Source organism: Bubalus bubalis, chromosome 2 (assembly GCF_019923935.1).
Source record: "Bubalus bubalis isolate 160015118507 breed Murrah chromosome 2, NDDB_SH_1, whole genome shotgun sequence".
NCBI classification, from domain to species: domain Eukaryota; kingdom Metazoa; phylum Chordata; class Mammalia; order Artiodactyla; family Bovidae; genus Bubalus; species Bubalus bubalis.
The window spans coordinates 62,018,743-62,162,921 of NC_059158.1; the positions used below are offsets into that span (position 1 = coordinate 62,018,743).

Consider the following 144,179-nt stretch of genomic DNA (forward strand, 5'->3'; position numbering starts at 1 on the left):
CATGCTTCCTAGAGCTATTGGTATGATAACTGAGTTAATGCAAGGAACAGGCTTGGAACAGTGTCCTAATCATTGTAAAATTCATCATATATTGCCCCAGCCCTATCATTATTATTACTTTCATGTACCTCTCTTAATTTCTTTATATTAAATCATTTTTCTTCTATTCTTTGTTCTGTAAATCTGGTTAATCTGGTTGTGTGTTAGTTGAAGACAGACTCTTCTTTTAGATTTCACAGTTTCATCAAAGCCAGTCCTCAGGTTTTCATGTGGAGGGACTTCAACAAGACAAATACCCCAGGTCTCTGCCTTGTCACTCACTTCTCACCTTGGAGGGTTTGGGAGAAGAACCTGGGTTGTGTGATCAGTGGATCTGTCATTCTGATCTGGCTCTCCAACACCAGTGTCAGGCCTGGCCCAGCGGACAAGACTTGACTTTGTCTAGCTCTTCCACAACAGGTAGATGGTAAGTATACTATTTTAGAGCTACAATATCAGTTATTTGGTCCTATTTTCCAATCTAGTTTTTATCAGTAATAAAGCTTATAGTTCTCCACCATACAAGTGGGATGTCTTTTCTCAGTTAGCTTTGACACAGAGGGAGAATAATATTTTATTTATTGGGCCCCCAAATTCTCAAAACCTACTGTGTATAAGGTTATTGCAGGTTACTGTGTGTGTGTATGTGTTAGTCTCTCAGGTGTGTCTGACCCTTTGCAACCCCATGGACTGTAGCCCACCAGGCTCCTCTGTCCATGGAATTCTCCAGGCAAGAATACTGGACTGAGTAGCCATTTCCTTCTCCAGGGGATCTTCCCGACTCAGGGATCAAACCCTGAGGTCTTCTGCATTTCAGGCAGATTCTTAACCATCTGAACCACCAGGGAAGCCCACAGCTTACTGTAGGTGATACATTAATGACCAAGAAACTTCTTTTCCTCAGGGAACTTGAAATCTAGTAAACGGAAAGATAATTTTTCATAAATAACCATATCACAGAATGAAAAATTAAAATAAGTGAATTTTATGGGCAATTCAAAGGAGAGAGAAATCATTTCCTGCTGGAGGCATCAAGAAAAAACTCATGGAAGACACACTATTTAACATACTTATTACTTTGACTGATTGAATGGGGGTGGTGGAGAGCATTTAAAACAAACAGCAATGCTATAAAGGGGTTTCCCTGGTGGCTCAGTGGTAAAAATCAGCCTGTTAATGTAGGAGACACAGGTGAGGAAGTGAGGGGAGGAAGTGAGTGGATGAGGAAGATCCCCTGAAGAAGGAAATGGCAACCCGCTCCAGTATTCTTGTCTGGGAAAACCCATGGAGAGAGGGAGCCTGGTGGGCTACAGTCCATGGGGTAGCAAAAGAGTTGGACTTAAGTCATGACTTAGTGACTAAACAAAAACAACAACAACAGCATCAAGAAGGCAGAAAAGTGTGAATATGTGTCAGGAGTGGGGTGGCAACAAGGAGACCTCTATAGAGAATCAATAAGTAATTCATTCTGGCTGAAATTTAGAGTAATAAGTAAGGAAGTAGGGGAAGAGGCTGGATATGCTTGGACCATACTGTGTTTTAACACATGGAAAATTTTTAAACAAGACACTCACTTTAATGAAGATGAATCCGGCAATGGTACATAAGGTCAATTCAGAGACCAGGGAATGGGAATGACTGAGATGGAACTGAGATTTAGTTCCCTATTTGTGCGATTCTAAGCCTTGACTTATCAGAAGAAAGCATATAAAAAAGATTTGTGTTAGAAGGATAAGACAATGAGCACAAACTTAGATACTGAGTTTGAGATGCCACTGGGACATTCAAGGGAATACCTCTAGTCACTTCTGCTGCTGCTGCGTCGCTTCAGTCATGTCCGACTCTGTGTGACTCCATAGACGGCAGCCAACCAGGCTTCCCCTCCCTGGGATTCTCCAGGCAAGAACACTGGAGTGGGTTGCCATTTCCTTCTCCAAGTCACTTCTGGCTCCATTTTATCCTTCAGTTAGTAGGGAAACAGAAAGTGAAAGTGAAAAGTGAAAGTGAAGTAGCTCAGTCGTGTCCGACTCTTTTCGACCCCATGGACTGTAGCCTACCAGGCTCCTCCCTCCATGGGATTCTCCAGGCAAGAGTACTGGAGTGGGGTGCCATTTCCTTTGCCAGGGGATCTTCCCGACCCAGGGATCGAACCTGGGTCTCCCTTATTCCAGGCAGATGCTTTAACCTCTGAGCCACCAGGGAAGCCCACCTCCAATTCTGCAATCAATTTGTTGCCATTTTGAATGTACTACACCAATTGTACAGTTTTTTAGCTCTGTAACCCTAGGGCTTTTACCTTAATCTTTCTCAGCCTTAGTTTCCTAATATGTCAAAAGAAAAACCTACCTCATAGACTTCTGAAATTAGATAACATATGTACCTACCTTGCACAGGTCCTGACATGTAATAGGTGCTAAGAAATGATAGCTATCACCATCATCATTACAGAGTCAGGGTCAAATACTGGCTCAGTCATTTACCTGCTTGCTACATGATTGTTAAATCTTTTTTAAATCTTGCTTGCTCAGTTTTAAGGGAGAAGGCAATGGCACCCCACTCCAGTACTTTTGCCTGGAAAATCCCAGGATGGAGGAGCCTGGTAGGCTGCAGTCCATGGGGTCGCTAAGAGTCGGACACGACTGAGCGACTTCACTTTCACTTTTCACTTTCATGCATTGGAGAAGGAAATGGCAACCCACTCCAGTGTTCTTGCCTGGAGAATCCCAGGGACGGAGGAGCCTGGTGAGCTGCCGTCTATGGGGTCGCACAGAGTCGGACACGACTGAAGTGACTTAGCAGCAGCAGCTCATCTTTAAAGGGGAATAATGAGAATAATTACAACAACTATAGTTGTAAAGATTTATGAGATGATTTATGTATAGAGGATAGAACTTATAGCTCCCAACAGAGCTGTTGTGAAGATTCAATACGTTCTTGAATGTATTCAGCATGAAGCCAAGATTCTAAATGTTAGGTATTATTATTCTAATTACATTGCTACCACTACTACTTTGCATTTATTCGATATTTGGTTGCTAATCTCTCTATTAATTGTGGGTTCTTTAAAGAATTTTCTCAATACTCTTTCACTTGGAAAATTGATAGATAGGACTTCCCTGGTGGTCCAGTGGTTAAGAATCCACCTGCCAATGCAGTGGACACAGGTTCAATCCCTGGTCTGAGAAGATTCCACATGCCACAGAGTAACAAAACCCATGTGCCACAGCCACGGAGCCTGCACTCTAGAGCCCATACTCCACAAGAAAAGCCTGTGCGCCCCAATGGAGTAGCCGCTCACTTGCTGCAACTAGAGAAAGTCCATGCACAGCAACAGAGACCCAGCAGTCATAAATAAATAAATACATTTTTTTTAAGGAAAGAAAATAGATAGATGTTTTAAAATATAAATTGAAGAAATCTAAAGGGCAGTTTGCTCTGTGTATTAAAACCTTAGGGTTTGGGGCCTTATGGTATGGATTTTAGAATATTATATACATAGAGATAATAATGGAGAACCTTAAGGGAGTAAGGAGGGCTGATGAACCTTACTGGGTGTTTGTTTATTGTAGATAGGAGGAGGAAGAGAGGCCAGGAAGGGACACATAAGAAAAGATGAGTGATCCAGAAGCAGAATGATACTTGTCAGAGTCCCAAGAATGAGAAACATGCAGGAAGGACAGTAATGCTCAACATTGCTAAATGACACATAAAAACTCAAGAACAGTTGTAGGCTTTACCAGTTATGGGGTAATTGGCGATCTTGAGAGGACAGTTTCAGAAAGAGAATCAAGGGGGAATTCAGATTCTGAGGAACTGAGTAGTAGGAAAATTGAACACTACAATGGTAGCCTGCTTTTAAAAGATATTTTCCAAAGAATAGACAAGAAAACAAGGCAGTAATAACGTCAAGGGAAGGATCATTATAAGGAGAGAGAATCTTCCAGACAAGGAAGGCAAATGAAAACACCATCAAGAGAAGTCCTTTGTGGAATAAGAAAATCTTAGTAAAAAACTTAGAGCAAATAGGTAAGAACAAGAATAGAGGCTTGGTTGAACTTTATAAAAGCAGACACATGGGTCTCTCTTGGAGTGGGCAGATTAAAATTACCAAGAGATACTGAGGTGGAACAAATGGAATTGCATGAGGTCTCGATCAGATATCTTGGATCCTACTGGTAAACAAGAAAGTGACTACTATATGCTGAGATTTCTGGGAGTGGGTGGGAACTGAGAGATAAGGAGAGCCATATGGAAAGGCTGCTGTACAGCATTGACTGTAGCTGAATTCAATTATTTCTGGAGCAATAATGAAAGCTTAGCTGAAATTAGACAATTAGTTTAGTGTCACTGGCTTAATGATATCGTGTAGACCCAACCATCGACTTTCCCCAGAAATGATCAATGGTCAGGGAAGAAGAGCAGGGAAAGCATATTTTGGGTTATAGTAAGCTTGATGATGTTGAAGCAGAAATGAGGGAGAAAAAAAAAATGGTAAGGGATACCATGTGGTGAAAAATTACTGACATGGCTTGGTATATTACTTACATAACACATGAACCCAGAACAGAGAGAATATACTGAAGAAAAGAGAAAGTTTAAGACATACATTGATACCATTAGGATCAAAAAATAAGTGATGATAAAGAAATGGAAGGACTTGAAGTTGAGATTAGAATGTGGATTTTCAGGTGTTAAGATCTCAGAAATGGAGCAACACTGATGGTCTAGAGAGGCCTTATTAGGGGGTCACCTAGTGGAGAGAAACTCAACTTCAAAGTCCAGACAGCTGCGAGAAAGGTGGCATAAGAATATGACCCAGTGGGTAAGTCAGAGTGGTCTGGGCTCCAAGCCCCAGCTCTATCACTCTTTACTTGCTTGACCCTGTGCAAGTTCCTAAATGTTTCCACATCTCTTTTCTCATCTGCAAAATGGAGGTCATATTAGTTCCCAACTTTTAGACTTGTTGGGCAACTAAATGGGATATTATAAGTAACATATATCATGTTTGACACCTGAAAAGGGCTAATAACATAGTTAAAATTAATATTTAGTGTTAGCTTTCAGTATTTTCATGAATCCTACCTTAGTGACTATCCTTGGGAGGATTACAGGGCTTAAAGTGGAGAGGAAGACAGTGGATGGAATACTGAAGTCAATGAAAAAGATACCTGGTTTTAGAGGTTAGTGGATGATTGGGTAAGAACTGTTAGAAAGGCTAGCTAAAAATGCCTTTAATACTGACTACCTCAACAAATCCTCAGGCAGAACTGCTCCTAAGTTCACTGCCATTGGCTTAACAATATCCTCAAAGATGCAGATGCTTTCTCCACTTGTTGACTTATCCCCTTGTGTGATTTCCCATCGTCATGACCCCAGTAGAATGGCTGCAGTTGCAGGTACTGTTAGACACTGAGTCTGAGGGATCCTTAGGGGATCTCTACAGTAGGAGGGCACTAGCACCTGTTGATTGCAGTTTAGGGAATAAGACAACAGAAAAACACCATCTAACATTTTGCTACACAAATGATACTGCAGTGACCACCCTTGTGTTATATCATGCATGCTGCTAAGTCACTTCAGTCGTTTCCGACTCTGTATGACCCCATAGACGGAAGCCCACCAGGCTCCCCCTTGGGATTCTCCAGGCAAGAACACTGGAGTGGGTTGCCATTGCCTTCTCCAATGCATGAAAGTAAAAAGTGGAAGTGAAGTCACTCAGTCATGTCTGACTGTTTAGCGACCCCATGGACTGCAGCCCGCCAGGCTCCTCTGTCCATGGGATTTTCCAGGCAAGAGTACTGGAGTAGGGTGCCATTGCCTTCTCCGTATATCATGCATGTGTGAAGTATTTTCCAGGATGAATAGAAAGATGTCAGATTTCTTCCACAGAGGGCTCATTTTAAGTGTCTCAGAACCTTACCATTCTGCCATTACCACTTTACACTCTCATTAGCAGTACAGAAAAAAATAATTATTTCCCTACGTCTTATCCAAAGTTTGGTAAGATTAAACTTTTAAATATTTCCTAACCTGGCAGATGAAAACTGTATCTCCTTGCTTTCTCAGTGTCCATTTTCCTGGTTACAAATGAAGTTGACTAGCTTCTCAAATGTCTGTGGGTTACGTACACTTAATTTTCTATGAGTTTCCTGTTCGTAAGTTTTGCTTGGTTTCCTATTGAGTTGTTCATGCTTTCTTACCTTGTTGAAATTCCTCATATAGTCTTGATGCTATCTAGCAATTCTTTGATTGCTATTTATGACTATCTTCTGTCTTTTAGCTTTGTTGAAGGTTTCTATCATAGGAAGCAACTTTTAATTTGCACAATTTTTTTGTACTGTTCAGTTTCTTAGGTTGTTCTGGCAGTAACATATTTACTGACAGTAACCAGGCAGTTACTTACTCTCCAGGGTCAACCCTGCCCAAAGTCAATTACAGGAAGCCCTCTACACAAGGTAACATAAAGGATAGGGAGAGCTGGGACTTCCCTGGTGGTCCAGTGTTTCAGACTGCCTCCACAGCAGGGCTTGCAGTTTTCATCCTTGGTCAGGGGAATTAAGACTCCACACATCACATGGTGCAGTAAAAAAAAAAAAAAAAAAAAAATTGTTTAAAGGATAAGGAGAGAAAGACTCAACTGCTCAAACATATTTCAATCCATGAGTCTGATGCCATGTCTGAAATTCCCCAAATGAGTCATTCCCAAGGGACTTTCTGGGAACTTGGATTTTAAATGTGTAAAGGACTTTATTACCTCATTGAGAAAGGACATTGGCTTATTAACAATAATTGTGGTCTCTGATTAAATGTTTTGCTGTTTATTTTTATCAGAAGGAATGAGATGTACAGGAAAGTAAAGAATGTTTGAAATAGTGCATGGCGCATGCGCTTGAGTAATGTTTATGGAGCGCTTTGAGTAGCTAGGAGGCAGCTTCAAGGTAACTTTTCTCTTTGTCAGGAAGAGAGGAGAAAGACGAAAGGCGAACACTCTCAAAACAAACTGATTCTTCTTTTCTCCCCTGAGGCTAGAGTCCTCTAACATTTGGTTTACTCTCTAGGTCAATATCAAAATGTCATAACTTTCTACTGAAAGTAGATGTGACTTTGATTATTCCCTTAATTAAAGGAGACTTAAATATGGAGTCTACAGCTATGATTCAATAGATCCTTTCAAACGTTCCTCACAGGAGTCTCACCATAAAGTCATTTGAGATGGAAAATGAGGGAATTAAAAAAGAAAAACGCCATACAACGCTTTTCTTCTGTCATGTGTTAAGCTGGGGGAATTTTTTCTGTCCTTGTAAGTGGTTTTTTTTGTCTCTGAGGAAAAAACTACTTTAAGCAGATGTTGATGAGTCACATTTAAGCTCTTACAGTTTCAAACACATTTTTTTATTTGTATATGAAGCTGTGGTCTGGAAAGTAACTGGCTAAAGTTCTTGACTAAATGTTGAATTTTCCTGTGTTGTCGATACCAAAGAAGCTGGACTAGAAAGTCTTTACCAATACTCCCAATTGTTGTACTCTACACTTTTTAATGAGCTTCATGCCTGTTTTGCCTTTGCCCCAATTGTGCAGCCACAGGATGATACAGTCCCAGTCCCTTTTCTCCTATGGTTACTTCTCTAAGTCACAGACCAGGCATGAACAGTGAAGGAGTTAGGAAGGAGGAGAAAACTTTCAAAATGTGAGAATGGGAGCACTATTCTTTCATTGTTTAATAAATATTCACAGATTGCTAACTACGAGTAGACAGACTAACCAAATGATTATGGCTGAAGACAAGTTTCTTTATAAAAGAACTCAAGACCTAACTGAGAAGTCAAAAAACAAAAAACAAAATCTTCTCCCACGAAGAACCAACATCTGAGCTGAGATGCTGAGCAGAGATCTGAAGGAAGAAGAGAGGTTGCAAACTGAAAGAGAGGGTGGGTTGACTGCGGGAAGAGCATTCCAGGCAGGACAATTAGCACTCCCATGGTTCTTCAGCAGGGGGGCACGGTGTGTCCAGGAAAACTGGAGGCAAGGGGATGAACCCTTAAGGTGGTGAAGAGAAAACAGACAGGATTTTGTATTAATCTGGGTAACTGGAGCTAGTTCTCCAGATTCCTTGCTACTTTCTTCCTCTTCTTTCTCTCTTAGCAGATAACACTCGAGCTAGGCATTGTTTCAAGCACTTTACACATATTAACTCAACTAACTCAACAATAACCCAATGAGTATATGGTACGATATATGAACACTTGAGCCTACCTGAAAAATCACTGCTTTGCATTTTTCTGTCCCTCATATACTAAGCTATCTTTAAGAGAGCAGATACTTTTTTGGGGTAGGGACAATCCTAGGGTTATTTGAGAAAAAAAAACCAAAACCAAAAAAAAAAAAAAAAAAAAGGATGAGAGTATTCAAATGTGGTCTCATCATGCTCAATCCCAAACTATGGGATTTAGGAAGAAAACTACAGAAAATTACAACCCATTCATGTCTAATTTTTAAAAATTGAGGTATATAATAATTATTGAGTTCCTACTGCATCAAGTACTATTGTAAACATTTTATACAATGGCCTATTTAATCTTCACACCTAACCCTATTTTGATGCCCATTTTATAAATAACAACACCAAGGGAAATCTCCAAGGATGTACAGCTATATAATAGTAGTGAAGGGAGGGAGGTGCTGGTCCCAGGCAATGTGTCTTCAGAGGCCACACTCTTAAGCCCTAGGCATCACTTGCTCATTTGTATGACTGCCAATGCCTTGCTACCTCCTGAAACAGTTCTCCTCTTTCTTCTCTAATAGAGTCTCTTGAGATACATTAGGAGAGAAAGGTCCTCATGATAAACGTCATATAGTCACTAAATTAACAGGAAATCCAGAGAAACTCTGGTGGAACTCTGTAAGGATAAGTACATGAAAAGGCACTGCCTTTTCTTAAACAAATGAGAATATGGAAGTACTTTTGTGGCCAATGAACATGAAATACTTAAGAAATGCAGCAAGCTGACATGTAACTTTAGACTTCTGAAATTGGTGTAAAAACTGCCCTATGGCTGCTTTTGAGCAGGGATTATAGTCAATCCTACACCACTGAAATAATTACAGTAGAAAGAGAAAGACCATTTTCAACGAAGTAGCAGATTTCTCTGATTTGCATTAAGAATTTGTCATTTTATTGGCATATATTTCTCCTTTCATCATGGAACTGTATGAGAGATCATGAGTTTCAAGTCTGCCTCACTTTCATTTAGGTTCAAATCAAATTCTAGAGTGTTCTTTTGGATGAAGGGGTTTCCCTAAAGTTAACTGGAGTTTCCTGCACTTCTGTTGAGATCTAAAGAAGCAGGATTTCAGTTCCTCACTCACAACTCATCACTTTAATCATTGCACTGTATACATCCTCAGCTTTCTTGCTACTTTGTTCCTCCACCTTACGCTCTTAGAAGATAATAAAGCACTTCTATTGTGCTTTCTATGTGTCCTTCCCCTCTTCCCCCATCCTTTACCCTTCCCTCCTCTTTTTTCAGTGCTTAGAATTATCCACCCAGGCACTCAACCACACCCTAGGAGTATATGGGCCCAGACGCAAGTAAGCTGGGAGACAGGGTGGTGGAAACATGTAAAAGATTTCCTTTAAATGGTCCTAGTATCTCTGTAAATGGGAAACAGACTGTACTCATTTTACAGCTGAGGAATCAGAAGCACAGAGAGAGTAAGCAGTTTGTTCAAGACAAGCTAGTTGCCAAGTGTTTGAACCATGATTTAAATATGAGCAGTCTGACTCCAGAGTCTATACTCTTTGCCTTTACACACTTCTGCCAAACTCCTCTCTGGTTAAATTGAATTCTGTACTTCTCCTGCCTGTCCTTGGGAAACTGAACAAGCTGAAGACTGATAACCATGCTGATTATACTTCCTTCAAATTCATGACACGGCATAGCCCTGAAAGCCTACTGTACTTTCTAAGTCAGTTCATTTATTAATTATTTCATATCTCATTTCAGACTTTTGTTGCCACTTCTCCAATGACTTGTTTCTCATTTCACTGAGAAAATGGAAGCAGTCAGAAGAGAACTTCCACATACTCCTAACACCACAACTACTGATCTTCTTGCATCGGGCCCCATGTACCCTGCCTGACCTTTCACCATGGATGAATGTCTATCTGCTTATCTAAATCCAGTAGCTCCACTGGATCTCATTCCCTCACCTTCTCCAGGATCTCTCTTTTTCAAATATATCCTCTCTTCTGTATCATCAATTTTTCTACCCTCATAAATCATTTCCCATCAGTATACAGATATTCTGTAATGCTGTTGCTCAGTTGCTCAGTCATGTCCGACCCTTTGCAACTCCATGGACTGCAGCATGCCTGGTATCCCTGTCCTTCTCTATCTCTCAGAACTTGCTCAAACTCATGTCCATTGAATTGGTGAGGCCATCTACATCTCATCCTCTGTTGTCTCCTTCTCTTGCCTTCAATCCCTCCCAGCATCAGGGTCTTTTCCAATGAGTCGGCTCTTCACATCAGATGGCCAAAGTATTGGAACTTCAGCTTCAGCAACTGTCCTTCCAAGGAATATTCAGAGTTGATTTCCTTTAGGATTGAATGATTTGATCTCCTTGATGTCCAAGGGACTCTCAAGAGTATTTTCTAGCATCACAGTTCAAAAGAATCAATTCTTCAGAACTCAGCCTTCTTTATGGTCCAACTTTCACATCCATACATAATTACCAGGAAAAAAATGGCTTGGACTATATGGATCTTTTTTGGGAAAGTAATGTCTCTGCTTTGTAATATGCTGTCTCAGTTTGTCATAGCTTTCCTTTCAAGGACCAAACATCTTTTAATTTCATCACTGCCATCAGCATTTGCAGAGATTTTAGAGCCCAAGAAAATAAACTCTGTCACTGTTTCCATTTTTTCCCCATTTGCCATGAATGATGGGACTGGATGCCATGATCTTAGTTTTTTGAATGTGGAGTTTTTACCTTAAGCAAGAGGCTCTTTAGTTCCTCTTCGCTTTCTGCCATAAGGGTAGTGTCATCTGCATATCTGAGATTTTATATTTCTTCCAGAAATCTTGATTGCAGCTTGAACTTCATCCAGCCAGGCATTTCAAATAATGTACTCTGCATGTAAGTTAAATAAGTAGGGTGACAATATACAGCCTTGACATACTCCTTTCCCAATTTGGAACCAATCCATAGTTCCATGTCCGGTTTTAGCTGTTGCTTCTTGACCTGCATACAGGCTTCTCAGGAGGCAGGTAAAGTAATATTCCTATCTTAAAAACAAAAACATGTGTCTGGTTTCTGATCTGGCATGTAAGGAGCTTGGCGACTGTTATTTTGTCCTAACAGCAAGTGAAAAACTGAACAAAATGAAAAATCAACATCTTTTCTGAGATCCAGCAGAGAAGTGAGGTCATAGGCAAACTATTGCCTCCAAACTTGGAGATACAAGTAAATACAGAGAATCAGAACTTGCTGGAGCAAAGACCTTCACGAGAACCAGTGCAAGGGTAGGAAAACCTGAACTGTAATCGACAAATTGCTGGAGGCTCAATGTGGACAAGCCTGAGAATTAAATACGCTAGGGGGACCCAGTCATCAAGAGGTCCCCACAATTTTGTGAGTTTTATCTCCAGGAGCTTGACCTAGTTCTTACAGTAAATATCAGAGGAAAATATGCTTAGGTTGATGGCAGGGGGAAGAGAAAATAAATCACTTTGAAATACATAGGAACATTTTTTTTCCTTAACAAGTCCCGCCCATAAGAAAACCTATTTTACAGAGCCTAAATATTGAGATTTTATTAGAAGGGAAATAGCCAAGTCTAGCCCACTCTAGCTTTCCACATGCGAGAAAGGAAATACCCAACCCTAATTCCTTTTAGCTTTCCATGTTGGGGAAGGGAAATAGCCAACTCCAGCCTCCTCTATCCATTCTGTCCCACCTGGGGGGCAAACACCAAGATGCATTTGGGAAGTTCACAGTTCAGAGGCACAGGCTCCCTAAAAGACTGAGACCTAACAACTCTTTCTCTTCCTTCACACCTTATTACCACATTACTAAAAGTCTTTATCACAGTGCCTTTTAACCAATATATTATACCTAATTGTCAAGCAAAAAATTAAAAAGCACACCAAAAGGCAAAACATGCAGTTTGAAAAGGCAGTAAGCACTAGAACTGGGCTTCCCTGATAGCTCAGTTGGTAAAGAATCCACCTGCAAGGCAGGACACCCTGGTTAGATATCTGGATTGGGAAGATTCTCTGGAGAATGGATAGGCTACCCACTCCAGTGTTCTTGGGCTTCTCTTGTGGCTCAAATGGTAAAGAATCCTCCTTCAATGGGTTCAATCCCTGGATTGGGACGATCCCCTGGAGAAGGGAAAGGCTACCTATTCCAGTATTCTGACCTGAAGAATTCCCATGGCCTGTATAGTCCATGGGGTTGCAATGAATCGGACACAACTGAGTGACTTTCACTTTCAAGCACTAGAACTAGATTCAGATACTGCAGGGATGTTGGAATAATCAGACCAGATGCTAAGGACTCCCTAACAGATAAGTAGGCAGTGTGCAAGAACAGATGGGCAGTGCAGGCAGAGAGATGGAAATTCTCAGAAAGAACAAAATGGAAATACTAGAGATCAAAAAGCTGTAACTGGAATGAGGAAGGCATTTGATGTGTTTGTTGGTAGACTGGATACAGTTCAGAAAAGAATATTTGAGCTTGAATGTGTCTTATTAGAAGCCCCCAAAACTGAAAAGGAAACAGAAAAAAAGACTTCAAAAACAAAAAGCAACCCAGAACAAAATACCCAAGAACTGTGGTACAATGATAAAAGGTGTAACATACACATAATGGGAATACCAGGAGGAGAAGAGAGAATTAACAGAAGGTACATTGCTACAGGTCCCATGAATATTTAAAGATAACTACAATCTTCACAAAAATTAACTCAAAATGTATCCTATCAAAATGTAAACTGCAAAATTATAAAACTCCTAGAAGATAATATAATAGGAAACCAGATGACCTCTGATAAAATGGCAGTTACTTTTTAGATATAACACCAAATGCATGATCCATGAAAGAAAGAACTATAAGGTACAGTTCATTAAAATTAAGAACTTCTGTTCTGCAAAAGACAATATTAAGAGACTGAGAAGATAAGCCTCAGAGTGGGAGGAAATATTTCCCAAAGACTTATCTATAAAGGACAGTTTTCCAACACACACACAGAACTCTTAAAACTCAAAAATAAGAAAATCAACTACATTTAAAAATGAGCCGGACCCGAACAGACACTCTATCAAAGAATACATACAGACAGCAAATAAGCATACAAAAAGATGCTCAGCATCATATGTCATTGGAGAATTGCAAATTAAAATAACAATGAGATAGCACTGTTATTCACTTTGCCCAAAATCCAAAACACTAATAACACCAAATGCTAGTGAGGATGTGGAGCAATACGAACTGTCATTGCTGGTGGGAATGCACTAGAGTACAGCCACTTTGGCAAACAATTTAGCAATTTCTGTCAAAATTAAACATATCTCATCATGCTGCTGCTGCTGCTGCTAAGTCGCTTCAGTCGTGTCCGACTCTGTGCGACCCCATAGACGGCAGCCCACCATGCTCCTCTGTCCCTGGGGTTCTCCAGGCAAGAATACTGGAGTGGGTTGCCATTTCCTTCTCCAATGCCTGAAAGTGAAAAGTGAAAGTGAAATCGCTCAGTTGTGTCCGACTTTGTGTGACCCCATGGACTGCCGCCTACCAGGCTCCTCCGTCCATGGGATTTTCCAGGCAAGAGTACTGGAGTGGGGTGCCATTGCCCTCTCCAGTATCTCACCGTAAGATTCAGCAGTTGTGCTCCTTGGTATTTACTCAAATGAGTTGAAAAATTGTGTCCACATAAAAACTTCCACATAAAGATGTTTGTAGCAGCTTGATTCATAGTTGTCAAAACATGGAAGCAACCAAGAGGTCCTTCAGTAAGTTCATGGATAAATAAACTGTGGTACATTCAGACAGTGGAATATTATTCCATGCTAAATAGAAATGAATTATCAAGCCACGAAAAGACATGGAGGAATCTTAAATAAATGCATATTACTTACTAAGTGAAGGAAGCCAATCCCCAAATGCTGCATATTGTACTATTCTAACTATATTCCATTCTGGAATAGGCAGAACTGTGGAGACCATATAAAAAGTTCAGTTGTTGGAGGGTAGGGTAGCAGTGGGGATATGAATAGGCAGAGCTCTGAGGATTTTTAGGAAATTTGATTTGGGAAAAGGCAAAACTATGGAGAAAGTAATAGGATCAGTGGTGCTAGGGTTGGGAGACAGAGTGGTGAATAGGTGGAGCACAGGGTTTTTAGGGCAGTGAAACCACTAGATATAATACTATAGTGGTGGGTGCATATTGTACATTTGTCAAAATCCATAGAATGTACAATAACAAGAGTGAACCCCAATGTTAACTATGGGCTTTGGGTGAAGCTGATGTATCAATATAGGTTCATTGCTTGTAACAAATGCACCTGTCAAGTGTGGGATTTTGAGGGTGGGGGGAGGCTACATGTGTGCTCAGTAGGTACGTGTGAAATCTCCCTACTCCTGCTCAATTTTGCTCTGAACTAAAATTTCTCTAAAAAGAAAATCAATTTGAAAACAAACCAAAAACCAAAAAACTTTCCTGGACCTCACATTGCCTTCCAGCTGCCACCTTATTTCTCTGCTCCCTTTTAGAGAAGAACTCCAAAGGGTTGCCTGTGCTCACTAGCTACCTCTATTTCCCCTCTTCCTGTCTCTCTTGGATCTATTCCCACCAAGCTTTTGTCCTCAGCATTCCATTGAAATGTGGTCAATTCTCAGCCCTCATGTTACCTGAAATACGAGCAGCTGTTGACACAGTGATCGTTTCATCTTTTTTTGATAGACTTACTTGATTCCTGGAGTGCTAATTTTAATGTTCCCCTCCTCCTCTGTGGGCCACTCCTTAATCTCCTTTGCTAGTTTCTGCTCCTGTCTCCGGGTGTGTGCTAAATCGCTTCGGCCGAGTCTGACTCTTTGTGACCCCAAGGTCTGTAGCCCACCAGGCTCCTCTGTCCATGGTATTCTCCAGTCAAGAATACTGGAGTGGGTTGCCATGCCCTCCTCCAAGGGATCTTCCTGACCCAGGGGTCAAACCTTCCTCTCATGTCTCCTGCATTGGCAGGCGGGTTCTTTACCACTAGCGTCACCTGGGAAGCCCCTCCCATTTAGCTCATGTCTCTAAAAGCTAATTATTAGAGTTCACTGAGCTCAGTCTTTGGTCTTCTCTGTATCTACACCCACTTTCTTGGTGATCTCATCCAGACTCATGGCTTTACATATTATTGATAACTGAGGATGCCTCAAAGAAAAAAATCATGCAGTTGTTCAGTTCAGTTCAGTTCAGTCACTCAATCGTGTCCAACTCTTTGCGACCCCATGAATTGCAGCATGCCAGGCCTCCCTGTCCATCACCAACTCCCGGAGTTCACCCAAACTCATGTCCATTGAGTTGGTGATGCCATCTAGCCATCTCATCCTCTGTCGTCCCCTTCTCCTCCTGCCCCCAATCCCTCCCAGCATCAGAGTCTTTTCCAATGAGTCAACTCTTCACATGAGGTGGCCAAAGTATTGGAGTTTCAGCTTCAGCATCAGTCCTTCCAATGAACACCCAGGACTGATCTCCTTCAGAATGGACTGGTTGGATCTCCTTGCAGTTCAAGGGACTCTTAAGAGTCTTCTCCAACACCACAGTTCAAAAGCATCAATTCTTCGGCGCTCAGCTTTCTTCACAGTCCAACTCTCACATCCATACATGACCACAGGAAAAACCATAGCCTTGACTAGACGGACCTTTGTTGGCAAAGTAATGTCTCTGCTTTTGAATATGCTATCTAGGTTGGTCATAACTTTCCTTCCAAGGAGTAAGCGTCTTTTAATTTCATGGCTGCAACCACCATCTGTAGTGATTTTGGAGTCCCCCAAAATAAAGTCTGACACTGTTTCCATTGTTTCCCCATCTATTTCCCATAAAGTGATGTGACCAGATGCCATGAACTTAGTTTTCTGAATGTTGAGCTTTAAACCAACTTTTTCACTCTCCTCTTCCACTTCCATCAACAGGCTCTTTAGTTCTTCTCTTTCTGCCAGTAGGGTGGTATCATCTGCACATCTGAGGTTATTGATATTTCTCCCGGCAATCTTGATTCCTGCTTGTGCTTCTTCTAGCCCTGCGTTTCTCATGATGTACTCTGCATATAAGTTAAATAAGCAGGGTGACAATATACAGCCTTGATGTACTCCTTCTCCTATTTGGAACCAGTCTGTTGTTCCATGTCCAGTTCTAACTGTTGCTTCCTGACCTGCATATAGGTTTCTCAAGAGGCAGGTCAGGTAGTCTGGTATTTCTATCTCTTTCAGAATTTTCCACAGTTTATTGTGATCCACATAGTCAAAGGCTTTGGCATAGTCAATAAAGCAGAAATAGATGTTTTTTTTTGAACTCTCTTGCTTTTTCGATGATCCAGCGGATGTTGGCAATTTGATCTCTGGTTCCTCTGCCTTTTCTAAAACCAGCTTGAACATCTGGAAGTTCATGGCTGTAATGAGGATTAAATAAATTAATGTGCATAGGTGCTTAAAACTGTCAGAACACAGTAAGTAACTTTAGACAATCAGCTATAAACATGCTGATTGTCTACTAGGCATCACAAACATCACACGTTCAAAACCAAATTTCCAATTTTTCTCCCTTAAGCCCCTGCTCCTGTAGACTTACCTAACATCCTTCATTGCTTGCTTCCCATCATATTCCTCATTGAGTCTATGAGAAAATACTGAAGGTTCTATCTTCAAAATACATTCAGAATCCAAACTTTCCCCATATCTCATCCCTGTATTCTCGACCAAGGTACAATCATCTACCTGCTCCGTTGAAAATTTACTGATCCATCTCCCTGCCTTTCTCTTATTTCCATTTGGTCTAGTTCAACACAGCAACCAGAGTGAAACTTTTAAAATGTAAGTCAGATTGTGTCACTCCTTCATCCTAAATCCTCCAGTGGTTATGCATCTTACTCAGAGCAAAAGCTAATAGATCTGTCAATGGCCGGGGAGGCCCTAGATTAATTCCTTTGTCTGTTATTTTTGCATTTGATTTCCCTCTGCAGGGAGTGTCCTTCTGCCAGGTAATCTGCTCAGTGCCCCTATCTCTTGCTTTCTCCAATATCTCCCTCAAAGAATTTCCCTCTCTCCCCCTCATCAACAAGGCCCCTAGGGGAGGATGCAGCCTGTATATTATGTAAACACTTCAAAACCAGATCCTTGATGACATCCTTTGAGCATCTAGATCAAGCCTGGTCTAATGACAGCCCTCCTCCAGAGCTGTTATTTGAAGGAAACATGCCCTTTGAAGTTTATTACAATTTGTGGCAAACAACTTGGAAGATCATCATTAGTAAAAATCATCATCATTAGTACATTTTATTATAATCTATTGTTCATATTTTAGTGTGATATAATGAGTATTAGCAGAAAGAAAATTTTAATTTGTGTAAATAAAGGATGAAGAAATGTATTCTGAATCTTTTCTTCTGGAGTTATGTTGTACAACATGAAGAGAAAAGAGAAACAGAGGGAGGGAGATGACAGTTATAAACTGTCAGGCTTTGTGGTAAATGCTTCACATGCATTTTCTTCTTCAAAAACTCAGCATCCCCAAGACAAATCTTCCTCTCCACATTTTATAGATGAGGAAGATTAGAGCTCAAGATTATCAAGCTATTAAGGGGAATAGTCAGGATTTGTGACAAGGGCTATTTTACTCCAAAATCTATTCTCTTGCCATTTTCACCATGCTGGGTTTGGTCTTTAAATCTTTCTCCAGTAAATAAGTCCTGTTTATTGAGTCAGTGAGGGAAGCCAGAAACCAAGTGGAAAAAAGAATTCTTTTCAGTCTGCAAATGTCAAGGGTGATAATATGTAGCTGTGTTCTTACCACTGAGCTTAAAATCTTGCAACTCAGGCTTTTGTAGAAATACGAGGAAGAAAAGAAACTTCTCATCGCCACTTCTAATGAATTCAGTTCAGTTCAGTTCAGTTGCTCAGTCGTGTCCGACTCGTTGCAACCCCATGAATTGTAGCACTCCAGGCCTCCCTGTCCATCACCAACTCCTGGAATACACCCAAACTCATGTCCATCAAGTCGATGATGCCATCCAGCCATCTCATCCTCTGTCGTCCCTTTCTCCTCTTGCCCCCAATCCCTCCCAGCATCAGAGTCTTTTCCAATGAGTCAACTCTTCGCACGAGGTGGGCAAAGTACTGGAGTTTCAGCTTTAGCATCAGTCCTTCCAATGAACACCCAGGACTGATCTCCTTTAGGATGGACTGGTTGGATCTCCTTGCAGTTCAAGGGACTCTTAAGAGTCTTCTCCAACACCACAGTTCAAAAGCATCAATTCTTCAGCGCTCAGCTGTCTTCACAGTCCAACTCTCACATCCATACATGACCACTGGAAAAACCATAGCCTTGACTAGATGGACATTTGTTGGCAAAGTAATGTCTCTGCTTTTGAATATGCTATCTAGGTTGGTCATAACTTTCCTTCCAAGGAGTAAGCGTCTTTTAATGTCATGGCTGCAGTCACCATCTGCAGTGATTTTGGAGTCCCAAAAAATAAAGTCTGATACTGTTTCCACTGTTTCCCTATCTATTTCCCATGAAATGAATTAGAGAATGATAAAATGTTCCTGCACATAGTGACAACATCTCACTTATCTCCTGGAACCCATTTGATGATGGAGAAGGATATGAATCAACTATAAATAGAATACATTAGCTCATCGGTTCTTACAAAATGCAGTGAAATTTAGTATCTAGGGCAAGGGTTGATTTAAGGGTGCCTCTGAATCTGCTTTTCAGTGAGCAAATTTTTTTGGCTAGTATACATCTAAGAAATTATGATTATTTACTTTTACACTGTGATTTAAATTATATTACATTAGAATCATTTACAGAAAGATAATCTGATATTTGTCCCAAGAGAGATTAACTTTACAGTAAAAAATCTGGTTAATCCATTCACATCAAGCATGATTTATGAGGTGCCTATTTGCTTTGAACTGTCCCAGATACTATGTACAAAGAGAGCATGGTGTACTCAGACTAGTGCACAGCCTCTAGAAACCTCGCGGGATCCTTCTTTTTTTCTTTTGTGACTTCCCAAGCAATGCAAAAGCTATTTGGGATGAGCTATATCCTGGGCATGAAGCAGGCATTTAAATGACTGGCCAGCTTACTTCCTTCATGGAACAAGGAGAACTTAAATAAGGGCAGGGTGTTCGTTCTCAACCCTTTTCATAACCAACCTCCATTTAATTCTTTAAATGTCTTCTATATTAATCTCACACATTATTTTTATTTTTATTCTTTGAATCTATGCCAGAATATATTATATATTCCCAGTATTGAGATACTGAATACAAAAATTCTCCAACACTTCTTGGGAATAAAAGTAAACATTTTGGGTTTTTGTCAGGGACAGGTGAGCTACCAAGGTTTATGGTTGATATTCTAGCTGTATTAATTTGATACCCACTTTCCTTTTAGATTCAATGTCCAGTTCATTTGTTGTTAAAGATGTCCTCATCCCCATGAGCATTTTATACTGTGCCAATTAAAAAAATATTTTAATCTATGTAGCATTTGTTTGTTTCTGCTCTCTCAACAATTTGCAATAGCAGCCAATCCCACTTTCGGGCCACCAGTGTGTTATCATGCTTTCCTTTCACATAAAAAGGAAGCTGTTTGTGGTGTTGTATCATACAGTTAGAAGATTCCAAGGAAAAATTTACCCAAGTCCAAATCAGCCACACCTTTCAATGCACATATACACTAGTGTCTATAAATGGATGGAAAAAACACTTGGCAAAAAGACTCCAATTCAGCTTGGGGAGGAAGAGAGATAACACAATGGCTATGAATTTTTACTCCTAAGGCCAAGAGGGCCCTTGTGCCTGCACTTCTGTACTCTTTAACCTGCTTTGGGTCAGATTGAAGAAATCCTTACTAGTGCTGGCAGCCATGCCTTGCTCACATGGTTTCTGGAGACTGAGTGCGGCATCTGATGCTATGAATGTGCTCAGACACGAGGCAATTTTCAGGGACCCCAAAAAGAAAGGAATCATGACTTCTAGGTAATTTCCATTTCTGTCTTTCTTCTTTATCCAGTTTTGGGATATACAGCTTTTGTCAGTTTGTGGTCTGTGCATAAGTATGAGGGCCAAGGATGGAATTGTATTAAGAGAAGAGAAACATTTCTTCTTTTTATGTTCAAACATGGACTCCAAAACGTATAAATAGTAACAATTTCCAATCTACAGGAAATATTAAACTCCAACATGTCATTTTGCTATTTTTCGGAAAGAAAAAACTAAGGAAATGGTTGAAAGACTTACACAGTTGATAGAAATTATTAGATTGGTGCAAAAGTAATTACAGATTTGCATTGTTGAACTTTGCCATTTGATATTGAAATACATTCTTAAATGTGGTTATGTTATACATCATTTTAATGCACATTTTTGCAGTATTTTTTTTTTTTTTGCTAATGAATTATTATTTGCTGTCTATTTTATATGTCTTTTGGAGTATGGAGATGATGTTATACAAAAAGCAAATTGGAATGACTTTATTATTGGAGTTTAAAATGGGTCATAAAGCAGCAGAAACAATCACAACATCAACAATGCATTTGACCAACGAACTGCTGATGAACATACAGGCCAGTGGTGGGTCAAGAAATTTTGCAAAGGAGACAAGAGCCTTCAAGATGAGGAGCATAGTGGCCAGCCATTGGAAGTTGACAACGATCAATTGAGAGCAATGATCAAAGTGGATCCTCTTACAACCACACAAGAAGTTGCCCAAGAACTCAACATTGACCATTCTACAGTCGTTTGGCATTTGAAGCAAATTGGAAAGGTGAAAAGGCTTGATAAGTGGGTGTCTCGTGAGATAACCACAAATCAAAAAAAATCATCGTTTTGAAGTGTTATCTTCTCTTAGTCTATGTAACAAAAATGAGCCATTTCTCAATTGGATTGTGACGTGAGATGGAAAGTGGATTGTATATGACAACCAGTGATGACCAGCTTAGAAGCTGGATTGAGAAGAGTCTCCAAAGCACTTCCCAAAGCCAAACTTGTACTAAAAAAAGCTTGTTACTGTTCAGTGGTTTGCTGACAGTCTGATCCACTACGGCTTCCTGAATCCCTGCAAAACCATTATATTTGAGAAGTATGCTCAGCAAATGGATGAGATGCACTGAAAACTGCAATGCCTGCAGCTGGCATTGGTCAACAGAAAGCACTCAATTCTCCCCCAGCAACCCTCAACTGCACATCGCACAACCAACACTACAAAGTTTTGCTTCATCTGCTAGAATGGGCTTCCCAGGTGGCACCAGTGGTAAGGAGTCCACCCGTCAGTGCAGGAGATGTGAATTTGATTCTGAGTCAGGAAGATCCCCTGGAGTAGGAAATGGCAACCTGCTCCAGTATTCTTGCCTGGAAAATCCCATGGATAGAGGAACCTGTGGGCTACTGTCTATAGGGTCACAAAGAGTTGGACACGACTGAGCACACATGTACATGCCTGAAATGCTTTCAACCGTGAAATCAGAAATCTCCCATGATGCCTCTTTTAATGCTCCAATTGTACTGAACTATGATCCACGCTTGCTCACATTTCTGTTCCTCTGAACTTTGAGATTAAGTTAAAGTATTGTAAGAAGACATCTGTGGGATTGCTTCTTGATCCTTTCTGTTGAGCTAAGTGCTTCCCTCATGTGCTTTCATAGAGTACATACATTTCTCTATTTTAATGTATTAAAATCATCCATTTATTTTCCCATTTTCCTCATTAGATGGGGGCTCACTAAGACAGGTGGGTTTTGTTTCGTTTTCACCTCTGATATCCCCAACACCTAGTATAATGCTTGTGCAAAGTAATTGTGCAAATGTTTGTTGAATAAATGAAAAAGTCGAGATGCCTAACAAAGGCACAACTAGAGGGATTTGACTACCTTTTTCCCCTCCAGGTTTGACTGAACTAAAGTCATTGTCAAGAAGGTACAGTAACCAAGTGGTCAGTTTCTATACTGATGTCTTCTCTTCTAATGATTTTAAGTGAATTACTCTATAGCAACAAGTTGTTTATGTGAAGAAAACACAACAGCTTCATACGTAAATGCTATATATAATGAGAGCATATCATTCTAATTAAAAAGTTATAGTTAGAAGAACTGTTATGAGGGAAATGTCACATGGAGAAGGAATGAATGAATAGATCTAGGAATGGAACAAATAGATTTATTAAATGGCCAAGCTTTTGCTTTAGGAGTTCACTGGTATCACTGCATGATCATTTGGGTCCCAGGGTTCAGTATTCATTTTGAATGGCTCTACTGTGCCTTGGCCCAATTAATTCATCTTGCAAATCCATTGCCCAGTAGTGAGTAGTCAAATAGACTCAGATATTCTTCTAATTAAATCACAGTAATGTCGATTGGTGATCACAATAGCCCCACAGTATATTAGCTAAGGTTAAGAACAAAGAACTATTCATAAAATAATACCCTTAAAACTGACTGAGATTTCATTCTGCTTCTGACACTTACTCGCTATTTGACCTTGGGGCATTTTCTTAACCTCTCTAGAACTCAATTACCTTTTATAGAATGTGGGGATAATAGTACCTAGCTCACATAGTTGTTATGAAGAATACATGAGAGACCAATCAAGATGGTGTGGTGCAGAAATAAAGACAGGTTATATAGGCCAAAGGATCACGATAGACAGTCCAGAAATAAACCCTTGCATATACGCCCAAAGAATCTGTACAAGATTACACAAAAGGAAAAGAATAGTCTCTTCATAAATAGTGTTGGGAAAACTGGATATCCACATGCCAAAAGTGAATTTGGAAACTTACCATATAGCTTATTAAAAATAAAATCAAAATGGATGAAAGGTCTAAACCATAGGTCTAAAACTGCAACACCTAGGAGAAAGGTACGGGAAAAGCTTTAGGATGTTAGACTTGGCAGTAATTTTTCAGATAAACATCAAAAGCCCAGATAACAAAAGCAAAAATAGACAAGACAGACTATATCAAACTTAAAAATTCTGCACACCAAAGGAAACAATCAACAGAGTGAAAAGGCAACCTACAAAATGGGAGAAAATATTTGCAAATCCCACATCTGAAAAAAGGCTAATATCCAAAATATATAAGGAACTTCTGTAACTCAACAACAAAAAACAGATAATATGACTAAACAGTGGGCAAAGAACTTGAAAAGACAATTCTCCATAGAAGAAATACAGATGATCATATGAGAAATATAAATCAAAACCACTATATCACCTCACACCCATTAGCATGATCACTATCAAAAGAACAGAATATAACAAACATAGAATTGCTATATGATTAAGCAATGCTCTATTGACTATGTCAAAACCTTTGGCTATGTGGATCACAACAAACTGTGGAAAATTCTTCAAGAGATGGGAATATGAGACCATCTGACCTGCCTCCTGGGAAATCTGTATGCAGGTCAAGAAGCAACAGTCAGAACTGGACATGGAACAACAGACTGATTCCAAATTGGGAAAGGAGTATGTCAAGGCTGTGTATTGTCACCCTGCTTATTTAACTTTGATGTAGAGTATATTATGTGAAGTGCCAGGCTGGATGAAGCACAAGCTGGAATCAAGATTGCCAGGGGAAATATCATAACCCCAGATATGCAGATGACACCACCCTTATGGCAGAAGTGAAGAGGAACCAAAGAGCCTCTTGATGAAAGTGAAAGAGGAGAGTGACAAATTTGGCTTAAAACTCAACATTCAGAAAACTAAGATCATGGATCTGGTCCCATCATTTCATGGCAAATAGTTGGGGAAACAATGGAAACAGCGAGAGACTTTTATTTTCTTGGGCTCCAAAATCACTGCAGATGGTGACAGCAGTCATGAGATTAAAAGACGCTTATCCTTGGAAGGAAAACTATGACCAACCAAAACAGCATATTTTCATGTCCCGCTCTCAGATATAAATTACATCTCACCAGCTTGTAAATGACGGAGAAGGCAATGGCAACCCACTCCAGTACTCTTGCCTGGGAAATCCCATGGACAGAGGAGCCTCGTAGGCTGCAGTCCATGGGATCGTGAAGAGTCGGACATGACTGAACGACTTCATTTTCAAACTTTTCACTTTCATGCACTTGAGAAGGAAATGGCAACCCACTCCAGTATTCTTTTCTGGAGAATCCCAGGGACAGGAGCCTGGTGGGCTGCCATCTATGAGGTCGCACAGAGTCGGACATGACTGAAGCAACTTAGAAGCAGCAGCAGACAGCAGCATATTAAAAAGCAAAGACATTACTTTGTCAACAAAAGTCCGTCTAGTCAAAGCTATGGTTTTTCCAGTAGTCATGTATGGATGTGAGAGTTGGACTATAAAGAAAGCTGACTGCTGAATAATTCATGCTTTTGAATTGTGTTGTTGAAGAAGAAGACTCTTGAGAGTCCTTTGGACACCAAGGAGATCCAACCAGTCCATCCTAAAGGAAATCAGTCCTGAATATTCATTGGAAGGACTGATGTTGAAGCTGAAACTCCAATACTTTGGCCACCTGATGAGAAGAACTGACTCACTGGAAAAGACCCTGATGCTGGGAAAGATTGAAGGCAGGAGGAGAAGGGGACGATGGAGGATGAGATGGTTGGATGGCATCACTGACTCAATGGACATGAGTTTGAATAAACTCTGGGAGTTGGTGATGGACAGGGAGGCCTGGTGTGCTGCTGTCCATGGGGTCTCAAAGGGTCGGACGTGACTGAGTGACTGAACTGATTGACTGAACTGACAAGCAATGCCACTTCTGTGTATATATTCAAGAAATTCTGTCCCATGCTACAACATTAATGGACCTGGAGAACATTATGCTAAGCAGAATCATAACACATACATATACAGTATTAATCCACTTATATTATCTGTTGCAAAATGATGTAAACATACTTAACACTACAGAACACTTAAAAATGGTAAATATAATGTATGTATTTTGTGGATTACTTTTATTTATTTATTTTTGACACACACACACAAAAAGAAAAAATCTGAAAGTCAAGGGTGTCTGTAATTATATCCCTTCCTACTATAATTATAAATATACTACATAAATACAACAAACACTGTTAACAGGTATACAGTTTCAAAATCTTTTTTTTTTTTTTAAGGAATATACAGATACAGCCACTCCATACACCCGTATATACTTTTCAACAGAGTTCTCATAATGGCCTTATTTCTTAATACTCAATAGAATACCACAGTTATCTTTTCATGCTAGTACATGGAAAAATCTACTTCATTCTTTTAAACAACTGCATAGTATTTCATATACAAATGTACCATATTTGGCAAACATAGTACTGTAGGTCTCAATTGCTTCATATACCAAAAGAATGAGCCCTTTAATTGTAAAAATTTTAATAATTAACAATATTCATTACCTAAAAGTCCAGCACTAGGGTGTGGGGAATGCATTATAATGAGTGATAAGAGTTCCTTTCCTCAAGCAAACAATACTCTATTATGGAAGCAAAGATACACACATGAATAGACAAGGTATAAAGACATATATATTAATCACTACATGAATTTTATACTCTCAGTTGGGAGGAGTAAAAAGTGGCTTCTTCTACATTTATTTCTTTGTTTGTTTTTCCTACTGTTCTTTTACCCTTACAGTTAGTCTTTAATATATATAAATCTTTTTTATCTACCTATATTTAACTTTGCATATCTATTCTTTCTTTCTTTTCTTTCTTTCCTTTCCTCTCAACGTATTTGTTAATTTTATTTTCATTGCTTTATTCCCCAATTGGCACTTTGCTTTAGTTTTTTATCCAGTTTGTGCTTTAGTTAGTTTTGTTCTTAACTGGTAAACATAATTTTTGATTTCCTTTGTTCACTGGAGCAATCTGTTGTACTTCATTTTTGTGATCAAAAATCTCCCCCAAAACAAAAGCCCAGGACCAGATAGCTTCACAGGAGAATTCTATCAAACATTTAGAGAAGAGCTATGCTATCCTTCTAAAATTCTTTCAAAAATTGGCAGAAGAAGGGACACTTTCAAACTCATTCTATGAGGCCACCATCACCCTGATAACAAAACCAGACAAAGACAACACACACAAAAAACTACAGGTCAATATCACTGATGAACATAGATGCAGAAATCCTCAACAAAATTTTAGCAAACAGAATTCAGAAACACATCAAAAAGCTCACACACCATGATCAAGTTGGGTTTATTCCTGGGATGCAAGGATTCTTCAATATGTACAAATCAATCAAGGTGACATATCATATTAACAAACTGAAAGATAAAAACTATATGATAATATCAATAGATGCAGAAAAAGCTGTTGACAAAATTCAACACCCATTTATGATCAAAACTCTTCAAAAAATGTCCATAGAAGGAAGCTACCTCAACACAGTAAAAGTCGTATATGATAAGCCAACAGCAAACATTATTCTCAATGGTGAGAATAATAATCTTAGGGGGAATGAAAGCATTCCCCCTAAGATCAGGAATAAGACAAGGGTGACCACTTTCACCACTATTACTCAACATGGTTCTGGAAGTCCTAGCTACAGCAATCAGAGAAGAAAGAAATAAAAAAGTCCAGATTGGAAAAGAAGCAAAGCTCTCACTGTTTGTAGATGACATGATACTGTACATAGAAAAACCTAAAGATAGCATCAGAAAATTACTAGAGCTAATCAGTGAATTTAGCAAAGTTGCAGGATACAAAATCAATACACAGAAATCACTTGCATTTCTACATACTAACAATGAAAAATCAGAAAAAGCAATTAAGGAATCAATCCCATTCACCATTGCAACAAAGAAATTTAAATATCTAGAAATAAACTTACCTAAGGAGACAAAAGAACTGTACACAGAACATTACAAGACACTAATGAAAGAAATCAAAGATGCCATAAACAGATGGAGAGATATTCCATGTTCCTGGGTAGGAAGAATCAATATTGTGAAAATAAAGAATCAATATTGTGAAATGAAAAAATTGGTATTGTGAAAATACCAAATGCAATCTACAAATTCAATGTGATCCCTATCAAATTACCAATGGCATTTTTCACAGTATTAGAACAAAAAATTTCACAGTTCATATGGAAACACAAAAGACCCCGAATAGCCAAAGCAGTCTTGAGAAAGAAGAATGGAGCTGGAGGAATCAACCTTTGGGATTTCAGATTATACTACAAAGCTACAGTAATCAAGACAGTATGATACTGGCAAAAAAACCAGAAATATAGACCAATGGAACAAGACTGAAAGCCCAGAAATAAGCCCATGCACCTATGGGCACCTTATTTAACAAAGGAGGCAAGAATATACAATGGAGCAGACAGCCTTTTCAATAAATGGTGCTGGGAAAACTGGACAGCTATGTGTAAAAGAATGAAATTAGAACACTTCCTAACACCATACACAAAGATAAACTCAAAATGGATTAAAGACCTAAATGTAAGACCAGAAAACATAGGCAGAACACTAGATAACATAAATCAAAGCAGAATCTTCTATGACCCACTGCCTAGAGTAATGGAAATAAAAACAAAAGTAAACAAGTGGGATCTGATTAAACTTAAAAGCTTTTGCACAGCAAAAGAAACTATAAGCAAGGTGAAAAGACAACCCTAAGAATGGGAAAAAATAATAGCAAATGAAACAACTGACAAAGGATTAATTTCCAAAATATACAAACAGCTCATACAACTAATACCAGGAAAACAACTCAAATCAAAAAGTGAGAAAAAGACCTAAACAGACATTTCCCCAAAGAAGTCATACAGATGGCTAACAAACACATAAAAAGATGCTCAACACTGCTTATTACTAGAGAAATGCAAATCAAAACCACAATGAGATATCACCTCACTCTGGTCAGAATGGCCATCATCAAAAAGTCTACAAGCAATAAATGCTGGAGGGGGTGTGGAGAAGTGGGAACGATCTTGCGCTGTTGGTGGGAATGTAAATTGATACAGCCACTATGAAAAATGGTATGGAGATTCCTTAAAAAACTAGGAATAAAACCACCATATGACCTAGCAATCCCACTTCTAGGCATATACCCTGCGAAAATAAAAATTGAAAAAGACATATGTATCCCATTGTTCGGAGAAGGCAATGGCAACCCACTCCAGTACTCTAGCCTGGAAAATCCCATGGACGGAGGAGCCTGGTAGGCTGCAGTCATGGGGTTGTGAAGAGTCAGACATGACTAAGCGACTTCACTTTCACTTTTCACTTTCATTCATTGAAGAAGGAAATGGAAACCCACTCCAGTGTTCTTGCCTGGAGAATCCCAGGGACGCGGCAGCCTGATGGGCTGCCATCTATGGGGTCACATAGAGTTGGACATGACTGAAGCGACTTAGCAGCAGCAGCAGAAGCATCCCATTGTTCACTCCAGCACTATTTACAATAGCTAGAACATGGAAGCAACGTAGATGTCCATCAACAGATGAATGGATAAAGAAGTTATGGTGCATATACACAATGGAATATTACTCAGCTGTAAAAAGGAACACATTTGAGTCAGTTCTGATGAGGTGGGTGAACCTAGAACCTATTATGCAGAGTGAAGTGAGTCAGAAAGGAAAGATAAATATCATAATCTAATGTACATATATAGAATCTAGAAAAATGGTTCTGAAGAATTTATTTACAGGGCAGCAATGGTGAAACAGACATAGAAAATAGACTTGTGGACATGGGGAGAGGGGAGGAGAGGATGAGATGTATGGAAAGAGTAACATGGAAACTTACATTACCATATATAAAATAGATAGTCAATGGGAATTTGCTGTATGGCTAAGGAAACTCAAACAGGGGCTCTGTATCAACCTAGGTGGGTGGATGAGGAGGGAGATGGGAGGGAGGTTCAAAGGGAGGAGATATATGTATACCTATGGCTGATTCATGCTGATGTTTGACAGAAAACAACAAAATTCTGTAAAGCAATTATCCTTCAATTAAAAAAAAATGTAAAAAAAAGTGGTTTCAAGGGAATACACTTGGAATATTCAAGGATAGGAAGGATTAAGGAATTTGAAGAGAGAGAAGTTAGAGAAGAGGAAGAGAATATTTCACAGAGTAGAAATAGGTAGAGAAGATACACAAAATTGTAGTATGTAATAGTAGCTACCAGTTCCTCAGTGTGCATGTACCAAGTACTTGGCAGTAGGTACAGCTCAGAAGGTAAAGCGTCTGCCTACAATGAGGGAGACCTGGGTTCAGTCCCTGGGTCGGGAAGATCCCCTGGAGAAGGAAATGGCAACCCACTCCAGTACTCTTGCCTGGAAAATCCCATGGACCGAGGAGCCTGGTAGGCTACAGTTCACGGGGTTGCAAAGAGTCGGACACGACTGAGCAACTTCACTTCACTTCACTTCACTATCTATGTACTAAGCTACATCCTAACATATAATACCCCTTTCAGCTTCATAAGTGAGGAATAAACATTTTAATTCTGTTTTACTAATGAGGTAACTCAGGATCAGAAAAGTTAAATATTAACATTGTGAGTTGTTTGACTGAGGAAATAATAACAATGCAACATGGAAGGACCTTGAGGGCATTATGGTAAGTTGAATAAGTCAGACAGAGAAAGACAAATATTTGTATGATCTCACTTATACACAGACTCTAAAAATAAATAGTGGAATCTAAAAATAAATAAAAATCCCAAACTCACAGAAAAAGAGATTAAATTTGTGGTTACCAGAGTGGGAGGTGGAAAAACTGGATAGAGGTAGTCAAAAGGTACAAACTTCCAGTTACAAGATAAATATGTACTGGGGGTGTAATGTAATGTATAACACAATGACTGCAGTTAAGACTGCTATATGGTATATTTGAAAGTTGTTAAGAGAGTAGACCCTAAGATTTCTCATCACAATAAATAAATACTTCCCTCACTTTTAAAAAAAATATCAATGAGATGACGGATGTTAACTAACATTGTAATCATTTCACAAGGTATGTAAGTCATTATGTTCTACATCTTAAACATATATAGTGCTGTGTGTCAAATATATCTCAATAAAACTGTAAAAGAAATAATGTAGGAGAGAGAAACTGAAATTGGACTAAAGACGACTTTGAAGATCATGCCTGAACATTTAGATTCTACTTGGTAGGTAATTTATAATTTAGAGCCACTAAAGAATTATGAAGATGGAAGGCATGACTAAAACAATGTTTTAAGAAGATAAGTCTGGGGGCTAGCAATACTCGTATCAGACAAATTAGACTTTAAAACAAATGCTATAATACAAGACAAAGAAGGGCACTATATAATGATAAAGGAGAGATCAGGACAGGAAGATAATATTACACTTGTTAACATATATACACAGGAGCACCTAAATATATGAAGAAAATACTAACAGACATAAAGGGAGAAATTGATAATAATACAGTAATAGTTGGAGACTTTAATACTCCTCTGATATCAATCACAAATCATACAGACAGAAAATAAGGCAAGTGTTCTTAAAGGACACAATAGACCTGTTGGACTTAATTGATGTCTACAGGACATGACATTCAAAAACACATTCTTTTCATGTGTACATGGAACGTTCTTCAGGATAGGCCATATACTAGATAACAAAAGTCTCAACAAACGTTAAGAGGATAGAAATTACATGAAGTATTTTTTTCAACTACATCAGTATGAACTAGAAATCAACTACAGAAAGGAAAACAGGAGAAGAATAAACATGTAGAGACTAAACAATGTGCTACTAAAATCTAGTGGATCAACAATGAAATCAAAGAGAGAATCAGAAAATATTTTGAAACAAATGAAATTGAAAACATAACTTTCCAAAATATATGGGATGCAGGAAAATCACATTTAAGAGGGAATTTCACAGTGATAAAGGCTTTCTTCAAGAAACAAGAAAAATCTCAAACAACCTAACTTATCCAAATAAAAGCTGATCTTTTTAACAGTTGATCTTTCGGCAGAAACTCTGCAGGCCAGAAGGGAATGGCAGGATATATTTAAAGTACTGAAAGGGAAAAATGTACAACCAATGTTACTCTATCTGGCAAGGATCTCATTCAAAATTCATGGAGAAATCAAAAGCTTTACAGACAAGCAAAAGTTAAGAGAATTCAGTACCACCAAACCAGCTTTACAACAAATGTTAAAGGGACATATATAGTTAGGAAATACAAGAGAAGAAAAAGATCTACAATAACAAACCATAAACAATTAAGAAAATGGCAATAGGAACACATATATCAATAATTACTTTAAATATAAATGGATTAAATGCTTCAACAAGAAGAAACAGAATGGCTGAATGGATAAAAAAACAAGACCCATATATATACTGCCTACAAGAAACCCAACACATATAGACTGAAAGTGAGAGTATGGAAAAATTAGAAGCAAAAGGCAAAGGAGAAAAGGAAAGATATACCCATTTGAATGCAGAGTTCCAAAGAATAGCAAGGGGAGAAAAGAAAGCCTTCCTCTGTGATCAATGCAAAGATATAGAGGAAAACGATAGAACGGGGAAAGACTAGAGATCTCTTTAAGAAAATTAGAGATATCAAGGGAACATTTCATGCAAAGATGGGCACAATAAAGGACAGAAACGGTATGGACCTAACAGAAGCAGAAGATATTAAGAAGAGGTGGCAAGAATACACAGAAGAACTGTACAAAAAAAATCTTCATGACACAGATAACCATGATGGTGTGATCACTCACCTAGCTAGACATCCTGGAATGTGAAGTCAAGTGGGCCTTAGGAAGCATTACTACAAAGCTAGTGGAGGTGATGGAATTCCAGTTGAGCTATTTCAAATCCTAAAAGATGATACTGCGAAAGTGTTGCAGTCAATATATCAGCAAATTTGGAAAACTCAGCAGTGGCAACAGGACTGTAAAAGGTCAGTTTTGATTCAAATCCCAAAGAAAGTCACCGTCAAAGAATATCCGAACTACTGACAACTGCACTCATTTCACATGCTAGCAAAGTAATGCTCAAAATTCTCTAAGCTGGGCTTAAACAGTAGGTGAACCAAGAGCTTCCAGATGTTCAAGCTGGATTTAGAAAAGGCAGAGGAACCAGAGATCAAATTGCCAACATCTGTTGAATCATAGAAAAAGCAAGAGAATTACAGAAAAAACATCTACTTCTGCTTCATTGACTATGCTAAAGCCTTTGACTGTGTGGATCACAACAAATTGTGGAAAATTCTTCAAGAGATGGGAATACCAGACCACCTGACCTGCCCCCTGAGAAATCTGTAAACAGCTCAAGAAGCAACACTTAGAACTGGACATGGAACTATGGACTGGTTTCAAATTGAGAAAGGAGTACATCAAGGCTGTGTATTATTACCCTGTTTATTTAACTTCTATGCAGAGTACATCATGTGAAATGCTGGACTGGATGAAGCACAAGCTGGAACCAAGATTGCTGGGAGAAATATCAATAACCTCAGATATGCAGATGACACCACCCTTATGGCAGAAAGTGAAGAGGAACTAAAGAGCCTTTTGATGACAGTAAAAAAGGAGAGTTAAAAAGCTGGCTTAAAACTCATCATTCAAAAAACTAAGATTACGGAATCCAGTCCCATCACTTCATGGCAAATAGATGGGGAAACAATGGAAACAGTGACAGACTTTATTTTTTGGGGCTCCAAAATCACTGCAGATGGTGACTGCAGCTATGAAATTAAGAGACACTTGCTCCTTGGAAGAAAAGCTGTAACTAACCTAGACAGCATAATAAAAAGCAGAGATATCACTTTGCCAACAAATGTCCATCTAGTCAAAGCTATGGTTTTTCCAGTAGTCATGTATGGATGTGAGAGTTGGACTATAAATAAGGCTGAGGACAGAAGAATTAATACTCTTTAACTGAGGTGTTGGAGAAGACGCTTGAGAGTCCTTTGGACAGCAAGATCAAACCAGTCAATCCTAAAGGAAATCAATCCTGAGATTCATTGAAAGGACTGATGCTGAAGATGAAAGCTCAAATACTTTGGCTACCTGATATGAAAAGCTGACTCATTAGAAAAGACCCTGATGCTCATAAAGACTGAAGGCAGGAGGAGAAGGGGATGACAGAGGATGAGATGGTTGGATGGCATCACTGACTTGATGGACATGAGTTTGAACAAGCTCTGGGAGATGGTGAAAGACAGGGAAGCCTTGCGTGCTGCAGTCCATGGGGTTCCAAAGAATCAGACATGACTGAGTGACTGAACAACTACAACAATCACTAGAAGTGAAATTGAATCTGTATACAAAAGTGTAGGCCAGACAGTTTCATAGGGGAATTCTATCAAATACATAAGGAAGAACTAACACCTGTCCTTCTCATACTATTCCTAAAAATTCAAAGAGAAAGAAATCATTCTATGAGGCCACTACTATCCTGATACCAAAACCAAGGACACTGCAAAAAAGAAAATTACTGGTCAATATCTTTGATAAGTATAGAGGCAAAAATCCTCTACAAAATATTGGCAACAATACATAAAAAGGATCATATACTATGATCAAGTTGGCTTCATTCCTGGGTCACAGGATGGTTCAACATATGTAAATCAATCAATGTGATACACCACATTAACAAAAGGAAAGAAAAACTTACTTGGTCATCTCAATAGACAGAAAAAAGCATTTTACAATATTCAACATCCAGTAATGATAAAAATTCTCAGCAAAGTGGGTACAGAGGGAACATATCTTAACATAACAAAGGTCATTTATGACAAACCCACAACGAAATTAACAGTGAAAATCTGAAAGCCTTGCATGTAAATTCAGGAACAAAACAACAATGGCCACTTTTGTTGCTTCTATATAACAGTATTGGAAGTCCTAGCCACAGTAATAAGTCAAGAAAAAGAAATAAAAGGTATCCAAATTGGAAGGGAAGAGATATAACTGTCACTATTTGCAGATGACATAATACTCTATATATAGAGAAATTTAAAGTCTCCAGAACGAATGAATTCAGCAAGGTTGTGGGACACACGATTAATATACAGAAATCTGGTATATTTCTATATACTAATAATGAAAAGTCAGAATAAAATAACTTTAAAAATAAACCTACACAAAAATGGTCAGTTAATCTATATCAAAGGAGGCAAGGCTATAAAATGGAGAAAAGATAGTCTCTTCAACAAGTGGTGCTGGGGAAACTAGAACGCCAAATGTAAAACAATGAGAACATTCTCTCACAGCATATAAAAAAAATAAACTCAAAATTGTTTGAAGACCTAAATATAAGATCTGAAACCATAAAACTCCTAGATGAGGACACAAGTAGAACTCTTTTTAACATAAATCACAGCAATAGTTTCTGGGATCAGTCTCCCAAGGCAAAACAAATACAAGCAAAAATAAGCAAATAGGACCTAATTAAAATTAAAAGCTTTTGCTCAACAAAATGAAAAGACAATCTACAGAATGGGAGAAAATATTTACAAACAATGTGATTAACAAGGGGTTAATGTCCAAAATAGACAAACAATTCACAGAATTTAACATCAAAAGACTAAACGATCAAAATATAGGCAGAAGAGGGGGACATTTTCCCAAAGACACACAGATGGCTAACAGGCATAAGAGAAAGTGCTCAAAATCATCAATTATTAGAGAAATGCAAAGCAGTGAGGTCTACAAATAAATGTTGGAAAGGATGTGGTGAAAAGGGAACCCTCATATACTGCTGTGGTGATTTAGTTGCTAAGTCGTGTCCGACCCCATGGACTGTAACCTGCCAGGCTCCTCTGTCCATGGGATTCTCCAGGCAAGAATACTGGAGTGGGTTGCCATTTCCTTCTCCAGGGGATCTTTCCAATCCAGAGATCAAACCCAGGTCTCCTGTATCGCAGGCAGATTCTTTACCGACTGAGCTATGAGGAAAGCTCATCTTGTTGGGGGGAATGTAAGTTGGTGCAGCCACCTTGGAAAACAGTATGCAGATTCCTTAAAAAAACAAAAGTGGAACTACTGTATGATCTAACAATTCCACTCCTGGATATGTATCTGGAAAAACAAAAACACTAATTGGAAAAGATGCTTACATCCTAATGCTCATAGCAGCACCATGTGTAAAGCCATGATATGGAAGCAAGTCCCATGCCCATCAACAGGTGACTAGATTACAAAAATGTGTTACATATATGCAATGGAATATTACTCAGCAATTAAAAGAATGAAATACTGCCACTGCAGCAATGTGAATAGACCTAGAGAATATTCAGTGAAATAAATTGGATAAAGATAAATATTTTATGATATCATTTATATATAGAACTGAAAAATAATACAAATGGATTATATGCAAAACAGAAACAGACTCAGAGACACAGAAAACAAACAACTATACATCAATTCAAAAAAAGAAGTTAAGTCTGGTAGTGCAGTAGATGGATTATCTACAGGAAGGAAGGAAATAGATTAACCAGAGTACAGTGATTAAAACTGTCCCACGTTTGCAAGGGACAGTCTGAGTGTGTAACAGCTGTCTTAGTTTAAGTATTACAAGAGCCTTCTTTACTCTCCAAAATGTCCCTTTTGGTTATGGGGATAGGGGAGAGGGGAGGGACAAATTAAGGTGATGGCATTATCTGATACAAACTACTACACATAAAAAGATAAGCAACAAGGATATGTTGTATAGCACAGGAGTTATACCCATTATTTTGTAATAACCTATAATACAGCATAATCTGCAAAAAAAAAAAATAAAAATAAAAAATCAAATCAGTATGGTATATACCTGAAACTAATGCAATATTGTAAGTCAACTATACATCAATTAAAAAAAAAAAGAAGATAAATCTGGCAGGGCTATAAACTAATGGATTAGTTACAGGAAGGAAGGAAATAGATTAACGGTGATCATATACCTAGATTTGCGAAGGACAGTTTGTGTAACAGTTGTCCTACTGTATGTATTAAAAGCCTTCTTCACTCTCCATAATGTCCCTTTTACATTCAAAAGTGTCCTGGTTTGGAAGAGACATAACCATGTGACCAAATATGAAGGGAAATGAGAACCTCAGTGATATCGGATAGTAGCAGGGTGAATAGAAGGGAGGAAGGATGTGAGAGAAATCTTGGCATGGTAGAATAATAAGTACTTTTTTGATTCAAGTGGCTGGACAAAACAAAAAGAAAAAAAAACCTCAATAATGGGTTAAAAAAGAAAGTAAAAAAAAAAGAAAAAGAAAAGATTTAGGAGAGAAAATGATGACTTCAGTTTGGAATCTGATGTACTTACTGGCAGAATATGCTGAGCTGTATGGCAGTTTATGGGAAATGTGAGGCTGGAGATATAGCTGCACATATGGAAATGATAACTGAAATCATAAAGCGAATGACACTGCCAAGAAATAAGAGAGTAATCAAAGGTGGCAAAGAGGCCTGGAGGATGTCAAGGAGTACATAGTTACAACTCTCATCTTGTAGATACTAAATGAGGTTAACAGTTCTATAATTCTTGATCATCTTGAACTCAGTCAAAATTACCAACTGCAGATGCAGAATGTTGAGTTTGAAAGTAGCTGATCAGGAAACCAAATGGCGACTTCACAAACTGTTTCCTGCTTGTTATCATTTCATTTAAAAACTTTTATCAACTTTTTCCTTTTGACTATATATTTTGGCCGTGCTATGTGGCTTGTGGGATCTTAGTTCCCCAACCAGGGCTTGAACCCGGGGCCCCTCCAATGGAAGTGCAGAGTCTTAACCACTGGACCACCAGGGAAATCCCTAACATTTTTCTTTTGAATGTGAACTTCTGAGTGTTATGTTATAAATGTACTTCTAGCTCAGGACTAGAGTGATTGATACAAGATAAACAGAGCAGTGACACTGGCCACTCAAGTACCTAACATTCTGTCACTCATTTTCTCAGCATATGTGTATGAATAATGTTATCTTTTCCTAACTAACTTGCTGTAGATTGCCAAGCTGAAGTCTCTCTCACCATTATCAGTGAATACATCAAGACTAAAGAACAAAATTAAGCTTTGTATTATTAGTGCATTCAGAACTATATGCTATATTGACAAATTGCTTAGTGTCCATATATGAAAGCCCAGGATTTACTGTTTCACTTACAGGGAGATATAAATTTTACCTAGGAAAGACCATGTACACTTTAAAATTACTATATGGAGCTGATAAACATATATATAAGGACATTTGAGTTTAATTTTAAGGTTGCTTTGACAAGTGAGGAAAAAAAGTGCATTTAAAACTTTTACATTTTGTAAGGCAAATTCATTTTTTTTTGCTCTTAAAACAAAGCCATATGAAAATATTTTAAGTACAAAATTCTATTTAACCGTCCAGAAAGTTGAAATTAAACCACAGGAATACTGGCCTACTTTTAAGCTTGTCTCCTTTAAAAGAAACTTCAATGTTTCAGTATCAAGAGTATACATAATCTACAAGTCTAACTGAAAACAGTGGCTTTGCAATTATTTAACTATCTTTTCATTCATTTAAAAAATTCATTTTTTGGAGGAAAAACAGTTTTAAAGTAGGCCACGTATTTCTTTGTATATCTAAAAACAAATGGTACATTGCACTGGAATCATATTAACTTTATGAAGGAGAAAATAGAGCAGGATAATTAATATTTTCAAGAAATTTCAATACATTTCAAACCTTAAACTACTGTCAAAATGACAAAGGGCAGAAACTCTATTATGATTCTCTGAAAAGTAGACAATGTGTTTTTAATACCTGCTTGGAAGAGAACTGTGTGTTTCCAGTTAAAATTCAGATTCTTTGCCAATACTGTGAAATGAATTAAAGCAGTATGGGAATCTACAACATGCAGTTTATTACTCATCAATGCAACCAATTTTTCCAGGTTGGCACTGGGCCTCTCAGTGTAAAACTGCTAATTTTTAATACAACCACCATGGGAAGCTTGTTCCTGATGGTAAAGCACATTCAGTAATAAATTGTAAACAGTAACTAAATGACTGGCTAGAATTTCTCTAGACAATACCCTGTTTGACATTATTAATGGTTTTATCTTTGCTTTTTTGAAAATGAACTGCAATATTCATGTCATTAGAAAAATTCTGCAAACCATTTTTGGCAAGTTAATATGTATAGTAAACAATCTATGCAGATGCTGAACATCCTAGGATGATCATACAGCTAAATAATTATGTCAATGATACGTTCAGAGGATAAGGCAAAATAAACTGTTATTTTCTATGTTCCCTGAATTTCTAAGCTCACGTTTTAAAGCTGAGATCTTGAACAGGTTATTATCACTTCAAGTGTTTTCCTCAATTTTAGGGTGCTATTAACTTCAGTTTGCCTCATCAGCATATGGGCAAGTAAATGAAACAAGAAAATCAAAGTGGTCAAATGTGTCCAAAGAATTCTTTTGTATACCAAAAGATCCAATTTAAAGCAACAGTTTTTAAGCATAAGGAAATGAAAAGAAGACATAAAGATATATTTGTATTTTCTCTTAGGTCATCCACTTCTATAAAGTTCTATAGTTATTGTGGGTTTTACATAAAAATATCCGGGAAAGAGAAAGCAGTAATTTTGAGAGATCTTCCATGTTTCATAAAATCACTTTAAATACAGATATATCTCAACAGTGAACTCAAGAACTATGTAAAAGAGCATTTTCTCAGCCACTCAGTAGACTTCTGAAGTTCTTTCCCCTGAAGTTTGTGACACCCATTTATATTACACCTGAGTTATTTTCACATTCAAAAAATAATTTTCATGAGATTTTAATACTTTATACTATATTCTCATACAAAGAATATATACTGCAATGCTTAATCATTAAAAAAAGAATTTTAAGGGAAAATAACAATTTTTTGAATATGAACATTCTTAGTATTAGCAACAGAGAAGGCAATGGCACCCAACTCCAGTACTCTTGCCTGAAAATCCACAGATGGAGGAGCCTGGTTGGCTGCAGTCCATGGGGTCGCAAAGAGTCGGACACGACTGAGCGACTTCCCTTTCACTTTTCACTTTCACGCATTGGAGAAGGAAATGGCAGCCCACTCCAGTGTTCTTGCCTGGAGAATCCTAGGGATGGCGGGGCCTGGTGGGCTGCCGTCTATGGGGTCGCACAGAGTCGGACATGACTGAAGTGACTTAGCAGCAGCAGCAGTATTAGCAAAGCTATTACTGTCAAATAGATTTTTATGAGTAGTACTGACTAAAAAACATAAGCTATCCAAAGTAAACACAGGAAATATGGGGAAGAATTAATTAGGGGTTTGGTACTTTGTGAACACCCACATTCTTACCAAATTGTGTAGAGAAAGTCAAGTTTCATTCAAAAATTTCCTGTATTAAAGAAAAAGTGCATGTCTAAATTTAGATTTTACTTCCACTTCTGGCCAAAATGACACAATGAATCAGATATATCCCTGCTTGAAACAAAAAATCATATGTAGTGTATAAAAAATGGTTTTCCCCTAAAGACTCCACCAGAAAATTACTAGAGCTAGTCAATGAATATAGTAAAGTTGCAGGATACAAAATTAATACACAGAAATCCCTTGCATCCTTACACAATAACAGTGAGAAAACAGAAAGAGAAATTAAGGAAATAATTCCATTCACCATTGCAAAGAAAAGAATAAAATACTTAGGAATAACCCTACCTAAATAAACAAAAGACCTATATATAGAAAACTATAAAACACTGATGAAAGAAATCAAAGAGGACACAAATAGATGGAGAAATATACCATGTTCATGGATCGGAAGAACCAATACAGTGAAAATGAGTATACTACCCAAAGCAATCTATAGATTCAATGCGATCTCTATCAAGCTACCAACGATATGTTTCACAGAACTAGAACAAATAATTTCACAATTTGTATGGAAACACAAAAAACCTCGAATAGCCAAAGCTATCTTGAGAAAGAAGAAGGGAACTGGAGGAATCAACCTGCCTGACTTCAGACTATACTACAAAGCTACAGTTATCAAGACAGTATGGTACTGGCACAAAGACAGAAACATAGATCAATGGAACAAAATAGAAATCCCAGAGATAAATCCACGCACCTATGGACACCTTATCTTTGACAAAGGAGGCAAGAATATACAATGGAGAAAAGACAATCTCTTTAACAAGTGGTGCTGGGAAATCTGGTCAACCACTTGTAAAAGAATGAAACTAGAACACTTTCTAACACCATACACAAAAATAATCTCAAAATGGGTCAAAGGTCTAAATGTAAAACCAGAAACTATAAAACTCCTAGAGGAAAACATAGGCAAAACACTCTCTGACATAAATCAGAGCAGGATCCTCTATGACCCACCTCCCAGAGTAATGGAAATAAAAGCAAAAATAAACAAATGGGACCTAATTAAACTTAAAAGCTTTTGCACAAAGAAGGAAACTATAAGCAAGGTGAAAAGACAGCCTTCAGAATGGGAGAAAATAATAGCAAATGAAGCAACTGACAAAGAATTATTCTCAAAAATATACAAGCAACTCCTGCAGCCCAATTCCAGAAAGAAAAAAAAAAGCCACCTAATCAAAAAATGGGCCAAAGAACTAAATCGACATTTCTCCAAAGAAGACATACAAATGGCTAACAAACACATGAAAAGATGCTCAACATCACTCATTATCAGAGAAATGCAAATCAAAACCACAATGAGGTACCATCTCACATCAGTCAGAATGGCTGCTATCAAAAGTCTACAAGCAATAAATGCTGGAGACGGTGTGGAGAAAAGGGAACCCTCTTACATTGCTGGTGGGAATGCAAACTAGTACAGCCACTATGGAGAACAGTGTGGAGATTCCTTAAAATACTGGAAATAGAACTGCCATATGACCCAGCAATCCCACTGCTGGGCATACACACTGAGGAAACCACAATTGAAAGAGACATGTGTATCCCAGTGTTCATTGCAGCACTGTTTATAATAGCCAGGACATGGAAGCAACCTAGATGTCCATAGGCAGATGAATGGATAAGAAAGCTGTGGTACATGTACACACTGGAATATTACTCAGCTATTAAAAAGAATGCATTTGAATCAGTTCTAATGAGGTGGGTGAAACTGGAGCCTATTATACAGAGTGAAGTAAGTCAGAAAGAAAAATACTAATACAGTATACTAACACATATATATGGAATTTAGAAAGATAGTAATGATGACCCTATATGTGAGATAGCAAAAGAGACACAGATGTAAAGAACAGACTTTTGGACTCTGTGGGAGAAGGCAAGGGTGGGATGATTTGAGGGAATAGCATTGAAACATGTATATTATCATATATGAAATAGATCGCCAGCCCAGGTTTGATGCATGAGACAGGGTGCTCAGGGATGGTGCACTGGGATGATCCTGAGGGATGGGATGGGGAGGGAGGTGGGAGGGAGGGTCAGGATGGGGAACACATGTACACCCATGGCTGATTCATGTGAATGTATGGCAAAAACTACCACAACATTATAATTAGCCTCCAACTAAAATAAATTAAAAAGAATAATAAAAAATGGTTTTCAAGATGCAAATATTAGACAATAGGCAATGATTTCTGAGAGATGGGAAAAGAAAGTGACCCCCATGACTTTTCCAAGCTTACTACCTGGAGTTTCTAGTTATAGGATAGGAAGAGGAAACCCAGAAGGAGTCTAGGGAAGCCCAGGCAGCTAGGATTTACAAGGCAAAGTTTCAGAGATGAGAGCCACACACCACACCAAGGGTCCCTTCTTGGGTCTTCAACTGAGTACTAATGACCAGCCCATGCATGGAAACTACCTAAGGCTGGAGAAACAAACAAACAAACAAACAAACAAAAATGCACACTTGACAGTTTTAGAGAGAATTAATACTTTAAGCTCACACAGGCTACAACAGTTCCTGTTCTCAACTATCAGACAGGAAAATCTCATAAATTAATGGGGCATCTGGCACAATACTCAGAAAGGCTTTGCCTCACTTGTAGAAAATTAGACCTGGATGGCACCCCACTCCAGTACTCTTTCCTGGAAAATCCCATGGACGGAGGAGCCTGGTAGGCTGCAGTCCATGTGGCCGCTAAGAGTCGGACACGACTGAGTGACTTCACTTTGACTTTTCACTCTCATGCATTGGAGAAGGAAATGGCAACCCACTCCAGTGTTCTTGCCTGGAGAATCCCAGGGATGGGGCAGTCTGGTGGGCTGCCGCCTATGGGGTCACAGAGAGTCGGACACGACTGAGGTGACTTAGCAGCAGCAGCAGCAAATCTTCCCAAGTAACTTAAGTGAATACAAAACAAAGCTTAGGAATATTTAGAGAAATGCGAAAATACCAGCACTCAACAAATTCAAAATGTCTATCATCCAACCAAAAATTATCAGGGAAAAAAAAGGCAGGAAAATACAACCCATAAGGAGAAGAAAATTCAGTCAATCAAAACTAACAAAGATTATGACTAGTAAGTGAATGGAAAAAAGGGAAATCATATGAAATATTCAATCTCCCCCAAAGGTAGTAAAAATTAAAAAGGGACACAAAGAAATAGAACAAATAGAAAATAGTAAGACTATAGACTTTAACCCACTCTTGTGAATCCAATTATTATATGTAAATGGTCTAAGCACTCCAGTGAAAAGATAGAGACATAAGATTGGATAAAAAAGCAAGACCCAACTATATGCTGCCTAAAAGAAACCCTTTAAATAAAGACACAAATAGGTTAAGTGGAAAGGAGGAAAAAATATGTCAAAAGGATACAGAATGACTGAAAAACACTACTGATCAACATGACCTAATAAACATGTAAAGAACAAACAACAGAAATGTACATGGGACATTCACCAAGGTGAACTATACTCTAAGCCATAAAACAAGTCCCAATAATTTAAAAAGAATCCAAGTCATAGAAAGTATGTTCTCTGACCACAATAGAATTAAGAGTCAATAACATGGTCAAAGGGCAATTATAAAGTATTTTGATCTGAATTAAAAAGGAAAAAGTTATGGGATATATCATATCAAAACATGAAAGTGAAGAGTGAAAGTTGTTCAGTTGTGTAGGAGTATTTGCAACCCCACAGACTATACAAACCATGGAACTTTCCAGATCAGAATACTGGAGTGGGTAGTCTTTCCCTTCTCCAGGGTATTTTCCCAACCCAGGGATCGAACCCGGGTCTCCTGCATTGCAGGTGGATTCTTTACCAGCTGAGCCACAAGAGAAGCAAAACATGAGATGAGGTGTAGCTAAAACAGTAATCAGAGGGAAATTTATAGGACTCAATCACTAGATTTAAAAAATATCAAATCTGGGAGTTCCCTTGTAGCCTATTGGTTAGGACTCCAGGTTTCCAATGCAGTGGCCATGGTTCAATCCTCGGTCAGGGAACTGAGATCCTGCAAAACGTGTGGTGCAGTCAAAAAAAAAAAAAAAGAAAGAAAAGTATCAGATTAATAACCTCAGTTGCCATGTTAAGAAACTAACAGCAAATTAAACCTGAAGCAAGCAGAAGAAAAAAATAATAAAGATCAGAGTAAAAAAATCAGTGAAACAGAAAACAGAATTACACAGAAAAAAAAATCAAAGAAATCAAAAGCTATTTCTCTCAATCAAGTTGGTAAGTCTCTAGCAAGACTTATCAGGGAAAAGAGAAGACACAAACTGTTAACATTAAGAATGAGAGCTAATACTGCTTCACATTCTGCAGTAGTATACTAAAAGGATAATAAAGGAAACTATGAAAAACTTTATGCTAATACAATGAAAACATGATATGGACAAATTCCTCAAAGCATACACACTAACAAAGCTCATACAAGAAAAAATAATTGGAATTTGTAATAAAAAGATCTTCCCTTAATAAAGGTTAACTATAGGTTCAGATGGTTTCCCTGGTGAATTTCAAGGAAGATATAATATTGAACACATATCTTCTAGAAAATTGAAGAGAAAGAAATACATTCCAACACATTCTCTGACAGTATTACCCTGATCCAAACTCAAAGACATTACAAGAAAACTACAGACCAACTCATCAGTGATGAACAGAGACATAAGTATTTTAAATAAAATTTTATCATATTTCGGAGTCAAGTAGGGTGTATTATAGAAATTCAAAGTTAGTTTCACCATGTTGGTGGTTTTTTAGCTAAGTCATATCCAATTCTTGCAACCTCACGTCAGGCTCCTTTGTCCATGAGATTTTTCCAGGCAAGAATACTGAAGTGGTTGCCATTTCCTTCTCCAGGGGATGTTCCTGACCCAGGGATTGAACCCAAGTGTCTTGCAATGCAGGCAGATTCTTTACAGACTGAGCCACTATATTTAAAAAATTTAAAAGCCATATGGTCACTTCAATAGATACAGAGAAATACTTGACACAACCAACATTCAATCTTGATTAAAACAAAACAAACACCACTCACCCCCTAAAAGGGAACTTGCTCAATCTTTTATAAGTATTATATGAAAAACCTACACCTAGCCAGACATCCTGGAATGTGAAGTCAAGTGGGCCTTAGAAAGCATCACTATGAACAGAGCTAGTGGAGGTGAAAGAATTCCAATGGAACTATTTCAAATCCTGAAAGATGATGCTGTGAAAGTGATGCACTTAATATGCCAGCAAATTTGAAAAACTCAGCAGTGGCCACAGGACTGGAAAAGGTCAGTTTTCATTCCAGTTCCAAAGAAAGGCAATGCTAAAGAATGCTCAAACTACCGCACAATTGCACTCATCTCACACGCTAATAAAGTAATGCTCAAAATTCTGCAAGCCAGGCTTCAGCAATACGTGAACTGTGAACTTCCAGATGTTCAAGCTGGTTTAGAAAAGGCAGAGGAACCAGAGATCAAATTGCCAACATCCGCTGGATCATCAAAAATCAAGAGTCCCCAAAAAACATCTATTTCAGCTTTATTGACTATGCCAAAGCCTTTGACTGTGTGGATTACAATAAACTGTGGAAAATTCTGAAAGAGATGGGAATACCAGACCACCTGACCTGCCTCTTGAGAAATCTGTACGCAGGTCAGGAGGCAACAGTTAGAACTGGACATGGAACAACAGACTGGTTCCAAATAGGAAAAGGAGTACGTCAAGGCTGTATATTGTCACCTTGCTTAACTTAAATGCAGAGTACATCATGAGAAATGCTCGACTGGAAGCACAAGCTGGAATCAAGATTGCCAGCAGAAATATCAATAACCTCAGATATGCAGATGACACCACCCTCATGGCAGAAAGTGAAGAGGAACTAAAAAGCCTCTTGATGAAAGTAAAAGAGGAGAGTGAAAAAGTTGGCTTAAAGCTCAACATTCAGAAAACTAAGATCATGGCATACAGTCCCATCACTTCATGGGAAATAGATGGGGAAACAGTGGCAGACTTTATTTTTTGGGGCTCCAAAATCACTGCAGATGGTGATTACAGCCATGAAATTAAAAGACGCTTACTCTTTGGAAGGAAAGTTATGACCAACCTAGATAGCATATTAAAAAGCAGAACTAGTCAAGGCTATGGTTTTTCCAGTGGTCACGTATGGATGTAAGAGTTGGACTGTGAAGAAAGCTGAGTGCTGAAGAATTGATGCTTTTGAACTGTGGTGTTGGAGAAGACCCTTGAGAGTCCCTTGGACTCCAAGGAGATCCAACCAATCCATTCTGAAGGAGATCAGCCCTGGGATTTCTTTGGAAGGAATGATGCTAAAGCTGAAACTCCAGTACTTTGGCCACCTCGTGAAGAGTTGACTCACTGGAAAAGACCCTGATGCTGGGAGGGATTGGGGGCAGGAGAAGGCGACGACAGAGGATGAGATGGCTGGATGGCATCACTGACTCGACGGACATGAGTTTGGGTGAACTCCGGGAGATGGTGATGGACAGGTAGGCCTGGCGTGCTGCAGTTCATGGGGTCGCAAAGAGTTGGACACGACTGAGCGACTGAACTGAACTGACTGAACATCATTACTTAATGATGAAAGATTGAATGTTTTTATCTAATATTATGAAAAGCCAAGAATGTTTGTTCTTACCATTTTTATTTAATACCTTAATTAAAGGTCCTAGCCAGGACAATAAGGAAGCATTTCTTCAATTTCACGTTTTTTAAAAATAGAAACAGATGGTAAGTCAGGCTTTGTGAGGCCATTTGGTCTTTATGGCAACTACTGAACCTGCTACTGTAGCATGAAAGCAGGAGAGATAATGGATATATAAATATGTTTGAATAAAACCTTATTTATAAGAACAGGTTTGCTGACTCATGAAATAATGGAAAAAAAGAAAAAAAAAGAAAATGTATCCAGATTAAAAAGGAAGAAAACTATCTTTATTCACAGATGGTTATCAAATGATCATCTATGTAGAAGACTGCTAAATCTATTTAAAAAAAAGTAGAATGAGTTTAGCAAGGCTGCAGAATACAATCAAAATGCAAAAATTATATTTCTATCTGGTAGGGATGAGCAATTATAAATTGAAATTTTAAAAGTTTCATTTACAACAGCATTAAGAAATATGAAATACTTTAGTATGACAAATACTAAATACCACAAAAGATGTCTGAAACCTGTATAGTAAAAACTACAAACCTGCTGAAATTCAAAAAGACCTAAATAAATTGAGAGAGACACCAGATTCATGAATCAGAAGACTCAATACTGAGATGCACATTCTTTTCAAATATGACCTATGGTTTTTTTGGTCTGTGCTGCACTGCTTGTGCGACCTCAGTTCTCCAACCAGAGACTGCATGTGGGCCACGGCAGTGGACGCCTGGAATCCTAACCACTAGGCCATCAGGGAACTCCCTGATCTACGGATTTAATGCAAGCCCAGTCAAAATTCCAGCATCATTATGGGAAAAAATCAACAGTCTCATTCTAAAATGCACATGAAAATACAAATAACTTTGTAAAAGATGAACAACGTTGGAGAACTTATTCTACCTAATTTCAGGCTTTACTAGTATAAAGCTACAGTCATCAAGAAAGTATGGCACTGATAGCAAGAGAGATAATAACCCTTCCAATAAGTGGTGCTAGAATGATTACAGTGTTCACCAAATGCAAAAAAAAGAAAAAAAAAAAAAAAGAACTTTTATTCATACTTTGGACTACATAAAAACATTAAGCCAAAATGAATGAGATCTAAAATAAACTGATCACATCAAGTGCTAGTAAGGATGTGGAACAAGCAGAACTCAAACTGCCATGGGAATGTAAAATGATGCAATCACTTTGAAAACATCGTGGAAATTCCTTAAGAAATTAAACATATGAACCACACATGCCACATGCATTTACCTAAAAGAAATGAATTATATGTTCATACAAAGACTTGTATGTGAAAGTTCATAGTAACTTTTTAAAATGATAGTTACAAACTGGGAACAACCTCCAATGTCATCAACAGGTGAATGGATAAACAGTGTTAATATACATACAAAAGAACACCACTGACTAACAGAAAAGAATGCACTACTAGTATCTGAGACATGGATAAATCTCCAAATAATTATGCTGCATGAAAGCAAACAGAAAAAAAGAGTACTATTGCATATTGTATGATTCCATTCATATAAAATCTTAAAAAATGTAAATTAACTTAGTTATGAGTATTTGCTTGGGGAGGGAAAAATTACAAAAGGGCATGAGGAATCTTTCAGTGGAGATGAACACGCATATTGTATTTTGTGATTATGGCTTCACAGGTATATATATCTGTCAAACATTAAATTTTACACTTTAATCATGTATAAATTTATTGTATTAATTATGCCTTCTCAATGAAGCTGTTTAAATAATTCAGTAAAAATCTGTGAAAGACAATTTATCTGAATAGAGGAATTAATAGAGATGCTTCTATCAATTTATCTCTTTGAAATTTGACTGATTTAACATCTTTAAATTTAACTTAACTCACTTAATAAGCTTATTTAAATAGTTCATTTAAAATGCTGGCAAAATTCTCCCACAAGAAAGCCATTGCACAACAAATTAATTGTTCCAGTGTCCAAAATACAGTTCTAGTTCTCACAGAAGGGCTTATTCTCGGTTCTACAGGCACTTATGGTGAATCATATTTATGTATGCATTTAAATCAAATATAAAAATATAAGTGCTGGAATAAACTTGTTAGTAGCCTGTTTGTTGACAAAAACCTGACATCCAATTGGTCCACTTAACTTTCCTTCTGATAAGACAACTCATCTGTGTTCATACTTCTGTCACTTCTAATATATTTTTTTTTAAATAAATAAGGGTATCAACTTTCATCCTTCATAGTTTTTTATAAATATCATCAATCAGAAACTACTTCTGTAGTAAACCTACAAATTAAGTAATCTTTTTAGTTACCTCCAATGTTGAATGATTAATAATTTAAAATAATTCTTTGCTGCCAGAAATCTTCCTGGGAAGAAAAGGAGTGAGGTGGGTATCAAGGGATGAATGGGGTCTCCTGTATATAAGCCATTCCATACATCAAATGGTTCTTGAAGGCTACATATTAGATAGTTGAGAATTTACCCTTCCCACTAGAAGACTGTTCTGGAGAAAAAGTTAAAAAGACCAATCAAGTAATTTAAAAATTGTAATTAATAGTTCAAAGTAGATATAATTCTTTTTAGTCCCAGTTTTAAATTGGAGATAAACAAGTTGGAGCTATTAATGACTGCCCCCACCCCACTCACCACAGAGCTGAAAGATAAGTTTGGAGTAGAAAATAAGCTAATATTTACTTTTCCTTTATGACTGGTGTTCTCTTTAGACTTCCCTGGTGGCTCAGATGGTAAAGCATTTGCCTACAATGCGGGAGACCTGGGTTCAATCCTTGGGTCGGGAAGATCTCCTGGAGAAGGAAACGGCAACCCACTCCAGTATTCTTACCTGGAAAATCCCATGGACGGAGGAACCTCGTAGGCTACAGTCCACAGGGTCACAAAGAGTCGGACATGACTGAGCAACTTCACTTTTCTTTCTTATGATGGGTAACCAGTGCAAGAGGTGTAGGAATAGTATTATCAGACAAAAGAGGTCCATGGAGTGAACAAACCATGTGGTCAATCAGCTGATATACAGTTGAATCAGTGAGAGCTGGTTTAGTTATGATTATCTACAGAAATCTACAGAAAAACTTCTCAATCATGTTAATTTGAAAAATTATCAAAAGGATTTAGTTACTATAGTCTTAAATTTCATTATCTATTCAATAACGAGTAAAAATTCAAGGATGAATATTCCTACGAGTGCAATGGATTCTACTTCTCCCACATTTCTTAACTAAAATATACACAATATGAGCTTCCCCGGTGGCTCAGTTGGTAAAGAACCCGCCTACCAATGCAGATGTAAGGGATGCATGTTCGATCCCCAGGTCGGGCCTATCCTATGGAGAAGGAAATGGCAACCCCTTCAGTACTCTTTGGAGAAGGCAATGGCACCCCACTCCAGTACTCGTGCCTGGAAAATTCCATGGACGGAGGAGCCTGGTAGGCTGCAGTCCATGGGGTCGCTGAGAGTTGGACACGACTGAGCGACTTCACTTTCACTTTTCACTTTCATGTATTGGAGAAGGAAATGGCAACCCACTCCAGTGTTCTTGCCTGGAGAATCCCAGGGACGGGGGAGCCTGGTGGGCTGCTGTCTATGGGGTCACACAGAGTCAGACATGACTGAAGTGACTTAGCATAGCATAGCATAGCATAGCATAGCATAGCATAGCATAGCATAGCATCAGTACTCTTGCCTGGAAAATTCCATGGACAGAGGAGACTGGCAGGCTGTCTGTGGGGTCGCAAAGAGTTGGACATGATTGAGTCTGCATGCATGCATGCACACACACATACAATATATGCAATAATGCATAATCATGAGGTGATCCACACATTAGTGTATTATACACCTTTCAATTACACATTCTTTGATACATTTCTATACATGCTGTAAAGTTATAAACAGGTTACTCAAATAACTACCAAATAAACACAGTAACAGCATCATAAAATTCTTAAAATATGTAAAAGTAGTACTGATCTTTGTCACTGAAATACAGTTCTCTAAAAATTAGGTAAGATTAAGTGCAGTTTTAAGGATTCATAGGTAAAAAGAGACACAACTGCACATGTAAAATTGAAACTGGTATATATATATATGCTCCTTTGAAAACATTTGCATACCCTTTTCTCAAGATTAAGTGTCAAAAAAAGTGGTCAGGTATTAACTGTCTTCTGAATTATAGCACAAAGCCAACTAGACAGGGCTAACAAAATTAAGTCCTAGTGCTTAAGTCCCTAAGTACCACTTAATTTTACATATATTTGTTTCAAAACCAATATATGTCTCTGGGTACCAAGTATAAAATAACCACCTTTGCCTGAAAAATGTTCATCACAATACTTTCACAAAAGACATTTTTATTTAAAAAAATCTAAATACTCAATGAAATGTAAATACAAAATGACTGAAAAGTTTGCCTATAGTCTGATAGAAAAGCCATTTCTATTAACAGCTCTGTACTTGCTATTTCATAGCCTTACATAGCTGTGACCTTCCTCTTCTAAAATGTATACTCAAATCAGGCACAAAGTCTTGAGCTAAGTCATTCTACAGTGCATAGGAGAAGTATCGTATTTGTGAAAAGGCACAAAAACCTATTAATTGAATGAATAAATTGCCTATTAACAGAAAGCAACGAACAGTGAAAGGGTAAACATACATTAAAATGGGGGGCGGTATTTGGAAATGCATTTTGTACTAATGCCATTCAGGTTTGTGTGTGTGCATGTACACTCAGCTGTATTCAGATTTATTTCTAAAGATACTATGAAATTTTGTGAAGTGGCTCAGTCATGTCCAACTCTCTGCCACCCCATGGACTGTAGCCTACCAGGCTCCTCTGTCCATGGAATTTTCTAGGCAAGAATACTGGAGTGGGTTGCCATTTCCTTCTCCAGGGGATCTTCCCACCCCAGGGAATGAACCCAGGTCTTCCACATTGCAGGCAGATGCTTTCCCATCTGAGCCACCAGGGAGGCCATGAAATTTTGTGGATGGTACTAAATTCTAGTTTATTTTGTGGATGGTACTAAATTCTAGTTTAAAGTTATCTTTGTAGTTTTTATTAATTGAGAAACAAGGTATTATCCTTATTCAGAAAATACTATTACCAATGGGATATGCATCTGAAAAAAAGACAAAAACCCAAAACACAAGATTTTGGTAGTCCACCTACTACCTCTCACATGGTATTCCTTGTAGTAATACATTCATTGCTACATGTACCTAAGTTCATACAGTATGAACAATGTGTACATACCTGGAAGCTTTAACATTAACAGTATATATATATGTATCTGTATAGATATCAGATAGATATCTGCATGTGTATCAGAATCTCAGATCTCCACTTTAATATATAAAGACCAGTTTTTAGCCTGTGATCCTGAAAGCTCTTTATACAAAGTTCACTATACAGAATATGAATAGAACTCATTCAATACTATTAATTATCTGTAATAATTTCTGTCACAAACTCCCTTTTATGCTAAAACCTGAGGATGGATGCAATGCTTTATGATCTGCTACATGTAAATGTGATGCTGTAGATTCCTTTTTATCACATTCTAAACCATTTAATGGTCAGAATGGCATAATTCAAATATTAAAAAAAAATAACAATTACACAATTTTGCATCAGTCCATCCATGCATGGTAGGTCTATAGTATTATATGTTATCTGTGCAAAAAGAAGTTAATATTATAATTTAATTAGCTTGCATTAGAAACATTTTCGCAAACATGGGATCATGATAGTAACAATTATTGAGTACAGGATAAAAAGTGTTGACTGACGAAACCCCCTAGATGTTAAAGAAAATAACAAGACCTTAGGTTTGGGAAAATGATCTCATTAACAAACTAAAGGGAAATAAGGCTAAAGTCACAGTTCTCTGTGAAGGGCTTACATTGTAAGTTCCTAAATCACAAATCTTTAAAAATGAAGCTAAGTCATCAAATAATTCAAATTAGACGACAGAGACCTACTATGTTAACAATGGAAATTATACAGAAGAGCAATGTGTGGAAAAAAAAACCCTAAAGTTATGTGTAAATGGTCTTGAAAAACAAGCGCCAATGTCAGATTTGTTGTACCAGACAGCGTAACTGCACTGTCAACAATACAGGAACACCTTGGAGAGACTGCAGGTTCAGTTCCAGATCACCACATATTACATATATGCAATATTACATCAATATGCAAGAAAAGTGCTTATTACAATAAAGTGAGTCACACAAATTTACTGGTTTCCCAGTACATATAGGGCTTCCCTGGTGGCTGAGACCATAATCTGCCTGCAATGTGGGGAGACCCAGATTCAATCCCTGGGGGTCGGGAAGATCTGTGGGAGAAGGAAATGGCAACCCACTCCAGTATCCCTGCCTGGAGAATTCCATGGACAGAGGAGCCTGGTGGGCTAGTCTATGGGATTGCAAAGAGTTGGACACGACTGAGCAACTAACACTTTCACTTTCAGTACAAATAAAAGTTTACACTGCAGCTTATTAAGTTATTAAGTGTATAATAGTATTACATCTTAAAAAACAAAAACAAACATTAAGAATAACATGTGGAAAAATAACACTGATAGACCTGCTTGATGCAGGGAAGCCACAGGCCTTCAATTTGATAAACATTCAGCATCTGCATTTTTAAACTGTACTTTGCTCAACAAGTCTATCGGAGCCATTTTTCCAATAGCATTTGCTTGCTTTGTGTCTCTGTCATGCTTTGATAATTCTTGTAACATTGTCAACTTTTGCATTATTATAATATTTGTTTTAATGATCTGTGGTAAGTGATTTTTTTATATTAATACAGTGACTTCCTGAAGACTGAAATGATGGTTGGCCTTTTTTCTTAGCAATATCTTTAAGGAAGGAACGTACACTGTTCTATAGACATAATGGTACTGCACACTTAACAGACTTCAGTCTAGTGTAAATAAAATTTTTTTATGCAACAGGAAAAAAATTTGTGTGACTTGCTTTAGTGGAATATTTTGCTGTACTGCAGTTGTCTGAACTGAACACTCAAAATATCTGAGGTACGCCTGTATATGATTTAATTTTGCATTCTGATTTTTTTCAGATTAATTTTTTTTTTTTGCATTCTCTGAGCATTTTTTTTTCCCTAATAGAAGACACAGGCAAATTAGATGAAGGCTGTCCTATATGTAAAGAATCGTGGGTAATGAAAATTACTTTCACACTATAGCATTTTCCTTTTAACTCACTGATTAAAGAAAACTGGTTTTCAAAATCAAATGCTTGCTGTCAAGAAATAATACTTCAAATTGAAATGCTTCATTATTAAAGTATTTAGAGCTTTTTAATAAAAAGAATGAAATAAACCTTTCATAGAAAGTATATTTCCACTGCAGATGGGAAACTTGGCTCCTGATAATCTAAACCTTAATAGTACTGAACTGTCAAGAACTCAATTTCTCTATCAACTTTGATGTTATCGCTGATAAGATTCACAATCATGTTTTCTTAGCTTTCACAATTCAGAACCACTTTAACTTCTTTATGCAGACAAAGAAACTAAGGTTCAGAGATTTAAAAATCATATAATTAGGGCCTAGGTCACCTGACCTTTTACTTTATTATCTTAATTGCCTTAAAATCCATTATGTTAGCAAATAACAAAAGCAGCACTGTATTCATATTTGAAAATTTATCAATGTCAAAGGCCCCCAGCTCACTTTTTTGGTGGATTTCTTTACACTCTTTTAAACAAGGTAATCAAACTTCATCGCACACTACTGTAACACACTGGATCTCCACAATGCTGCTTAAGTAGTATTTGGTACAACTGCTTTACCTGCACTGCTAGCGCATATGCATGTAGGCGATCCTTAATTAGGTTGATGATCTACCAATTCAGTAATTACCCTTTCACATAACACCATCTATAGCCTCTTTTTGAGGCTAAGTATTTGTGTCACTAAACTCATAGTAGTGCTATCAGCACTCAATCTTGTAATCGGTATTAAGAGAATACTTTAAGTGTGTCTTTTGTGATAGTTAATTCTAATAGATATTTAGTAAAAATTCTCAAGCTAGAAATAGTCAGAAGACTTTCATAGAAAAACATTAAAAAGAAAAAAAAAAAAGGTCTGTATTTGGAATTTATTGTATCACTGTTTTTATTTACAACTTTATTGGCAAAAAAAGAAAACGGAGTAGTTTCAAACAGTTTAACACGGGCATTGCAGCGATCCTGTCAGATTAATGAAGTCTCATTTTAAATGACCATCTAATTGTCCAAAGATATACAATACTGAACCTGCATATGCAGTTTCCTTGATGAAGTACAGGCTCATATCTTAGGCAGTCTTTTAAACATATAAATACAAAGGAAATAGAATCACTCATTAAAAATTGCATTAAATAAAGGGTAATTTAAATTTATGTTGTCCTTGTAACAACACATGCCCAATGAAAATCAAAAGCTGGAAAAGTAGTTTACACTTCCTACTTGAGTGGACAATTACAATAATCAATCATTTCCTGCAATGACCATTTATCTTTAATTTAGCATGAACTACTCTGAACTTACTATGAGATGTAGCCAAAGTCAGAAAACAAGATGTAGGGAGAATATTCCTTTTTTGGAGGAACTAAGCCCTCCAGAATCAGCATGGGAAACAAACGTCCTGTTGAAGAGTTTTAGGTGGAAAAAAATTAATGTAGTCAATTTCAACTCCTGCTGAGCTGGCTCAATTTTTTCAGTGACTTGTTTGGTGTCATTCTTCTAAATCAAGCGTGTTTAATTCTTCTTCTAGTTCATCCAAATCTTCCCCAGTAAACAGATTTTCATCAACAGGAACAGCATCGATGGCTCCATTTTCCTGTCCTTCCCCTTCGTTGTCCTCTTCCAAATCACTTCTCTCACCATTTTCAGCCCTACCTCCGGAAGCTTCACTTAATTTGTTTTCTAAAAATAAAAATTAAAATCAGTAAGGCCTAGAAAAAGAAAACACTAGTCTATCAGGAATAGTTACAGACTGATACAGTTCTTTCCCTTTTTCCGTGAAAGCCTTCCTTAAGATTACTCTAATAAGAACGGATTTTTCTTTTTTTGAGCTTATCTGTATCACTTTTCTAAACCTACTATAAAATATGTCTTTCACTGAAGACAGCTGGTTGTTCAATGGTTCATACATCTGAGGGCAAGATTTATCTTATACAACTCTGTATTTTCTACATGACCCAACAATTAGGTTTTTAAAGTCAACTTCCATGTATTTTGATAAATGATCATGTGATCTAGAAAATGTTCATGATCCAAGCAGCTACTGAGTTTTTGGTTTTACAAACAGTAGTTAAGTCACATGAGTTGTAATGGTGTAAATACAGGAACATTTTACCTTGTCATCAAATTGTGGGGGAAAAAACCCTGGGGCTGTGCAGCTACTTCTTTCAGGCTATAGTTATCATGACTGTCAAAACAAAAATGCTTCCCTTTCTTGTTCAATGACACCAATAATGAACAGAAGAGAATTCTCAATAGCTTAAAGTTATTTCATACATCTCTGATGACAAATTCTTAGGAATTAAAACCTCTGAGGTACTTGCAATTGTACCTATTACCACCAAAGCCCTACTTCTAAAAGGAGCAAATTAGTTTGCAATTGGCATTAAGACAATAGTCTGACAGCATTCTCAAATCTCAGGAGGGCAGGGCAGTTTTTCTAGTTATAACTTGTATTCCTTCAGTGTAAAAATAAGGTTTAGCTCCCCCCCCGCCCCCGCCTCAACTTTTGTCTACTCTTTTCTTTCACAGCAACTGTGCCAAACTTTTAATTCTCACTCAAGACATAATTAGATATAAATTGTATTAGCAATCTTTTATTTCCAAATATACGTAAATCAGCCTCCCTTCCATTCTTATTCTTAATTGAAGTTAACTACTTACAGTTCCAGATCTTGATTCTATATCTAGCACTGTTTCATCTTCAATTTTTCTGTCTTTTTCAGATCCTTTTTCTCTGGCCAACAGATAATATTTCGATTTCCCATACTCTAAAAGACCCTTCTCTCATGACCATGTTTCCCTCTAAAAGTTCTTAAAAGTGAGTGATTTATATTCACTTTTTCTCCTCATTCCTTATACCACTGTAGTCCCAATGAAAACTGTGTACTCTATTCTTAGAATTCTTTCCCTAGTCGTAATTATTTCTAATTCTCATCCAACTTAATCTTCCTGAAATTCTGTTCTTCTCAGCAACTTTCCCAAGCTTTTTCCTTTCTACTCTTCTAAAACATTAATGTTTTCAGCAGTCTGTTCTAGAACATTCTTATCCTATGTATGGTGTCTGGGTGAAATCATTCACTTTTAGCTATGAATGCAGATGACTTTCAAACCTTTTCCTCCTGGGAATGTCTACACAGCATCCTAGACAATGCCACTTTTGATAACCAAAATATCTCATATTCGTGTGCTCCCAAACTGAACTCATTAGCTAAATGTCCAAACTCATTTTCATTCAAGTTAATTAATTTCATTCAGTTAATGGCTTCAATATCCAACCAGCCACCCATTTCCACAGCCTCCACTATTTACTACTTTTATATTCAGCCAGATCATACATTTATGTTACTGGTCTGCTATCTGCAGACATCTAAGTTTGCCAAGACTGGTCTAACTTCCTTTAGACAGTTTCTTAGTTTGTAGAATTACACGAAAATTCAGCATACTTACCATCCTTTTCTGAAGTATATGTGCTGAATCTTTCAAGACTGGCTACAGTAATACCTGTCTCATCTACATCTCTTGGGATGTACAGGCTTAAATCTATGTCATTTACACTCACTGAATCATCAACCTTTAAAAACACACAGAAAAGGAATGTTACTAATAAAAATAGTTTTCATACATTACTTGCCCTTTACCTCTGGCATTTATCTTAATGACAGAAAATTAATAGTGCCAAATGAAAACAAATGACTGTTGCCGAAATTTACTTCTTTTATACACTTTTTGAGAAAGGAATAGAAATGTCATACTTGACGCTTCTTCCTGACATCACAGTTTTACATATACAATATATTTTAATCTTTTAACTCAAAGGCAGAAGTCAGAATTTTATGATAATCATATGAAAAATCAAAAGGTATTTGCTATTTTATTAATCAATACAGTTAATAATTAAAATATTAATAATACTAAGTTTATCTATCACCAATGATTCTGCTGTCTTCTGCTCCCTTCTCTGTACTTTTTAGTGTCTCTGTCTCATGATCTTTTTTACTATAAAGTATTAAACAAAAACCTTTTTTTGAGAGGGAGAGTAGAACATTTTACAGCTAATACACTCAAGCATTTAACACTATATTAGGCACTGTCCCAAGTTGTATAAAGAAGTATAAACAAATATGAACGTACTAACTCACTTAATTCTCAGAAGTACTTTGTGACCGGAGGGATTATCATTATGGCAGTATTATGGATGAGAGTGGAGGCCTAGAGTGTAGCTAATTTCCCAGGGTAGAGTAGGGATTTGAACCAAGGCCTCCAAGTTAGTACTCCTAACTGTACTGCTCTGTTGTCACTCTCTACTGTTTCTCTCAATCAACATGAGAAAATGAAGTGCCAAGGCGTCCTTCTTACCTCATCACCACCTGTTCCCTGGGTGTAACGGGTATCATCTGCTTCCTCATCATCATCATCAACCAGTTCAGGACGAAATTCAAACACCTCACGACCACTGATCTATTCAAATACACACATATATCAACTCAGGACAAACTTCAAACATTTCTTAGTCACTAGTTTTATTTTTAAAAAGCCTTTCTTTTTTTGGCAGTCCCACACAGCATGTGGGATTTTAGTTCCTCCATCAGGGATTGAACCCATGCCCCTGGCAGTGGAAGTGTGGAGTCTTCACTGCTGGACTGCCAGGGAAATCTCTGCTGGTCATTGACTTTAGACATTTACATAATTAAATAGAGATAAAATCTTCCATAATATAGAAATTATAAAATGAAAGAGAGAATAGAAAACCTAATCACGAATTTGGGACATACCACTAATGCTTTCCCAGCTTTGAAGTCTGCTTTCCTTCTTTCTATATCTTGCTCAAGTTTATCAATCTTTTCTTGTCTTTTTCTTTTCTTCCATGCAAGAAAAGATTCTAGAGTGATTTTGGTAACATTTGGACCTAGGGCAGAACGCTGCAAAGATAAAAAAGTTAATTTTCTCTCCCTAAAGTTATCTATGATAATATCTAATCATTTTCTCTTAGTTCAATTAAGTCCTTGCTATGACTGTTAAGAAGACATTAAATCTGGAGTTAACTGCTTTATCTTTACTTTACATGGCAAGGAGCAAAATGATTGTCCACAGATACAAACATTTCCAAACATTATAAATATATTATTCTGAGCTAGATGTCTTTTCAAAATCGAAGGTGAGTAAAACTTGTCATGAGAAATAGTGTTAAAGTCAATTGCTGAAAACAAGAAATAGGAAAAAGCAGCAATACATCCAAGTTTCATTTGTGATTCTCAAAGATGAGGTTTTAGCTAGAATGTAGCAGAACTAGGATACAAACTCCAAATATATCTGACTCCAAGTCTACATTTTTTAATCACAATATATTGTCTCCTGTGTGAGACACCAAATGATACATCCTTTCAAGAAAAAATGTATATAACTTCAAAGTTAGACATTTACAAAAACATATTTAGACCAGCCATAGCAAGACAAAATGGATACCGTTTGAAGCACACAACCCTAAATCTAATATTTCCAATAATCTCAACATTTTCACGTCACTGTCAATGGCACCCAACTCCAGCACTCCTGCTTGGAAAATCCCATGGACGGAGGAGCCTGGTGGGCCACAGTCCATGGGGTTGCTAAGAATCGGACACGACTGAGCGACTTCACTTTCATGCATTGGAGAAGGAAATGGCAACCCACTCCAGTGTTCTTGCCTGGAGAATCCCAGGGATGGGGGAGCCCCGTAGGCTGCTGTCTATGGGGTCACACAGAGTCAGACACGACTGAAGCGACTTAGCAGCAGCCAGGAGCCTTATCTGTTGACTCAGTAAACCTATCTGCTAGCTCAAAGGATAAAAATTCTTGTGTTGAACCAGAGATGAGCAGATGAAGAGTCCTTGAGTCCAAGAGTGATGAAACATACTTGAAAAGCTGTAGTGGCTCCTTTCACATGTTAAAATAACCAATAAATAACTAGGTAAAATGGTGAAAAAATAAAGACATCAAGGAAAACATCTAAAACTTCAAGTTCAGTCATTCTGAATACTGACTAAGCATTTTCATGAATTGATGTACCAGTATATGAATCTTATAAAAACAATTTATTTGATAAGCCAGTGGCTAGCACTTAAAAAAACTGTTTCACAATCCTAAAATTAATATGATTATGGCTAGGTTTACATTTTTGACATGTAAGAGTAATCAAATAAAAAGTAAGGAAGCTTTGAGAAAAATTCGTATTATTTTTTCCCTTTCATAACAACATGCTATTGTTGCCCCCAAGTGGTAAATATTAGAATTTCACAGTACTGCTTTAGAGTTTTATGGTAGGAAAAAGATACCAGTTACCTCTCTTTCAATTAGATCTTCTAATGAAATTTCATCTTCTTTCTCTTCTTTCTTTTTATCTTTTTTCAAGACAAATCCAGGAGGCAGTGCATGACGATACATGCAAATATCACCCCCTCCAGGACACACCCAAAACCAGCCGTATTTGTTGTTTTCAATAGCTTCAAGGAAATGCTTGCAGACCTAGAGAGACAGGATTATTAATACACAAGTAGTGGCTCAGTGTGGCCCGTTTCCAAGGTAAATGCTTAGGTATATGGAACAGGTACATTCAATTCACATCTTTTTTAAGCTAACCACTTAGGTACAGAATACCTTGTGTACAGAAATGTAAATATGCATTAATCTTAAAATATATAATACAATGGTAACTTTCCTTTAGAGAGGATTTGTATAAAATATTTATTTTTGACAATGCTCTAAACTGAATTATACAAAAGGATTTGCTGCCATTTAGTCTTTGTAAATGGGATCCAAAGAGTGTTTTTTAAATATGAGAAATTAAAAATGGTTACAAGAAGATAAAACCAGTAACTTTGTTTTGTTTTGATCTTTTCTAAAAACTAACCACATGTAGTAAAGATACAAACATTATTTCAATTATCTGAAATTATAGTCAATTTTATATAAGGGAGCAACGCATGAATGGGTGCAAGATGCAATTGTACTGAAGCTTTAGGTAATGCACTTTACAAATAAGAAGGAAAAATTAACTAATAAGCAATATTCTTTTCCTAAAAGGCTACAAGAGATAAGTAAAAACAATATTCCGAATTTTTCTCACAGAAAGGTTTTTCACTTGTAAATACTCTACAGAACGAGTATGTGGACATGAATGTAGCATCTGAGAAATAAGGCTCTGATTTGTAAAAGTACATTTCCTGGAATAATACTAGATCCATTATGTACCAAAAACTCATTTTGCAATTCATACGTAATAATATTTTTACCTTTATGAGTAAATGTCTCCCTACCATTAAAACAGAGTAAGTTATGAATTAGACATGGTAGTTTAACAGTTCTCCATTTGTTTTGTACAAAAAGTTAAGAATTCTTATATGAAAACGTGTATTCATCCATGTTTGAGAAAGTAAAACCATCTCAGAAAATAGCATTTGAAGAACTTTAGTCACATGATTTTCAAGTCACTTTTGACCAAGAATTATGTATAACTGACACTTGTATATTCCAAACACAAAGCCTGATCACCTTATCTTTATGAAAAGGTCCAGTAACTTAAATAATAATCTAGTAGAAAATACCAGAAATATCTTGCCACATAACTCTCCCTAATGATAAATACCAAAGCAACTCAATTCAAGAAAAGGACATACTATTTGAGTTTTTGGTTTTTTCTTTTCCGCCTCACCGTGCTTCTTGTTCACAACTTCTTCCAGTTTTTTCTCATCCCAATTATCCATAGTATCTAAATAGAGAGTGATGTGGAGAATAAATACTGTTAATTTTGTTTACTGTCCCCAAAATACTTTGCATATATCCTTACACAAGAAAGCCGTATTATAAAACTCATGACCTAACACATTTCCTTTAAGACACCATAGGTAAGAATAAACGGTGTTGTGAGATTTTCACCAAATCTAAGTAATTCAGGCAAATGAGAAGGTAGTACTAGAACAAAGTGTGAAAGACAAATACAAAACAAGCCACTGGTTTTTAAATATCTTCATTTACTTAATCAAAGGCCATAATATGATAAATTCAGATTTTACAAAAAACAACAAACTATTCTTCAGGACAAACACAGTCCTACTAAGACTGAAATGGTCTTCAAACTATTAAATATTTTAGTAACAACAAATCATATTTAAGAATATATCTTTAAAAAAAATACCTTTCTCAAGTTCTTCATCTCTTGCATCAATGTAAACGCTTCGCTTTTCACATTTTCTCTCCAGAGTCAAGTCATGAGAGAACTTACACTTATCTCCTTTAGTACACTGTCCTTGCTTGAAGAATGCACATACTACGGATTTGGGATCTGCACCTAAGTCAAATAGCACATGGTATTTACATTAAAAACTGCCAGATAACAAAGTACAGCTTCTTTATAAGATACAATTACTTTTGGTTAATTTGTTATTTTCTGTTCACTGGTGTGAAAGGAAATACCACACATATAGGTGAATATTAAGACATTTCTTTGAGGTTCTTTCTATAGCATATTATATCTGTATTTGATTCCTTTATTCTTACCAAAAAAGAGAGCAAGGGGGTAGGAAACCAAGTAAGCGCATATGTTATTCTATAGTTACTTGTCTAGTTGGAGTCAATGAGGTAAGAGGCAAAAGAGAAATATAAATATAAATGTACTTGCAGTGCCAAGAGTTTGGGATTTGTAGTTTTTATAACCACAGGTTTGTTTTGTTTACTACCAAAGATCAGAGGTTATAAATCAACTAGTAGACTGCCAAAATCCTTAGTTTTCCCTTATGTGGGGTGGGGGGCTAATGGCTGGATTTAACAGTTGTATGACACAGCCATGCACATATAAAAGGAATAAGAATCGACATAGATAATTTTGACAGAGTTATTATTTTCACAGCATATACAACTGATGAAAACATTTAAGAGTTTTCAAATATGAATTACATTGGTAAAAACACTTTTGAAATTTAAAGTTTACCTTTACTTATTTTTTGAGCAGCAACTACAGGTTTGAACAACTCATTTAGCTCTTGCAATTCTTTCTTCTTGTCATCTTTCTTCAACTTCTTTTCAGCTTCACTTTGTGCTACCTATAATATTACCAGGTATGATATATAAATTTGATGTAATATAATAAAACTATTTTCACTACACACTAATATCTATATCACTGACATAACAAAGACAATCACATATTACATGTATATAGTTCTTACTTCTTAATATCAATGTTACAATGGCCTTCCAGTGTATATTAAATGGTGTGTCAAACTAGTAAATGAAATTGCTGAATCTTGTAGAGCAACTGACTCTTATAAAAAAACCTATACATGGTACCATGCCGAGTTAAGAGCGTATTTAAAAGCTTACAGCGATAGCATTTATTAAGCATATGATACATGCCCAGCATTTTTAGCAAATGGTTCTCACCTGGGAATTTCTTCTTGTGACAACAACCTACTCCCCAGAAATAAGTAGGTGCATTTTGAAGATCAGAGATATAAAAATCCTAAAATGCACAGTCCCACACAAATAAAGAACTGCACCAACCCAAACACCTGTAAGTACCCTTGGGAAAAACACTGGGCTAGGTCAATGTGGGAGACCAAACCAAACAAAACAAACATGACATATGACGTAGTTCCAGGCACACAATTTACATACCTAATATGATTAGAGGTTTCATCCAAACATTTATATGTCAGGTCCTATGTTAGATGACAGGGAATACAAAGATGAAAAGACAAAGATGCTTATTTAAAGAAGCTCAGAATCTAGTGGGAAGACAGACATGTCAGCAACTATAATATAATACACGGTGCTCTGGAAACAAAGAATGCTTATATGCCTAAGAAAATTAGACTGAGCTAATACTTTATGGATGAATTCTTTCAATAAGCAAGAAATGCAGAAACAGAAGCTCCAATCAATGCAAAGATGAATCAGGTATGATAGACATCAATGAAAAATGTTGACTGTATCAACAGGTGGACAGGGTGAGATTCAAGAGTTTAAAGTAAGCCAGTGACACAATCAGACTGTATTTCATAAAGATCACAATAACAACTTTATGAAGAGTGGACTGTAAGGGGTCCACGAATGAAGGCAAGGAAAATTAGGAGGCTAATGCAATTGCTGTAGCCAAGAAAGCATAGGCGCTTAAAACAGGCATTAGTAGCAAGGATGGAGAAAAGGTGGAAGAAAGCTGTTAAGGATAAAACTGTTAGGACTAAGTGACTGACTGGACATGAGGTATCAGGGAGAGGGAGGAGTCTAGGATTATCATTTGTATGGTTAGTGATGCTAAACAAGACTGGGAATACAGGAGGAACAGGTTTCATGGCAGGAGGTGGAGATGAGCTCAGTTTTAGACATACTTGGTATGAGATGCTGACAGGGCAGAAAGGTGGAATTATTTAGAAGGCAGCTGGACATGGATCTTGATTCCTGGACAGAAGTCTGCTTTGAGATAAAGATTTTAGAAATAGCTGCTTACAGATAATAAACTTTGGATGTGTATGAGATTATGCCTTGGCACCATAAAAAAGTATAAGAGCAGAGAACAGTACCCTGAATAATATCAATATTAAACAAGCCAAAAGAACCTAAAAAGCCTGTTAAAGGAACAAAGAAACATCAAAGAAATAAGTAGAAATCCAGGACAAAAAAGTATTAAAGGGAAAGGAAATTTTAGGAAAGAACTGGCCAAGTATTATAAGAGGCTTAAAGACATTCTAAATCCTGGCTTTGATGATGTGGTCAGATGTGTTTAAACAGAACAATAAGAAAAGTTTTCTAAAAATAAAAATTTGAGTCACTTTATTTTTTAATAAAAGCATTCTTTGTATCAGATGTTTATGGGGACCAGAACCATTTTTACAAGCATTTATGTCAGAAATCAAACTATTGTTAAGTAAAGTATAGTTTGTACCCCTACTTGACAAACATACCTTGTGGCATGGAAGAGCAGGTTCAAATTTAAAACACTCAGATTTCATCAAGTTGCACATGGAGCACGGCAGTAAAGCAAGAATCAATCTCTGGCTGCTCCTCTTTCTACCCCGAGTTTCATCCCACCACATGTGTGTGGGGAGACAGAAGGAGCAGCGGAGGATATGGTCTGGATCCAGACTCTGCCCATACTCCCAGCACATACCCTCGCTGTGACTACTTCAGCCACACAGGCAGTCAGCATATCCTAAGATGGACTCGGGGTAAGGGACTTTGAGGCCCTGAGCTGGTATGGGGAGAAACAGGTCTAGAAGAGACACAAAGTAGGGTCATCCTCTGCAGCACAGGGTTTGGTGGGGGTGGGTTGGGGGGGGGGGGGGGGCGAGGATCTTTTGCCTGGCTTTAACAGTAAGACTGCTGCTCATTTCCAGTGTTAAGTATGGTGGTTAGATACTTCAAGTTCACAGATAAAAGGCCAGTTCCCCAAGAGATTATAAAAAATGTATTACTGAAAGTACTCTCAAGTCCACAAAACATTTTATGGCTTTCTCGGGTTGATGAAATTTTAAATTATCAGTCAATATACTTCCCACTGGAAGAAAAAATAGGAAGTGGAAACATGTTTGAAATGAATCCTTACATTATGCCAGAAGATTTACATTATCTTCTCATTTAACTATCACAGAAACCCTGCAAGGGTAATTGACCTTTCACTGTACTATAAACTGAAGACCAGTGTCATTAAATACCTGGAGAAGGAAATGGCACCCCACTCCAGTATTCTTGCCTGGAGAATCCCATGGATGGAGGAGCCTGGTGGGCTACAGTCCATGGGGTCGCAGAGAGTTGGAGGACAAATTTAAGATCATAAAACAAATAAGATAGAGGGATGCATATACTCAAGCAGATCTGATTCCAAAGCCTGAGCATACGTTTTTATTAGACCAGGCTACTAAGTTAGCAATGTACAGGATTAAGCTTTTGGCTCTTGAGTCAAACCATGTATAAGAGAAAGAAAAGTGTTGGAAGTACTAATCTGTAGACAGAATCAGTGATAGAAGTTAAGCATCTTATGAATATATATTCTGGTATTTTCAGATGAAAAAAAAGTGTTTCCAAATTAAGGAAAAGGAGATATGGTGGTGAAAAAAGTAAAAAATGTCTGTGTCTGTAAAATCCTAAACTCAAAGCGAAAGATCTTCATTTTAAAAAAAGAAAGGAGAATACAGAGATTTGAAGAAAATGTGTTTAAAGTTTTTTGAATGAGTTGCCAATTGATAAAAATAATTCCAAAATTCATCTGGAAAAATAAATGCCTAAGAACAGCCAAGAAAAACAGAAAAGGAGTAACATCTTAAAGGAAAGGACTTGCCTTATCAGCTAACAGAATATGTTACTAGGCCACTAGAATCAAAATCGATGCGGTACTGGTTTAGGGAAAGACAGAAAAGAGAATCTAGAAATAGATCTGAATATATATGAGACCTTCTTATATGTCAATAGGGATGTTTCAATTCAGTGTGATAAACGATGCTAGCTATTTATTTGAAAGGAAATTATCATGCAAAATGAATTTATATGATAAATTATAGACTAAATAGTCAGAAAGAAAATCTAGGATAAACACATAATCTAGTGGCAGGGGAGACCGCTTCAACCATATAAAAGAAAAGCTAGACATATCTGACAGTACAAAAACTAAAAACTGTTGCACAGAAAAATGTAACAGAAACATCACAAATTATCTATATCTCTCTCACAAGTTGTCAATGAAAAGACAAAAAACCAAAAAAGCAAAGGATTTGAATAGAAAAGTCAGAGAAGTACAGACTCAAACAGTCAAAAAGCTTAAGAAAAATTTCAAACTCACTAGGAATAAGGAAAAGAAAAATGAGGTATCACTTTATACTTAATCAGATTGGAAAACATTAAAAAGAGCTTTAGTATGTATAACTCATGCACTACAAATGAAAATGTGAAGTATTACAATCTCTATGGAGAATGATCAGACAAACTTCTTAAAATTAGAAGTTCATTTCCCTTATTTAGAAATGTGTCACCAGATAATTTATGCTACATAAATAAAAAGCACAAATGCACGTAAAAACACCTGTACAAGAGAATTTCTTGTAGAATTGTACTTAAAGTCAGAAAGCTGGAAACAAAGTGATTACTTATAAAGAGTGAAAAAATGGATATAGTACATCCACATCATAGAAGAGTATGCAGCCATTAGAATAAATTAGAGCTATATACAAATGGTTTGAAAGAATATCTAGAAGATATTGCTGAGTAACCAAGACAAGATGCAGGTAAGTTTACAGAGTAGGATTCTGTTTTGAAACACAATTTTAGCACCAAACATTTTTTATCTGCAACAATGTTGTATTACATCCATATGAAGAAAATGCAGAAATTTAAGTTACTTACCTGACGTGGATTCTGTTGACCAAATTTAACTTGATGAGTGACAGCCTTGATAAACTTCTGTTGCTTTGCTCCTTTCTTATTCTTCAGACCAAAAGTTTTGTCCTAAAGGAGAAACAGTATTGAAATATGTTAGCAATTTATATTAACGATACATTAGGATTCAATACATTCTTATAACTATCATTAAACTTGTTAGTTTATGATGCTTTTTCTGAATTGTTTTAGAGTATCAGTATTACAGGATATGCAGAGTTGTTACAGCAGGATAATTAGTTCAACAATCAAATAAGTTTAGGAAAATGCTTATTCAACAGGGTTTCTAATTCTTAAGCACAGGATATCTGAAAACCTTTACCCAGAAAGGAGGCAGCCATCCTAAATCTTCTAAATCTTACTTTACCTCAGAAAGCATTTTTCTCAGCAAAAAATGAGGGATTATGAACTTACTACTAACACATTTTGGGGAATACTGCATAAGCAGATACATTAAGTTCTGAATTGGTTTCTTGGGTAATAAAACTATCCTCTCTAAACAATTAGAGAACTCAAATTTAAAATGCATGCATTACTAGCTGTTGCTAAAATGGGAATATTAAAATTGAAGTATTCCTAACTAAAAAGCAACACTTTAAATTTGGAATATTATCAAATAGTACTTTGGGAAAGCTATTAATACAATAGCAGCTATCACTTGTGGAATGCACATTATATGTACTAAATGATAGTCTCTGACTACTTATGCTGCAGTTGGATGAGGAGTGTCCCCCTCAGATTCATGTCTACCCAGACCTCAGAATGTGACTTTATTTGGAAAAAGGTCTTTGTAGCTATAATAAATTAAGACGAAGACGCACTGGATTACATATCCAATGACTAGTATCTATATAAGAGAAGAAAAGGGTAAACTGGTTTAGAGAGAAGGCAATGTGCAGAAAGAGGCAGAGAGATTCCAGTGATACAGCTTCCAGGCCAAGGAACGCCAAAGACAGCTGGAAGCCACCAGAAACTGCGAAAAGGCAAGGGAAGATTCTTCGCTCGAGTCTTCAGGGGGAGCACTGTCCTGCCTGTACCAGATTTCAGATTTCTAGCCCCCGTATCTGTGAGAGAATAAATTTCTGTTTTTTCAAGTTACCCAATTTGTGGTAATTTGTATGAGAACCCTAGGAAAGTAATACCGGAGGCTAGACTGAGTGAGCTTCACCCCAAGGTGAAAAGCCTATCAGGAAACCACCAAACACTGGTATCTGAAAGTCTTTTCTCCTGTCTTTTCTCTTTCTCTTGAGAAAGATCTTTCAGCGAGGACAGCAACAAGCCTGGCTAGAGGACTGTAAAAGAGAGCAGGTAGGATAAGGTGTCTTTTAGTTTACTACATATACATCTTAGTGGCTCTTTTCAGGCTCACATTTTAACCATGCCTCCCATATCATTTGTGCCTAGTTACAGAAGCAGAGAGGCTCCTGATTTATAACCTCCACCCTCTTTCTTGCAGGGGTAATAAATAAAAACTATCAGCTACTTCTGTACTTTAAACCCTCAATTTTCAATCACTTGCCTTCTGCATTACCTAGTACTTGCCATAGTTGAGTTTCTGCAAAAATTTGCAGAGCAAATCCACTTACTTCTCAATGGCACACTCCTAGGTGGGCACTCAGGCCCAACTGCTCTGTTCTATAAGATCAGTTAACCAATTCATCATCCATCCACTATCAGTTTTCATATGCTGAGGTTCAAAATTATAGATGTCTCCTAATTTCAAGTCAGAGTTTGGATTTCTTTCATACTCTTGTTTATAAGTGAGTTTCCAAAAGGAAGAAAGAGGCAAAAAGGTCTTAAATTCACCTGAGATCTTTTGAGAGGCATTCAATCTGAAAAAAATTAAGTGGCTATTTTAAAGCCTTTATTTTAGATATTATTTCTAAGGGAAGGGACAGGGTAGGGAGAAGAAAGTTATTATAGGTAGAGAATACTTATATACGTATGTGAACAAACTGGAAGTGGAAAAAATTAATAAAACATATCTTTCAATGCTCTCAAGATCACAAAGTTCAAGAGGATTTTAGTTCTAAAAGATTATATCTCATTGGGAAACAGCTCTTTGCTCATCTCATCTATATTCATCCATATAGCGAAACTTCAGTTTCCCTACTTAAATGCCTATGCTTTAACATTACATTATATTACAAAATTCTACATGAATTTCCTACAGCCTATGCATATAAAAAAAGGTAGTAGGTGGCATATACAAGCTGATATTCTCTGTATTTTTTTTTTTAAATATGGTTGGCTTCCCTTGTTTTTTAGAGTTTAATACATAATCCAATTAGAAGAAAAAAATGGTTAACAGTAAAGTGACATATGGAGAGATGACTGCATACAGCAACCAGGTATGAAATGCCATAAAGTACTTTCCTTTTACAAAAAAATGAGGTCTCATGAAGGGATGGAAAACCTCAGATTAAAGTATTACTAGCATGAAAGTGCAACACCATCTACACATGCCTCGCCAGAGGAGAGCCTGTTTGGGGTTCAGTTCATGCTTCCTGTATTAATACAGAGGAGAAGCAAACTAAGAATTAAGCAAGGCTAAACAGAAAGATAGGTACTGATATATGAAGATTTAGGAAAGAAAAAAGTCCTCTAAGGGGTGCTGGCCAGCTAGAAAGTAAGTATTCATGACAAGAGCTTCTGGTAGAGGTGTATAGGCTCCAGATCCCAGAAGAAAAACAGTTTTTCAGGTTTAATTACACTGCGTTAGCACATAATTAACCAGTCTAAAGAGATAATGAATGAGTTGTATTTTGAAAGTCTCTAATTAGAACTTGGAAATTATTGTTTTTTCCAGAGATAAAGGACACTTATTTAAATCTAGCATTCACTAAATATAAACTCCTGAATATATAACTTTATTGAATCCTCTTAAAGATCATATTATCTCATTCTGTAAATGTGAATACTGAAACTCAATTCTTCTGAAGTAACACTGCTAATAAGGGGCAGGCTGTACAGTGTAATGATTTATAGAGTATAAGCTCTGGAGTGAGAGTGCCTAAGCTCCAGTACCAAACAGAACTGGCCAGTTTTCTTGTTTGTAGATTGGATCTCAACTTAGTAGCATCTCAGGACTGCAGTGTAAGTCAAAAGACTTATTACCAGGAGGTGGAGCACAGTGGTTAACAGGAAGGACTCGGGAACCAAAATCCTAACTCTGCCACTTGCTGCCTTAATAACAACCTTGGGCAAGTTATTTAACCTGTTTCTCTTTCTTCAAATGCAAAAAGGTTAATAATACTTACTTCAGTGAGGGAATTAAAGGAGCTGTGTAAAATTTATCACTTGTAGATGGCTTGCTTCTCTTCCTTTCTTTCCACCAACCACTGGTATCTGTGTCTGGTTCAGGTATTATTTGAGTCTAAGCAAAGTTCTTGTTCTTTCCACCATGAAAAACTATTTCCCACAGAACCAGTTAAGTTACAGGGTCGGTTGGTAAACAAAGTTTTCTGAATACTACACTGTGGACCTGATAGACCAACAGTACCTCTTGAAAACAGGATAGTTTACAATTTGGAATACTTAAAGCCTCCCTCTCCCTTCTTGAATATAGGAGACCCCCTTATTTCAAGATTAACCTGGATTTAAGGGTTGAGGGATAGTAGATGGGAAGACAAGTGGTTACACTCAACCCTAGGGAAATAGTGGTTCTCATTAGATTAATAAGGTCCCAAAGGTAAGGTGATAAGGAAGGAACAATGTGTGTTTCAGGCATGGGAAATAAAATACAAAGGAGTTTAGAGATCAGGCAGTAATTCTAAAAGGATGGCTCCCAGAGGCTTCAAAAGCCTTAATATTTAGTGAACTCCAAACCTGACTTAAAATTGACACTTTCTCCCCCTTCTTCTTACCCTTAAGTAATCCTACTTCTTTTACAGACCAGCCTCTACATCTTAAATTAAGATATTTGAAAAAAGGAAGAGGGTGTGAGGGCAGGTCAATAATTAGCAGTGCTCAAAGATAACTGGAGTCCTCCTTTTGTTCACCAGTGTGAACAAAGGCCAGCACTGTTCTACCTCATTAGTTGCATCCCCACATGCCCTCTTAGTATTTTTTTTCTGTCCATCTATGCAATGGATATTTTGCTTCTGGTTAATCCAGCTTCAGGTAATAAACAGTTGACCTTAGCTGAAGTTTTTCACTGGCAACAAGAATCACTTCTTTCTCCATCCTTTACACACCTAGATCCTGCCCCTCTAAGTCTCAATTACTACTTCTTTGCTACTACAAGGCCTTAGCCGGACATCCTTTATTTGCCTGCCCTAACCCAGATTATCTCCCCCTTTCCATTAACAAACCTTCCATTTCCCAAAGTTGATTTCAGTTTATTAAATTTTAGCCAAAGAAAGCAAGTAGTATATGCCATTTGAGACAACTGTATGAATGCTTAACAGAACCATAACCCTTTCTGATATACTCATTTCATAAAGAAAGCGAAAGTCACTTAGTCCTGTCTGACTCTTTGTGACCCCAAGGACTGTTAGCCAACCAGGGTCCTCTGTCCATAGAATTCTCCAGGCCAGAATACTGGAGTGGGTAGCCACTCCCTTCTTCAAGGGGATCTTCCCAATCCAGGGATCAAACCCAGGTCTCCCGCACTGCAAGCAGATTCTTTACTATCTGAGCCACCAGGGAAGCAAATACTTATAAATGCAAATGAATTCACGAAATTTGGGGGAGTTTATAAACAGGGAAAGAAAAAAATGCAGACATTATAAGTTAATTATTTTAAGTGACAGAAAGTAAGCACTGTATAAACACTGGTCAGTCTGATTAATTTCCCTACCTAGTTCTTTTTATAGTAATGAATTAACAACAGCTGTTATTAATTGAACATATGTGTCAGGTACTTCACATGTCATCTCATTTAACCCACAGTTCTGGAATTGGAATTAGCTCCATTTTGCTAATGAGAAATTGTGGTTTAGATAGGTCAGGTAACTTGCCTAGTTTGAAATTTTAATGCAAAATATGGGACTCAAACCCAGGTCTATTTGGCCTCGAGCTGGTGCTTCTTTCATTAAATTATGCTGCCTCTCAGGCCTCTATACTTCTTAAAGTTCTCAAAACCTATGTATGCTGTTGTTCTACAATGGGTGTCTAAGACGGTGGCAGTGGAAGCAACAGAGGTATAGAAGAGGGGACAGGTGGGTAGTGCAACCACTTATTTTAAAATCTCTTCAAAAGTGCTGCTTAAAAGCATATGTTCTATTTAACTTTCAATTTTTGGTGAATTTAGAAATTTATGGTCATATGCCTATAAACTTTCCAAAATTAACCAGACTCTGAAATGTTAACCTTTCACGTGTCAAATATAGACAAAACTTTTTCAACAAAAATTATGGTAATAAAATTCAATTATCAGTATGAACCAGATTTCAACTGCCACATGTTCACTGTAAGTTTGTTGCAAAGTATACTTTACTGTCACTAAAAACAGATTATATGACTCAGCAATTACTCTCCTGGGTATACACCTAGGAACAAACCAAACTAAATCACTAATTTGAAAAGATACATGCAACCCAGTGTTCACAGCAGCATTGTTTACAATTACCAAGGTGTGGAAGCAACCTACATGTCCATTGCAGATTAATAGATAAGGAAGATGTGGTATAAATAGTGTGAAATACACAGCCACAAAAAAGAATAAACTGTTGCCATTTATAGCAACATGGGTGGACCTGAAGAATATTATACTAAGTGAAATAAGACAGAGAAAGACAACTCACTTATATGTGGACTCTAAAAATACAAAAAAAAAAAAAGATTATAAAAAAAGCAGACTAGCGGTTATGGGGGGACAATATAGGGGTGGAGGAATTTGAGGTACAAAATATTGTGTGAGATAAGCTCAAGGATGTACTGTACAACATGGGGAATATAGTCAATATTTTGTAATAACTGTCAATGGAAAGTAACCTTTAGCAGTTGTATATAAAATTAAATTTAAAATGTGTAGTATGTGTTAAAAAAATATATATATTTTACTTCATCTTAACTTTTAAAGGCTTTGGTAATAAATAAAAAGCCTTTCTATTAGCAGTATTCAGATTATGCAAATTGTACCAAAAAATGAAAGAAGTGCTTTTCTGGATGAAATGGAATATACTGTTTCCTAACCAGGCTGAATAACATAGTATTCTCTACAAATCTAGTTTTGCAAAAAAATGATAAAACTTATACCTACAATTTACAATACTGTGGTCCCTCTCTGGTGGTAGTAAACATCTAAGCAGCACACTACCATTAAAAAAAAATCTACTATTAAAAAAAAAATCACTCATCATATATTAAATGTGGGCAGAAAGACTTAATCCCACTATTCTAATATTTTTGGCTAAAGAATACAGCTATCTATTTTCCATTTTTCTTTGAAGTCTTCATTAATGAAACTAAAGTCCTCTTCTCTTTACCTTAAAAATAACCTTGTTACAAGATGAATAAATCCATAGCTATCATTTTTAGTTATGGGAATACTACAATTTTCAAATACAACTGCTTAAAACAAAATACTTATTTAAAAATAAAAACTGTACACAGATAAAACTCAATAATGCATACAGTATACTTAAACTGTCATGTAATACTTAATTCCATGTCTATATGTGAGTTTCACTTTGCATCATGGTTGAATGTGTTAATTCAACCTCAGTAAAGGAAGCTAACAAGTGAAATACCATCCCTAAAATGCCCTTGGTTTACATAGCACCAAATGCCATCAGGTAACCATCCCCAGAGATTTACCAAGTGTCAAGAGTCCAGATTGCTCAAAAAGGTACAGCAGACACATGTGAAGGTGACAATGACTGTTTTCAAATCTCTAGTTATGCTACTTCATGACAGTTCTTAAATAGCACAAATTGGCGGTAAGAATATATGTTCTGCTTCAGAGCTGGAACCTGGCCAAAGCTACTAGAATTCTAAGTAAGCATGTTAGTTAAATCCAATCAACACACTAAAAATTTTGTGAAATTTTGACAGACACAAGTTCTGATTAGGTTTATACAATGAAACCCTGAGGGCTTTCACTGCTGTTATTTTTCAAGGCTACAAATACTATTAAAATAATCATTTACAAATAAATATCTCATTTCAAAACACCCAATATGTTTTTCGTGTTCTAATGAAAAGTTAACTATTCCAGAAACGGCTCTCCATTAATTATTCAGATACATCTCATGTAGGAAAATGGTCATGGCTTTTCCAACTACTTCTAACGCACACGAGGAACTGTTTAATTGGGAGTGATTAATAGCAGGAATACGGGAAGAAATACCTTGTTGTTTAGTAGCTAAATCGCGTCGGACTCTTGCGACCCCATGGACTGTAGCCCGCCAGCCCTCTGCCCATGGGATTTCCCAGACAAGAATACTGGAGTGGGTTGCCATTTCCTTCTCCAGGGGATCTTCCTGAGGCAGGGATTGAATCCGCGTCTTCTGCATTGGCAGGCGGGTTCTTTACCACTGAGTCACCAGAGAAGTCCATACGATACGTTTATGTTATCTCAAACACGGTTCACTCTCTTAAGGAAATTCACTGATACAGTCGTTGGACTACAAATATAAAACATTTAAGAACGTCAATAGCGTCGCTCTGCCATTAAAAGGCAACAGAATCAGTGAACTAAATGAATTTACATAAATATATAACAAATTCAGATAAACACAACACAGCCAGTGACAAGAAACCTCATCTCCCTTAAAACGTCCTTCGATTTAATTTAATCCAGAACCTATGTGACAAGCGTCATGTACAAGACGGTGTGACACGATATGAAAGAAATCTCCTCTCTTCATGTGACCTCAAACAGTTTAGAAGTGGATCGAAAACTGTCACGAAGAAGTAATCTGTTGGCTTGAAGGAAGTAACCACTACTCCTAGGTGATGGGTAAAGAAACACGGAACACAAAGGCTCGTAATAAGTCGACCTTCCAGAAAAAGTGTGGTCCCAGACAGTTCAGCGTATTTTTCTTTTTTAACACAAGCCTAGAAACGTCTTCAATTTCGGTGACTAGAGGACACAACCCTGTGAGGGCACTGGGGTGGGGGTGGGGGTCGTTTCGTACGGGAGTCGGTGAAGGCGGCTGTGTGGGGCGGAGAAGCAAAGGCTCAGTGCGGGGGCGCCCGCGGCGTCACTATAGCGATGAGAGGCAGCGAGCGTCAGCAGGAGGCTGGAGAAGGGGCTGTGGGCACACAGAGCCAAAGCAAGGGGCACGTGGGCCCGGAAGACGCGAACAGGAGTAGTCGGGGACCGGGGAACCGGGAGGCTGCTTTCCTGAGAACTCGCGGCGTGAGTGGGGGAGGGGACTAGGTACTCACTTCGATAATCTTCTCCTTCTTTTTCTGCTCCGCCTTTTTGCTGCCCCCGGCCTGAGCCTGTTTCTTGGGGGGCATTGCGGAGACAGGTCGCGCCGGCCAGACTTCAGCGCAGCTGGACTCCCTCAGGGACTCTGGCCCCGCGGTAGGAAGAGGAGGAAGACGCGCGCCGCCGTTGCCGCCGCACCGCACGTAAAGCTACTCGCTCACGCGCCGCCGGAATGCGGTCTTTGCGACAGGTTGGTGCTGCAGAGCATGGTGGGTAGTGAGGAGCGGAACCCGGAAGCGAATCTGCGCCTGCGTTTTTGCATCGGCGGGCCAGGAGGGGGCGGAGACGAGACGTGGGAAAATGCGCGTTACACGTCAAGTTGCTCAGTCGCCTGGCCTTTGCTAGATTGCCGCAGGCTCGGTGATAGTTGGGGGGAACAGATTGGAACCCACTGCGTTTGTGTTGTCCCTACACAGTCTGTTTCGCTGACGATGTGCGACTTTTGCCCAGCTTCGTCTCGGGTGGAGGCTCTTCTTGCCGGCTGGATTAGCTGTCATCTGTATTATCTCCATTCTGGATGACTGCTGCTGCTGCTGTCACTCCAGTCGTGTCCGACCCTTAGCGACCCCATGGACTGCAGCCTACCAGGCTCCTCCGTCCATGGGATTTTCCAGGCAAGAGTACTGGAGTGGGGTGCCATTGCCTTCTCCGATTCTGGATGACTGCCGAGCATCACAAGCAACTCAGGGCTGGTTGGAGGGCCAGGGTACGGAGTTACCTTCTTCTCGTTTCCAGGTGGAGAAGGGCCAGCTTACTGGCGAGTGCGGCGTGCACTCAGATTATTGTGGAGGTTTATGAAGAAATGGAGAAGGTTTTCTTTTATTTGAGGAGTGCCTAACCGTGAACTCCTTTGGTGTATTAGGTTTATCAAGTTAATTTCAGGCTTTAGGAAAGTGCCTAGATGATTCCTAAAATCTTTGTAATGAGAGGTTACCAAACCTAGTTTGAGGGTGGAGGGCACATGTCAACAACTTTCTTTAAATGCTTCAGTTCAGTTCAGTCGCTCAGCCGTGTCTGACTCTTTGGGACCCCATGGACTGCAGCATGCCAGGCCTCCCTGTCCATCACCAACTCCAATAATTTACTCAAACTCATGTCCGTTGAGTCAGTGATACCATCCAACCATCTCATCCTCTGTTGTCCCTTTCTCCTCCTGCCTTCAGTCTTTCCCAGCATCAGGTGGGTCAGTTCTTCATATCAGGTGGCCAAAGTATTGGAGTTTTAGCCTCAACATAAGTCCTTCCAATGAATATTCAGGACTAATTTCCTTTAGGACGGACTGGTTGGATCTCCTTGCAGTCCAAGGGACTCTCAAGAGTCTTCTCCAACACCACAGTTCAAAAGCATCAATTCTTCGGAGCTCAGCTTTCTTTATAGTCCAACTCTCACACCCATATATGACTACTGGAAAAAACCATATCTTCAACTAGATGGACCTTTGTTGGTAAAGTAACGTCTCTGCTTTTTAATATGCTGTTTAGGTTTGTCATAGCTTTTCTTTCAAGGAGCAAGTGTGTTTTAATTTCATGGCTGCAGTCACCATCTGCAGTGATTTTGAAGCCCCCCAAAATAAAGTCTGCCACTGGTTCCCCATCTATTTGCCATAAAGTGATGGGACCGGATATCATTTAAATACTTGGTAATCCAGAAACAGTGACAGACTCGATGGACATGAATTTGAGCAAGCTCTAGGAGTTGGTGAAAGACAGGGAAGCCTGGTGTGCTCAGTCCATGGGGGTCACAAAGAGTTGGATACGACTGAGTGACTGAACTGAACTGAATCCAGAAACTAGTTGGCAGAGCATACACACTATTTCATTTGGTTATCACAGTGACATTAAGATAGAAGTTGCTACTGTTAGAATTTTAAAGTGAAGCACAGAAAAGAAGAAACATATTCATGATTCTGATAAAGGCCGAGCTAGAAATTCCAACTTTGGCAGTTAAACTTCAAATGGGGGCAGGAGGAGGCAGGCCACAAACTTTGAAAGAATGCCATAACTGGATGACTTGTGCCAGAAACTGATTAGAACCCAATACGGCCAAGATGGTGGCTAACTCAATGGTAACAAATCAGCTTGCTAAATCCATCAAAGACCAAAAGTGGGTGTTGGCCCAATTCTGTGAAATGCCTGCTCCTTCCCACAAATGGTCTTCCCTGGTGGCTCAAATGGTAAAGATTAGTCTGCCTGCAATGCAGAAGGCCTGGCTTCAATCCCTGGGTCTGGAAGATCCCCTGGAGAAGGAAATGGCAACCCACTCCAGTATTTCCTGGGAAAATCCATGGACTGAGGAGCCTAGCAGGTTACAGTCCATGGGGCCCGCAAAGAGTCCCACGCGGCTGACCAGCTAATGCTTTTCCCCCAAATAATCCTCCCACTCATTTGCCTATGAAATTACCCAGCCCATAAAAAACTAACCATGCAGTATTTCTGAGCCACTCTCTGATATGGCCCACTTCTGCACTCCTGTCGAATGTATTTCTCTCTAGGTAAATCCACTTTTTACCTATCTCTTTGTCTCTCACTGAACTCTTTCTGAAATGAGACATCTGAGCTTCATTATGTTCTGAAACCAGATGAGTGATTTCATCTAAAAGACCATGGGTTCAAGTCCCAATCTCAGTCACACAGCTTCCACTTCAAAGTCTAAATACATATCACTGATAAAACAAAAGTAGATGAATAAATGGGGCCTATTAATATTTATACAAATCAAAATTGTTGTTTAGTCACTAAGTTCTGTCCTACTCTTTGCAACCCCATGGACTGTAGGCTGCCAGGCTCCTCTGTCCATGGGATTTTTCCAGGCAAGAATACTGGAATGGGTTGCCATTTCCTTTTCCAGGGGATCTTCCTGACCTGGTGATGCTGAGCAGGGCCTTATGGGACTCCTGGACATGAAGGCCTTTTTGTCTGCCATTCCTTGTAGGCATGACTCCAGCCTCTATGACCGTCTCCAAGTTCCAAAGGGTGGAAGAAGTGAAAGTCGCTCAATCATGTCTGACTCTTTGTGACCCTATGGACTGTAGTCCATTGCAGGCAGATTCTTTACCATCTGGGCCACCAGAGAAGCCTAAATTTAAGTCGCTTGTTCTGTCGTGTCCGACTCTTTTGCGACCCCGTGGACTGTAGCCCACCAGGCTCCTCCGTCCATGGGATTCTCCAGGCAAGAATACTGGAGTGGGTTGCCATTTCCTTCTCCAGGGGATCTTCCCAACCCAGGGATCGAACCCAGGTCTCCCGCATTGCAGGCAGACACTTTGATCTCTGAGCCACCAGGGAAGCCCTAGAGAAGCCTGAAGGGCAGAACAATTCCTAATCAAAGGAGAAGCAGCAACAGAACCAACTGAGGTAAGATTAAAGGCACCAGAGACTCATCAAGATTAAGGAGACAGGACCACCTAAGATGCTGCACACACCCTCATCTCAGCAACTCCACTCTTTTGAAACTGCAGAAGGAGGAATGAAGAGTGTTACTGCCTTGATCCTTACACATACCCTTGCCTGATGATATAACCTCTTCCTGCTCACCAGGGAGGGGAAGAGAAAAGAATAGAGACTCAAGATCCCAAACAAACAAAACCAAAGGTCCTTGGTGCTGTGTGTGTGTGTGTGTGTGAGAGAGAGAGAGAGAGAGAGAGAGAGCGAGCAAGTTACCCATTATATTAAAATTCCCACTTTAGAAACTAAAGGGGCAAGTTTCTTCTTTTTCTCTTATCCCACAGAACAAGATTCTAGTTACATAATTTAGAATTTGATCAGCAGATTCTTCCTGCCACCTCCCTACCATGCCTAAGCTTTTAATCTCAAAGAAATGAGACAAGACTCAGAAATAGTTCTGGAGTCCTTCAGAGCATTAGAAGAATACATTTTATTACAAATCCAGTGGTGATAGGCTGGTGGCAGCATCTGCTCTATACTTTAATTACATCCATTGCTATTATCTCTTGCTCTTTTGTTTTCCTAACCTGAATTCTCCAGGTTTCCCAAAATTCTGGATATCCTAAGATTGCTAGATTCCTTAGATTCTGTGGGCAACATTTCCAATAATTTTTTTAAAACTTAAATTTGGCTTGGTTTTAGTTGTTTGCACCTAAAGACTCTTTCATGGGATGAATTATACCTGCCTTTCCAAATTTATATGTTGAAACACTGATCTTTAGAACCTCAGAATGTGACTGTATTTGCAGGTAAGGCCTTTAAATAGATGATTAAGTTAAAATGAGGCTCTCAGTTTGAGCTCTAATACAATCTCATGGGTGTCCTTTTAAGAAAAGGAAATTTGGACACACACAGACATTAGGTATGCATGTGCAAAAATGAAATACCACATGAAGACACAGCAAGAAAGTAGCCATCTGCAAGCCAAGGTGGGAGGCCTCAGAAAAAACCAAACCTGATGATACTTTGATCTTGGACTTCTAGCCTTCAAAACTATATGAATATACATTTCAGTTGTTTAAGCCACCAAGACTGTGATATTTTGTTATCACAGCATGCCAGTACAGACCCTAACTGATAAAGGACCAAAGAATGCTGTGGGTGTCACTATTATGGTGAGCAGAGGCCAGACTACTAGTTTTATCTAAATTCTTTTCATTAAGACAGGATTAATTTGACTGGTCCTGTAAGTTGCTGATCTACTTTGTGGCTTGAGGCAGTATATATTAGAAAGTATTTTGATTTAAATATTGGATGCTTCAAAATGCTTCTGACATGTTGGCAGTTTCCTTTAAAACATTTTTTCCTTCTCCAAAATAATAAACTATTATAAAAGATTTGCCATTATTTCAGTAACGCATGTAAAATCTCTTTTAACTTGTCAGTGTGAGTTTCAATTCATAAACCTTCACTTCAGCTACACTGACATAACATTTTCTTAAATGAGTGACTTACATGGGTGACTTATCTGTTTCTGTTTGAAATATTTCTTGGTGCCATTATGATGATAGTTATTATGGCATTTGTCAAGAAATCAAGATGTACAATTTCCAAATATTTTTTTTGCTTCATTGAAGCTAAAACCATTTCCCTTGATTCTCATCAATCATGTTATTTCCCTACTAAGAGCTTTCTGATGATTTCTTGTGCCTTTTTGAAGCTAATACAAGGGATTCCATGCTTTCCTCAGCCCGGTAATGTCTGCTTTTTATCTTCTACTAGTTTATGCTCCCCATTTTAGGTCAGCTTTTCCTCTCTTTCACTTCCACACCCCTATTACTCTCCACTGCCTTAGAGCTTTTCATAAATACTGTAGTCTCCCCTTATCCATGGGGGATATGAATATTCCAATATCCCCAGTGTATGCCTAAAACTGCAGGTGGTACCAAACCCTATATAGACTATGTTTTTTATTTTTTTTCCTATGTGTTGCTAATGGGCAAGTATTATGCATAGTACAGATACACTGGACAAATGGATAATTCAAGTTCTGGGGGAAATGTAAGGAGATAGTGCAAGATTTCATCATGCTACTCAGAACAGCTACTCAGAATGTCATTCAGTTTAATACTTACAAATACAGTAAGTCTCATGCATAGAAATTTTCCCTTACATACGAAGCTTCAAGTTGTGACTTTTTAAAGATGCACACGTGCTATCGTGTCCAATCACGTAAGTTAGTTCAAGTGTCTGGTGTACATTGTCACGTGCATGCGTCCTCTACAAGTGGTTGTGCTTTTGTGTCCTTTACTGTCCTGTATAGAGTACAGTAGTACTGTATCTTTATTTTAAGCCCAGGGTGTAGAGAAGCAAGCATAAAAGCAGCGGTGATGTAGCTGGTACTGCTAAGAATTGCCAGGAATTGGAGGCCCAGAGAAAGGACAAAGAGAGACAAGAGGAAGAAGAAGTAACTGAAGATCAGAGATTCGTGAGATGGCAGATGGCAGGGGGATTTTCTTTATTTGAGGAGACACTGTTAGCTTTTGAGGCACAGGACCCAAACATAGAATGGTGCACAGGGGTTCAGAATGCAGTCCAGTGCTGCCATGTCATTTATGAAAAAAAGAGCTACTACCCAAACATTACTGGATCGTTTTTTAAAGAGGGTAGATAGAATTGAATCCAGCAAGGAACCAGAACCTGTGCCATCACGGTCAGGCATGAGTGGAATTGCAGCTTGCCCTCCATCTCCTATTGCTGACGATCCTTCAGTTCTACCAGCTCCCACCCCTTCTCCCTCCTCCAGTCAGTCACTCTTCTTGCCTGGTCACCCGCTGCCAACCCCTGTGTGCCAGCTCTTGTACTGTGTTCTGTGTGCTCAGTCGTGTCCAACTCTTTGCGACCCCTTGGATTGTAGACAACGAGGCTCCTCTGTCCATAGGATTTTCCAGGCAAGTATACTGGAGTGGGTTGCCATTTCCTACTCCAGGGGATCTTCCCCACCCATGGGTCAAATCAGAGTGTCCCGCATCTCCTGCAGTTGCAGGTGGATTCTTCACCACTGAGCCACCAGGGAAGCCCTCTTGTAGTGTACTACTGTACTTTTCAAGATACTATATTGTAAGATTAAAAATGTTTTTATTTTTTGTGCTTGTTTCCTATATATTATTTGTGTGAAGGTATTATAAGCCTATTTCAGTACAGTACTATATAGCCAAGTGTTAGTTGGGTGACTAGGCTAACTTTGTTGGACTTACAAACAAATTGGACTTACAGACACATTCTTGGAACAAAATTTATTTGTATGGAGGAGACTTAACTGTGGTTCATTTCTGGCATTTTCCATTTAATATTTTTGGACCAAATTGACTAAAACCATGGAAAGAAAAACTGGATAAATGGGAATGACTCTGGTTTTATGTATACAGCTTCAAACAAAAACTATCTACCTTCCATCTATCATACATAGAAACTTTGATGAGTCATCTTTGAGTCCTTCTTCAACCTCCAAACCAGTCAAGTCCTATTGATTCTACCTCTTAATCTTTTAAATTATGCTCTTCCTATCTCACTTCTTTACCTTAGGGCCACATCTTTTGCTTGGGCTATTGAAGAAAGTCTTTTTTTTCCTCAATTTCAAAATTTCTCCTTCACATTTGTTCTTAAAAATTAGTAGGCTGCTAGCATTCTTAGTTATTGGGTCATAAAACACATATACAAGGAAGAAACAAGTAGTAATGGATGGACAAAATATTTCATGTAACTGAAAGTGTTTCATGTACACTCCACATAATGTGGAGCTATTTATGTAAAATATAGTCTTATTTTCTGTTAGGAACATGTGTAGGCTTTTAGTGAAATTCAACATATCATTTTTTATTTGCATATTACCCAAATAACACCACAATTTTCAGATGTCTGCTACTGAACACATTTCAGAATAACTGATTTAATTAATCAAACACCATGTCACCTTCATAGCTAGATTTAGTGCCTGTTATCCCAGAATTTTAAAAGTCTTTGAAGTGGTAAATTTGTTCCTAGAAAAACTGTGAAGTTAATTGCTTAATTTTCCTGTTATGAAAGCTAATTTTTTACTTTTATGACATGTTTAAAAGATCAGATTTTAGAGTCAGAAAAGTGTAGGTTAAATCTTAGCCCTTCCACTTCCATAGGGGACTTAAGGCAAATTGCTGACCACTTCTAAGCTTTGGTTTCTTTACATATACAAGAGAAATAATCATACTGTTCATAGCTCACAGAGCTATTTGAAGGATGAAATGACATAGTGCATGTGACTCATTCAGATTGTCTGACACATAGTAAGCACATCATTAGTTTATATTACTATAACTTCAGGTCGTAGTGTAAAGAAGTAAAGAATTTATTGTTGACCTGTTAATTTCTGAGGGAACTCACACCAAAGAAATGTTAAGTTTGTGAAACTGGGAAATTGGGTGACTATGCATGGGAGCTGAGGGAGTACAAGTCAGAAAACAGAAGATTTTCATGCTTGATAGCATGGGCAAATGATCACTGATGGTGCTAGAAGGTTACATGGGAGTGAATGGAGTGTCTGGGCAGTGCAGGGGGTGATGTATCCAGTTTTGGCTCTGTTGAATTAGGGAAGCTAGTGGGACATTCGTGTACAGAAATCCAGTGGAATGTGGATGTTTGACTTGGAAACTCAGGAGAGACTTTGGAACGTATAGGTGCCAATGGGAATGGAGAACTTTGAGGAGAATTGAACAGAACAACAACAAAAAAAAAGAGTAAGAATGTGAGGGATAAAATTTAAAAAGCAAATATAGTAAAAGCAGCTCAGGAAGCAAAGGCAACTATGATAGGGATGCTTAAGGAGAAGAGCCTTTCAAATTGGAGCTTGTCGGCAGAGTAGTTTTGATTCTGGAGTTGGCTACTCAATCAGAATTAAGGTGAATCATACTGAACATCCAATTTAAGACATAGACATCTGAAATTAGTAGATATTTCAAGCTGTCTTGGCCTATATTTCTTACATATATGGATATTGCCATCTGCTAATAACCTGAATTTTTGTTAGTTTTTTGGTGATTAAGATACTATATTTAGGGTATGGTTACCCTTGTTCCCTCTATCAGTTCAGTTCAGTTCAGTCACTCAGTCATGTCCGACTCTTTGCGAACCCATGAATTGCAGCACGCCAGGCCTCCCTGTCCATCACCAGCTCCTGGAGTTCACTCAGACTCACGTCCATCGAGTCAGTGATGCCATCCAGCCATCTCATCCTCTGTCGTCCCCTTCTCCTCCTGGCCCCAATCCCTCCCAGCATCAGAGACTTTTCCAATGAGTCAACTCTTCGCATGAGGGTCCCTCTATAGGATATATTAATCTCCCAAATCTCCACATGTCTGGCTTGCTTTCATCCCAGAGGTCTCAGCTCAAGTGCCATTTCCTCTAATGACCGGCCCTGACTGTTATATCTAAAGGGCCTCCCTCCCTCAGTCCCTGTTTATCTCATCACTCTCTTCACTTCTTAATAGCATTTATCACAATCTGTAACTACTTTGTGATTTTGTTTCTTTATTTCTTAATTGGCTGTCTCGTACCCCAGCATGTGGGAGAAGGCAATGGCATCCCACTCCAGTACTGTTGCCCAGAAAATCCCATGGACGGAGGAGCCTGGTAGGCTGCAGTCCATGGGGTCGCTAAGAGTCAGACATGACTGAGCGACTTCATTTTCACTTTCCACTTTCATGCATTGGAGAAGGAAATGGCAACCCACTCCAGTGTTCTTGCCTGGAGAATCCCATGGACAGAGAAGCCTGGTAGGCTGCAGTCCATGGGGTCACACAGAGTCGGACACGACTGAAGTGACTTAGTAGTAGTAGTAGTAGTACCCCAGCATGTAAGCTTCGTGGGAATAGGGACCCTGGCTCTCTTGTTTGCTGCTCCATTTGATGGTGCCTAACACAACCTGCTTCTTAGAAGGATCTCAATCTTTGTGTCAAAAAGTGAGTGATGGCCAAGAACTAAGGTGAGAGCTGGGGGTTCTTTCCCATTTTCTCTGCAAGAGTGTATTTAGCTTTGGTATTTATCTTATCTATTGAGGATGAGTTTAATAAAAACCTCTGTGCCGAGATATGAGAATCCAGATCCAGCTGGGGAATTTTCTAGCAATAATGAGGATGTGTGTCACTGAATGCCAAGATTCTACAAGAACAGGAAAAAACTATAGATGAGACTTCTGAGGATAAACATCTTTAATTAGATGTACAGACACACTTGCAGGCTTCCTTTCTTTCGGTTCTCCTGACTCTGGGGCTTACTGTGGAAGTGGGTTTGTAATGGTGTTCTGGGAATTGTGGTGAACGGGGAACGGGCAATGTGGAGAAGGATGTAAACATTGATAAAATATTTACTTGTGCTCTGGGCTTTAAATGACACTCTGCCTTATTCGAGATGCAGGTTTGCAACATAAAATCAGAAAAGATTTCAAAAAGTCTGTAAGAGACAACAAAGCCTCTTCCTGTAATAGGTTATTCTGGAATTCCTAGAGGGGACAAGTGATGTCACTAGTAATTGTATTTTCTGCATTAAAACTGGGAAGCATACTCAGATAAATTTACTCATATTCTTATATGGAAATAAAGACAGAATATTTGAAACCGAAACAGCTCTAAAAACGTCCACAACATATCGGTGACAAAGATATGCCGTCAGTATATGCAGGATGATGTGAAACCACAGTAGATGAAAATGACTTCTCACCTAGAGAAGTCAGAAAGAGAAGCTTGGAGGAGATGCTGTTTGCACTGGGAATATAGGAATTTACCAAGCAGAGTAGAGCTAGTGGGTATGCCAAGCAGAGAAGACAGCATGTGCAAATATATGAATATATGAAAGTACATGATATTTCCGGGGAGTGGCAATGATTTGGGGAAGATGTGTTGAGACAGTGACAAAAGATGAAGCTAAAAATATATTAGGATCAGATTTTAAAGGGTCTTATATATAATTTTAAATGACTTGGGCTTTAAATTGAAGTTATTAGTGAGTCATTCAAGGTTTTTATAGAGATATATGATCTTAGATATATATTTTAGCCACGATAAATCTGACAAAAGATAAATTAGAAAAAGGAGAGACTAGACATAAAGATCAATTATCAGGCTAGTGCAGTAGTCTTAGAAATGGTGACAACCTGTACAAAGATAGTGCTGATGGAGAGAGGAAATAAACTGAGAGTTATTTAGGGGGCATAAACAATGAGGATAAATCTACATCAAAGATATGAGGTAGGTATTGAGGATAATTTTATGTTTTCTATTTTGGGTAACTGGGTTGAAGATAAAAAAGAAAGAGCTGAATGGGAACAAAGAGAGAGGAAGACAAATATTTGGTTTTGGTTAGGCTAAGATGGCTTTCTAGGTGATGTGTAATAGGCAGTTGAAAACATAACTATGGGTTTTGGAAGAAAAATGAGGACTAAAATAATGAACCTGAAATAATGGTTTGAGATTCAATATAGATGAATATATTCATCAATATAGATGGCACTTGGAACCAGGTGAGTAGTTGAGATCACCCAGGGTAAGTGAATAAAGTGAGATGGTAAAAGTTACTGGTAAGATCTCGAAGTAGCAGTAACATTTAAGGAATGAAATGTAGTATTCTGTGCTAGTAAGGAAATATGTCCACAATTTAACTGATACTCTTTAAGAGGTAGAGCCTAATTCTTCTCTTCTCCAGTGCTGGGATGAATTTAGTGCTCACTGTCAACAGTGTACAGTTTCATAGCTGCTGCTGCTGCTAAGCTGCTTCAGTCGTGTCTGACTCTGTGCTACCCCATAGACTGCAGCCCACCAGGCCCCCCTGTCCCTGGGATTCTCCATGCAAGAACACTGGAGTGGGTTGCCATTTCCTTCTCCAATGCATGGGTGCATGCTAAGTCACTTCAGTCATGTCTGCCTCTGTGTGACCCCATAGATGGCAGCCCACCAGGCTCCTCTGTCCACAGGATTCTCTAGGTGAGAATACTGAACTGGGTTGCCATTTCCTTCTCTGACAATTTCATAGATGAGGGCATAAAAGGTACTGCAGCTTTTCTGTCTGTCTGTCTGCCTGTCTGTCTTTGCTTGATTGGGTGGGTGGGGGTGCCTATCTTTCCTGCCATGAAGACACTCACGCAGCCCATGGAGAGACCCATATAGTGAGGAACCGAGACACATGTAACAGGTTAGGAACTGAAGCCTTTTGCCAACAGTCATGTGAGTGAATCTTCCTGGAAGTGGATCTTCCTGCCCTATTTGTCTTTAAATAGTTGCAGCCCAATGGCACCCCACTCCAGTACTCTTGCCTGGAAAATCCCATGGATGGAGGAGCCTAGTAGGCTGCAGTCCATGGGGTCACTAAGAGTCAGACACGACTGAGCGACTTCCCTTTCCCTTTTCACTTTCATGCATTGGAGAAGGAAATGGCGACTTAGCAGCAGCAGCAGCCCCAGTCAATGCCTTCACTGCAGCCTCATCAGAGACCTTGATCCAGAATGTTCCAGTTTCCCCACCCCAAGCTGTACCTGAATTCCTTGACTATCAGATACTTTGAGAAGCAATGCTTGCCGTTTAGATGCACTATGTTTTAGAGTAGTAAAGTTTTTACATAGTAATACATAACTAATGGGAGAAGGCAATGGCACCCCACTCCAGTACTCTTGCCTGGAAAATCCCATGGATGGAGGAGCCTGGTGGGCTGCAGTCCATGGGGTCGCGAAGAGTTGGACATGACTGAGCGACTTCCCTTTCACTTTTCACTTTGCTGCATTGGAGAAGGAAATGGCAACCCACTTCAGTGTTCTTGCCTGGAGAATCCCAGGGATGGGGAAGCCTGGTGGGCTGCTGTCTATGGGGTCGCACAGAGTCGGACACAACTGAAGCGACTTAGCAGTAGCAGCAGCACATAACTAATACAAAGATACTGAAGGAAAAAAGAAGTTATCAGAGAGATAGAAAGGAAACAAGCAGAAAGAGAAGTGTTGAAACAGCCATGAGAGGAAAGTTTTTAAGAGGAATTATGTCAAATGCTATAGGTAAGCACTTTTTGACTCTATTTTTTCAAAGCAATGGCACCCAAGAGTACTAGCAGTCATTGTATTCTTCACTACAACATACAGAAAAAGGCAAGCTTCATTTAAGAATGTCCTGATAAAGTAGTGTAAACTATTAATTTTGTTAAAATTTGGCCCTTAAATACATCTTTGTAGCATTCTGTGTGACAAAAATCAGAATTATCTATAGTCATTATTTTTGATGCACATGTAAATATAATGGCAATCTCAAAGAAAAGCATTTGTGAAATTGGGTTGGAAGCTGAATTGGTTGCTTTTCTTACAGAACAGAATTTTTACTTGACAGAGTAATGAATGAACTATGATTATTTAGACTTGGGTATTTGGCAAATGGTTTCTTGAAAAACAACTGGTGAGACTATCACTTCAAGAAAAACCTTTGATATCATTTGTTGCCAATGATAAAATTAATCTTTCAAGCAAAATTCAGAATTTTGAAAAACTTGGTCATTATGGACTTGACAGCTTCATAATATCTAAAAACCTTTCTGATGATGAGGGTGGTGATATCAACAGATGTGATTTTTTTTTGAAAAGAATCATTTTATAATAAACATTTGGTAAATCTATAAAACTCATTGAACTGATATTTTTGAAAAGATCAAAGCATGAATTAATAGAAGATCCATTCAAAGTACAGGATGGGTCATTATAATGTAACAGTATGATAATTTATTGATGTAGCTACAGATTCCTCATCTCATAAGGAATTTGTATTACCTGCTAGAAAGCAGATATTGCTTACAGAGAGCTGTTTTTTTTGTTTTTTTGTTTTTTTTTTATAGAGAGACCCCAGTTTCTGAAGACTATTTAGGGCCAAGAAGAGAGTTGAGTTCCTTTGAGGGAAGTGAACAAGGAAAGAGTACTTCCCCAAGACTGATTGGAGGTTTATGAGCTTCAAAACTAATGGTGATCCACACTCCATCCCCTGGCAATATCTTTAGGACCTGGCAAGACATCGAGTGGATTTACCGTGTGGAGCTCCTAGAGAGACTGGACAGGGAAATGGGACTCCCAGCTTTGACAGATATTCCAGTGCTCAAGTTTGACATGGAATGGGCAGAGCCATCTGCCTTAAGGAGCCAAGTGGCCTTGAAAAATAAGATATCAAAGGGGAATACAATAAAGCTGAGAGGATGTTTGTGAACTTTAAAGGACCTACATTGAATTTCTTCCTGGTCTGTGGAATGGAAACCTGGAATTAATTTGATTTTAAAGAAATAATGGAGTTTGACATTTCTTGCACACCTGTTTGTAGTTGAAGATACAGTATATACTCACTATGTGTGTGTGCACACTCAGTCGCTCAGTCCTGTGCAACTCTTCAACCCTATAGACTGTAGCCCACCAGGCTCCTCTGTCCATGGGGTTATCCTGGCAAGAATACTGGAGTGGCTTTTCATTTCCTCCTCCAAGGGATCTTCCCAACCCAGGGATCGGACCCGCATCTCCTGCATTGGCAGGTGGATGTTTTACTTTTGAGTCACCTGGGAAGCACCTCATATACTCCCTATATCAGTTAGAATTCTGCAAGAAACTTGTGTATGTGTGTGTGTGTTCACGTACACATACATGTGTATTTGTTTATTATGAGGGGTTAGCTCATATAATTTTGGGAGCTAGCACGTCTAAAATTTGTAGGGCAGGCTGGCAGCTGGAAACTCAGGAAGTGTCCGTGTTGCAATCTTGTTACTATCTTGAGGTGGGATTCCTTCTTTTCTAGGAAACTTTAGTTTTGTTTCATAAATCTTTTATCTTTACAATTACCTGTATATTTGCTTTTGTCATCATGGACAAAATAAAAAGGATACCAAAATGTCCATAAGAAAAAAGTAGAGAGAATAAAAATATCAAATACGTTTCTAGTGTTAATTACAGTTCTAGTGTTAATTAAAATATGTAAAAACATTAATTCTGGGAAATAAGCATCCACAAACATACTTTTATGTTTCTTGTTTTATAGAAATCTGTGTGACTGTTTCATGTGCTAGACATATGACTCATTTACATTCCTCTGTTTCCCTAATATTTTTAGGATATACTAATAATAGTTGATATTTGAAAAGTCTTCCATCAAACAGAAAGAAATCATATATGAGAAAATATATATATTTAGAATGAAGCTGGAAATAAAAATTGTAAGAATTAGTTAGAATTACAAAGGGACATAAATAGATTGTTTTTGATGCATTCTTTCTACAGCCATCCCAAGGTCCTTTTGGTCTTCATAATAAGACAAAAATAAAAGTTTAATCAATAGAAATGAACTTGGTTCCAAGATAAGAGTTAACCTTGGATTTGAATGATCCTATTGATTTGGCTTTATGAACCTGAGGCAAGATTGCATTTAAAGATTGGGCTGTACTTTAGTTTAAAATAAGTGCTTCTAAGATGTTGGCAAATAGACTGCAATTGCCAATAAACTTGGCTGAGATAGGCTCAAACAATAGCTCAGTTCATACAGAGATAATAACTGAGGTAAATATAGAGCCACAAAATGTTCATTTACAAAACCTTTCTACACTATAATTATCAAAATATCACCAGTAATGAGAAGTGAAGCTAACCAAAACACCTGAGGGGTACTCATGACCTTCAGTGTGGAAAAGTGGAGCAGAGTTTTAATCCCCCCCACCGCCCCCCACCCCTCCTTAGGAACTATGTCCTGCTTTCCATCTTTTCTTATTGTCTTCTTTTGTAATCTACAACATCAACTTCACCTATAGGGAAGTCACATTTTAAGCAAGTTAAAAAGCACTTGTCAAAGAAGTTCTGGCTCTGAAATCTTAGATAATGAGAATTATCTAGTCACTGTGGGAGCTGGAGGGGAAGGACGCAGTTGCAATCTCATGGTTGTTCCTCCATCTTCCTCCCCCGTCCCCACTGGTTCAGCTAGCTGAAACATCAGCTTATTGCTTTAGCAGAAGGATAGGAAAATTACTATCAGTGATAGCACAAGTTTGTCTTAAATGTTTCATTTAAGCTAAGTTAGTGTTTTTATTTTTTTACTTTCATTCATTGGAGAAGGAAATGGCAACCCACTCCAGTGTTCTTGCCTGGAGAATCCCAGGGACGGGGGAGCCTGGTGGGCTGCCATCTCTGGGGTCGCACAGAGTCGGACACGACTGAAGCGACTTAGCAGCAGCAGCAGCAGCAGTGTTTTTATTTTAATTTGGCTTATAATAAAAAATAAAGATAAATAAAGATTTTATTTTATTTGTTGCCTTTTGGAGATTAAAGATGCCAGATTAAATAAGGTATGGCCCCTATTGTTAGTAAAGTTGGATATAGACATGAAGTAGTTATGATACAATGTTGTAAATTCTGTAACAGAAGTCTGCAATGTGTTCTGAAACCAAAGTGCCAAGAACAATGAGCTGTATTTTGGGGTGACAAGAAATGTAATGTGATGTAAGGGTAGGTTTTATAGTATTTTGGAAATGTGTTGACATAGTAAAAATTAAGAAAAAAAAAGGCCTCTTTCAAAAGTCGGAAGTAAAAATACAAGGATAGTGAGGAAACAGATCCCATTGGCTTAATACCAGCAGGCCTTAGGGAGAAATAACAAGGGGACAGGTAGCTCCCTGTATTATTAGAATATGCAAATAGGAGGAAGCAGGGGTCTAATGAAATCCCTGGGTGAGTGGTCAAGAGAGGAAACAAAGGGAAGAGGAGGAGGTTCTTTGTGTGTGTGTGTGTGTGTGTATGTGTGTGTGTATATAAATATATACACTCAAGCTTGTATGCCTGAGAACTTTTTGAGTACTAAACAAACCTAAAGTAGCCTCACTCACTGACTCTGATGAAATCAGTGTAGATAATAAATCACAAAATGGTCACATAGTCTTACCACTGTTGTCTTCCCAGTTGGACTCACTGAATAGAAGAAACTTCTGACTGGGAAAAAAAAGCAAAAGCTACCCAGGAAGTCAACAGAGGATAGTGGGAAAAGTTCTCAAGAAAAGTGCTCTTTCCCAGGCATGGAAGCAATGGAAAATTTATTCCGGGAAAAGCAAAATGTATGTGCAAAGGCTCAAGAGCATAGAAAAATTATGGTGAGTTTGATGAACAGGAAGTTGATTGGAGGAGGTAGTGGTCACCTTTAGAATCATTGGCGAGGTCACAGGGCACAAGTCTTTGAGTTAATCTTTCTTGTTCTTTGAGCTAATCTTCAACTTGAGGAACTTGGGTCAAGAGTAAGCTATAAATTTCAGGAATTCAAAGCAGCAGAGTGAAAGGTCTCTGATAATGGATGAACTTTTATATAGCTAGGAGTTCTGTTTAAATGTCCCAGCTTAGGTTAGGGGATTGGTTTCACCTCTCTACGTATCCAAATTTTCCTGTACCAGCACCCCTTTGTCTCTTCAGCATTAGAAGTCAAGGGACCTTAAATGCCAAAACAGCACCAAATGATGAATAAAAAAAATGCATCACTGCTTAAATTTAAAAGAGCTCTGGGTTGGAGTTACCATGATTTATATAGCAGCACAGCTCTAATGAGAAGTTTATATTAGCCTTTCTATTATTTCCTTGTATTTATTTCTGTTTCTATTGCGCTTACTATGATAAAGTACCTGCTAGAATGAAGTTACAGTAAAGTGTATGTTATAATACAGTTACGGTTTTCACCGCTGATTTTGACTTCTTGTGATGAATATGTCAGGTGAAAAAAGAACAAAAAATATGAACTATAATAATGTAACAAACAAATAAACTAAAAAGACTCAAAGGCATAATGTATTAGTTTTCCATTGCTACATAACAAATGATCATCAGCTTTGTAGTTTAAAGTGACACACAGTTATATCTTGCACCTTCCATGAGTCAGGAGTCCAGACACAGCTCAGCTGGGTCCTCTGTCTCAGGGTCTCAGAAGGCTGCAGTAAAGCTGTCAGATGGAGCTGCAACTCATCTGAGGCTTGGCTTTTCTTTCAAATTTGCCAAAGTTGCTGAGAATTCAGTTTCTTAGAGTGGAAGGACCAAGGCCCTTTGCTCCTGGGCACTGCCTGCCATCCTTCCCCTGACTCCACAACATGAGATCACTTTGCTTCTAGACCAATGCGATGGTGTCTGCTGTTGCTTTGAGCCTCTTTTAAGGGCTCATCTAATTAGGGCAGATCACCACACAGCACAGTTTTGATGAACTGACAGTCAACTAATTAGTCACCATCATTACATCTGAAAAATGCCTTCAGCTTTGCTGTATAGTGTAACCAACCAAAGGGATGCTATCCCACCATATTTGAAGGCCCTGCTTCTACTCAACGGGTCGGGATTATACAAGGCTGTGGATCACTGGGAGTCATCCTAAAATTCTGCCCACCACATATATCGATCTTAAATTACAAATATATTTCCTATTTTCACAAAGAAGTTGAGAAATTCTGTAAATCTTATACAATAAGGCTTAGATGCTATCACAGCATTGTTTAGTAGAAATATAATGTAAGCCACAAATGTGAACCACATAAGAGACTTATTTTTAGTAGCCACATAAGAAAAAGTAAATAGAAACAAATAAAATTAATTTTGACTCAGATGGTAAAGAATCTGCCCGAAATGCAAGAGACCTGGGTTTGATCTCTGGGAGAGGGAAATCCCCTGGAGAAGGGAATGACTACCCACTCCAGTATTGTTGCCTGGAGAATTCCATGAACAGAGGAGCCTCACAGGCTACAATCCATGGGGTTGCAGAGTTGGATAAGACTGAGTGACTAACATTTTAACTTTCAAAATAAATTTTAATGATATGTTTTATTTAATCACTATGCCCAGAATATTATCATTTCACCATGTAATCAATATGGAACATTATGGGGGAGATATCATGCCTTTTAAAAACATTGTCTTTCAATACCACATCTCAGTTTGGGCTAGCAACATTTCAAGTGCTCAGTGGCCGCAAGGCAAGTGGCTGCTGTGTTGGAACCAAACTGCTATTAATTGCCTTTTCAACAATATCCACCAGGTGTCACAATGAGCTTATTACTTTAAGACAGTGACATCAACAACTTTTCTTCTCTTGATATCAGTTGTTAGGATTCTATTTCTATTGATGTATGTTTGACTTTTCATGTATTCAGAATTTCCCTTGAATTTGTTGCCTAGTTAAGAAATCAAGCAAAGTAGATTTTACTACTTAAACAGATGAGTCAGAATTCAAAATGATGTGCATGTGAGATGCATTATTCCTTACTTTTTCTGTAATCCTGAGATGATCTGCCTAGTGATAGGGTGAATAATTCATAATTACATGCACTTGCAATACTCAACAACATAATAAAAATTATTTTAATGTTATATCATTTTAAATACTTGGGCAATTTTCACTACCTCAGGCACAATTAAATGGTGTTCTTTTTACCTTTTCAAATTGTTTATTAGAACACATTAAAAATAGAAAACCAAATTTTTTAAGTGACACAATGTGCTTTAATTTTCATACCTATTACTGAAATTTACTTATTGCCATCATTTTTACTTTTCTCACACACAGTAAGACTAAATAGATTATATTTGAGCTCATTAACACTTTTACTTTGAAAGGCAGAATCATTTTAAAATGTTCATTTACTTATTTGCAGGTTGTCTTAGGATTTCTATTAAAATTAAGGATAAATTGCTTTTGTTTTAATATTCTGTGGTTTTAATTTTCAGTCTTGTACTTTTAAGTATTTCCTATGTAAAACTAAATATACATATTTAGAGATTGAAGCATCTCAAATATTTTCTCCTTAACTTTTAGAAAATCACTAATCTATAAAATATTAAAAATACAGATATCATACAGAAGTACTAAGTAACGAAAAGATTAGTGTGTGTTTTTATCACTAACTTCCATAAAGTGAGTATAATTTAGATGTACTCTAGTTTTATACCAATAATTAATCCTTCTCTTTGTCCTATTAATTCCAGCTATATGATGTACATAAAATAAAAATAAACTTGATCCTAATGAGAAAGAATAATTATCTCTTGAGGATTCAATTATCAACTAGCTTCAGAGGAAACTAATTAGCCTGGGCATCTTGCTGCTGCTGCTACTAAGTCACTTCAGTCGTGTCCGTCTCTGTGCGACCCCATAGACGGCAGCCCACCAGGCTCCCCAGTCCCTGGGATTCTCCAGGCAAGAACACTAGAGTGGGTTGCCATTTCCTTCTCCAATGCATGAAAGTGAAAAGTGAAAGTGAAGTCGCTCAGTCGTGTCCGACTCTTCGCGACCCCATGGACTGCAGCCTACCAGGCTCCTCTGTCCATGGATTTTCCAGGCAAGAGTACTGGAGTGGGGTGCCATTGCCTTCTCCGTTGGCATCTTAATAACCAATATTTTAAGGAGAGAAATGATCAGTGTTGTAGTTACAACTATATGAGAATATAAAAGAATCACTGAATGGAAATATGTGACTAGTATTGTTTAAAAAAAAAATCCATAAAGCTTAAAGTTAGGATAATGTATACTTTGTGTGTGTGTGTGTGTTGTGTTGTGTGTGTGTGTGTGTTGCATGTGTGCACATGTGCACCTCTGTTTGGATAAATCTCTTTGAACACAACTAGGAAAATTTAACTACATATAAATATTTTAGAAGCCAGATTTTTAATAAAATATGTATATGCAAATAATATTTTTTGCTGCTCACCTCTTTACAATTTTTGTTATTTCCTTCTTTTTTAAAATTTCCTTTTAGTGGCACTGGATCTTCATTGCTTTGCACCAGCTTTCTCTAGTTGTGGAGACCAGGGGCTAATCTTCGCTGTGGTGTGCTGCTTCTCGTTTTGGTGGCTTCTCTTGTTGTGGTGCACAGGCTTTAGGTGTGCTGGCTGTAGTACCTGCAGAGCATGGGCTCAGCAGTTGCAGCTCCAGGGCTCTAGAGTACAGGCTTAATAGTTGTGGCACATGGGCTTTGTTGCTCTGAGGCATGTGGAATCTTCCTGGACCAGGGATCGAACCCATGTCCCCTGTATTGCAAGGTGGATTCTTATCCACTGTGCCACCAGGGAAGTCCTCTTATTTCCTTCTTGAAGAAATATTAGCCATGTAAAGCCTGAAGGTGAAAAGACCCTGATGCTGGGCAAGATTGAAAGCAGGAGGAGAAGGGGATGTCAGATGGTTGGATGGTATCACTGACTCAATGGATATGAGTTAGAGCAAGCTCCGGGAGATGGTGAAAGATGGGAAAGCCTGGCGTGCTGCAGTCCAGGGTGTCACAAAGAGCTGGACCTGAATGAGTGACTGAACAATGAAAAAAGCCTGAAGACCTAATTTGTTTGCTCTTTTTGAAAGTATAATACTGACATAGTCCAGGAGATGGCAGCCAACATCTTTTGTGAAATAAATAAATTATGTTGATGCTTTATTATGGTAATTTTAATGTGATTTCTCTATTTTAATAACATCAGCATTGAAGCAATCACTAAAAGCATAAAACTGTTGAAATTCTAAATATGGATATCTCATTGTATAAGTGTGCTTTAAAGAGATTCTTCAGAGTATTTTATAAGGCAAACTGAATACATTTCTCTCTCCTCTCTCTCCCTGCCTTCAGAGCATTGGTTTCTGCCAGAATATTGAACTAGAATTACCTATAGAGCAGTAGGATTAATGAATAAATTGTAATATTAATGAATATTTCAGAAGTGTTAAAATTAAGCACATAAAATACTAAGGATATTATTTAAGAAATATATCAGAACTGATAACTTAGGTTTTTTTGGATACCACACTTTTTTGGTTAAATTCATAATTCATAATGCACGAAGCTAGAAAAGAAGACCAATACAGTGAAGATGCTGCATTTGTGTTAAAAGGCTATTTTAATCTCTGAATACATTACCTTGTATAATATTGAAGCTATTTTGTTGTGGGAGCCTACAGGAAAGGGAATGGCATAGTTTTGTCCCTTGTCCACATATACGGTGTCCCAGATTTTATGGCCACTTCCTAAGGTATGATCAGGCTTCCCTGGTGGCTCAGATGGTAAAGCGTCTGCCTACAATGCAGGAGACCTGGGTTCGATCCCTGGGTCGGGAAGATCCTTTGGAGAAAGAAATGGCAACCCACTCCAGTACTCTTGCCTGGAAAATCCCAGGGACCTAAGGGATAAGTCCCCAAACCATATAGCTTTGACAGCCAACAATGTTTGTATTTACAAGTCCCACAAGACTACAGTCCAACAAAAAAAGCAGTTTTTAAGTGGGTGCAGAAGCACTCTATTCCAACCCTGGCTATACGCCTGGGTTCGGCCTAAGGGGAGCATGCCAAAATGCCCATCTCCCAGTTTCTCCCTGGAAGGGTTTAACTGCATACTTCCCCAGCTGTTGCTTGAGGGTCTGGATTCTATGCAGCCTGCATCTAGGTGCTGACTGCCATCCTCCCCTTTAGGACACTGCTGAGTCTCGGCACATCCTTAAATATTAGGAACTATTAAGAACAAAGATGCCAACTTGTGCAATTACAAAGATCTGAGAGGAAAACAGAGCTCCAATCAAGCTGACTGATGAGATTCAAGCTCTATAGAAGTACAGAAGTCTGTCAAGACTTGACAGACTTCTGTAGAGGTGGTTGTTTTATCTAATGTGCAGAAACCAACACAGAGAGTCATGGAAAATGAAGAAACAAAGGAATATGTTTCAAACAAATGATCAAGATAAATATCCTGAAACCAATATCAATAGAGAGGAATGATTTACCTAGTAGTTCAAAATAATGGGCATAAAGATGTCCTCACTGAAGTCAAGACAACAATGCATGAATAAAACAAGAATTTCAATGTAGAGAAATATAAGTACTAGACAAAATAAGGAGGTAGATAAATCAAAATATAAATATATAAATAAATTAAAAGTATCATCCTGAAATCATAAAGTTGAAGGACCTCATAACTGAACTGAAAAATTCAGTAAAGGAGTTAAGAAAAGGATAGATAAAATAGAAGAAAGGAACAGAAAACTTGAATAAGGGAAATGGAATTCATGCTATCAGACAAACGAAAAAGAAAAACAAAAAAGAGTGAAGATAGCTTATGAGACTTAAGGGGCACCAATATCTACCCTAAAGGGGCCAAAGAAAGAAAAGAGAAAGAGGGGTAGAAAGCTTATTCAAAGAAAAAATGGCTGAAAATTTCCTTAACCTGGGGAAAGAAATATACATCCATATCCAGGAAGGAGATGGGAATACCAGACCACCTGACCTGCCTCTTGAGAAATCTGTATGCAGGTCAGGAAGCAACAGTTAGAGCTGGACATGGAACAACAGAATGGTTCCAAACAGGAAAAGGGAGTACGTCAAGGCTGTATATTGTCACCCTACTTATTTAACTTATATGCAGAGTACATCATGAGAAATGCTGGGCTGGACAAAGCACAAGCTGGAATCAATATTGCCGGGATAAATATCAATAACCTCAGATATGCAGATGACACCACCCTTATGGCAGAAAGTGATGAAGAACTAAAAAGCCTCTTGATGAAAGTGAAAGAGAAGAGTGAAAAAGTTGGCTTAAAGCTCAACATTCATAAAACTAAGATCATGGCATCCAGTCCCATCACTTCATGGGAAATAGAGGGGGAAAGAGTGGAAACAGTGTCAGACTTTATTTTTTTGGGCTCCAAAATCACTGAAGATGGTGATTGCAGCCATGAAATTAAAAGACACTTACTCCTTGGAAGGAAAGTTATGACCAACCTAGACAGCATATTCAAAAGCAGAGACATTATTTTGCCAACAAAGGTCTGTCTAGTCAAGGCTATGGTCAAGGCTATGGTTTTTCCAGTGGTCATGTATGGATGTGAGAGTTGGACTGTGAAGAAGGCTGAGCACTGAAGAATTGATGCGTTTGAAGTGTGGTGTTGGAGAAGACTTTTGAGAGTCCCTTGGGCTGCAAGGAGATCCAATCAGTCCATCCTAAAGGAGATCAGTCCTGGGTGTTCTTTGGAAGGACTGATGCTGAAGCTGAAACTCCAGTACTTTGGCCACCTCATGCGGAGAGTTGACTCATTGGAAAAGACTCTGATGCTGGGAGGGATTGGGGGCAGGAGGAGAAGGGGATGACAGAGGATGAGATGGCTGGATGGCATCACCAACTCGATGGACATGGTTTTGGGTGGACTCCGGGATTTGGTGATGGACAGGGAGGCCTGACATGCTACGATTCATGGGGTCACAAAGAGTCAGACACGACTGAGCTGAATTAAGATCTACAAGACTTTTTAGAACTAACACCTAAAAAAGCTGTCCTTTTCATTATAGTAGACCAGAAAGCAAAAGTAGGAAGTCAAGAAACACCTGGAGTAACAGGCAAATTTGGCCTTGGAGTAAAGAATGAAGCAGGGCAAAGACTAATTGAGTTTTGCCAAGAGAATACACTGTTCATAGCAAACACCCTCTTCCAACAACACAAGAGAGGACTCTACACATGGACATCACCAGATGGTCAACACCGAAATCAGACTAATTATATTCTTTGCAGCCAAAAATGGAGAAGCTCTATGCAGTCAGCAAAAACAAGACTTGGAGCTGACTGTGCCTCAGATCATAAACTCCTTGTTGCCAAATTCAGACTTAAATTGAAGAAAGTAGTGAAAATCACCAGCCCATTCAGATATGAGCTAAATCAAATCCCTAACGATTATACAGTGGAAGTGAGAAATAGTTTTTTTTTTTTTAATTTTATTTATTTTTAAACTTTACAATATTGTATTAGTTTTGCCAAATATCGAAATGAATCCGCCACAGGTATACATGTGTTCCCCATCCTGAACCCTCCTCCCTCCCCATACCATCCCTCTGGGTCATCCCAGTGCACCAGCCCCAAGCATCCAGTATCGTGCATCGAACCTGGACTGGCAACTCATTTCATACATGATATTTTACATGTTTCAATGCCATTCTCCCCAATCTTCCCACCCTCTCCCTCTCCCACAGAGTCCATAAGACTGTTCTATACATCAGTGTCTCTTTTGCTGTCTCGTACTCAGGGTTATTGTTACCATCTTTCTAAATTCCATATATATGTGTTAGTATACTGTATCGGTGTTTTTCTTTCTGGCTTACTTCACTCTGTATAATAGGCTCCAGTTTCATCCACCTCATTAGAACTGATTCAAATGTATTCTTTTTAATGGCTGAGTAATACTCCATTGTGTATATGTACCACTGCTTTCTTATACATTCATCTGCTGATGGACATCTAGGTTGCTTCCATGTCCTGGCTATTATAAACAGTGCTGCGATGAACACTGGGGTACACGTGTCTCTTTCCCTCTGGTTTCCTCAGTGTGTATGCCCAGCAGTGGGATTGCTGGATCATAAGGCATGTCTATTTCCAGTTTTTTAAGGAATCTCCACACTGTTCTCCATAGTGGCTGTACTAGTTTGCATTTCCACCAACAGTGTAAGAGGGTTCCCTTTTCTCCACACCCTCTCCAGCATTTATTACTTGTAGACTTTTGGATCGCAGCCATTCTGACTGGTGTGAAATGGTACCTCATAGTGGTTTTGATTTGCATTTCTCTGATAATGAGTGATGTTGAGCATCTTTTCATGTGTTTGTTAGCCATCTGTATGTCTTCTTTGGAAAAATATCTATTTAGTTCTTTGGCCCATTTTTTGATTGGGTCATTTATTTTTCTGGAGTTGAGTTGTAGGAGTTGCTTGTATATTTTTGAGATTAGTTGTTTGTCAGTTGCTTCATTTGCTATTATTTTCTCCCATTCTGAAGGCTGCTTTTTCACCTTGCTAATAGTTTCCTTAGTTGTGCAGAAGCTTTTAATTTTAATTAGGTCCCATTTGTTTATTTTTGCTTTTATTTCCAATATTCTGGGGGGTGGGTCATAGAGGATCCTGCTGTGATGTATGTTGGAGAGTGTTTTGCCTATGTTCTCCTCTAGGAGTTTTATAGTTTCTGCCTTACGTTTAGATCTTTAATCCATTTTGAGTTTATTTTTGTGTATGGTGTTAGAAAGTGTTCTAATTTCATTCTTTTACAAGTGGTTGACCAGTTTTTCCAGCACCACTTGTTAAAGAGATTGTCTTTTCTCCATTGTATATTCTTGCCTCCTTTGTCAAAGATAAGGTGTCCATATGTGCGTGGGTTTATCTCTGGGCTTTCTATTTTGTTCCATTGATCTATATTTCTGTCTTTGTGCCAGTACCATACCGTCTTGATAACTGTGGCTTTGTAGTAGAGCCTGAAGTGAGGTAGGTTGATTCCTCCAGTTCCATTCTTCTTTCTCAAGATCGCTTTGGCTATTCGAGCTTTTTTGTATTTCCATACAAATTGTGAAATTATTTGTTCTAGCTCTGTGAAGAATACCGTTGGTAGCTTGATAGGGATTGCATTGAATCTATAAATTGCTTTGGGTAGTATACTCGTTTTCAATATATTGATTCTTCCCATCCATGAACATGGTATATTTCTCCATCTGTTAGTGTCCTCTTTGATTTCTTTCACCAGTGTTTTATAGTTTTCTCTATATAGGTCTTTAGTTTCTTTATGTAGACATATTCCTAAGTATTTTATTCTTTCCATTGCAATGGTGAATGGAATTGTTTCCTTAATTTCTCTTTCTGTTTTCTCATTATTAGTGTATAGGAATGCAAGGGATTTCTGTGTGTTGATTTTATATCCTGCAACTTTACTATAATCATTGATTAGTTCTAGTAATTTTCTGGTGGAGTCTTTAGGGTTTTATATGTAGAGGATCATATCATCTGCAAATAGTGAGAGTTTTACTTCTTCTTTTCCAATTTGGATTCCTTTTATTTCTTTTTCTGCTCTGATTGCTGTGGCCAAAACTTCCAAAACTATGTTGAATAGTAATGGTGAAAGTGGGCACCCTTGTCTCGTTCCTGACTTTAGAGGAAATGCTTTCAATTTTCACCATTGAGGATAATGTTTGCTGTGGGTTTGTCATATATAGCTTTTATTATGTTGAGGTATGTTCCTTCTATTCCTGCTTTCTGGAGAGTTTTGATCATAAATGGATGTTGAATTTTGTCAAAGGCTTTCTCGGCATGTATTGAGATAATCATATGGTTTTTATTTTTCAATTTGTTAATGTGGTGTATTACATTGATTGATTTGTGGATATTGAAGAATCCTTGCATCCCTCCGATAAAGCCCACTTGGTCATGGTGTATGATCTTTTTAATATGTTGTTGGATTCTGATTGCTAGAATTTTGTTAATGATTTTTGCATCTGTGTTCATCAGTGATATTGGCCTGTAGTTTTCTTTTTTTGTGGGATCTTTGTCAGGTTTTGGTATTAGGGTGATGATGGCCTCATAGAATGTGTTTGGAAGTTTACCTTCGTCTGCAATTTTCTGGAAGAGTTTGAGCAGGATAGGTGTTAGCTCTTCTCTAAATTTTTGGTAGAATTCAGCTGTGAAGCCGTCTGGACCTGGGCTTTTGTTTGCTGGAAGATATTTGATTGAAGTTGATTATTTCAATTTCCGTGCTTGTGATTGGTCTGTTAAGATTTTCTATTTCTTCCTGGTCCAGTTTTGGAAAGTTGTACTTTTCTAAGAATTTCTCCATTTCTTCCACGTTGTCCATTTTATTGGCATACAATTGTTGATAGTAGTCTCTTATGATTGTTTGTATTTCTGTGTTGTCTGTTGTGATCTCTCCATTTTCATTTCTAATTTTATTGATTTGATTTTTCTCCCTTTGTTTCTTGATGAGTCTGGCTAATGGTTTGTCAATTTTATTTATCCTTTCAAAGAACCAGCTTTTGGCTTCGTTGATTTTTGCTATGGTCTCTTTTGTTTCTTTTGCATTTATTTCTGCTCTAATTTTTAAGATTTCTTTCCTTCTACTAACCCTGGGGTTCTTCATTTCTTCCTTTTCTAGTTGCTTTAGGTGTAGAGTTAGGTTATTCATTTGACTTTTTTCTTGTTTCTTGAGGTATACCTGTATTGCTATGAACTTTCCCCTTAGGACTGCTTTTACCGTGTCCCACAGGTTTTGGGTTGTTGTGTTTTCATTTTCATTCGTTTCTATGCAAATTTTGATTTCTTTTTTGATTTCATCTGTGATTTGTTGGTTATTCAGCAGCGTGTTGTTCAGCCTCCATATGTTGGAATTTTTAATAGTTTTTCTCCTGTAATTGAGATCTAATGTTACTGCATTGTGGTCAGAAAAGATGCTTGGAATGATTTCTATTTTTTTGAATTTACCAAGGCTAGCTTTATGGCCCAGGATGTGATCTATCCTGGAGAAGGTTCCATGTGCGCTTGAGAAAAAGATGAAATTCATTGTTTTGGGATGAAATGTCCTATAGACATCAATTAGGTCTAACTGGTCTATTGTATCATTTAAAGTTTGTGTTTCCTTGTTAATTTTCTGTTTAGTTGATCTATCCATAGGTGTGAGTGGGGTATTAAAGTCTCCCACTATTATTGTGTTATTGTTAATTTCTCCTTTCATTCTTGTTAGAATTTGTCTTACATATTGCGGTGCTCCCGTGTTGGGTGCATATATATTTATAATTGTTATATCTTCTTCTTGGATTGATCCTTTGATCATTATGTAGTGACCATCTTTGTCTCTTTTCACAGCCTTTGTTTTAAAGTCTATTTTATCTGATATGAGTATTGCTACTCCTGCTTTCTTTTGGTCCCTATTTGCATGGAAAATCTTTTTCCAGCCCTTCACTTTCAGTCTGTATGTGTCCCCTGTTTTGAGGTGGGTCTCTTGTAGACAACATAGGTAGGGGTCTTGTTTTTGTATCCATTCAGCCAGTCTTTGTCTTTTGGTTGGGGCATTCAACCCATTTATGTTTAAGGTAATTACTGATAAGTATGATCCCATTGCCATTTACTTTATTGTTTTGGGTTTGAATTTATACACCGTTTTTGTGTTTCCTGTCTAGAGAATATCCTTTAGTATTTGTTGGAGAGCTGGTTTGGTGGTGCAGAATTCTCTCAGCTTTTGCTTGTCTGAAAAGCTTTTGATTTCTCCTTCATACATGAATGGGATCCTTGCTGGGTACAATAATCTGGGCTGTAGGTTATTTTCTTTCATCATTTTAAGTATGTCTTGCCATTCCCTCCTGGCTTGAAGGGTTTCTATTGAAAGATCAGCTGTTATCCTTATGGGAATTCCCTTGTGTGTTATTTGTTGCTTTTCCCTTGCTGCTTTTAATATTTGTTCTTTGTGTTTGATCTTTGTGAATTTGATTAATATATGTCTTGGGGTGTTTTGCCTTGGGTTTATCCTGTTTGGGACTCTCTGGGTTTCTTGGACTTGGGTGATTATTTCCTTCCCCATTTTAGGGAAGTTTTCAACTATTACCTCCTCAAGTATTTTCTCATGGTCTTTCTTTTTGTCTTCTTCTTCTGGTACCCCTATGATTCGAATGTTGTAGCGTTTTATATTGTCCTGGAGGTCTCTGAGATTGTCCTCATTTCTTTTAATTCGTTTTTCTTTTTTCCTCTCTGATTCATTTATTTCTACCTTTCTATCTTCTAATTCACTAATCCTATCTTCTGCCTCTGTTATTATACTATTTGTTGCCTCCAGAGTGTTTTTAATTTCATTTATTGCATTATTCATTATATATTGACTCTTTTATTTCTTCTAAGTCCTTGTTAAACCTTTCTTGCATCTTCTCAATCCTTGTCTCCAGGCTATTTATCTGTGATTCCATTTTGATTTCAAGATTTTGGATCAATTTCACTATCATTATTCAGAATTCTTTATCAGGTAGATTCCCTATCTCTTCCTCTTTTGTTTGGTTTGGTGGGCATTTATCCTGTTCCTTTATCTGCTGGGTATTCCTCTGTCTCTTCATCTTGTTTAAATTGCTGAGTTTGGGGTGTCCTTTCTGTATTCTGGCAGTTTGTGGAGTTCTCTTTATTGTGGCATTTCCTCGCTGTGTGTGGGTTTGTACAGGTGGCTTGTCAAGGTTTCCTGGTTAGGGAAGCTTGTGTCGGTGTTCTGGTGGGTGGAGCTGTATTTCTTCTCTCTGGAGTGCAATGAAGTGTCCAGTAATGAGTTATGAGATGTCTATGGTTTTGTGGTGACTTTGGGCAGCCTGTATCTTGGAGCTCAGGGCTGTGTTCCTTTGTTGCTGGAAAATTTGCATGGTATGTCTTGCCCTGGAACTTGTTGGCCCTTGTGTGGTGCTTGGTTTCAGTGTAGGTATGGAGGCGTTTGATGAGGTCCTGTCAATTAATGTTCCTTGGAGTCAGGAGTTCCCTGGAGTCAGGGTTTGGACTTAAGCCTCCTGCTTCCTGTTATCGGTCTTATTTTTACAGTAGTTTCAAAACTTCTTCTTCTATACAGCACCATTGATAAAACATCTACGTTAAAGATGAAAAGTTTCTCTACTGTGAGGGTCACCCAGAAAGGTTCACAGCATTACTTGGAGAAGAGAAGAGGGAGGAGGGAGTTAGAGGTGACCCGAATGAGATGAGGTGGAATCAATAGAGGAGAGAGTGGGCTAGCCAGTAATCACTTCCTTATGTGCACTCCACAACTGGACCGCTCAGAGATGTTCACGGAGTTATACAGAAAAGAGAAGAAGGAGGAAGGAGACAGAGGTGGCCAGGAGGATAAAAGGGGGGAATGAAAAGGAGGGAGACAGATCCAGCCAGTATTCAGTTCCCTAAGTGTTCTCCACCGTCTGGAACACACAGAAATTCACAGAGTTGGGTAGAGTAGAAAGGGGTTAGGGAGGAGACACAGGCGACCTGGTGGAGAAAACGGAGAGTCCAAAGGGAGAGAGAGCAGTCAAGCCAGTAATCTCGCTCCCTAGTGAAAAATGGGTCCTGAAGATTGGGTTCTTAAAGGTACAAAATTGGTAACAAATACAGAAAAGCAAAAATTAAAAATCTAGAGTAGAGTTTGGAATTTCAAAAATATGATGTTAAAGAAAAGAAGAAGGAAAAGAAAGAGAGAAATAACGAACAAACAAAAACAAACAAGGTCGCGTAAATTATAAAGAAAATATAGGTACAAAATTGATAACTAATACCAAAAAGCAAAAGTTAAAAATCTAGAGTAGAGTTTGGAATTTCAAAAATACAATGTTAAAAAAAAGAAGAAGAAAAAGAAAGAGAGAAAAAAAAACAAAAACAAAGTCGCAAAAATTATAAAGAATATACAGGTACAAAATTGATAACAAATACCAAAAAGCATAAATTAAAAATCTAGAGTAGAGTTTGGAATTTCAGATATACAATGTTGTATAAAAGAAGAGAAAGAAACATAAAAAAGAAAAAAAGTCACAGAAATTATAAAAAAACTATAGGTACAAAATTGATAACAAATACCAAAAAGCTAAAGTTAAAAATCTAGAGTAGAGTTTGGAATTTCACAAATACAATGTTAAAGAAAAGAAAAAAAAAAAAGTCAAAAAAATTATAAAAAATGTATATATGAAGTTTGCTTTAAAAAAATAGGTTTTTTTTTTTTTTTTGCAAAGTAATAGGTTATAAAAGTGAAAATTAAAGGAATAATAGAGGACTTAAAATTTTTAAAAAAAATTAAAAGAAAAAGAAAGAAAGATCGTAAAAATAGTAAAAATATATCTAGGACTTTCTCTGGTTTTGTTGTGAGTATTGTGGGTTCAGTTCATTTTTGGCTAGTTCCTTGGTCTGACTTATATTTCTCAAGATCTATAGGCCCCTTCCTATGTATTTGGTACTAACCACAGGGTTTTAATCTATTGCCTGTAGCTTCCAAGGCAGCTCCCTCTGTTATAGCTTCTTCTGTTTGCTGGTCTCTTTAGTGTCTGGTTTCTGCCCTGACACAAAGGGGACGGTGGTGGACACTTTTTTTTTTTTTAGGCTCACTTGTTCAGTTGCGCTGTGGGGAGGGAGGGATGCTGCAAACAAATAACACTGGCGTGTGCTCGCAGTGCCTCAGCCTCACTGGGTCTGCCCCCGCTCACTGCGTGTGTAGCCTCCCTGCCCACACTGCTCAGGCTCTAGATTGCTCCGCCAGGAACCATCCGTGGCCCGCCCTGGGCAGCCTGCACCTCCCAGGTCCAAGCCGCTCAGGTTCAGGCACTCGGGTACTCCTCAGAGGTGCAGACTTGGTTGGGCCTGCGTTTTTTGCCCTTCCCAGGCCTGAGCAGCTCAGGTGATGAGGTGTTTGGCGTGCGCGATTGCTGAGACTTATCGCCTCCCCGCCGCTCGGTTATCTAGGTGTACAACCGGCGCACCTTCTCAGGCAGATGTTGACCGTACAGACCCCCAAGAAGTTTTAGTTAGCAAAGAAGCCTGCTTACAGTTTTATAGATAATGTCTCTCTGGGGCTGCGAATGCCCCCTTCCGGCTCTGGCTGCCTGTCACCTGAGGCGGATGGTCAGCAGCCGGCTATCTCTGTTCAGTCCTTTGTTCCGTGCACGGGTCTGGTGATGTCTTAGGTTAGGGCTGGCTTTTCGCGTGGTAGATATCCCACAGTCTGGTTTGCTAGCCCAAATTATTTTGCTCAGATAGTGCTCAGAGTATTCAGGCGAGATCCTTACTCTAAGCAATGCAGCCCGCGCCGCACCTCCCTGCCCAGCCCCCGCTTGCTAGTGATGTGTGCAGGCATCTGCGCTGCTTCTCCGCTGGGGGAGTTACCGTAGGGCTCGCAATCTGCGGGTTTTAATTGTTTATTTATTTTTCCTCCCTGTTATGTTGCCCTCTGTGCTTCCAAGGCTCGGCACAGATTCGGCAGTGAGAAGGTTTCCTGGTGTTTGGAAACTTCTCTCTTTTTAAGACTCCCTTCCTGGGACAGAACTCCGTCCCTCCCTCTTTTGTCTCTTTTTTTGTCTTTTATATTTTTTCTTACCTCCTCTCGAAGACTTGGGTTGCTTTTCTGGGTGCCTGATGTCCTCTGCCGGCATTCAGAAGTTGTTTTGTGGAATTTACTTGGCGTTTAAATGTTCTTTTGATGAATTTGTGGGGGCGAAAGTGTTCTCCCCATCCTACTCCTCTGCCATCTTAGCTCCTCCCTCCGGAAGTGAGAAATAGTTTTAAGGGAATAGATATGATAGAGTGTCTGATGAACTATGGATGGAGCTTTGTGACATTGTACAGGAGACAGGGATCAAGACCATCCCCAAGAAAAAGAAATACAAGAAAGCAAAATGGCTATCTGAGGAGGCCTTACTCAGCTGTGAAAGGAAGAGAAGCAAAAAGCAAAGAAGAAAAAGGAAAGATATACCCATTTGGATGCAGAATTCCAAAGAATAGCAAGGAGAGATAAGAAAGCCTTCCTCAGTGATCAATGCAAAGAAATAGAGGGAAACAACAGAATGGGAAAGACTAGAGATCTTTTCAAGAAAATTAGATACCTAGGGAACATGTCATGCAAAGATGGGCTCAATAAAGGACAGAAATGTTATGGACCTAAAAAAAGCAGAAGATATTAAGAAGAGGTGGTAAGAATACACAGAAGAACTGTACAAAAAAGATCTTCATGACCCAGATAATTACGATGGTGTGATCACTCACCTAGAACTGACACCCTGGAATGTGAAGTCAAGTGGGCCTTAGGAAGCATGACTACGAACAAAGCTAGTTGGAGGAGATGGAATTCCAGTTGAGCTATTTCAAATCCTGAAAGATGATGCTGTGAAAGTGCTGCACTCAATATGCCAGCAAATTTGGAAAACTCAGCAGTGGCCATAGGACTGGAAAAGGTCAGTTTTCGTTCCAATCCCAAAGAAAGGCAATGCTAAAGATTGCTCAAAGTACCGCACAATTGCACTCATTTCACAAGCTAGCAAAGTAATGCACAAAATTCTCCAAGCCAGGCTTCAACAGTACTGTTGAACTGTGAACTTTCAGATGTTCAAGCTGGATTTATAAAAGGCAGAGGAAGCAGAGATCAAATTGCCAGCATCCACTGGATTATTGAAAAAGCAAAAACATCCACTTCTGCTTTATTGAATATGCCAAAGCCTCTGACTGTGTGGAGGAAACAAACTGGAAAATTCTGAAAGAGATGGGAATACCAGACCACCTGACCTGCCTCTTGAGAAATCTGTATGCAGGTTAGGAAGCATCAGTTAGAACTGGACATGGAACAACAGACTGGTTCCAAATAGGAAAAGGAGTACGTCAAGGTTGTATATTGTCACCCTGCTTATTTAACTTCTATGCAGAGTACATCATGAGAAACACTGGACTGGAAGAAGCACAAGCTGGAGTCAAGATTGCCGGGAGAAATATCAATAACCTCAGATATGCAGATGACACCACCCTTATGGCAGAAAGTGAGGAAGAACTAAAGAGCCTCTTGATGAAAGTGAAAGAGGAAAGTGAAAAAGTCGGCGTAAAGCTCAACATTCAGAAAACGAAGATCATGGCATCAAGTCCCATCACTTCATAGCAAATAGATGGGGAAACAGTGGCAGACTTTATTTTCTGGGCTCCAAAATCACTTAAGATGGTGATTGCACCCATGAATTTAAAAGATGCTTACTCCTTGGCAGGAAAGTTATGACCAACCTAAATAACATATTAAAAAGCAGAAACATTACTTTGCCAACAAAGGTCTATTTTGTCAAGGCTATGGTTTTTCCAGTGGTCATATATGGATGTGAGAGTTGGACTATAAAGAAAGATGAGCACTGAAGAATTGATGCTTTTGAACTGTGGTGTTGGAGAACACTCTTGAGAGTCCCTTGGACTGCAAGGAGATCCAACCAGTCCATCCTAAGGAGATCAGTCCTGAGTGTTCATTGGAAGGTCTGATGTTGAAGGTGAAACTCCAATACTTTGGCCTCATGGGAAGAACTGACTCATTTGAAACGACCCTGATGCTGGGAAAGATTAAAGGCAGGAGAAGAAGGGGACAACAGATGAGATGGTTGGATGGCATCACCAACTCAATGGACATGAGTTTGGGTAAACTCTTGGAGTTGGTGATGGACAGGGAGGCCTGGCGTGCTCCGCTACAGGTGTACACATGTTCCCAATCCTGAACCCCCCTCCCTTACCTGGGGCAAAACTGTCCTTTAGAATTGAAGGAGGGATAAAGAGGTTCCAGACAAAAAAAGCTGAAGAAGTTCATCATCACTGGACTCACCCTACAGAAATGTTAAAGTGAGTTCTTCAAGCTGAAATGAAAGGATACAAATTAGTAACATGAAAACATGAAAGTATAAAACTCATTGGTAAAGGTAAATTCAGAATACTGTAGTATAATAGTAGTGGATAAATCACTTATGAATGAGTTATAAAGGTTAAAATACAAAAGTATTAAAAATAACTGTATCTACGTAATTTGTTAATGGATACACAGGATAAAATGATGTAAATTGTGACATCAAAAATATAAAATGGGGCAGGAGTATAAAATGTAGAGCTTTTGTATGTGTTTGAATTTAAGTTGTTCTCATATAATAGACAAAATATGCCACATATCTGATAAGATATTAATATCCAAAATATATAAAGAACTTATATAACTCCACAGTAAAAACCAAATAATCCAATTAAAAAGCGGGCAGAGGACCAAAATAAACATTTTCCCAAATGGCCAACTGATATGAAAATGTGCCCAGCATCACTAATTATCAGGCAAATGCAAATCCAAACCACATTGAGATATTACCTCACACCTGTTGGAATGACTATCATCAAAACGATAACGGATAACAGAACCTGGCAAGGATGTAGGGAAAAAGTATCAATTATACACTGCTGAGGGGCTTCCCAGGTGGCAGTCGTGGTAAAGCACCCACCTGCCGATGCAGGAGATGAAGAGATGCAGGTTCAATTCCTGGGTTGGGAAGATCCCCTGGAGAAGGCATGGCAACTCACTCCAGTATTCTTGCCATGGAAAATTCCATGGACAGAGGAGACTGGCAGGCTGTACAGTCCATAGGGTTGCAAAGAGTGTGACGCGACTGAAGGGATTCAGCACAGCACAGCGTGTGCTCTACTAGTGGAGCTGTAAACTGGTGCAGCCACTATGGAAAACTTAACGTTTTCTTAAAAAGAAAACAAAACTTAAAGTAAGAGTTTTTCTTACTTAGTGTGGCGTTTTCTTAAAAAACTTAAAGTAGAACTACATATGATCCAGGTTTCCCTAGAGGCTTGGCTGTAAAGAATTCGCCTACAATGCAGGAAACTGCCTATAAAGCAGGTGTGGGTTCAACCCTTGGGTCAGGAAGATCCCCTGAAGAAGGAAATGGCAACCCACTCCAGTATTCTTGCCTAAAATATCCCATGGACAGAGGAGCCTAGTGGGCTACATTCCATGGGTTCTCAAGAGTCAAATACGACTTAGTGACTAAACCACTGCCACCATATGATTCAGCAATACCACTTCTGGGTATATATCCAAAGTAAACAAAATTACTATGTTGAAGTGATATCTGTACTCCAACGTTTATTGCAGCATTGTTTTCAACAGCTTAGACATGGGAACAACCTAATTACTCATTGATAGATGAATGGAAAAAAGATGTGGTATAATTATATATACATAATACATATTATCAGAGAAGGCAATGGCACCCCACTCCAGTACTCTTGCCTGGAAAATCCCATGGATGGAGGAGCCTGGTAGGCTGCAGTCCATGGGGTCGCTAAGAGTCGGACACGACTGAGCGACTTCACTTTCACTTTTCACTTTCATGCATTGGAGAAGGAAAGGGCAACCCACTCCAGTGTTCTTGCCTGGAGAATCCCAGGGAAGGGGTAGCTTGGTGGGCTGCTGTCTATGGGGTCACACAGACTCAGATATGACTGAAGCGACTTAGCAATACATATTATATATAAAATTCAGCTTTACTAAAGAAGGAAATACTGCCATTGCAACAACACAGATGAACCTAGAGGACATTATGCTAAGTGAAATAAACCAAGTGGAGTATGACAAATACTGCACAATATCACTTGTATGTGGAATCTAAAAAACCAAAGTTGAATTCATAGAAATAGGTGAATGATGGTTGGATCTGAAGTGGAAAATATAGAGATGCTTCTGAAAATGTAAAAACTTCATAATTGAAAAATTTGCTAAGAAAAGAGAACTTAAGTGTTCTCAACAACAACAAAAAAAGTGAAATGATAGATGTGTTAATTAATTCAATGATGGGACCCCTTCCACAATGTATATTGCAATTTTGTTATACTTATCAATTATACATCAATAAAGTTTAAAGAAAATTTAACTCATAAGACTACTCACTTCACCTTTTTTCTCATTTAATATTAAAGTAGTTGCATACTTTTAAGTGTCATATTGTGCTTTGTCAGTGGTTTTAGAAAGGTAATATTGATAATAATCTAGTTAAAAAATTAAAAAGTATTTATCATCTATATTATGTCATGTGCCATATATTAATCAAATTCATGTAATCATTTCATTTGATTTTTATAACAACTCTAAGAGATATTTTTAACTTAATTTTACAGATAAGAAGACAGAATCAGAAATGATAAGTAACTTTCTTAAAGTCACACAGGTAATAAGTGTTAGAGCATTATCTAAAGCCCCTGAGTCTAACATCAGAGGTATTTTGAATATATCATTCTTTATCACAACCATCTCTGCATCTATAAGAAATCAAATCCTGTAAAAGCAGATCTGACAAATTCTTGCCACATTTTGCTTACAATCTCACCTCTCAAAAGAACCAAAGAGACTAGGGGAATTGCTAGTCTTTGATTAATTCTAAATAAAGTATTGATTGAAGATGTTGAACTGATGTGCATTTTGAGAGAAAGTCTGTGTGACACTGAACTTAGTCAAGTACATACAGTGGATTTAAGAAAAGAAAATTTCAAAAACTTCAGAAAAAAACAGATAGGCATGAACCTGTGGGTGGAGATTAAAGTGGAAGTGTGGTTCTAGATGGTGAGGAAGTTTGAAAATAAATGCAGAATGTACCATGGACTCTACTGATAATATGTAGAGAGCTACAATTGCCTGGAAAATCCCATGGACGGAGGAGCCTGGTAGGCTGCAGTCCATGGGGTTGCTAGGAGTCGGACATGACTGAGCAACTTCACTTTTCACTTTCATGCATTGGAGAAGGAAATGGCAACCCACCCCAGTGTTCTTGCATGGAGAATCCCAGGGACAGGGGAGCCTGGTGGGCTGCCATCTATGGGGTTGCACAGAGTAGGACACGACTGAAGTGACTTAGCAGCAGCAGCAGCACAATGGAAGAAGCCAGTGTGAACAAAATGCTGAAGGGAGACTTTTAAAACCACATACAGAAGAAGGGAAGAAAAGAAGTACTGAAAGAGTGGAATGGGCCAGCAACAGTGGTGGTAAATTGGATGACAAAGGTTCATGAAGCTTTTGAAATATGCTACAAATAATTAGAAATGGAATTATAATCTATTTTGAGAGAAAAGCGGGAGAATGAGAACCCTGACATCATTGAAAATAGTCTCTCCATTAATGAGAAATCAGAAGTAATATGAGAACTGCAAGGTTTTGATTGTGCATAAACAAATGACAACAATAATCATCTTCAAGTTTAATTTGAATATAACCTACAATCACACATTCTTTCCATGGGGTCTTTTCAGAAGTAAGTGTTTAAAATAATCACTTTAATGATATTTCTGTTTTTGTCTTATGTCGATTTATTTACTCAACAGACCTTTATTAAATTCACTTCTTAAGTGCCAGATTATGCTACATGCTCAGAATACAAAGATGAATGGAACCATAAACCTCAATGGTCCAATAGGTAGTAGTGGGGATAAAAACATAATTATGGAAATATTATAATAAGTATAATAATATAATTAATAAACTATGTTAACAAATACTTATATAACAAGAATAATAACATTATAAGGGACCATGGGAATACAGAAAAGGCAGTAATTAATGTTGTCTTATAATCTGGCAATTTTAGAAAAGAAAATTTCAAAAAGTTCATAATAAAAGGTAGCCATATAATCAGGTAGGAACACTTATATTGAGTCTTGAACTGCAAAAGGAAAATTATAATTGCAGGAAAAAGGACTAGGCTGTGAAAACCCACAGCTTGAGAAAAAATTGTATCATCAGTCACCTACAAGTGGCTTAGTATTACTGGAAAATAATGTGCATGTGAAGGGGAAGGCAATCAGGTAATGCTCAAAATCCTCCAAGCTAGGCTGCAACAGTATGTGAACTGAGGAATTCCAGATGTACAAGCTGGATTTAGAAAAGGCAGAGGAACCAGAGATCAACTTGCCAACATTCGTTGGATCATAGAAAAAGTAAGGGAATGCCAGGAAAACATCTACTTCTCCTTCATTGACTATGATAAAGCCTTTGACTGTGTGGATCACAACAAACTGTGGAAAATTCTTCAAGAGATGGGAATACCAGACCACCTGACCTGCCTCCTGAGAAATCTGTATGCAGGTCAAGAAGCAGCAGTTAGAACCAGACATGGAACAATGGACTGGTTCCAAATTGGGAAAGGAGTACGTCAAGACTGTGTATTGCCACCCTGCTTATTTAACTTCTATGCAGAGTACATCAAGCAAAATGCTGGGCTGGATGAATCACAAGTTGCAATCAAGATTGCTGGGAAAAATATTAACAACCTCAGATATGTAGATGGTGTCACTCTACTGGCAGAAAGTGAGGAGAAACTAAGGAATCTTTTGATGAGAGTGAAAGAGGAGAGTGAAAAAGCTGGCTTAAAACTCAACACTATCTTTGTCACATAGCAACTTCTCACTTGCTTCTATTTTACATATGGTAATGTATATGTTTCCATATACTATTCTCTCAAACACAGGGAGCTCAACCCAGTGCTCTGTAACAACATAGAGGGGTGGGATGGGATGGGAGATGGGTGAGGAAAGAGAGGACATATGTATACCTGTGGCTGATTTATGTTGATGTATGGCAGAGGCCAATACAATATTGTAAAGCAATTATTCTCCAATAAAAAAAAGAAAAAAGTTTCAGCATTCAAAAAACTAAGAACTAAGATTGTGGCATCCGGTCCCATCACTTCGCAGCAAATAGATGGGGGAAAAAGTGGAAACAGTGACAGGTTTTATTTTCTCGGGCTCCAAAATCACTGTGGACTGTGACTGCAGTCAAGAAATTACAAGATGCTTGCTATTTGGAAGAAAACCTATGAAAAACCTAGATAGCATATTGAGAAACAGAGACATCACTTTCCTGACAAAGGTCCGTCTTGTCAAAGCTATGGTTTTCCAGTAGTCATGTACGGATGTGAGAGGTGGACCATTAAGAAGGCTGAGCACCAAAGAATTGATGCTTTCGTACTGTGTGCTGGGGAAGACTCTTGAGAGTCCCTTGGACAGCAAGAATATCAAACCAGTGAATCCTAAAGGAAATCAATCCTGAATATTCATTTGAAGGACTGATGTTGAGGCTGAAGCGGCAATACTTTGGCCACCTGATGCAAAGAGCCAACTCATTGGAAACGACCCTGATTCTGGGAAAGACTGAGGACAGGAGGAGAAGGGGATGACAGAGGATGAGATGGTTGGATGTCATCACTGACTCAATGAACATGAGTTTGAGCAAACCTCAGGAGACAGTCAAAGACAGAGAGAGAAGCCTGGGGTGCTTCAGTCCATGGGATAACAGAGCTGGGCAGGACTTGAGACTGAATATCTGAACTATGAAGAGGAAAGGGTGATGGGAATTGTGGTAGGAAAGACCGTGGCCAACCAGTAGCAAATGTCTGACATTAAGCATGTTTACAAGTTGCTAGGCTGGAGAAGTAATGACGGAAAGGTAGGATTACTGCTTTTGAAGGCAAGCTAGTAGAAAGCCCTTGCATACTAAGGATCTTATTTTGTAAGAAATAAGGAGATATTGAAGAATATTAAGTAGAGAAAAAACATTGTTTGGTTTCTTTTATAGAAACAATCCTCTGACTGCAGAGAAAAGGTTGGATTAGAGGAAGCCAAGAAGGAAAGTCGGAGTGAAAGTGGGAGTCGCTTAGTCGTGCCCAGCTCTTTGCGACCCCATGGGCTACACAGTCCATGGAATATTTATAAAAGACGAGTTAAGCTAACACAGTGGAGGGTGAAGAGGAAGGGGTAAATAAAGTTTGGAAAATCCACTGGTTTTATTAACTAACTGGAAACTATATATGATGGAGAGGAAAGAGTCTAATATAACCACTAGATTCTTAGATTAAGTTACTAGTTAAATGGTGATGCTAACCAGGTAGGGTACATAAAAGAGAATCCTATCTTTGGAAAAAAATAAGAAATTTATTTTAAAAATATTTAATTTGAGGTTCAGTTCAGTTCAGTCGCTCAGTCGTGTCCGACTCTTTGCGACCCCATGAATTGCAGCACGCCAGGCCTCCCTGTCCATCACCAACTCCCGGAGTTCACCCAGACTCACATCCATCGAGTCAGTGATGCCATCCAGCCATCTCATCCTCTGTCGTCCCCTTCTCCTCCTGCCCTCAATCCCTCCCAGCATCAGAGTCTTTTCCAATGAGTCAACTCTTCGCATGAGGTGGCCAAAGTACTGGAGTTTCAGCTTCAGCATCAGTCCTTCCAAAGAAATCCCAGGGCTGATCTCCTTCAGAATGGACTGGTTGGATCTCCTTGCGTCCAAGGGACTCTCAAGAGTCTTCTCCAACACCACAGCTCAAAAGCATCAATTCTTCGGCGCTCAGCCTTCTTCACAGTCCAACTCTCACATCCATACGTGACCACTGGAAAAACCATAGCCTTGACTAGACGAACCTTTGTTGGCCAAGTAATGTCTCTGCTTTTGAATATGCTATCTAGGTTGGTGATAACTTTCCTTCCAAGGAGTAAGCGTCTTTTAATTTCATGGCTGCAGTCACCATCTGAATTTGAGGTAGCTGTGGGAAATTTAGAAGGAGTTGTTCATACTGGAAAATACAGGTCTGGAGCTGAATATAGACTTGGGGATCATAACCATATCAATCCATAGAGGTGCTGTAGAATGGGATAAAAATCAAGCTAGAATCAAGCTGAGCGTGTCCATTTGTTTGGTAATAATATTCTAAAGTCTAAAATGTTTAAAATAGATATATTGCATTTTGGATATGTCTCCTTTTCTTTAATATGAAATTACCTATGTTAAGTAGTAAGAAAGTCAATTTGAAAAAATATCCAAATATGTATGTTCTTAGTCACCCAGTTGTATCCAGCTCTTTGTGACCCCATAGACTGTAGCCTATCAGGTTCCTCTGTCCCTGGGATTTAAATGTAAATCCCAGGGACAGAGGATTTGGAGTGTGTTGCCCTTTCCTTCTCTAGAAGATCTTCCTGACACAGGGATCGAGCTCATGTCTCCTGTGTCTGCTGCATTGCAGGAGGATTCTTTACCTGCTCAGCCATTGGGGAAGACCACCTAAAGATGAATAATACAATATTGCTTTAAGACATATTTTATAACTATATATTGAAAAATGAACTCCAAAACAAAAAATTTGTGGATAACAGTTATCATATAACTTTATTTTCTTAATTTGATTAAAACACATGTTAGTGTAATTTATGAAGTCTTAATATTTTAGAAGTATATAAAAATATACATATTGTAAAACTATTTCCAAGAACAGTACTTCAACTTCTTTTTTACATAATATATTAGAATTTTACATAACAAACGAGCTTACATTGTTGAATAGTGTAACTGGAAATATTTGCATTTATTTCCTTTATAAAGATTCTGTTTCTTTATAGGCTGGCTTAAATAAATGCCATTTAGATTCCATACAACCCAGAATATAATTTTATCATAGCACTTACATTATTACATTGAAATGCTCTCTTTACATGTCTGTCACCAAACATCCCCCTCAGACCTTAACCACCACCCTGGACTATGAGATATTCTAGAACAGTAGCTTTCAAATCTTTTTGCTTTCAACTGTAGTGAGAAATACATTTTATGAGAGTAATGTATAAAACTGAAATTAAATTTCATGAAATAATATATTTACTATGGGAACTACTCTGATATTTTCCTTTCCATTTCTTTAAAATCATTACTATAACTCAATACATTCATTTAACAAGTTTCTAATTGGTCTCAAACTGTGGTTTGGAAAAAAAAATTATTCCAAGGCATGTCTTCCTGTTGCTTGTATCTCTGGTATTTAGCATAGGATCTGGCACTATTGATTGAATGTAAACCCACAGAATTATTTTAGATTGTGCTGCTATGTAAATTCTATAATAATGTAGGAAAAATATTGCTTCTGCTGTGCTTAGCATAGGATTTTCTAAATTCACATTTTAGGAGATAGCACATGCCACGAGCCATGAATTGTGTTCAAAATAAAAAGCTGAAAAGCCTTACTGCACTGCATTTTTGCGATTCTGCTAATACCAGTGTGACCTATCCACGTGCATCCAGGGGTAACATACTGACAAATTCTCAATTAATACAAGCATTTCTGAGCTTCTAGCAGGCAGCTCTAGTGTATTAAAAGCTTTATCATTTTCAACATGAAAAGAGCAATAAAAGCTAGATGATTAGAGTCTATAAGGGAGCTCAAATTTTTATTTAATATTGCTTAAATGTAGGAAAGGTTGTACATTTAAAATGACTAGCCAGAGATAAAGTAATAAATCAAGAGAAAATGATCCTTTTTAAATATGAATAACACAATCTTAAAAAATCTGATGAAGCAGTAAATAAATATTTTTTATTAGTCATGTCTGATTTACAAATATTTACAAATATTAAAAATATTTGTATTTGTATTCATAGTGCTTTTATGAACCCTGATTACACCTAGATAAATGAATAATACAAGAATCTATTATGAAATTCATAAGACAGACATTTACATTTCTTTACATATTTTCTCACTTTACAGCTAAATTTCTAAATTTCAACTGCTTCTGTTATGCCTTGTACCATTTATACCATTGAAAATGCTTTTGCTTTAATTACCAATGATCTCATCATTGTCCATTTCACAGGACGCTTTAGAGCACTATCTTTCTTGCCAAATCTGCTCAGTCTAATACTTGAGTCAGTCTTGGAATTTTTCTTTTTCCTTGGCTTCTTTGACGTCATTTTTTCCCCCTAGTTTTCCATCTACACTTTATTAGCTGGTCCTCAGTTTTCTTTCCAGGGTCTTCCCATTCACACCTGTGTTTTTCCTACTCTAGTGTAAATAGTATTCATGGAAAATCTCATCCAGCTTAAAATATTTCTGGAACTCATATTACTAAATCTATGTTATCAGTTCCAATCCCTTTTCTTAAGTGTATACTCATACATCTATCAAACTACCTCTTAAATATAATTCCACCTAGGGGCCTGAGAGTTTCATCAAACTCTACATGTCTGAGAAAGAATTATCTTCTTCTTGTCCCTCACTCTAATTTGAGCAAATCTGCTACATATGTATATCTTACTTTGGTTGCTGTAGATTTTCCCTGTTTCACCTCCTCCCTCAATCTGATTATTGACCAAGGCAAATTTTCCTAGATATTAATCATTTCTTAAATATTTCCGTATTTTTATTCCTATATTGTCTATATCAGGTAATGTGATCAGGAAAACAAACAGTATTAGGTGGAATGTACTTGATAGAGAAAATTAGACACAACACTGTTGGAAGGCTAAGAGGGGGAAGATCAGAAGAAAGTGTTTCTGGTAGTTGGGAAATCCAAAAATGCAGGAATCAGAGGGAAGTTGTGACTGCAATGCTGAAGCAATTCCTGAGAGCTCTGCCCTCATTGCCGACGTTGGCTCAACTTGAACGTCCCCTGAAACTTTGCGGGATCTATTTCTGTGCATTTAGATGCTGTGTCTCTCGGTCTGAGGGCTTTATGTGGCTGTGGGGCTATACTGGATGAAGGACAGGCCGTAAGTGCCAGGAATTGAATGCCTCAGGAGCAACCCTCAGTCCCCAAGGGACATCAGCTTCCTTGCCCTAAGTGGGAGAACCTTGAAATACGTTCTACGTAGTCTGTTAGAGAGTTTCCAGCAGGACTGAGCCCTAGTTGGCTGTAGTTGCAATCCACATGTCAGTGTTCTTTAATCACCTTTTTTCACTTTCCTATTTTACTTCTGCATTCTTTTCTGCTTCTGGAGCAACTCCAAAACGGGCTATTTTCCTTGGAAGTCTTGCTCAGGGTCTAAGACATGTATGTTTTTACACTGCTCCCAGAGGAGAACAATTCTTTCTTCTCTTCAGTCTTCCCCATTTTCTCTTTTGTCAAAATTAATTAATTTTATTTTTGGCTGCATTGTGTCTTGGTTGCTACACGGACTTTTCTTTAGTTGTGGCAAGTGGGGCTACTTACTGTTGCAGTGTGTGGGCTTCTCACTGTGGTGGCTCCTCTGGCTGCAGAGCACAGGCTCTAGGGCACATGGGCTTCAGTAGTTTTGGCACTCAGGCTCAGTAGTCACGGGTGGCAGCATCTAGGTCGAGGGCTCAGTAGTTATGGCCCATAGGCTTAGTTGCTCTGTGGCATGTAGATCTTCCTGCACCAGGGATCAAACCCGTGCCCCCTGCTTTGGCAGGCAGATTCATATCCACTATGCCACCAGGGAAGCCCCACATTCTCTGAAAGTGCTTCTCTTTGAAGATTTTTAAACCAGAAAATTCTTGCAAAGTTTTCTGAGAAATATGTTTTATTAGATTTTTAGTCCTTGTGGTACCAGAGAATATTGAAGGCAAGTATGATGTTGAACACATTTGGTCACATGTTCATGATGCTATGAATTTATGTTCAAAATATAATATGCATTATATTCACGTGACACTTGAGCTTATATATTATTCCATTGAATATCCACACACTATCTAGTGCAGTCCACATCATTCAAATTTGAACTATACACATTTAGACAATAGCAACTACATCATGCAGCATAATGAAATTATCCCTTGTATATAAAAATATACTCACTATCTCCCCTAAAAGGGAAGACACTAAGTATTTCTTACAGGTGATAACTTCTCTTCTAGGTTACTCACAATCTCATCAGGATATCTTGCAAACTAAAACTAAACTGAAACACTCCATTTTTTAGACATTAATGCTTAAAGTGTTAGTCGCTCAGTTGTGTCCGACTCTGTGATGGCATGGACTGTATGTAACCTGCCAGGCTCCTCAGTCCATGGAATTCTCCAGGTAAGAATACTGGAGTCAGTAGCCATTCCCTTCTCCAGAGGGTTTTCCCACTCCAGGGATCAAACCCAGGTCTGTTGCATTGCAGGCAGTTTCTTTACCATCTGAGCCACCAGGGCTTCCCAGGTGGTTCTAGTGGTAAAGATCCCACTTGTCAATGAGGAGATGTAAGAGACATGGGTTCAGTCCCTGGGTTGGGAAGATCCCCTGGAGGAGGGCATGGCAACCCACTCCAGTATTCTTGCCTGGAGAATCCCATGGACAGAGGAGTCTGGCAGGCTGCAGCCCATAGCGTCACAAAGTCGGAAATGACTGAGCACACACACACACACACACACACACACACACACACACACATTCATCTTTGTTTTCCCAAAGCCTAGCAAAAGTCTGAGCATTTATTCACTATGGCAGGTTTCAAAGGTTGGTTGAAGTTCTTAGATTGGTAAACATTATGAACCTGATTTGGATCATTTGTTTTGATTTTCTGCTGAATCACCAATCAAGATTGCAAAGGATATATATGAATGGGTACAGTTTCTTCAAATTTCCAATTTTTCATGGAGATGAGCACTTAGTTTGATAATCAATATCACAGCCAAAGTGTAAGAATGCAGGTAAGAAACTGTACGTGAGGGGCTACGTCAGCCAGGGAAGTGGCCAGACCAGCACTCAGTGGTCCACTACTGCCTTTTAAGGCAAATGCTTGACCCATGCCCAAGTTTTATTTCTCTTTGTGTCAGGCTAGGCTATGGCACATCAAGTTTTGTTTTCCTTAAAATTCATACAGGTGTGGTTTGTGTGACTGAATAGATTGCATAGTGTTTTTTTTTGGTAGTTTATAAATAGGCACATGGCACTTTAGAAACAGATAAGGATCTATCGTAATTTCAGCACAGTATGGACTGAAAATACAATATCAGTTGGACTGTTCTATTGGGCCTTAACACAATTCTTCTTCACCATTAGATTGTCATGTGGGTCTATATATATATATATATTTAATTTTAAATGCTCAATATCAACCGTTGTTATGGTATACATAAAATTGAGCAAGATATCACGTAGTTTAGTTTTCCATCTGGATCAAACTTTAGGACACCGTATTTAAAGTAAAACTGATAAAAAAAAAGATAAAAATTAAAAGATAAAAAAGATAAAAAAAAGATAAAATTGACATCTGTAGTTATCATTTGTAACCCCCACAAAGTGGTCTGCTCTAGAAATGGGAGTTAATATTTGCAGCTGTGCTGTGTATGCTTAGCTGCTCAGTTGTGTCTGACTCTTTTCAACTCCATTGACTCTAGACTGCCAGGTTCCTCTGTCAATGGGGATTCTCCAAGCAAGAATACCGGAGTGGGTTGCCATGCCCTCCTCCAGGAATGTTTGCAGCAGTCTGATAAATCCTTTATTTTTTAAATACCCATTGAAGAAGACACCTGAGTACTCAATATGCACAACCTTTTGTAACTGAAGCTCTACAAGGTAAAGAAAACATAGAGAGTATCTTTGCAATCTTGGGGTTAAAGATTTCTTAGACAAGACACAGAAAGCACAAACCATAAAAAGATAAAATAATAAATGTAGACTTCATAAAAATTTAAAACTTCTGCTTATTGAAAAGGCACCATCAAGAAAATGAATAAGCATTCATAGATTGGAGAAACTAAATGCAAGACAAATTTTAAAAAACAAATTTTATCAGAATATATAAAGAATCCCTAAATTCCAATAATAATAGTTTTTGTGCTTCAATCTATCCTCCTTCTGAAATTAATTTTTGAGCATCATGAAAGACACATTTGAAGTTAGTTCTTTTTAATATAGATATCCAGTTTTTCCAATACATTTGTTGAAATGACTTTCCTTTCCCCAATGAATTACTTTGATACCTTTATAAAAATCAATTGACCATATAACTGTATGTCTATTTCTGGACTCTCTATTCTAGTCAATTGATCTATTTGTCTACCTGAAGCCAACATCACAATGTCTTGATTACTGTAATTTTTATAATAAGTTTTGAAATCAGGTATTGTGAATCCTCCAACTTTGTTTTTGTATTTCAAGACTATTTTAGCTATTCTGCATCCTTTTCAATCTCATATAAATTTTACAAACAGTTTTGTCAATTTCTAGAGAAAGACTGTGTGCTGTGCCTGACTTCCACGTTTTTGTGCAGTGGTTTGGAAAGTGCTTCCAGACCAAAGTCTGAGCAATTGGGGGACTCACCTCATGGATTTTCTCTCTCTCATGGATTACAGGTGTCCTTTGATTGTTCCTAAAGACATGATAGTATAGTCAGTTTAAGGAAATGATGAAAATTCAATATGTTAGAATAATTAAACATAAAATATAATTGTATATCCAGTTATTAGATAATACAGAACTTCCTATGGGCTACAAAAATACTAATCTGAGATTCTAATCATCATCTTATTGTTCACCTAGTTTTGATAGAAAAATATAAAATCTACTCAAATGTCAATGTTAAAACATTAACCCTTTTCTTCCCTGCCCTAACGCCTATGCAGTGCTTGCTTGCATGCTGAGTTGCTTCAGTTGTGTTTGACTCTTTGTGACCCTATGGACTGTAGCCCACCAGACTTCTCTGTCCACGGGATTCTACAGGCAAGAATACTGGAATGGGTTGCCATGTCCTTTTTCAGGGGATCTTCCAGACTGAGAGATCAGACCTGCCTCTCTTATGTCTGCTGCATTGGCAGGGAGTTCTTTACCACTAGTGCTAACTGGGAAGTCCTGTAGAGTATTACAAATTTTGAAAATTTCTTTTTACATGACTTGCTTATACAAATTTGTATTCCTTTGCATCCACGAGTTTCTGTGAGGCAATGAAAATGGGAGAAAGAAGAAGAATGGGCTGAGAAGACAATTTGAAAGTAAAATGAATAGCATATGTGACCAGTTTAATGTTGAAAGAAGCAATGAGAAAGAGAGAGAAAAGAGTGCATTCAAATTTTAATTAATTAATTCATTTATTAATAAACACTGACTAAATTCTTAGTATGTCTCATTTAGCATGCCCAAGTGCTGGTAATAAAAGATGACTAAGACAAGATTTCTTTCTCTAGGAAGGTCAGGCTATTAGACGAGGTAAAAACACATCCAATGAACTACAGCACAATGTAATACATTATGTTTTAATATTCTACTACTGATACATTTAATGTACTGAGGGAAGACAGATGAATGAAAAACTAATTATACCAGGGAAAGCATCCGTGAAGACTGCAGAGAAGAGGCAATGTTTAGCCTTAATATTAAAAAAAATGATCATTCCAGGGAAAGATGTGTGGCAAAGAGGATTAAGGCAGAGGAATGGAGTAAACAAAGGTAAGAGTTATGGAATGCAAGTCATGATTGGAAAAGAGGAAACAGTTTGGTGTGAGTTAATTTAAAAAACATGTTAATAGTGGGAGCTGAGCCTGAAAAGCTAAATTGTGACTGGGTTGCAATGAGTTTGTAAGTAAGGTTTTTCAAATTCTATCTTATAGGCTAATGAGAATCAGATATTTTTAAGAGGGGAGTGATAGGAACGATTCATATTTCTGTTAGGTAGCTCAAGATGGGGTAGATTGGAGAGGATTATTCAATAGCATAAGGTAAGATGATAAGAACAAAACTTTGTGTGTACCAGGACCCAGTTCAGACAAAACGTGGTCCACTGGAGAAAGGAATGGCAAACCACTTCAGTATTCCTGCCTTGAGAACCCCATGAACAGTAGGAAAAGGCAAAAATATAGGACACTGAAAGATGAACTCCCCAGGTCAGTAGGTGTCCAATATGCTACTGGAGATCAGTGGAGAAATAACTCCAGAAAGAATGAAAAGACAGATCCAAAGTGAAAACAATGCCCAGTTGTGGATGTGACTGGTGATGGAAGTAACGTCCGATACTGTAAAGAACAATACTACATAGGAACCTGGAATGCTAGATCCATGAATCAAGGTAAATGGAAAATGGTCAAACAAGAGATGGCAAGAGTGAACATCGACATTTTAGGAATCAGTGAGCTAAAAATGGACTGGAATGGGCAAATTTAATTCAGATGACCATTATATCTACTATTGTGGGCAAGAGTCCTTTAGGAAAAAATAGAGTAGCCCTCATAGTCAACAAAAGAGTCTGAAATGCAGTAGTTGGGTGCAATCTCAAAAAAACAGGATGATCTCTGTTTGTTTCCAAGGCAAGCCATTCAATATCACAGTAATCCAATCTATGCCACAACCACTAAGGCTGAAGAAGCTAAAGGTGAATGGTTTTATGAGGACTGACAAGACCTTCTAGAACTAACACCAAAAAGAGATGTCCTTTTCATTATAGAGGACTGGAATGCAAAAGTAGGAAGTCAAGAGATACCTGGAGTAACAGGCAAATTTGGCCTTGGAGTACAAAATGAAGCAGAACAAAGGCTAACAGAGTTTTGCCAAGAGAACGCATTGGTCATAACAAACACCCTCTTCCAACAACACAAGAGATGGTACTACATATGGACATCACCAGATGGTCAATACCAAAATCAGATTGATTAAATTCTTTGAAGCCAAATATGGAGAAACTTTATATAGTCAGAAAAAACAAGACTAGGAGCTGATTGTGGCTCAGATTATGAATTCCTTATTGCCAAATACAGACTTAAATTGAAGAAAGTGGGGAGACCTAAGTCAAATCCCTTAAAATTATACAGTGGAGGTGATAAATAGATCCAAGAGATTATCTGATAGACAGATGACCTGAAGAAATATGGACAGAGGTTTGTGACATTGTACAGGAGGTGGTGATCAAAACCATCCCTAAGGAAAAAAAAATGCAAAACGACAAAATGGTTGTCTGAGGAGGCATTACAAATAGCTGAGAAGAGAAGTGTAAAGAAAGGGAGAAAAGGAAAGATATATCCAACTGAATGCACAGTGCCAAAGAATAGCAAGGAGAGATAAGAAAGCCTTCTTAATGATCAATGCAAAGAAATAGAGGAAAACAATAAAATGGGAAAGACTAGATATCTCTTCAAGAAAATTAGAGATACCAAGGGAACATTTCATGCAAAGATGGGCTCAATAAAGGACAGAAATGCTATGGCCCTAACAGAAGCAGAAGATATTAAGAAGAGGTGGCAAGACTACACAGAAGAACTGTACAAAAAAGATCTTCACGACCAAAATAATCATGATGGTGTGATCACTCACCTAGAGCCAGACATCCTGAAGTGAGAAGTCAAGTGGGCCTCAGGAAGCAACACTACGAATAAAGCTAGTGGAGGTGATGGAATTCCAGTTGAGCTATTTCAAATCCTGAAAGATGATGCTGTGAAAGTGCTGCACTCAATATGCCAGCACATTTGGAAAACTCAGCACAGGCCACAGGACTGGAAAAGGTCAGTTTTCATTCTAATCCCAAAGAAAGGCAATGCCAAAGAGTATTCAATCTATTGCACAATTGCAGTCATTTCACATGCTAGCAAGATAATACTGAAAATTCTCCATTTAGGCTTCAACAGTACATGAACTGAGAACTTTCAAATGTTCAAGCTGGATTTAGAAAAGTCAGAGGAAGCAGAGATCAAATTGTGAATATCTGTTGGATCATCAAAAAAGCAAGAGAATTCCAGAAAAATATCTACTTCTGCTTTATTGACTATATCAAAGCCTTTGACAGTGTTGATCACAACAAACTGTGGAAAACACTTAAAGAAATGAAATGCCAGACCATCTTACCTGCCTCCTGAGACATCTGTATGCAGGTCAAGAAACAACAGTTAGAACCGGACTGGTTCCAAATTGGGAAAGGAGTATGTCAAGGCTGTATATTGTCACCCTGCTTATTTAACTTCTGTGCAGAGGACATATGAGAAGTGTCAGCTGGATGAATTACAAGCTGGAATCAAGATTTCTGGGAGAAACATAAATAGCCTCAGGTATACAGAAGACACCACCCTTATGACAGAAAGTGAAGAGGAACTAAAGAGCCTCTTGATGAAAGTGAAAGAGGAGAGTGAAAACGTTGGCTTAAAATTCAACATTCAGAAAACTAAGATCATGGCATCTGGTCTCATCACTTCATGGCAAATAGATGGGGAAATGATGGAAACAGTGACAGACATTATATTTTTGGGCTCCAAAATCACTGCAGGTGGTGACTGCAGCCATGAAATTAAAAGATGTTGGAAGAAAGCATCTTGGAAGAAGATTCCAAGCTTGTCCTTGGAAGAAAAGCTATTACCAACCTAGACAGCATATTAAAAAGCAGAGACATTACTTTGCCAACAAATGTCCTTCTAGTCAAAGCTATGGTTTTTCCAGTAGTCATGAATGGATGTGAGTTGGACCATCAAGAAAGCTGAGCACCGAAGCATTGATGCTTTTGAACTGTGGTGTTGGAGAAGACTCTTGAGAGTCCCTTGGACTGCAAGGAGATCCAAGCAGTTCATCCTAAAGGAGATCAGTCCTGAATATTCATTGGAAGGACTGATGTTGAAACAGTGGAAACAGTGGCTGACTTTATTTTTCTGGGCTCCAAAATCACTGCAGATGGTGATTGCAGCCATCAAATTAAAATACACTTACTCCTTGGAAGGAAAGTTATGACCAACCTAGACAGCATATTCAAAAGCAGAGACATTACTTTGTCAACAAAGGTCTGTCTAGTCAAGGCTATGGTTTTTCCAGTGGTCATGTATGGATGTGAGAATTTGACTATAAAGAAAGCTGAGCACAGAAGAATTGATGCTTTTGAACTGTGGTGTTGGAGAAGACTTTTGAGAGTCACTTGGACTTCAAGGAGATCCAACCAGTCCATCCTAAAGGAGATCAGTTTTGGGTGTTCATTGGAAGAACTGATGTTGAAGCTGAAACTCCAATACTTTGACCACCTGATATGAAGAGCTGACTCATTTGAAAAGACTCTGATGCTGGGACAGATTGAGAGTAGGAGGAGAAGGGGATGACAGAGGATGAGACAGTTGGATGGCATCACCGACTCAATGGACATGGGTTTTGGTGGACTCCGAGAGTTGGTGATGGACAGGGAGGCCTGGTGTGCTGCGGTTCATGGGGTTGCGAAGAGTCAAGACATGACTGAGTGACTGAACTGAACTGAACTGAAAATAGATCCTATATTATAGAGGTTAATTGTTATGTTCAAATCTGACTGAATGATTGAGGTCATGCCATCCTGCAATAAAAGTATTAACAGGCTTTTAGCCACATTGAAATGTGCATTGTACAGATGCTTTCAGGCATAATTGTGATCATGTTGGGATCTTATTCTGAATTGGTAATGTGATGCAATTATTTTAAGTCAGCAGCATTTAACTGATCTGAGGGTTATTTCTATGTTTGATATTTAGATGAGATGGATAAATGCCTCTTGTCCAGAATAATATTTTAACAAGATATCACATAACAGAGTCTTCTGTGATGCCAAATTCTGTTCTTAGTTATTTTCCACAAGAGACCAAAATTATGCTGTTTCCATCAGTGAAATTATTTTACATTTTTGGTAAAAGTTAGTTTGCTTTATTCAATGTAGTGGAAAAATCAACTTTATTGATATGTTGTAAAAATACCTCAACTGTCTAGTATTTTCACAAGAGAAATTATCACATAAAACAGTGAAGTCAGTGAAGTCTATTTGGGGCAATGAGGTTTAGAAAAATATCTATACATCTTTTTCGGTAAACATAATGTCATCATGATAATCACATTGTTTATTAAGGAGAGACTTTTATGATGTTGTGGAAAGAGACTGGATTAAGACAGAAAAACATGAGACCCAGTCCTAAACCCATTGTTTGTTAGTGTGATCTTGAGTAAATCACCTCGTATCTTCTTAATTAATTTTTGCCTGTGCTGGGTCTGCGTTGCTGGGCGTTGGCTTTCTCTAGCTGCAATGAGTAGGGGCTACTGTCTAGCTGTGGTGCATGGGCTTCTCATTGTGGTGGCTTTCTTTGTTGTAGAGCATGGGTTCTAGGGTGTGCGGGCTTCAGTAGTTGTGGTGCATGGGCTGAGTTAGCTGAGTTAGTTGTCCAGAGACATGTGCAGTCCTCCCGAGCAGGGATCAAAACCATATTTCCTGAATTGGCAGGTGGATTCTCAACCACTGGACCACCAGAGAAGTCCTCATCTCATGTCTTTATTTTCAGTTCTATCATGTGTACCTTGGGGTTAGTAAAATCTACTTTATAATCTTGTTGTGAGGATTAAATAAGCTAATGCATGAAATAATTCTAATATAGGTCTAGAAATATTCTGCATGCATGCTCAGTCATGACTGACTCTTTGTGACCCCATGGACTATAACCCGCCGGGCTCCTCTGTCCATGGAATTTTTCAAGCAAGCATACTGGAGTGGGTTGGTGTTTCCTACTCCAGGGGATCTTTCTGATCCAGGGATTGAACCCATATCTCTTGCATCTCTTGCATTAGCAGGTGGATTTTTTTTATCACTGTGCCACCTGGGAAACCATGAGAAACATTAGGTACTCAATAAATATTCATCTCTATTTCTAAATTAAAAAAAAATTTTTGCCTCCTAGTTGCCAAGTTGGTGATGCCAAGTGAACTCTGGGAGTTGGTGATGGACAGGGAGGCCTGGAGTGCTGCGATTCATGGGGTCGCAAAGAGTTGGACACGACTGAGTGACATATTGTGTGTGTGTGTGTGTGTGTGTGTGTGTGTGGTGTTAGTCTCTCAGCCGTGTCCGACTCTTTGCAGCCCCATGGAATGTAGCCCCCCTGTCCATGTCCGCTGTCCATGAAATTCTCCAGGCAAGAATACTGGAATGGATTTCCATTCCCTTCTCCAGAGGATCTTCTTGACCCAGGGATCGAACCCAGCTCTCCTGCATTACAGGCAGATTCTTTACTGTCTGAGGCACCAGGGAAGCTCCTTCAAAGTATATTAGGTAAGGGCAAGTCTAAGAAGATATGTTACAACAGGAGAAAAATTTTGGGTAATTGTGTAGCAAGATAAGCTATGCAATTTTGCTGATGGAAGTAGTTTACTTAAGACTAAGGAGAATCTCTTAACCAAAGTTTATTGTGGGAAACTTTTGACCAATTTATTACAAGAATTTCTTATTTTAAGGAAATCCATTATATAAAATACTGAATTTAACATAGAGACCAGATGATAGACAGCATCAGCATCATAAACCTCAAGGCCCTTATATGGGACATGAAATTTGTAATTCTCTTTAGCTGTCAACATTCTTTGTTGTCTTGATGGCCAGCTTCCCTCCTTTACATTACCTGATTGACTCCTATATTGTTTGTTTGCTGTCCATGATTTCAAACATTGAAATAAAGACTTGTTATTAGGCAAGACAGTTTCCCTTTCCTAAATTGTGAGTTGAATGTGGAGACTGATGACTAGAGAGGTTGCAACAGTAATGCAAACTCAGATGCTTGTGTTTACCTACTGTTTTCAAAAGTCAAAAAAACAGAAACAACAAAAAATAATACCTGATTATATCAAACAGAAAAAGAAAACAAATTAACTTTGACCTTAAATAAATAAAAGCAATCAGTTCTGTCTTTTTAGCTTCAGAATGATAGCATATTTAAAGCCCTTCCACAATAGCACAATTTCCAGCGAATTTTGTAATATATCTATATGCTTATAAATCAGAAATCTTAGTAATCCTAAAAACCAAAAATTTCTTTTCCTAGCACTCTGAAGACTGATAGAATTCTGTTGAATTTTTACTTTTAGCTTTGGAGATTGTGCCTTTCTCAATGGCGGGGCTAGCTTTTCTTAAAAATATTTTATTTCCCTTCAATGTGTGCTCCAAATGCTTTGATTTCTTATTGCAATTGCTATTACCCAGGTGGTTTTGAACTGTAGTGTTGGAAAAGACTCTTAAGAATAGCTTGGACAGCAAGGAGATCAAACCAGTCCATCCTAAAGGAAATCAGTCCTGAATATTCATTGGAAGGACTGATACTGAAGCTGAAGTTCCAGTACTTTGGCCACCTGATGTGAAGAACTGACTCCTTCGAAAAGACCCTATGCTAGGCAAGACTGAAGGAAGGAGAAGGGGACGACAGAGGATGAGATGGTTGGCTGGCATCACTGAATCAGTGGACATGAGTTTGAGCAAGCTCCGGGATCTGATGACAGACAGGGAAGCCTGATGTGCTGCAGTCCATGGGGTCGCAAAGAGTCGGACACATTTGAGCAACTGAACTGAACTGAACTTAACAAAAAGTAAATGTTATCATAATATATGCCTAAGCATGAACCTAAAATTCAGGTTTTGTTTTGCAAAATTGGCTTATGTTACCTTACATTTTGATCATTGGATTTATAGTTAATATTTACCCAAGATTAAACATATCATAATTGGACGATGTTCCAATAAAATACTGCTTCCTCATAGTTCAGTTGGTAAAGAATCTTCCTGTGATGCAGGAGACCCCCGGTTCGATTCCTGGGTCGGGAAGATCCGCTGGAGAAGGGATAGGCTACCCACTCCACAGTATTCTCGGGATTCCCTTGTAGCTCGGCTGGTAAAGGATCTGCCTGCAATGTGGGAGATCTGGGTTCAATCCCTGGGTTGGGAAGATCCCCTGGAGAAGGGAAAGACTACCTACTCCAGTATTCTGGCCTGGAGAATTTCATGGACTAAGTCCATGGGGTTGCAAAGAGTTGGATACGACTGAACAACTTTCATTTCGCCTTCATTTCACTTCCAATAAAATACTATTAGGCATTACATTTAGTTTCCTAGTGCTCGCTGGCATTTAGTTTCATGCTGATTTTACTATAAGTGGTATTTTTTGGGGTCTTTTAAAAAAATCTTCTTTTGCCTTCAAATAAGTAAGGGGAATCTAGATGCTTCAGTAATCTAAAGGGGATTAGATTCCACTAATTTAAAAACAACTTCATGATTTGGGATCAAATAGGTAGGATAAAGTTTAAAAGCAGTGATATATATCTAAACTTCAGAATTATGAAAACAGCAGGCACCAGAGCAGTTCAAAGATTTGTATATGTTGACACTTTTAGGGTCCTGGGAGAAAATGTGACTGTCAGCAATCTCATTTTGTTCCTTTTGTAAAAGATCTGCAGATTTTTTTTCTGTGTGACTCAAGAATCACACTATAAATTTTTCTTAGCTCCAAACATCACCCTGGCATCATGTAACCTACTCTGACTATATTATTTCCTTTTTTCTTCTTTTATGTAATTTTTCCCAAGATATTTCAGCTTTCTTATCTCATTCAGTTCAGTTCAGTTACTCAAGCTTGTCTGACTGTTTGTGACCCCATGGACTGCAGCACACCAGGCCTCCCTGTCCATCACCAACTTCCGGAGTTTACCCAATCTCATGTCCACCAAGTCCGTGATGCCATCCAACCATTTTATCCTCTATCATCCCCTTCTCCTCCTGCTTTCAATCTTTCCCAGCATCACGGTCTTTTCAAATGAGTCAGTTCTTCACATCAGGTGGCCAAAGTATTGGAGTTTCAGCTTCAGCATCAGTCCTTCCAATGAATATTCAGGATTGATTTCCTTTAGGATGGACTGGTTGGATCTCCTTACTGTCTAAGGGACTCTCAAGAGTCTTCTCCAACACCACAGTTCAAAAGCATCAATTCTTCCATGTTCAGCTTTCTTTATAGTCCAACTCTCACATTCGTACATGACTACTGGTGAACCATAGCTTTAACCAGATGGACCTTTGCTGGCAAAGTAATGTCTCTGCTTTTGAATATGCTGTCTAGGTTGGTCATAGCTTTTCTTCCAAGGAGCAAGCATCTTTTAATTTAATGGCTGCAATCACCATCTGCAGATATTTTAGAGCCCCCCCCCCCCCCAAATAAAGTCTGTCACTGTTTCCCTATTTGCCATGAAGTGATGGGACCAGATGCCATGATCTTAGTTTTCTGAGTGTTGAGCTTTAAGCCAACATTTTCACTCTCCTCTTTCACTTTCATCAAGAGGCTCATTAGTTCTTCTTTGCTTTCTGCCATAAGGGTGGTGTCATCTGCATATCTGAGGTTATTGATATTTCTCCTGGAAATCTTGATTCCAGCTTGTGCTTCTTCCAGTCCAGCGTTTCTCATGATGTACTCTACATATAATTTAAATAAGCAGGGTGACAATATACAGCCTTGACATATTCCTTTTCCGATTTGGAACAAGTCTGTTGTTCCATGTCCAGTTCTAACTGTTGCTTCTTGACCTGCATACAGATTTGTCAGGAGTCAGGTCAGATGGTCTGGTATTCCCATCTCTTTCAGAATTTTCCACAGTTTGTTGTGAAGCACATAGTCAAAGGCTTTGGCATAGTCAATAAATCAGAAATAGATGTTTTCCTGGAACTCTCTTGCTTTTTCCATGATCCAATGGGTGTTGACAATTTGATCTCTGCTTCCTCTGCCTTTTCTAAATCCAGCTTGAATGTCTGGAAGTTTATGGTTCACATACTGTTGAAGCCTGGCTTGGAGAATTTTGAGCATTATTTTGCTACTGTGTGAGATGAGTGCAATTGTGTGGTAGCTTGAGCACTCTTCGGCATTGCCTTTCTTTGGGATTGGAATGAAAACTAACCTTTTCCAGTCCTGTGGCCACTGTTGAGTTTTTCAAATTTGCTGGGTTTATTGAGTGCAGGACTTTCACAGCATCATCTTTTAGGATTTGAAGTAGCTCAACAGGAATTCCATCACCTCCACTAGCTTTGTTCATAGTGAAGCTTCCTAAGGCCCACTTGACTTCGCACTGCAGGATGTCTGGCTCTAGATGAGTGCCACACCATCATGATTATCTGGGTTATGAAGATCTTTTTTTGTATAGTTCTTCTGTGTATTCTTGCCACCTCTTCTTAATCTCTTCTGCTTCTGTTAGGTCCATACCATTTCTGTCCTTTATTGTGCCCATCTTTGCGTGAAATGTTCCATTGGTATCTCTAATTTTCTTGAAGAGATATGTAGTCATTCCCATTCTATTGTTTTCCTCTATTTCTTTGCATTGATCACTGAGGAAGTCTTTCTTATCTCTCTTTGCTATTATTTGGAACTCTGAGTTCAATTGGGTATATCTTTCCTTTTCTCCTTTGCCTTTTGCTTCTCTTCTTTTCTCAGCTATTTGTAAGGCCTCCTCAGACAACTGTTTTGCCTTTTTGCATTTCCTTTTCTTGGGAATGGTCTTGATCATGCCTCCTGTATAGTGTCATGAACTTCAGTCCATAGTACTTCAGGCATTCTATCAGATCTAAATCCTTGAATCTATTTGTCACTTCCACTGTATAATTGTAAGGGATTTGATTTAGGTCATACCTGAATGGTCTAGTGGTTCTCCTTACTTTCTTCAATTTAAGTCTGAATTTGGCAATAATTATCTCATTAGGTAGTAATAACATTTGTATACAAACATGAAATAATTTTTTTCCTTCATTGACTCAAAACCTATGTGTTAAATATTTTCTGAATCTGGCACTGGGGATACAAAATATAATAAAATATGGTCCACAGATGATTAAATATACAAGATGAGAAGTTCTGATAATGATGAGTCAAGTGATACGGAGTTGTAGCTAGATGATATTCATATTCTCTAGGGCCTTAGTTCTTAACTTTAGGTGCATGTTAGAATCATCTGGAGAGGTGCAAAAAAATCCTATGCCCGGATGGCAGCCCAAGTCAATTAAATCAGAATTTCTGAGGGTGGCTTCCAGGCCTCAGTTTTATCATGAAGCTTTCTAAGAGATTCTAATGTGAAGCCAACTTTGAAAATCACAGGTCTAGATATTTGCAGATGGAGTCCCAGAAGAGTTGAGACTTGAGTTGACATTTTACTTAGATATATGAAGAAATGGGGATGCTATAATAGGAGGAAAGTGCATTTTGAAGAGGCAAAGGATTATGAAAGTAGCATGAAGTTTTAGGCAATTCACAGGTTATTCAGTACAGCAGAAGAAAAGATAGAGAATGGAATGCCATAAAATTTGAGGAAGAGGTAGGTAGAAAACTAATTATAAAGAACTTTGGCCTACTTATTTCCAACAGAAATGATCATCACAGTGATAAAGTGGCAAAGGATAAGAGGAGTGAGCTTAGAATGAAGTAGAAGAATAAAGATGCAAGACTAGGAGTGGATGGCTGTAAGGAAGAAAGGAACATGCCAGGATGGAAAGGAGCCAGTAACACAAATGGTCAAAAAGGCAGAGGAGGTGGTAGAGTCATGAGGAAAGAAGTTTTGATTAATATAGGAAAGTTTTGGTATTCAGTGTTGGTGTCAGACTTAGTTAATGTTTCTACACAATTGTTACCTCCAGTGGACTTATGGATCATGGGGGACTGCCTGGGAGAGGAGGTAGAGGGAATTAGGTAAGGTGGTCCATGTTCTCTGTTACCTGGCTAGAGGTATTAGGATTCAGTTATCTCAGGCATGGAGAATCAGAGACCTGGGCTGAGGAGCAGATTGTGAGGTTGGTATTTAATGTTTACTCTAATATCCTGGGGTTGAAAACTTCTGGCTGTACCAGCAAATTTAGGATCTTTGAACATCTGTAATCACATACCTACCTTACCACTTGTTACTATGAATCCACTCTCTCTGCTTCTGTTAGGGACAGCACTTCCACATGCATACTGGATCACACCATGTGAAAATATTTTGGTTCTGCAATTATTCCCTTTTCTTATTTATTAACAGTTTTCTTTTTCCTGCTGGGCCATTGCCAACAATATACCAACATGTTTGCTGTCTTTAAAATACCCCCCTCACTTTACATTTCCTCTGTAATGCTCTTATGTTTCTTATCCTTATTGTCTTAACCTATTTATTATCTCTCTGTTTCTTAACCTTTTCAGAATGGTTACCTCTCTTCACTCTATCTCCTTTACCTCAATTTTCTTCTGAACACACTCCAACAGGATTTTCATTTTCTCTATGCCTCTAATACCTCAGATATGCAGATGACACCACCCTTATGGCAGAAAGTGAAAAGGAACTAAAAAGTCTCTTGATGAAGGTGAAAGAGGAGAGTGAAAAAGTTGGCTTAAAACTCAACATTCAGAAAACTAAGATCATGGCATCTGGTCCCATCACTTCATGGGAAATAGATGGCGAAACAGTGGAAACAGTGTCAGACTTTATTTTTTTGGGCTTCAAAATCACTGCAGATGGTGACTGCAGCCATGAAATTAAAAGATGCTTACTGCTTATGACCAACCTAGATAGCATATTCAAAAGCAGAGACATTACTTTGCCAACAAAGGTCCATCTAGTCAAGACTATGGTTTTTCCTCTGGTCATGTATGGATGTGAGAGTTGGACTGTGAAGAAGGCTGAGCGCCGAAGAATTGATGCTTTTGAACTGTGGTGTTGGAGAAGACTCTTGAGAGTCCCTTGGACTGCAAGGAGATCCAACCAGTCCATTCTGAAGGAGATCAGCCCTGGGATTTCTTTGGAAGGAATGATGCTAAAGCTGAAACTCCAGTACTTTGGCCACCTCATGCAAAGAGTTGACTCATTGGAAAAGACTCTGATTCTGGGAGGGATTGGGGGCAGGAGGAGGAGGGGACGACAGATGGATGAGATGGCTGGATGGCATCACTGACTCGATGGACGTGAGTCTGGGTGAACTCCCAGAGTTGGTGATGGACAGAGAGGCCTGGCGTGCTGTGATTCATGGGGTCGCAAAGAGTCGGATGTGACTGAGCGACTGAACTGAACTGAACTGATGCCTCTAGAATTACTCTTGTTAAGGTCATTAATGGCTTTCAAATTGCCAAAATCAGTGGCCAAATTTAAGTTCTAATCTTACGTGACTTTATTTGCATCATTTGGCAGCAGTTAGTCCTAATATCCTGAACACTGTCTTCCTTTGAATTAGGATACTATTCCCTTTTGATTTTACCCATACCTCAGTGGTCACAGGTTCTCAGTCTCCCTTGCATTTATTTCCTATTCTTAACTTTTCTATTGCTCTTTCTTCCTTCCCTAGCTGCATCCATTCGCCAGTTCATCTGGTCCAGTGGCATGGCTTTGATTTCCATCAATATGTTGACTCATATTTATAAATCCAGTCTCTCCTATGAGTTCTCGGCTCATTGGTCAAAGTATCATTTTTAAAATTGCTACCTGTAGTTCAAGTAGATATCTTATGCCTCAAATAGAAATCCTTTATTAACTCTTATTTCTCCCCTAGTGTTCTCCTACCTTAATAGTTGAATCACAATTCTTAAAATAATTGATAAAACTTGTATGATTTACAGGCTTCCCAGGTGGCACTGGTGATAAAGAACCCACCTGCCAATACAGGAGACATAAGAGATGCAGATTTGATCCCTGGGTTGGGAAGATCCCCTGGAGGAAGGCACGGTAACCCAGTCCAGTATTCTTGCCTGGAGAATCCCCATGGACAGAGGAGCCTGGCAGTCTACAGTCTGCAGTGTTGCAAAGAATCGGACAGGACTGAAGTGACTTAGCACGATCACTGGGTTGGGAAGATCCCCTGGAGGAGGGCAATGCAACCCACTCCAGTATTCTTGCTTGGGGAATCCCCATGGACAGAGGAACCTGGCAGGTTACAGTACATATGTTGCAAACAGTTGGACATGACTGAAGGGACTTAGTACTCATGCATGTATGATTTACTCTTGGCTAGTTCTTTGACCTGTGCTTTTTGCTACTCTTACTCTTGACTCACTGTACTGGCCATACTGATCTTGTTTCTGTTTTTAAGCATGCCAGGCACACTCCGACCTCAGGGCCTTTGTACCTGCTATTCCATTCCCTGGAGTATGTTTTACTCCAGATATTCATGAGGCTTACTATCTTCATTTCTGTCTTTGCTCAAATGTCTCTTCAGCAAAGCTTTTCTTGCTCACTCTAAAAGAGAAAGCTTTCCTTTATAACTCTGTATTCAATTCTTATTTTTCTCTGAAGAATTTACCATTGTATTCTGACATCCTGTTACTGGTTTATTTACTGTTTGCCTGTCTTTCGTACTAAACAGAAAGCTCTAACAGGGCAGGGATTGTTGTCTGTATTGTTTCCAGCTTTATTTTTAGCATCTAGAATAACACAAAGTAAGGAGCTCAGTAAATATTTGTTAACTGATTGATCCAATGAATGAAATACCTGTTAATAAAAGTGGATTCTCGTTAGATAAGAATTAATCATCTTGTGTCAGAATAATCTGATATAGTTTCCTATTGCTAGAAAAATTTTAAATTATTATACGAAAAAGTCATTATTTTTAGGCTTGTACCTAGACTTATCTTGATATGCCCTCTTAAGTGAATTTCTAAGCAATGTAGCAAATTGTTCTTAGTCTTATCCTAATGATTAATCTGATGTGTGTGTGTGTGTGTGTGTGTGTATGTGTGTGTGTTAGTCACTCAGTTGTGTTCGACTCTTTGTGACCCTATGGACTGTAGCCCGCCAGGCTAATCTGGTATTTGAAGTAAAATAGGAAACATTAATTTTCATTTGTTTTCTCAGAGTCTGACTTTGCGATATATTAAGTCTTTCTCCTCCCACTTCTTTTTTTAACTACCCCTTCAGCATAATAAGCTTCCCTTGTGGCTCAGCTCTGCCTGAAATGCAAGAGACCTGGGTTCAATCCCTGCATTGGAAAGATCCCCTGGTGAAGGCAAAGGCTACCCACTCCAGTATTCTGGCCTGGAGAATTCCATGGACTATACAGTCCATGGGGTCGCAAAGAGTCGGGCATGACTGAGTGACTTTCACTTTCACCATTATAATGATACATAAAATATGAAGAAGAGGGTGGGAGCAATTAGTTAGACTCCAGGGATACATTCTATGTTCTACATCAATGGATAGGGTTTAAGTGGAACACAAGATGAGCTGCATTCCTTCAAAACTGACTAATACATTGAGCTAATCTGAGAAAAATGACTTGGCACTCACTGTAAAGGTTAGCTGACAAACAGATGGTTGAAATGATTTTTATTTTTCACATTAAGATGTCACTTTTAAAATTAATGCTGTACATAATAAAATTCTTAGTTCAGTGGCTTATCTTTTTCATGAAAATCTAAAATGTGAGTCGTTTATTTCTGCAATTGTAAACATAAATCGCCATGGCACATAGCGTGTCAGTAATCAGAAATGGCCCTTTGAGTAAGTACTCATGCATCAATTGCCTTTGAGAAATGTGTTATTTCTGTGTTTTTCCTGATAAAGAGAAAAGGTGACAAGGAGAACTAAAAGCATGAAAGCTAGTAACACTTAGAAAATAGTAAAAATACAACAGAAAAATGATGACTTATGTTTACATTTCTAGTTTGTATTTTCAGATTTATAAAGGGTATGGTTTTATTTCCAAATTAAACAGCAGACACTGAGTAATGTAATACAAAATTGATTTCATTCATCAGCTTAACTGGGAAGTATTAGAGGTGCCACATTGATATATAGCATTTAATCAAAAGAAAAGCACCCAATTGCTGAATTCGAAGGCTCATATGATAATAAATCCTCAATCCACACTAGAATTTTATGTTCCTAAGCAACAGTAGTCCTCCAGTGACTTCATTATGATCAAGTTAATGTGTGTTTTTTCTCAAGGGTAGTTTGAGACGCAAACCATAACTATTATGCATATTGGAATTATAGGCAAAAATCCCACATATGATATTATTTTGATATTATAAATAGTTCTATGCATAACAACAAAGTAGATGAGGTTCACAATAAGATCGAGGGCTTGGGGGCTCTTTTGGTATTGTAATTCATGAGGTTTCCAACCTCAGGCTGGGGACATATTTGTAATTTACTTCATTTCTTGTAATTCATTTTAGGCTGGAAAGACTCTCAGGTTGCACTTTCAAGGTTTTACAGTTATAACTGCTTGTGATGTGTTTGTGATTCTGGTGATGACTTTAAATATTAAAACTGCAACTCATGATATTTACATAGATCTAAAACTAATAACTACACAGGAAATGGTAGCTTTCTGCTCATAGAAACACTTCCTATAATATTTAATAGTTGATATCCATTAAAAAATCCAATCTTAAAACATATTAATGCCTATGCAAAGCTCTTTATTTTCTATTGATGAAACCCACAAATAGTAAAGTATAATTCAGTTTAAATACTGACAAAGTAATGAGAGAATTTAGAAACATCAGAATTTCTATATTCTGGTGAGTATTATTTTCTTCAAGGTTGTTCTGTTAGCAATTTGCATACTTATTTCAATGACTCTACTATTATTCAAAATACATTAGTCCTAACTAAAGAAATCCTCTTTTCTTTTTAAAATTGTGATGTAAAACACATGAAATCTATTTAACTTTTTAAGTGTACAGTACTGTCAGATATAAGCACAATATTATACAGCAGATCTCTAGAACTTTTTCATCTTGAATGACTAAAAATTTATACCTATTGTTCAGTGTATTAGGGTTCGCCAGAGAAACAAAACCAATAAGGTGTATAACTATATGTATATATAATATATATGTGTAATATGGGCTTCCCAGGTGGCTTAGTGGTAAAGCATCTGCCTGCCAATGCAGGAGACACAGGAGATGTGGGTTCAATCCCTGGGTCGGGAAGATCCCCTGGAGGAGGAAATGGCAACTCACTCTAGCATTCTTGCCTGGAAAAAATTCCATGGATAGAGGAACTTGAAGGGTTTTAGTTCATGTGTTGCAAAGAGCTGGACACGACTGAACGTGCCTACATGCGCATGTGTGCGTGCCTGTGCACACTCACACATGAAATTTATTGTAAAGAATTGGCTTAGGATACTATGGAGGCTGAGAACTCTCAAGATCTACAGTTGGCAAGCTGGAAACTTGGGAAAGCAGATATGCAGTCTGAGTCTGAAGGTTTGAACATCCAAATTATTATTTTTTTTTTTTCTGGATTTTGGGTAACCACAAAGGTAGGAAATGTCTTATACTAAAGTAGGAAATGATTGTACTAAGATTAAGTAATATTTGTCAGCAATTCTTGGATAATATTGTCCAATCTGTATGTTTCTAGTTATTACTTAAAATGAGTATACAATACCAGTTATGTATTAGTTTGTAGACAGAATGGCTAATTTCTAGACTATTATAATAAGAAGGTTTAAAAAAAATCCAATAATAGATAGCTAGAAAAATTATGGAATGAAGTTTAAGTTACATGTATTTCTTTAATCTTCCAACTATCCATTCAATTCAGTCATTCAATTGTGTTCAACTCTGCGATCCCATGGACTGCAGCACGCCAGGCCTCCCTGTCCATCACCAACTCCCGGAGCTTACTCAAACTCATGTCCATTGAGTCGGGGATGCCACCCAACCATCTCATGCTCTGTTGTCCCCTTATCCTCCCACCTTCAATCTTTCCCAGCATCAGGGTCTTTTCAAATGAGTCAGTTCTTTGTAACAGGTGGCCAAAGTATTGGAGTTTCAGCTTCAACATCAGTTCTTCCAATAAATATTCAGGACTGATTTCTTTTAGGATGGACTGGTTGGATCTCCTTGCAGTCCAAGGGACTCTCAAGAGTCTTCTCCAACACCACAGTTCAAAAGCATCAATTCTTCGGCACTCAGCTTTCTTTATAGTCCAACTCTCACATCTGTATATGACTACTGGAAAAACCATAGCCTTGACTAGACAGACCTTTGTTGGCAAGGTAATATCTCGGCTTTTCAATATGCTGTCTAGGTTGGTCATAACTTTTCTTCCAAGGAGTAAACATCTTTTTATTTCATGGCTGCAGTCACCATCTGCAGTGATTTTGGAGCCCCCCAAAATAAAGTCTCACTGTTTTCATTGTTTCCCCATCCATTTCTCCCTCATCCACAATAAATTATAATTTTTAATGAATAAGTATTGTAGTGCTATTTGCCAACCCTTGGTACACTTAGCATATATGACCCTGAACTTGGCTGTCCCTAAGGGGACAGCACTTGTCACTGTATATCAGGCTTGTCCTGTGAACTGTCCCAGGGTTTCAAGTCCTGACCGAATCTGTCTTTACTTGAGCATACTACTTAGCATGGATACTCACTATACAACAGGAGAAAAATTCTACTTTTTAAATATAAAATGTCAAATGAAATTAAGCAAAATTTAAGAAGAAAAAAAAAAATGAAAAAGTGGTACCAGTAATTTCTTCCTGACTCTGGAAATTTTAACATATAGTAATGGCAATCAATACATCTTTATTTGTTAATTGGTAGAAAATAACTGTGTAGTTCAAACTGAGGTAAAATAAGAAACTTAGAGCTATGGGTGAAATCTGAAAAAAAAAAAAAAAAAAAAAAAAGGGCTAGAGTGAAAGTTCCAAAGCATGATCAGTAATTCAAATACTTAAGGAATGCTATCAGTTCAGTTCAGTTCAGTCGCTCAGTCATGTCCTACTCTTTGTGACCCCATGAATTGCAGCACGCCAGGCCTCCCTGTCCATCACCAACTCCTGGAGTTCACCCAGACTCACGTCCATCAAGTCAGTGATGCCATCCAGCCATCTCATCCTCTGTCGTCCCCTTCTCCTCCTGCCTCCAATCCCTCCCAGCATCAGAGTCTGTACAACTCTGCTAATTTGCACACATGCATATGCATGTGTGAATGAATATATTTGGGGGTGCATAACTTCCTACACTTGTGAGAATGTATTGATACTTATCAATGTTTCATTAAAAATGTTATTATGTTCACATGAGAGTGGTAAATAATGACATTTTATTTTAACTATTAATCAATCATTTGTTAATACAATTAGGACATGATTCTCAAAGTGTGGATTTTTGGATCACAGTAGCATGACCATGTAAATGTCATGGAAATTTGAAAAAAAGAAATGTAAAAAAGAAAGAAATACAGAAAGAAATGTAAAATCTCAGGTTCCACCCAAGATCTGAAACAGAGCCTTTACTGTATGATTATGTTAACAAGATCATCACATGATTTGTATGCATGTTCAAGTTTGACAAGTTGTTCAAGTTAGGACATTTAATTTGGCAACAAGGAAGATGATGGTGATGGTACCTTGGTTGGCTACTTGGGCAAGTAATAGTCTAGATAAATGATACTGAAGGTCTGAACAGCATAGTGGTAGTGTGAAAAGGGATTGATAAGAGCTACAAATTTTAAAAGTAATTCCCATGTGGGGTCCACTCTGTAATATACTTTTGCAGTGGATCTAAGGTGAAGCCTAAGTATAAAAGTATTTTTTAAATCTTCCCTGATGATTGTACTGCTCCGCTGTGCATCCACAGTTGAGAATCATTGCTCTATAGACTGGGAACTTTAAAATAAGCACAGTAAAAGTAAATAGTGATGTGACATGATGGTAATACAAAAGTAAATTAGCTTCTTAATTATACCAGAAAACTCCCCACTTCATTAAAAACGTTGATTTAGTTTTTACTTTTTTTTATGTTTTTAAAACAAATAGTGCTTATTTATTTGGATTTTGAATTATCAAATAAAAGTTGACTTTTTTTCAATTTTCATTGTATGGAATTTTTGCTCATGCTTTCAGCCTGTCATGCCTTAAATTAATTTTCTTAAACATACTGTCTGCCTTAAAATAAACTAAACATATAGAATAAATTGTTTCCTGAAGTGAGTTCATAAGGCATGAATATTATATATCTAATTATGAAGATCAAACTTCTCTTAAACATTTCATTAAAAAGTGAATAGGATATAAGAAAAATACTTAGAAAGCAGATTCATGTAGAGTCAAACAATTTTAATACAAAAGTATTTTTCTTGTTCATTTTTATTTTGGATTTATCATAAATTGTCAATGTTTCTCAATATTAATATAAAGGCTTAGTATTATTACCTTTTTCAAATATTTTGCTGCACATTTCTCAAACCCATTAAGATACATCAGCTAGCACTCAGGTTAGTAGTACTCAGAATTTAAGTTTATAGGTGGAAAATTTAGAATTTCTTGGCTCTTACTTTCACAGGGTACAATTGTTCACAAAGGTTATTACCAATATCAAGTAGTTTTCAAGCTCCAAAGCTTTAACCAATTCACTTTTCCTCCTCTGGTTCTCAGATAAAATCATGCTTTTTATTTATTCTGTTGCTCAGAGAAGAAAGAAAAGAGCTATTTTTTTTCCTTTGAACACATACTACTTTGTCATACCATTGTGCAGGCAGCTTTATGTACAAATTATCTAATTCTTATAACAAATTTACCAGGTAGTGTTAAACTCAGATCTGCCTGACTTCCAGCCTATGCACATTTGATTAACCGACTCGTTCTTCCTTATTAAATGTCACAGAGCTCTGTTGGCATTTACCAATATTTTTCA

General features: G+C 38.1%; 1 protein-coding gene, 1 long non-coding RNA gene and 1 other non-coding gene across 3 annotated transcripts; 1 reads left to right on the forward strand and 2 right to left on the reverse strand.

Moving 5' to 3' along the window:
• Positions 1-36,966: 36,966 nt before the first annotated feature.
• On the reverse strand, positions 36,967-37,039 carry TRNAG-UCC. Its single transcript has one exon. It is a non-coding gene; the product is annotated as a tRNA-Gly (tRNA).
• A 17,418-nt stretch (positions 37,040-54,457) lies between these two features.
• Positions 54,458-75,546, reverse strand: ZC3H15 (zinc finger CCCH-type containing 15). The gene is made up of 10 exons (XM_006067878.3): positions 75,329-75,546; positions 66,959-67,060; positions 62,556-62,667; positions 61,764-61,916; positions 61,246-61,337; positions 59,912-60,094; positions 58,366-58,512; positions 57,950-58,051; positions 57,041-57,164; positions 54,458-55,273 (listed from the first exon to the last, which is right to left on the reverse strand). Exons 1-10 carry the CDS (start codon positions 75,401-75,403, stop codon positions 55,083-55,085), a joined length of 1,281 nt encoding a protein of 426 aa, XP_006067940.2. The 5' UTR covers positions 75,404-75,546; the 3' UTR covers positions 54,458-55,082.
• LOC123330642 lies at positions 75,424-78,471 on the forward strand. Its single transcript, XR_006546693.2, has 3 exons — positions 75,424-75,564; positions 75,791-76,080; positions 78,306-78,471. It is a non-coding gene; the product is annotated as an uncharacterized LOC123330642 (long non-coding RNA).
• The last annotated feature ends 65,708 nt before the right edge of the window (positions 78,472-144,179 follow it).

What these genes read in the sequence shown, in the direction of transcription:
- ZC3H15 (XM_006067878.3), bottom strand. Translation starts at nt 75,403, where the DNA reads ATGCCCCCCAAGAAACAGGCTCAGGCCGGGGGCAGCAAAAAGGCGGAG. An exon ending in AGAAGGAGAAGATTATCGAA is followed by an intron (nt 67,061 to 75,328) that starts GTGAGTACCTAG and finishes TTTCTCCTTTAG; the next exon opens with GACAAAACTTTTGGTCTGAA. An exon ending in AAGATCTAATTGAAAGAGAG is followed by an intron (nt 58,513 to 59,911) that starts GTAACTGGTATC and finishes TTATCTTTGCAG; the next exon opens with CGTTCTGCCCTAGGTCCAAA.